The sequence below is a fragment of the Rhinoraja longicauda genome, chromosome 15, assembly GCF_053455715.1.
Source record: "Rhinoraja longicauda isolate Sanriku21f chromosome 15, sRhiLon1.1, whole genome shotgun sequence".
NCBI classification, from domain to species: domain Eukaryota; kingdom Metazoa; phylum Chordata; class Chondrichthyes; order Rajiformes; family Arhynchobatidae; genus Rhinoraja; species Rhinoraja longicauda.
The window spans coordinates 6,253,529-6,394,603 of NC_135967.1; the positions used below are offsets into that span (position 1 = coordinate 6,253,529).

A 141,075-nucleotide genomic window follows, 5' to 3' on the forward strand; every position below is an offset into this window, starting at 1 on the left:
CCTCTCAACATTTCCTATCCATGCACCTGTCCAAATTTTTTTTATTTTATTAACGTTGCAATAGCACCTGCCGCAAATACCTTTTCTGGCATAAGAAAATAACTGCAGATGCTGGTACAAATTGATTTATTCACAAAATGCTGGAGTAACTCAGCAGATCAGGCAGCATCTCTCCCGAGATGCTTCCTGACCTGCTGAGTTACTCCAGCATTTTGTGAATATACCTTTTCTGGCAGTTGGTTCCATATTCCTAACACCTTTTCTGTAAAAAAAAAATTGTCCCTCAGGTTCCTATTAAATATCCCCCCCTTCCCGCTGAAACTTATGTCCTCTGGTTCTTGATTCCTCTACTCTGGGTAAAAGACTGTGTGCATTTACCATGTCTATTCCTCCCATGATCCCATACACCTATATAAGATCAGCTCTCAGCCTCCTGCGCTCCAAGGTATAAAGTCCTAGCCTGCTCAACCTCTCCCTGCAGCTCAGGCCCTCGAGTCCAAGTGGCATCTTCCTAAATCTTCTCTGCGCCCTTTCCAGCTTAACATTTTTTTCTATAACAGGGTGACGAAAACTGAACGCAACACGTATAGTGGCTTCACCAATGTCATAATGTTATAAGGTCATAAGTGATAGGAGTAGAATTAGACCATTCGGCCCATCAAGTCTACTCTACCATTCAATCATGGCTGGTCTATCCCTCCCTCCTCACCCCATTTCTCCTGGCTTCTCCCCAAAACCACTGACACCTGTACTAATCTATCTATCTCTGCCTTAAAAATATTCACTGACTTGGCCTCTACAGCCTTCTGTGGCAAAGAATTCCACAGATTCACCACTGACTGACTAAAGAAATTTCTCCTCGTTTCCTTCGTAAAAGAACGTCCTTTAACTCTGAGGTTGTACAATGTCTTGTGCAACTTTAAAACAACCTCCCAACTTCTGTACTCAATACTCTGACTGATGAAGGCCTATATGTCAAAAGCATTTTTGACGAACCCTTCTACCTGCAATGTCACTATTAACAAATGATGTACCAGCACTCCGAGATCACTCTGCTCTACGACATTCCCCAGGTCCTGCCATTCACTGTGTATGTCTTGCTCTGGTTAGACCTCTCAAAATGTAACACCTCAAATGTCTGTGCATTAAACTCCATCAAGCATCCCTCAGCTGATCTGCCCAACTGATCAAGATCCTGCTGCAATTTTTGACAACCATCTTCACTATCTACAATATGACCACTTTAGTGTCATCTGCAAACTTGCAAATCATGCCTCGTACCTTCTCATCCAAATCATTGAGATAGATGACAAACAGCAATGGGCCCAGTACCGAACCCTGAGGCACACGACTGGTCACAGGCTTCCAGTCCAAAAAACAACCTTCTACCATCACCCTCTGCTTCCTTCCATGGTCAATTTTCCATCCATTCAGCTATCTCTCCTTGAATCCCATGCGATCTAACCTTCCAGAACAGCCTACCATGCGGAACCTTATCAAATTCCTTGCTGAAATCCATATATACAACGTCGGCAGATCTGCCTTCATCAATCTTTTTGGTCACGTCATCAAAAAACTCAGATTAATGAGACACGATCTCCCATGTACAAAACCATACTGACTATCCCTAATCAGTCATTGTCCATCTAAATGCATGTACAGTATATCCTAACCCTCGGAATACTCTTGAGTAGCCACCATTCCTTCTCTCCTGTCCCGCTGAGTTACTATAGTATTTTGTGTCAACCTACAATATTCCAGGGGTTTACTTGATATCATTATTTTGTGCTCAAAGTCTCTGGCGATAAAGGCACGGTGGCGCAGCGTTAGAGTTGCTGCCTTACAGCGAATGCAGCGCCGGAGACTCAGGTTCGATCCTGACTACGGGTGCTGCCTGTACGGAGTTTGTACGTTCTCCGCGTGACCTGACCGTGGGTTTTCTCCGAGATCTTCGGTTTCCTCCCACACTCCAAAGATGTACAGGTATGTAGGTTAATTGGCTGGGCAAATGTAAAAATTGTCCCTAATGGGTGTAGGATAGTGTTAATGTGCGGGGATCGCTGGGCAGAGCGGACCCGGTGGGCCGAAGGGCCTGTTTCTGCGCTGTATCTCTAAATCTAAAAATCTAACACTGTTTGCTATTCTAATTGCTGAAGAAGGGTCTCGAACCGAAACGTCACTCATTCCTTTTCTCCAGAGATGCTGCCTGACCTGCTAAATTACTCCAGCTTTTTGTGTCTACACATGTGCAAGGTGTTGCTGTTCAGAGCGACCGGAATATCCCCGTTCATGAAGACAGACACAAAATGCTCAGCGGGACAGGCGAGACAGTGATGTAGAGGGATATAGAACAAATGAATGAAAGTTATGCAAAAAAGTAACGATGATAAAGGAAACAGGCCATTGTTAGCTGTTTGCTAAGTGAGAACATTCATGACTCCGTCAAAGTTAAAGTTGATGTTGTCTGACCTGCTGAAGTATTCCAGCGCTTTGTGTTCTTTTGTCCCTTAAAATTAACTTCGGTGCTTTGAGCAATTAGAATAGTAAACAGTATTGGCCTATTGCCAGAGGCTTTGAGCACAAAAGACTGAAATTAAGTGGAGCTTTGGAACATTGTGAGGAGGTCTAATATCCCCATGGATTGAAGGATATGGTTGTTTCTCGATTGACGACTGGGATGGTGTTTGGGCAGTGAATGTGCTTTTTGTTGCCTGGGAGAAGAAACATAGAAACATAGAAAATAGATGCAGGAGGAGGCCATTCGGCCCTTTGAGCCAGCACCGCCATTCATTGTGATCATGGCTGAGCTTCCACAATCAACCACAGCTGGAGTATTGTGTACAGTTCTGGTCACCACATTATAGAAAGGATTTGATAGCTTTGGAGAGGGTGCAGAGGAGATTCACCAGGATGCTGCCAGGGATGAAGGGCCTCGGCTATGAGGAGAGACTGAGCAGACTGGGGTTGTTTTCCCTGGAGCAGAGAAGGCTGAGAGGGGACATGATCGAGGTGTACAAGATCATGAGGGGCATAGATAAGGTAGATGGCGGGGAACTTCTTCCACTGGTGGAAGGTTCAACAACGAGGGGACATAGATACAGGGTAAGGGGAGGGAGGTTTCGGGGGGATGTGAGAAAGAACTTTTTCACCCAGAGGGTGGTTGGAGTCTGGAACTCACTGCCTGGGGTGGTGGTGGAGGCGGGAACACTCACAACGTTTAAGAGGCATTTGGATGGGCACTTGAAATGCTACAACATTCAGGGCTACGGTCCAAATGCGGGAAAATGGGATTGAAATTAGACTGTGTTTGGTAACGGGCGGCGCGGACACGATGGGCCGAAGGGCCTCTTTCTGTGCTGTAGGACTCTATGACTCTAATAACCCGTGCCTGCCTTCTCCCCATATACCTTGATTCCACTAGCCCCTAGAGCTCCATCTAACTCTCTCTTAAATCCATCCAGTGATTTGGCCTCCACTGCCCTCTCTGGCAGAGAATTCCACAAATTAACAACTCTCTGGGTGAAAAAGTTCCTTCTCACCTCAGTTTTAAAGAGATTAAAGAGATTGGGTCAATAGTTTAGTTTAGAGATACATGTGGAAACAGGCCCTTTGGCCCACCGAGTCCACCCTGACCCTGCACTCTAATGCTATCCTACACACTAGGGCCAATTTTCAATTATACCAAGCCAATAAACCTACAAACCGGTAGGTCTTTGGGGAAAGACTGGGACGAACTTACTTACTTCTCTACTTACTGGGACATAGACCACAGATCAATATAGCACAGGAACAGACTTTTCAACACATTCAACCCCATTTGCCTGCACATCTCTGGGCTCCTAACAAATTCTGTCCCATTTAAGCCCCTTGCACTTGGTAGGTCCCAGTCAGTAGAGTGATAGAGTCATACAGCATGGAAACAGACCCATCAGCCCAGCTTACCCATGCCGACCAAGGCCATCAACACTCGTCCCACCTGCCTGTGTTTTGTCCATATACCTCTAAATCTTTCCAATCCACGTATCGGCCCGAATGTCTTTCAAATGTTGTTATAGTTTCTGCCTCATCTACCTCCTCCAGAAGCTCATCCCACGTACCCAGCGCCCCAACAACGTTGGGGAAATTAACGCCACTTTGGCACATTGCTACCTTTACAAATGTCTATCATCTACCTGCATTATGTGTCGCGGTGGATCTTTGGGACACCTGTAGGGTAACTCCATCATCATTGTGGCATCTTTCTCATTTCCGAGTTCTACCCATGCTGCCTCGCTGGATGAGACTTCCAGTATCTCTCTCTGAGTGCAGCTGCGACATTCGCCCTGATCAGTAATGCACCTCCCCACCCGGGTTCCATCCTGACTACGAGTGTTTGTCTGTACGGAGTTTGTACGTTCGCCCCGTGACCTGCGTGGGTTTTCTCCGGGTTCTCCGGTTTCCTCTCACATTCCAATGACGTATAGGTTTGTAGGTTAATTGCCTTGGTATAATCGTAAATTGTTCCCCGTGTTTGTAGGATAGTGTTAGTGTATGGGTGATCGCTGTTCGGTGTGGATGCAGTGGGCCAAAGGGTCGATTTCCGCGCTATATCTCTAAGCTCTAAACTTTTTTTAAAATCTGTGTCAAAGATATGTCAGGTAGCATGGTTTCATGACTATGATGATAAAGCAACGACTAAAGACCCTGTCCCAGTTAGGCATTTTTTAAGGCGACTGCCGGCGACTGTCATAGTCGTAGCAGGTCACCAAAAAAACGGTGACTGGACCCCACCCTACGACAATGTCTACAACAAGCTACAACAACCTACCACCTAGTCGACATCAAGCTACGGCAAGCTACCGACAACTGGCGACCCACTCATCGCAAGTAGAACGTCCACCTACGACTGCACCTACGACTGCACCTACCACCATAGAGGCGACAACCTACGACAATCGAAGTCAACCTACGTCCTCCCGCGACAAGCTACGACAAGCTAGGACCCTGAAGACTGAAGACAACTGAAGACAATTCATGTTGCACCCACTTTTCCAAAAAAGGGGGTGTATGGTAGGGTTTCCAATCATTCTGCATCATGACTATTTGACAGTGATGCCATGAGAAACTACTCTGAAATACAATAACTTCATACATCAATTTTCCATCAAAATGTCAAGAATTCCCTTTATTGATATTCAAACACATTTTTTTTTAAAGGTTGATAACATACAAAAATATTGTAATAAACTTCAATAAATTTCAATAAACTTCAAACTTCAAACTTTAAAATTCAAACTTTAAACAGAATATTAGTGCAAAAGCATACAAAACCTAACATCATTTATGGATACATTACACTGATGGAATGAAGTTCTGAAGAACTTCTTCAGTCTGAAGAAGGGTCTCGACCCGAAACTTCACCCATTCCATCTCTCCTGAGATGCTGCCTGACCTGCTGAGTTACTCCAGCATTTTGTGAAATAAATACCTTCGATTTGTACCAGCATCTGCAGTTATTTTCTTACATTACACTGATGGGTGATCAGATCAAGTCCACACTTGGAATTCGCCGAAGTCAGCACCAGCGACAACCTACGTCACCTGGCGACAACCTACGTCACCTGGCGACAACCTACGTCACCTGGCGACAACCTACGTCACCTGGCGACAACCTACGTCACCTGGCGACAACCTACGTCACCTGGCGACAACCTACGTCACCTGGCGACAACCTACGTCACCTGGCGACAACCTACGTCACCTGGCGACAACCTACGTCACCTGGCGACAACCTACGTCACCTGGCGACAACCTACGTCACCTGGCGACAACCTACGTCACCTGGCGACAACCTACGTCACCTGGCGACAACCTACGTCACCTGGCGATAACCTACGACAGCGCCCACGTCAGGAGACGTCAAGCTACGCTCATTGGCGTCAAACCAACAGTCGCCGAAAATTTGCAAAATCCAGTGGCGACCAGAAAAACGCTACGACTCTTTGGAGACTACTCACGACCATGCCCGCGACACCCTGGCAACCGAGTGGCGACAGCCTAGTCGCCTGTAGTTGCCTAAACAATCGCCGAACTGGGACAGGGGCTTAAGTTTTCATTTTCATTCATTCATAGTCCAGTGGCTCTGACAGAAGTCCTTTGAGAGACAGGTGATGGCACACATCAACTCTAGCCTTCCAGCCAGCCTTGATGCTTACCATCGTAACAAGTCCACAGCAGACGCCACCTCCCTGCCCCTAAACTCATCGACGGAACACCTAGACAACAAGAACTCTGATGTTCCACTATTTAGCAGCTACAGCTCTGCCTTCAACATCATAATCCCATCCAAACTCATCTTCATTCTTTGGGACTTAGGAATCAGCTCCCCTCTCAGTCTTTAGATCCTTGACTTTCTGAACCACAGACCTCATTCAGTGAAGGTAGGTGATAAAATCTCCTCTGCAATAATTCCCAACCCTGGTGCCCACAAGAATGTTTTCTTAGTCCCCTCATATACTCCCTTTACAATCGCAACTGTACGGCCAAATTCAGCTCTAATCCCATCTACAAGTTAGTCCACGACACCGCTGTGGTGCGCCGAATCACCAACAGTGACGAGATGGAGTACAGGAAGGAGTTAGAGAACTTAGTGATAGGACAATAACCTCTCCCTCAGCAAGATGAAGGAGCGTGATGTTGGCTTCAGGAAGCATGGTGGAGCACATGCCCCAATCAGCATCAATGGTGCAGATGTGGAAATGGATGAGATTTTCAAGTTCCTTGGCATTAATATTACCAACGTTCTGTTGTGGACCAACCACGTTGATGTGACTGCCAAGAAGGCACACCAACACCTCTCCTTCAGGAGGAGACTGATGAAATTCAGCATGTCTCTGGTGACTCTCACAATCTTCTGCAGATGACCAGAGAAAGCATAGTGTTGGGTTGCACCACAGCTTCATTTGGGAACCGCTCTGCCCAAGGCAGCAAGAAATTGCAGAGAGTTGTAGATGTAGCCCAGTCCACCACACAGATCAGACTTCCCACCATTGTCTCCATCGACACTTCATGCTGCCTCGGAAAAACAGCGAACATAATCAAAGACTTGTCCCACCCCAGTCATTCCTTGCTTCTCCTGCTCCTATCTGGCAAAAGGTACAGAAGGTTGAAAGCACGCATCGTCAGGCACAGGAACAGCTCCTTCCCCTCTGATATCAGGCTTATGGAGGGTCCTTCCGTAAGCTGGGTTACTGTTTGATTCACCTTTCCCCATTGAGGACTTTGGATACTGTGTAAGGAACCGATGTGCCACAATGCCAAGAACTATATTCTGCACGTGTACAAAGAAATTGCCCCTCATGACCCTTTTAAATCTGTCCTCTGTCACCTTAAATCTTTGCTCTGTTGCTTTTGAATCCACTTCTTTGGGAAAAAAGACTGTGTGCATTCACCTTGTCAATGTCCCTCATGAGCTTATACATCTCGTTCAAGTCAAGTCTCCTATGCTTCAATAAATACAGTGGACAACCTTCCCTATTGTTCAGGTCCTTGAATACTGGCAGTATTTTCATAAATCTTCATTTACTCGATTAATATTGTTAATTAATAATAAACATGTTTCAAGTCATTCCTGAAGCCAACATGGGTGGTCCATCTACATGACATTGCAATCTGCTATCTGAGCCCCAGTGTCTGCCTGTGTTTGCCAACCGTACCAGTGCCTAGTACTAGAATTCACCCGCTAGGCTGCAGAAGTCAAGTGAGGCAATAGGTTTAGCACGGGGACCAAGCATTGGCCTGAGACAGATCCGGTCACTGAAAAAAGCCAAAAGCATTAGGGCGGCACGGTGGGGCAGTGGTAGAGTTGCTGCCTTACAGCGCTTGCAGCGCCAGAGACCCTGGTTCGATCCCGACCATGGGTGCTGTTCCTACGGACATTCTCCCCGTGACCACAAGGGTTTTCTCCAAGATAGACAATAGACAATAGGTGCAGGAGTAGGCTATTCGGCCCTTCGTGCCAGCACCGCCATTCAATGTGATCATGGCTGATCATTCTCAATCAGTACCCCGTTCCTGCCTTCTCCCCATACCCCCTGACTCCACTATCATTAAGAGCTCTATCTAGCTCTCTCTTGAAAGCATCCAGAGAATTAGCCTCCACTGCCTTCTGAGGCAGAGAATTCCACAGATTTACAACTCTCTGAGTGAATTTGTTTTTCCTCATCTCTGTTCTAAATGGCCTACCCCTTATTCTTAAACTGTGGCCCCTAGTTCTGGACTCCCCCAACATTGGGAATATGTTTCCTGCCTCTAACGTGTCCAAACCCTTAATAATCTTATATGTTTCAATAAGATCCCCTCTCATCATTCTAAAATCCCGTGTATACAAGCCTAGTCGCTCCAGTTTTTCAACATACGACAGTCCCGCCATTCCGGGAATTAACCTAATGAACCTACGCTGCATTCCCTCAATAGTAAGAATGCCCTTCCTCAAATTTGGAGACCAAAACTGTACACTGTACTCCAGGTGCGGTCTCACTAGGGCCCTGTACCACTGCAGAAAGATCTTCGGTTTCCGCCTACACTCCAAAGACGTACAGATTTGTAGGTTAATTGGCTCGGTATAAATGTAAAATTGTCCCTCATGTGTGGGATAGTGTTAACGTGTGGGGATCGCTGGACGGTGAGGACTCGGTGGACCAAAGGGCCTGTTTCCACGCTGTATCTCTAAACTAAACTAAACTAAACATGCAGTATTTCTGCTATCTCTTTAGCCTTTTTTGAAGTTATATATTCAGCCATTTCGGATCCAAGTTATTTTTTTGCCAAATAACATTGCTGTGAAAATGCTTTGATATATTTTATGATGATAAAAAGCCAATTTATTATTATTAGAGATATTGTCGGAAAGCGTACGGGTCGTGAGAAATATTTCAATGGATCTTGGGATCCTCTGGAATTACTGAGCATGTGTGAGGAAACATCTTTGTAAAAAAGTCTTGCTCCGAGTTAGGGCTGGATTCAAATGATAATAGAATTGTAATCAATGTCAAAACACAACAAGAGATAGGGATCACAGCTGTGCTGGAAGAACGAGGTCTAGAACAGTTGCAGGAACATGAAAATTAAAGAGAATTCTGGAAATATCCTGCAAGCCATCTGTTCAAAGAGAAAAACTGAACTGATGTTACATATTGATGGCAGACACAAAAAAACTGGAGTAACTCAACAGGTCAGACAGCGTCTCTGGAGAAAAGGAATATGTGTCGTTTTGGGTCGAGACCCTTCTCAGCCTGAGAGTCAGGGGAAAGGGAAATGAGGGAAATAGATGTCGATGTCGAGCAGGGCTTCCCAACCTTTTTCGTCCCGTTTACCACTTTGCAACTTTTAGAAAGTAAATTTACCTCCACCCTGTTTTGTTCAGTAATTTGAGTTTACACTTCTACCATAATAAAGCAACCGACAAAGGGGAAATTTTAAAATACTGTTTTTAACATTATTATTTTAAGTACAAATAGCAATAATGATAGCACATAACAATGTTATTTCACTTATTTATGAACATGTAGCGACCATAGGGATTGGTCCCGAGAGTCGAACCCTCGGATTGGCCAGCGGGGTCACGTGGTTGTTTTGGCGCCCAAAACCGTTCAGTTGGGAGAGGACTTCGGTGTGCATAGTTTAATTTTAATGGTTGTCTGCGATCTTGATTTTATCTTCGAAGCAGAATATTGCCATCGCAATAAACTTCTTTGACAAAGCTACCCTTCTTCAGACTCGCCATAAACAACTAATGATGAACAGTTCAACAGTTCAACAGAGCTTTATTTGTCATTCGGTACCAAGGTACCGAACGAAACTACATAGCAGTCACACAAAAAAAAAGAACACAAGACACATGACCCCAACACCAACGTCCATCACAGTGAGGGGGCGTTTGGAGTCACTGTGATGGAGGCAAAAAAACTTCCACTCTCTTCCCCACGCCCACGGACAGACAGCTCGTCCCCGACCGACCCGCACAGTCCCCGCAAGGGGATGGAAGTCCCCGCGGTCGAGTCGCACCGGGCGCTGAAATGTCTCGCGGCCGAGCCGGGCGTTTGAAGGCCCCGCGGCCGAGCCGTGCGCAGCTAAGTCCCGTGGCCGAGCCGCGCCTCGGGATGTTAGGCCCCGCGGCCGAGCCGCACCGGGCGATGTTAGGCCCCGCGGCCAAGCCGCACCGGGCGATGTTAAGTCCAGCGGCCGAGCCGCACCGGGCGATGTTAGGCCCCGCGGCCGAGCCGCACCGGGCGATGTTAAGTCCAGCGGCCGAGCCGCACCGGGCGGTGTTAAGTCCAGCGGCCGAGCCGCACCAGCGATGAAAAGTCCTGCGGCCGAGCCGCGCCGGGCGATGTTAGGTCCCGCGGCCGAGCCGCACCGGGCACTGTTAAGTCCAGCGGCCGAGCCGCACCGGGCGATGTTAGGTCCAGCGGCCGAGCCGCACCGGGCGATGGAAGGCCCCGCGGCCAAGCCGCACCGGACACTGTTAAGTCCAGCGGCCGGGCCGCACCGGGCGATGTTAGGTCCCGCGGCCGAGCCGCACCAGCGATGGAAGGCCCCGCGGCCAAGCCGCACCCCACGCCATGAGGAAGAGACCTAAAAGAGAAAGGTTTCCCCCACCCCCCACACACCCCCCACACCACCCCCACACATACACAACCAAAACAAACAAAAAACAAAAAAAACCATCCCAACACCGACACACAACAAAAAAAAGGAAAAAAGACGAACAGACTGCTAGCGAGCCGCAGCCGTTAGGCGCCGCCACTTACCCCAGGTTGGGAACCCTTGATGTAGAGAGATATGGAACAAATGAATGAAAGAAATGCAAAAAAGTACCAATGATAAAGGAAACAGGCCATTGTTAGGTGTGGGCTAGGTGAAAACAAGGTACAGACAATGAAGCTCAACAAGCCGCCTCAAGCAAATACAACGGCTTGGGTGGGGGAGGGATGGAGAGAGAAGGTATGCAAAGGTTTATGTGAAGTTAGAGAAATATTAATGAACCTACAGTAGAACTGGCCACAAAGTGGAAAAAGTAGTGATCAGAAATTGTCGAATTAAAAGTTACATTTGGATGGCTGGTGTGAATCTAGAGAAAAGATGTGATGCTGTTCATTGAGCCTACAATGGGCTTCATTTGACAGAATAAGAAACCACAGATAGAAAGGGCAGAGCGGAGTGGAGATAATTGGAAGCACAGAGCCATCTTCACAGACTGAACACAAGCTTTCTGCAAAGTGGCCATCCAATGTGTGTTTGGTTTCTCCAGTCCAAACAACAGCGTTTCCAATAGCTGTGGCCTTCAAAGATAACAATACTCGCTGCTAAAAAAAGTTACACCAGCAGGGACGCACGGTGGCACAGTGGTAGAGTTATTAAACAGTAACAAACTTAACTAGAAAATATATGAGGTCCATTGCCCTAGTTGTGCTGATGTCCTGCGTATTTAATAGCGTGTGCATGTACATCGTGCAAACTTCATCTGCAAGGTCATGGTAACTTCCCCTTTTACAAAAGCAGCAGTAAATTTTGAAAAAGTGGCCTCTGGGTTAAAGAGTGCAATGAAGCACTTCAATAGTAGGCAGCCATTTAATCAAATTGTAGTGTGATGGGTGGAATATGCTTCCTGCAATCAATCATGCTTACGACTCTGTGACTCTTATGCTTGTTGTATTAAATTACCGCTTTCAAACGATTTGGGCCAGGAAATTCAATAACACCTTTGTGAGTTTCTGTCTTGGTGTATGGCAGGCCACAACCATTTTAGTTTTTTATTTTAGTTTTAGTTTTGGAGATACAGCGCGGAAACAGGCCCTTCGGCCCACCGAGTCTGCACCAATGAACCTACAAAACTGTACGTCTTTGGAGTGTGGGAGGAAACCAAAGATCTTGGAGATAACCCACGCGGTCACGGGGAGAACGTACAAACTCCAGCACCCACAGTCAAGGTCGAGCCCACGTCTCTGGCGCTGAAAGCGCTGTAAGGCAGCAACTCTACTGGTGCGCCACCATGCTTGTGGGCTTGCTGCTAAAAAAAAATTGTAACCCTAAGACATACAGTATTACCAAATTGACCTTGCCTTCATCAATTTTGTAAAAACATAAGAAAAAGATCAATTGGCCCCTTGAACCTGCACTGCTACATAATCACGTATCATCATCATCATCATCATATATATACAGCCGGAAACAGGCCTTTTCGGCCCACCAAGTCCGCGCCGCCCAGCGATCCCCGTACATTAACACTATCCTACACCCACTAGGGACAATTTTTACATTTACCCAGCCAATTAACCTACATACCTGTACGTCTTTGGAGTGTGGGAGGAAACCGAAGATCTCGGAGAAAACCCACGCAGGTCACGGGGAGAACGTACAAACTCCTTACAGTGCAGCACCCGTAGTCAGGATCGAACCTATGTCCATGGTATCTGGCAGGAACCATCATCTATCTTTGAACGTGGATGTAGATCATAAGCAAAGATACTAGAGAAGCAAGATAGACCATTCGACCCTAAAAACCGTAGTATGTCATGGCGCCATTTTATTAGGCAGAAACTTGCAGAAACATTTTAAAAGAAAAATAACAAAAATCTGTGAATTGATAGATGAGATATATTCTGGATTTTAATGGTATCATCACACATACTGTTCCCCCAAAACACTGAATGCACTGTGAAAGGCATAAAGAACGGTGGGTTTTGCCTACTAAAATGGTGGACGTTATGCTCCTTTGCGTACTACACTTCAGTATAGGCGATTTCAATGGAGTGGTCCATCTTGTTCCTTGAGTATCTTTGATCATAAGCAAATACAGCACCAGGAATTGATCAATTTTGCTTGGGCAATGTCTGTTTATTGGGCACTTTTATAAGGTCCTCCCCCTTTACTTTCCTCACCCTCTGTTACTCCTGTCCCAATGCGAATTCCACACTGATCATGTGGTTCACTCCGATGTTTGTGTTCAGCAGAACAGAGTGCCTACTCACCTTCTCCAGCACAATCCTATTGTCTGAACATTGAAGAGACTACTTGCAAAGTATTGAGATGTCGAAGACGGACCGGTTTGCAGGCTAATTGGCCTAAATGTGCAGGGAGTGGATGCAAAGGTGGGATTACATGGAAGTAGCATGAACAGGTAATGTGAATAGTTGGCGTGAACTCTCTGGGCCGAAGGGCCATTTCATACTATATTGCAAACCTTAATGAAAAACCGCACAATGAGGAAAGTATTATTGGGACCTTCTGCATGCAGTGAGGTCATTATTATTCAGTATGAAAAACAAGAGTTCTGTTCCCATTTATCCATCTCCCTCGGGAGTTGAACTCACTGACACCATCAGATCAAGTTAAGTGTATGAATAATGTACTTGCCAAGTAGAAATAATCTTGTTTATTTATGTAAAATAGGCATCTTAAAATCTGTTTCCAAGAAGTTCTGAGCCAAGGACAAATCTTTTCAGATCTGAGAACAAATCTGGATTTTACTGATGCCAAAACAGATTCACCAGTGGGGCATTTTATCTGCTTGCTTTAAAGTACTTTTACATGTTGGCATGTTCTCCAACACCAGTCTGCTCCCTGGCACGGTCTCAACCCTGGGCAAATCAAAGAAGCAAGGACTACAACTGCTGAAAGATGCAAACCCAGGGGACCTAATGATTCAGTGGTGACGTATATTCCTCTTGACCTTCTTGGCAAAAACAAGGTTGTAAAGCTGAGGTTGTACAAGGCTCTGGTCAAGCCACATTTGGAGTATTGTGAGCCATTTTGGACACCATATTTGTGCTGGCTCTGGAGAGGGTCCAGAGGAGGTTTACAAGAATGATCCCAGGAATGAGTGGGTTAACCCATGATGAGCGTTTAACGGCACTGGGCTTGTACACGCTGGAGTTTAGAAGTTTAGAGAGTTTAGAAGGATGAGGGGGGAACCTCATTAAAACATACAGAATAGTGAAAGGCTTGGATAGAGTGTAAGAAGGAACTGCAGATGCTGGTTTAAACCGAAGATAGACACAAAAAAGTGGAGTAACTCAGCGGGACTGCCAGCATCTCTGGAGTGAATGAATGGGTGACGTATCGGGTCTGAAGAAGGGTCTCAACTTGAAACATCATCCATTCCTTCTCTCCAGAGATGATGTCTGTCCCGCTGAGTTACTCCAGCTTTTTGTGTCTATCTTTGGATAGAGTGGATGTGCACAGGATGTTTCCATTAGTAGGAGAGTCTAGGACTAGAAGTCATAGCCTCAGAATTAAAGGATGTTCCTTTAGGAAGGAGATGAGGAGGAATTTCTTTAATCAGAGGGTGGTGACTCTGTGGAATTCTTTGCCACAGAAGGATGTGGAGGTTAATTCAATGGATATTTTTAAGGCAGAGATAGATAGATTCTTGATTAATACGGTGTCGGGGGTTATGGGGAGAAGGCAGGAGAATAAGGTTGGGAGGGAGATATAGATCAACCATGATTGAATGGCGTAGACGATGGGCCGAATGGCCTAATTCCGCTCCTATCACTTATGACCTTCTGGATGCAAGATCCAGAGTGATATTCCTCCCATTGGCACCATCACTCCATTCACACCTTTTGCGTTGTTTACGCTTCACTCCTGTGCAACGTTTCCTGAAGGCTGAATCAAAGATTGTTGTAGAAAATAAACACTTTGGGTGATTGATGGGCGGCGTGGACCTTATGGGCAAAGGGTCTGTTTCAATAGACAATAGACAATAGAAAATAGGTGCAGGAGTAGGCCATTCAGCCCTTCGAGCCAGCACCGCCATTCAATGCGATCATGGCTGATCACTCTCAATCAGTACCCCGTTCCTGCCTTCTCCCCATACCCCCTCACTCCGCTATCCTTAAGAGCTCTATCCAGCTCTCTCTTGAAAGCATCCAACGAACTGGCCTCCACTGCCTTCTGAGGCAGAGAATTCCACACCTTCACCACCCTCTGACTGAAAAAGTTCTTCCTCATCTCCGTTCTAAATGGCCTACCCCTTATTCGTAAACTGTGGCCCCTTGTTCTGGACTCCCCCAACATTGGGAACATGTTATCTGCCTCTAATGTGTCCAATCCCCTAATTATCTTATATGTTTCAATAATAAGATCCCCCCTCATCCTTCTAAATTCCAGTGTATACAAGCCCAATCGCTCCAGCCTTTCAACATACGACAGTCCCGCCATTCCGGGAATTAACCTAGTGAACCTACGCTGCATGCCCTCCATAGCAAGAATATCCTTCCTCAAATTTGGAGACCAAAACTGCACACAGTACTCCAGGTGCGGTCTCACCAGGGCCCGGTACAACTGTAGAAGGACCTCTTTGCTCTAAACTGAGCTAAACTCGACTAAAATAAAAGTTCATCGTGCAATCGTACTAAGTGTTGGGCAAGAAGGATCGGCACGGCCTCAAACGTTTGCAATCATTTTTAATAACTTTGATGAAGGTGCCAGAGGTATGGTTTTTAAGTTTGCTGAAGATAAGTAGGAACATAGGCTGTAAAGAGGATACAAAGGGGCTACAGAGTGTCATGTGAGTAGGAAAAAATCTGGAAAATGGAGTACAATGTTCACTAAGGCAGGAATTTAAAAGAAAAAGACACATATTATCTGAGTAATGAGTGATAGCAGAGCCCAAAGATTCAGAGGAATCTTGGTGCTCTAATTCAGGTCCAGCAAGTAAGCCAGGAAAGCTAATAGAATGTAGATCGACACAAAAAGCTGGAGTAGCTCGGCGGGTCAGACAGCATCTCTGGAGATATATCTCTAGTCTCCCTTTCTCCTGACTCTCAGTCTAAAGAAGTGTCTCGACCTAAAAACGTCACCTATCCCTTTTTTGTGTGTTTGAACAATTTATGACCCGGAGTGGACTTGTTCGGGAAGATTTGAGAGGCTGTTTCTCTTTGCGGGAGAATCTTGAACCAAGGGCAACCGATTAAAAATAAGGGGAGGCCCATTTAAGGCAGAAATGAGGCAAATATGTTTCTTTCAGGGAGTCGTGAGTGTTTGGAACTTCTTTCCTCAAAGCTGATGCTAGCAAACAGGTATGCTGGGTTGAAGTTACCACCAGTTCTTATTAAATGGTTGATCAGGGTTGTGGTGGTCATGGTAGCTACAAAGCCAGTTGACTGGCATTGAGTAAGGAGCATGGATAAGGATGGCAAGGCAGCACAAGTAGATAAGGTGGTTAAGAAGGTGTATGGCATGCTTGCTTACGTTCCGAGAGGCATTGAGTCAGGAAGTCATGGTCCAGCTCTATAGGACTTTGGTTAGGCCGCATTTGGACAAATCTGTGCAGTTCTGGTCGCCCCACTACAAGAAAGATGTGGAGGCTCTGGAGGGGTGCAGAGAAGGTTTCCCAGAATGCTGCCTGGATTAGAGGATTTCAGCTAGAGGGAGAGGTTGGACAGACTCGGATTATTTTCTCTGGGACATCGGAGGTTGAAGGGAGACTTGATAGTGTTTAAAATTATGAGAGGCATAGGTAGGGTAGACAGTCAGAACCTTTTTCTTGGAGTGGAACTGTCCAACTCTAGGGGACATAGGTATAAAGTGAGAGGGGGAAATTTTAATGGAGACTAGACCAAGTGGACCCGTTGGGCCCAAACCTCTCCTGCATTGGTACAGCACCCTCCCCTCTCCCCCCCCCCCCCACCCCCCTCTCCTCCCTCCTCCCCCCTCCTCCCTCCCCCTCTTTCATGTCTGTAGTGTTCTGTGTAAGGGAACCTTAGATGATCAATGAGGTTGCAAATTTAATCAAAAAGTAAAAGGAAGTTTGTGTAAGATTTGGAAAGATGAAATCAGATGGTGAATATAAAGCAAGCAAGATAGAACTCAAGTGGGCAATTAGAAAGGCCAAAATGTAATTGTTGAGTCAGATTAATGAAAATTCCAAGTCTTTTTACATGTACAATAAAAACAAGCAGGGAACCAAGGAGAAGGTAGGATCTCCTCAAAGATAAGGGAGGGGATGTATACTTAGAGTCAGAGCATGTAGGCAGGGTATTAAATGCATACTTTGTATCTATATTCACCATTGAGAAGGGCATGGAGACAGTGAGATCAGTGCAGAGTGTAGTAACGTGCTCGGGCAGTTTGAGATCAAGGAGGTGGTGTTGAGACTCTTGAAGAGCATTAAGGTGGATAAATTCCCAGAGTCTGATGTGACCTATCCCAGGTTAATGAAATATGCAAGGGAGGAGATTGCAGGAAATGTTCCTGAGGAGTGGAGAGTAGCCAACTCTTTCTGAAGGGGTAATGAAGGTGATTGATTCTGTCAATGTGCCTGTTTAAATGTCTTTTAAATGATCAGCCATGATCACATTGAATGGCGGTACTGCCTCGAAGGGCCGAATGGCCTCCTCCTGCATCTATTGTCTATTGTTATAGTACTGGCCTCTACTGCCTTCCTGCAAGCCTGTCCATCCCCTTAAGAATTTTATATGTTTCTATAAGATCTCCTCTCATCCTTCTAAATTCCAATGAATATAAATCCAGTCTATCCATTCTTTCATGATATGTCAGTCCTGCCATCCCAGGAATTAAACTGGTGAACCTACACTGGCCCCCCTCAATAGCAATAATGTCCTTCCTCAAATTAGGAGACCAAAACTGCACACAATACTCCAGGTGCGGTCTCACCAGGGCCCTGTACAACTGCAGTAGGACCTCCTTGCTCCAAAACTCCAATCCTCTCGCATTGAAGGCCAACATGCCATTAGCTTTCTTCACTGTCTGCTCTACTACCTACATGCTTACTTTCAGTGACTGATGTACAAGGGCACCCTAGTCTTATTGCACCTCCCCTTTTCCTAATCTGACAACATTCAGATAATAATCTGCTTTCTTGTTCTTGCCACCAAAGTGGATAACCTCACATTTATCCACATTATACTGCATCTGCCGTGCATCTGCCCACTCACCCAACCTACCCAAGTCACCCTGCAACCTCATAGCATCCTCCTCGCAGCTCACACTGCCACCCAGCTTTGTGTCATCCGCAAACTTGGAGATATCACATTTAATTCCTTTGTCTAAATCGTTAATATATATTGTAACTAACAGGGACCCCAGCACTGAGTCTTGCGGCACCCCACTAGTCACTGCCTGCCATTCTGAAAAGGACCCGTTAATTCTTACTCTTTGCTTCCTGTCTGCCAACCAGTTCCCTATCCATGTCAATACCCTACCCCCAATACCATGTGCTCTAATTTTAAATTCATTGTGTGGGACCTTGTCAAAGGCTGTTTGAAAGTCCAGATACATCACATCCACTGGCTCTCCCTTATCCATTCTACTTGTTACATCCTCAAAAAATTCCAGAATATTAGTCAAGCATGATTTCCCCTTCATAAATCCATACCGACTTTGACCAATCCTGTCACTGCTTTCCAAATGCGCTGCTGTGACATCTTTAATAATCGACTCAAGCATCTTCTCCACTATCGATGTCAGGCTAACTGGTCTATAATTCCCTGTTTTCTCTCTCCCTCCTTTCCTAAAAAGTGGGGTTACATTGGCTACCCTCCAGTTCACAGGAGTCTATAGCGGAGTCTCTGTAAAGCGTCTTTGAGTATATGAAAAGCGTTATATAAATAAAATACATTATTATTATTATTATTATAATTTCTAGGGCCACCTCCTTGAGTACTTTGGGTGGGTACTCACCATCTTGAGCACTCTTTCGGGTCGAGACCCTTCTTCAGACTGAGAGTCAGGGGAGAGGGAACCCAGAGATATGGAAAAGGTACATAGAACAAATTCATGAAAGATACGCAAAAAGACAGATCAAAGTCAGCAACAATGATCAAAGAACTCGTTATCACCTTTCTCACAGCCAGCAATGAACTATTTCCTTGATCAACATTGATGGCTTTGATCTGTCTTTTTATATATCTTTCATTAATTTCATTAAGATATGTACCTTTTCAGAACTCTCAGTTCTCTCTCCCCTGACTCACAGTCTGAAGAAGGGTCCCGACCCGAAACATCACCTATTCCTTTTCTACAGAGATGCTGCTTGACCCGCTGAGGTACTCCAGCTTTATGTGTCTATCTTCAGTTTAAACCAGCATCTGCAATTCCTTCCTACGCAATCAAATGAGGATGTTTTGGACTTCCTGTGAAACTGGCAGTCTGATAAATTGTAAAAGCACACACATGCACTCTGATAATCTGGAATGGCATCAGCTAGAATTTGTACTTGTACAGATAAGAACTAGATTTATACTGGTGCAGGAAGGAACTGCAGATGCTGGTTTAAACTGAAAATAGACACAAAAAGCTGGAGTCAAGGGCCTGTCCTACTTTAGGTGATTTTAAGGCGACTGTTGGTGACTAGGCTGTCGCCGACAGTTCGCCGGGTGTCGCGGGCATGATCGTGAGGAGTCTTCCAAGAATCGTAGTGGATCTCAGCGCGTCGCTGAGAAATCAACCGGAGTGAAGTTTCTCGGCGACAGCTGGTTTGTCGCCAGGTATCGTTGCTTATTGCGGGCGTTGTCTGTCGCATGCTGTCCCCAGGTTTGCTAGTTTCTCTTAGATGCATTTAGAAGCACATAATACTAAAATAAGTAAAGTCATTTCAAAATACCATAAAATGCTTGTGTTTAACCAATTTATTTACCGTCAGGACATTTGACAGGTAGATTGGAGGCGGTCAGGAAATCGTGACAATTTTCGCGATGGTTATGACCATCAGCCGTTACATGTAAAGTGGGCTCCAAACCCAGATAAGCAACCCAGAAACCAGATATGCATCTCCCGTACATTTTCAAAGAATGCCCACACACATTTCACAAAAATCCACTTAACCACTTTTTAAATCATTTTTTTAAATACAGCTATTAGTAAACTGGAAGTAAATCCAGTTTATGCCTTGTGACAGTGAAGCTTGGTTTTTAAGTAACCCATAGAAGGTGTTATAGTTCAAAACTCTCAGGTACTTACCGACTTGTCAGTGATTTCAGCGAAAATTAGGACGCCGGAGAAGCATTGACAGCGTGGGAATTTTCGCGATGTTTCCGAAGACGCTCTAATCTCGACCTGACTCGGCATTGTCGTGGTCATTGTCATCAGGTAAAAGAAAACGTTGGCGATCTGCTACGACTTTGACAGTCACCGGCAGTCGCTTAAAAAATCGCCTAAGTGGGACAAGCCCTTCACTCAATGGATCAGATAGCATCTCTGGAGAAAAGGAATGGGTGCTATTTCGGGTTGAGACCCTTCATCAGACTGCGTCAGGGGAAAGGGAAATGAGAGATATAGATGGTGATTTAGAGAGATATATAGAACAAATGAATAAAAGATATGCAAAAAATGTAACGATGATAAAAGAAACAGTCCATTGTTAGCTGTTGGCTCGGTGAGAACGTGTTACAGACAATGAGACGACTTTGAAGTTAGTACAACTTGGGTGGGGGAGAGGAAATGCAGGGTTTACTTGAAGTTAGAGAAATCAATAGTCATACCACTGGGTTGTAAGTTGGCCAAGCGAAATATGAGATTTTTTTCAATCTCTTAGCTCGACGTAGATGTGTATCTCCGTTCCCATTGCGGCCTGACATCGAGGAGTTGCCGGCCTTTCCTGGAGACCGGCCCGGCGCTTCATGCCGCGGGCACGGCGTGGACTTTAACATCGCGGAGCTGCGATCCTTTGCTGAGGATCGTCTGTGAAGAGCTCCAACCGCGGGGCCTGTGGACCTTAACACCGTGAAGCCCGCAGCCTCTGGTAAGATGAGGCCGACTCGGGAGCTCCAATGCCGCGGAGTGTGTTTCAATCCGTCTTGGCGCATGAGTTTCAATCATCCCGACACGGACCGTCTGCAGCGGCGACTGCGGACGGTTCAACAGCCCCGACCGTGGGTGAACAAAGAGGAAGTTGATTGAACTTTATTACCTTCCATCACAGTGAGGAATGTGGAATTCGCTGTGGTGGATGTTTATGTTAAATTTTACTTTATGTGGCTGTGTGTCTTGTTGCTTTTTACTTAGTATGGCTGTATGGTAACTCAAATTTCACTGTACCTTAATGGGTACAATAGACAATAGACAATAGGTGCAGGAGTAGGCCATTCAGCCCTTCGAGCCAGCACCGCCATTCAATGCGATCATGGCTGATCACTCTCAATCAGTACCCCGTTCCTGCCTTCTCCCCATACCCCCTCACTCCGCTATCCTTAAGAGCTCTATCCAGCTCTCTCTTGAAAGCATCCAATGAACTGGCCTCCACTGACTTCTGAGGCAGAGAATTCCACACCTTCACCACTCTCTGATTGAAAAAATTCTTCCTCATCTCCGTTCTAAATGGCCTACCCCTTATTCTTAAACTGTGGCCCCTTGTTCTGGACTCCCCCAACATTGGGAACATGTTTTCAGCCTCTAATGTGTCCAATCCCCTAATTATCTTATATGTTTCAATAAGATCCCCCCTCATCCTTCTAAATTCCAGTGTATACAAGCCTAATTGCTCCAGCCTTTCAACATACGACAGTCCCGCCATTCCGGGAATTAACCTAGTGAACCTACGCTGCACGCCCTCAATAGCAAGAATATCCTTCCTCAAATTTGGAGACCAAAACTGCACACAGTACTCCAGGTGCGGTCTCACCAGGGCCCGGTACAACTGTAGAAGGACCTCTTTGCTCCTATACTCAACTCCTCTTGTTATGAAGGCCAACATTCCATTGGCTTTCTTCACTGCCTGCTGTACCTGCATGCTTCCTTTCAGTGACTGATGCACTAGGACACCCAGATCTCGTTGAACATCCCCTCTTCCTAACTTGACACCATTCAGATAATAATCTGCCTTTCTATTCTTACTTCCAAAGTGAATAACCTCACACTTATCTACATTAAACTGCATCTGCCATGTATCCGCCCACTCACACAACCTGTCCAAGTCACCCTGCAGCCTTATTGCATCTTCCTCACAATTCACACTACCCCCCAGCTTAGTATCATCTGCAAATTTGCTAATGGTACTTTTAATCCCTTCATCTAAGTCATTAATGTATATCGTAAATAGCTGGGGTCCCAGCACCAAACCTTGCGGTACCCCACTGGTCACTGCCTGCCATTCCGAAAGGGACCCATTTATCCCCACTCTTTGCTTTCTGTCTGTCAACCAATTTTCTATCCATGTCAGTACCCTACCCCCAATACCATGTGCTCTAATTTTGCCCACTAATCTCCTATGTGGGACCTTGTCGAAGGCTTTCTGAAAGTCGAGGTACACCACATCCACTGACTCTCCCCTGTCAATTTTCCTAGTTACATCCTCAAAAAATTCCAGTAGATTTGTCAAGCATGATTTCCCCTTCGTAAATCCATGCTGACTCGGAATGATCCTGTTACTGCTATCCAAATGCTCAGCAATTTCGTCTTTTATAATTGACTCCAGCATCTTCCCCACCACTGATGTCAGACTAACTGGTCTATAATTACCCGTTTTCTCTCTCCCTCCTTTCTTAAAAAGTGGGATAACATTTGCTATCCTCCAATCCACAGGAACTGATCCTGAATCCATAGAACATTGAAAAATGATCTCCAATGCTTCCGCTATTTCTAGAGCCACCTCCTTAAGTACCCTGGGATGCAGACCATCAGGCCCTGGGGATTTATCAGCCTTCAGTCCCATCAGTCTACCCAAAACCATTTCCTGCCTAATGTGGATTTCCTTCAGTTCTTCCATCACCCTAGGTTCTCCGGCCCCTAGAACATGTGACAATAAATTGAATCTTGAATCTTGAATCTTGAGAAGTTGGAACATTACTGTACAATTGTACAAGACGTTGGTGAGGCCACACTTGGAGCACTGTGTTCAGTTTTGGTCACCCTGCTACAGGAAGAATGTCATTAAGCTGGAAAGAGTGTAGAGAAGATTTACGAGGATGTTGCCAGGAGTTGAGGGTCTCAGTTACAGGGAAAGGTTTGGCAAGCTAGCGTTTTATTGCTTTGAGTGCCAGAGACTGATGCGTGATCTTACAGAGGTGAATAAAATCATGAGCAGAATCGACAGGGGAAATGCAGAGTCTGTCACCCAGGATAGGGAATTAAAAACACGAGGACAAATGTTTAAGGTGAGAGGAGAAAGATTGAATATGAACATGAGGGGGCAGCCTTTTCACTCAGAGGGGTGTGGTTCGGTGGATTTCAGCGTGCTTATATGCAAGAATCTTCTGAACACGGTAATGCATGAGGTTAGAGTGATTTTTGTTAGGGGATGGAGTTTACGAAAATGAAAGTTTCCCTCTCGACCTGTAGACTAATGGCATGGCAACAAGTAGCTTCTAGGAGATTGGGTAGCAAAGTTGATTGGAAAGATGTTGGGATACAACCGAAGATAGACATGAAAAGCTGGAGTAACTCAACGGGTCAGACAGCATCTCCGGAGAGAAGGAACAGGTGACGTTTTGGGTCGAGACCCTTCTTCCAACAACAGCTTGCATATTATTGCGGTGTAAACCGAGACTCAGCATGAAATTTTGAGACAGATTTGGAAGGAAATTTCATAATCCCTTTTGGAAGGGATGCAGATCAATATTACCAATATGGATTGATAGTAGTGGGATTTATTTGGATCAGTTTATATACAAGGCTTTCTTTAGGCTGTTGGCATTGGCACTCTGGTGTCAGGACAATAGCCTCCTCTTGAATGTCACTAAAACAAAGGAGCTGATTGTGGACTTCAGAAGGGCTAAACATCCAAGGACGTACACGCCACTGGAGATAAATGGGTCTATTGTGGATAGGGTGAGCAGTTTCAAATACTTGGGAGTCCGCATCGCAGAGGATCTGACGTGGGCAACGCACATTGCCGCACTGGTGGGTAAGGCTAAGCAGCGCCTTTACCACCTTAGACAACTGAGGAAATTCAGAGTGTCGCTGAGGATCCTTCATTGCTTCTACTCTGGGGCTGTAGAGAGCATCCTGTCCGGCAACATTACAGTCTGGTTTGGGAACAGCTCTGCCCAGGACAGGATAGCCCTGCAGAGAGTAGTGCGTTCGGCAGAACGCACCATGGGAACTACACTCGTCCCCCTGCAGGACCTATACATCAGGAGGTGCAGATCCAGAGCAAGCAAGATCATGAGGGACCCCTGCCACCCCAGTAACGGACTGTTCCAGATGCTACGGTCAGGCAAACGCCTCCGCTGTCACGCTGTGAAAACGGAGAGGATGAGACGGAGCTTCTTCCCACAGGCCATCAGGACTGTCAACTTTGATAACCCCAGAGACTAAATTTTTGTCGACACTTTTTGTGCTATGTTTAGTAACTTATTAACTTTATTTATATGCTGTAACTGTAATTATTTTTGTGCACAACCCGCAGGCATTGCCACTTTCATTTCACTGCACATCGAGTATGTGTATGTGACAAATAAATTTGACTTGACTTGACTTGACTTGAGATATTGTAGGCTAAAGGGCCTGTTCTTATGCTGTACGCTGTTCTATATTCCAAATACTGCAGATGGTGGAAGTCTAAACCAAAGTTGGAAAAGGGAATCCTCATCAGGTCAGGGAGCCTCTGTGGAGCAAGAACTATCACTGGTTATAGTTTTCTCCAATTTGGGCACAAGGAACTGCAGATGTTGATACTGATTAACACACAAAAAAGAAAAAAAGTGGTGGAGTAACTCAGTGGGTCAGTCAGCACCTCCGGAGAAAAAGGATAGGTGACATTTCAGACTGAAAAAGGGTCCTGACCCGAAAAGTCACCTATCCATGTCCTTCAGAGATTCTGCCTGACCTGCTGAGTTACTCCAGCAATTTGTGTATTTCCTGTGCAATTTTGCCCTGTAATTTCAACAATAGACCATCAGGTGGCAGAAGAGATTTTTTATAGAGTCAAAGAGTCACAAAGACATGGAAACATGTCAGTGTGGAAACGGGCCCTTTGGCTCAACTTGCCCGCACTGACCAACATGCCCCATCTGCATTAGTTCCACCTGCCTTTCCTCTAAATCCATGCTGTCCATCAACCTGCCCAAATGTTTCTTAAACTTGTAATAGTGCCTGCCTCAGATACTGCCTCCGACAGCTTGATCCATATGCCCACCACACTTTGTGGAAAAAAAAGTTGCCCTTCAAGTTCCTATTAAATCTTTCCCCCCTCACCTTTACCCCATGTCCTCTAGTTCTAAATTCCCATACTTTGGGTAAACATTCTGTACAATTACCCTATCTATTTAGACAATAGACAATAGGTGCAGGAGTAGGCCATTCGGCCCTTCGAGCCAGCACCACCATTCACCGTGATCATGGCTGACCATCCACAATCAGTACCCTGTTCCTGTCTTCTCCCCATATCCATTGACTCCGCTATCATTAAGAGCTCTATCTAGCTCTCTCTTGAAAGCATCTGGGGAATTGGCCTCCACTGCCTGAGGCAGAGTTCCACAGCTTCACAACTCTCTGAGTGAAAAAGTTTTTCCTCACCTCCATTCTAAATGGCCTACCCCTTATTCTTAAACTGTGGCCCCTGGTTCGGGACTCCCCCAACATCGGGAAGATGTTTCCTGCCTGTTGCGTGTCCAATCCCTTAATAATTTTATATGTTTCAATAAGATCCCCTCTCATCCTAAATTCCAGAGTATACAAGCCCAGTCGCTCCAGTCTTTCAACATACGACAGTCCCACCATTCCGGGAATTAACCTAGTGAACCTACACTGCATTCCCTCAATAGTAAGAATGTACTTCCTCAAATTTGGAGACCAAAACTGCACACAGTACTCCAGGTGTGGTCTCACTTGGGCCCTGTACAACTGCAGAAGGACCTCTTTGCTCCTATACTCAACTCCTCTTGTTATGAAGGCCAACATTCCATTAGCTTTCTACACTGCCTGCAGTACCTGCATGCTTACTTTCTCACATGATTTTATACACCTCTCTAAGATCCTCCTGCGCTCTAATGGATATAGTCCTCGTCTTCTCAACTCTCACTATGTAGCTCAGCCTCTCGAGTCCTTGCTGCATGCTGCAATTTTGGACAACCATTCTCGGTATCTACCGTACCACCCACTTTAGTGCCATCTAGTGACAGATAGTTGCGAATCATGCCTTGTACGTTCTCATCCAAATCATCGCTATAGATGTCAAACAGCAATGGACCAGCACCTTACCGTGAAGCACACCACAAGTCACAGGCCTCCAGTCCGAAAAGCAACCTTCTACCATCACCCTCTGCTTCCTTTGATGAGACCACTTTTCTATCCAGTTTTCTTCCTGTCCAAGTTCCTAACCTCCTTGGTCAGCCACAGTTCTCTCCCTTGCTGCCATTATCCCTCCTCCTTGCTGACACATGCTGATCCTGTACATTGATCAGCTGGCCTTTAAACAACTCATATCACCTGTGGACTGACCCAACTGCTCCCAAGTTACAACGTCCCTGGTCACCCATAGTTCCCTTACCTTGCAATCCTTATCCCTATTCCTTACCGGAACATGTTGATCCTGCACTTTGTCCAGCTGGACTTTAAACGACTCACATATTTCATCGTAGGAAAACAAAACCTGCAGATGCTGGTTTAAAGCGAAGGTAGACACAAAATACTGGAGTAACTCAGCGGGTCAGGCAGCATCTCTGGAGAGAAGGAATGGGTGATGTTTCGGGTCGAGTCTGAAGAAGGGTCTCGACCCGAAACGTCACCCGTTGAGATGCTGCCTGGCCCGCTGAGTTACTCCAGCATTTTGTGTCTACCTTCACATATTTCATCTGTGGACTTACTGTTCCCAACCTACCCTACTAGGCTCCTGTCTCATGATATTGCAATCTACCTTCCCCCAACATCCAGACCAGTCCCTAGCAAAACAATCATAAAATATGTGGAGTTGCGATCACTATCTGGCCTGGCTCATTTCCCAATACAAGATCCTGTATGGTCCCTCCTCGAGTCATAAATTCCTAAGTCGTTCGAGCAGAATTAAGCCATTTGGCCCATCAAATCTACTCCACAATTCCATCATGGCTGACCTATTGTTATGCTCTGGGGCACACAGGAACTGGACTCAAACGCACGACTCACACACAAGAGTCAATTTGGAGAAAATAAAGGCGTTCTTTAATTTTCACATTAAAGAACACTGCGATTCGAACCAAAAAACTCTAAACTTACTCAGCTACAAAAAACATTAGTTACAAAAATTACTTACTAGCTATACTACGACCAAGAGCACATGAATCAGAGCACATGGATCACAATACGAACTGGCACAGGACAAAGGGAGGCGTGGACCATATATACATGAGGTAAGGGCACACAGGTGGAAACAATCAAGGCGGGGCTGACAATTACAATGGCAGGAAGTCAAGGGACCTGAAATGAGAATCTAAACACAGAACATGACACAAGACTAACAGATATGACGGGACATTACAGTACCCCCCTCTTTAGGACCGACTCCTGACAGTCCAGGCTGGTCAGGATGAGTCTTGTCAAAGTCCTTGATCAAAGTTTTGTCCAAAATGAAGCTGGCAGGAATCCAGCACCTCTCCTCAGGACCGTAGCCTTCCCAGTCGACCAGAAACTGGCGACCGCGACCTCTCTTGCGGACTGCAAGAAGTGCCTTAACTGTGTAGACTGGACCACTGTCGACGAGCCGGGGGGGTGGAGGGGGCTTGGAGGTGGGCACGAGTGCACTTTCCTTGACCGGTTTTATTTTGCTGACGTGGAATGTAGGGTGAACCCTTAATGACCTGGGGAGTTGTAGACGGACCGAAACAGGGTTAATGACTTTCGAAATGGGAAATGGACCCACGAACCTTGGAGCCAGCTTTCTGGCGTGGACGTGAAGTGGCAAGTCCTTTGTAGACAGCCATACCTTCTCGCCTGGGCGATAATGCGGAGCGGATCTGCGGTGGCGGTCGGCTGCCGCTTTCATCCGGGACTGACCCCGGAGTAGAACCCTCCGAGCACCGTCCCAGATTCGGCGACAGCGTCGGATCATGGCGTGGGCAGAAGGCACATTCACCTCACCCTCATAAGCCGAGAACAAGGGGGGCTGGTAGCCGTAGGCACACTGGAAGGGTGTTAGTCCCGTGGCAGCCGTAGGAAGCGTGTTGCGTGCGTACTCGACCCAGATGAGATGGTCGCTCCAGGTGGTCTGGTTCTGGAAGTCAAGGGACCTGAAATGAGAATCTAAACACAGAACATGACACAAGACTAACAGATATGACGGGACATTACACCTATCTTTCCCTCTAAACCCCATTCTCCTGCCTTCTCCCCATAACCCTTGACACCCTTACTAATTAAGAATCTGTCAATTTCTGCCGTATAAATATCCAACGACTTGGCCTCCACAGCCATCTGCGGCAATGAATTCCACAGATTCACCACCTTCTGACTAAAGAAATTCCTCCTCGTCTCCTTTAAAAGTACTTCCTTTTATTCTGAGGCTGTGCCCTCTGGTCCTCGATGCTCCCACAAGTGGAACCATTATCTCCACATCCATTCTGTACAGTCCTTTCACTATTTTGGTAAGCTTCAGTGAGGTCCCTCCTCAATCTTCTAAACTCCAGCGAGGACAGGCCCAGTGCCATCAAATGCTCATCATGTTATAACCTAATGATCCACAGGAGAACTCTTGTAAACCTCCTCTGGACTCTTTCCAATGCCAGTACATCCTTCCTCAGATATGAGGCCCAAAGCTGCTCACAATACTCCAAATGTGGGCTGACCAGTGCCTTATAAAGCCTCAGCATTACATCCCTGTTTTTATGTGCTAGTCTTCTTGAAATAAATGCTAATATTGCCTTTGCGTCCCTCCTGATTCCACTTGCAAATTAATATTTTTTGTGAACCCTTCACCAGCCCTCTCAAGTCCCTTTGCACCTCCGATTTTTGAATCCTTTGCCCATTTGGAAAATAATTGATTTATTTATTCCTACGACCAAAATGCACACTTTGCTTTGTTGCATTCCATCTGCCACTTCGTTTGCCCACTCTCCCAGCCCATCCAAGTCCTTCTGCCGAGTCCCTGATTTCTCCACACTACCTGCCCCTCCATCTTGGAAACTTGGCCACAAAGCCTTTAATTCCCTCATCCAAATTATTAATATTCAACGTGAAGTGTAGTGGCTGCAGCACCGACCCCTGCGGAATACCACCAGTCACTGGCAGTCAACCAGAAGAAGAGCCCTTTATTCCCATTCTTTGCCCTCTGCCATCCAGCCAACCTTCTATCCATCCTAGTATCTTCCCTCTAATACAATGGACATTCATCTTCTTTAGCAGCCTCATGTGTGCCACCTTATCAAAGGCATTATGAAAATAATGGCATTATGAAAATAATCCATCCTGCGATTTCTGAATTATTCCCAGAAATTCCTGCCATTGCTGTTCTGCCATTATTCCTACTAGGATCCTTTCTCCAATCAACTTTCGCTAGCATCTCCCTCGTGCCTCTGTAGTTACATTTACTCAACAGTAACACCGACACATCAGATTTCATCTTCTCCCTCTCAAACTGCAGGTTGAATTTAGCCCATTATGATCATTAACTCCTAGGGTTCCTTTACCTTAACCTCTCTAACCAAATCCAGTTCAGTACAGAATACCAAATCCAGAATTACCTTTTTCCTAGGAGGTTCGGCTACAAGGTGCTTTAAGAAACCTTGGGGGGGCGTGGCTGTGTTCTGCAGCTGTGGCTCACCGGCAGGCAGTCTCTCTGTCTTTTTTTTTGTTTTTGTCTTTGTTATCGCTTAAATGTTTCTTTTGATTTATTTTTAACTCTGTATATGTGGGGGGGTGGTGGGGGGGTGGGGGAAACCTTTTTTTCCAATCTCCTCCTCAACGGAGATGCAACCTTTACCGTGTCGTATCTCCGTTCACGCTATGGCCTAACACTGTGGAGTTGGCGGCCTCCAGCTGGGATCGACCTTGAAGACTCCGGTCGCAGGGCCTGGACTTACCATCTCGGAGGCTTCGGCCGTGGGCTCTGCAGACCGCAACATCTGGAGTTCGCAGGTCCCTGGCTGGCGACCGGCTTTCGGGAGCTCCAGCCGTAGCAGCTTCGACCGCCCCGAAGCGTGAGGTTTGATCGACCCGCTCGCAGGCCCTTCATCGCCCTGTGTGGCCTGGCCGCAGCACTTTCCATCACCCGGTGGGGGCTTAGGACCTTCATCGGCCTGCTCGGCTCGGCCCTGGGACTTTCCATCGCCCGGTGGGGGCTTCAAAAGTCGGGAGCCTCGATCGCCTCGTGGCACCACGGGAGAAGAATGAGGAGGAGATAAGACTTTTCTTTGCCTTCCATCACAGTGAGGGTGTGCCTAGAGCAATCACTGTGATGGCTGTTTGTGTTAAAAATTGTAATTGTGTGTCTTGTGTTCTTTATTGTTTACTGCCGGACCCTGACGTGAGAGGACGCTGGCGCTATTTGTTCGCCGCTTCTCCGTCAGGACAGTTCGTCTGTTTGTTTTTATGTCTTGACTGTTTTTGTAAAGCGTCTTTGAACATCTGGAAAAGCGCTATAAAAAATAAATGTTTATTACTATTATTATTATCATCCCATAAACTCCCTACAAATTCCCTCTCTTGGGATTCAGTACCAACCTGATTTTCCCAGTCTATCGGCATATTGAAATCCTCCATGACCACTGTAACATTGGTTTTCTAACATGCCGTTTAAATTGTCTGATGTAATTTGTCAGACAAATCCTGGGTAAAACTTGGAGGCCAGTATATAAGTCCCATCAAGGTCTTTCTACGCTTGCAGTTTCTTAAGTCTACCCACAAGGATCCTATATCTTCTTATCCTGTGTCACCCCTTGCTAAGGTTGAAAGTCCTCAACCTCATGCCTTCCGATTTCCATCTGCACTATAAGCTCGCCCACTTTGTTCCGTATACTGCATGCATTCCAATATCAACACATTTAGTTCAGTATTCACCACCCCGCCTCTCTCATTGCACCCCCTTTGTCTGACCTTAGACTCCCATCCCTTCTTAAACTTTCTGTCCTATTACTTCTGGAGACATCAGTAACCTCTCCTGCACACTCCTTCCATCGAACTTCAGCCATACATTCCCCATTCCTCTCACTATTTCGTTTAAAGCCCTATCCACTAACTTAGCTTGACTAACCTTCTGGGATTTTTTGAGGATGTAACAAGTAGAATGGATAAGGGAGAGCCAGTGGTTATGCAGTGTGCCAGGACCCTGGTCCCAGCTGGGTCCAAGTGGAGTCCGACCCGTCAGAACAGCTCCCTCCTTCCCCAATACTGGTGCCAATGTCCCACAAGTTCAAACCCATTTGCTCGGAGAGCAATCCAGAGATTAATACCTTTCTCGTTCTGGTTTTCAATTTTGTCCCTTGGAAGTACATCTTTCCTGTTTCTACATATGCCATTGGGTATCCACACGGACCACGGCGACTGGACCTTTCCACAACCACTCCACATTCTTCTGCAGTTCAGACGTGATGTCCCGGATCCAGGCACCAGGCAGGCAACACAACCTTTTGGGACTCTCAATCCTCGTAACAGGGAATCGTGTCTATCCCCCTGCTTTATGCTATCCCCAATGACAACGATGTGAGTCTTCTCTCTCTCTATCCTTGAATGGCTCTATGGTCCACAGTGCCCTGGTTAGGCTGCTCATCCTTCCTACAGCCCCCATATTCGCCTGCACAGGGAACAAGAATCTCAGACCTGCTTGACAAGCTCAAGGGCTGATGCTCCTCTAACCTCTATCCCCCTGCCTCCTCCTGACCATGGATCACGTGTTGGGAGCAGCTACACTAACAGGTGTGACTGCCTCCAGAAACACAGCGTCCAGGTAATTCTCCCCGTCGCTGATGCACCACAGCGTTTGAAGCTCAGGTTCCAGGTCGTCAACTTTGAGCCCGAGTTCCTCCATGCGTGTTGACCTAGGCCAGAGGCTTTCCTTCCCAGTTGAAATCGCAGCTACCAACCTGTGACCAGACCTGGTCCTCTGGTCCAACTCCTGTCGGCGTGTTTTCATCGTTGAGCTGACGGTGCCCTGGGAGGAGGCTGTGGACGAGGCATATGAAAGGAAAAGGCTGAGATATTCCAACCTTCCAGTAGAGGCAGAGGAGCGAGGTTGGAGTGTAAGGGTGTGTCCAGTGGAGGTGGGGTGCAGGGGCTTTGTAGCCAGTTCTACTGCAAGGCTCCTGAGGGAAGTAGGAGTCAGAGGGCAGGCCCAAAGGAGGGCAATCAAAGAACTTGCCAATGCCGCCGAACGGAGCAGTCACTGGCTGTGGGTGAAAAGAAGAGATACTGTCTGGGCTGCCACGTGACCATCTAGAGGCTAACCATAAGACACACACCCAGGTCTGATCACCCTGCGGTGGGCCTGCCTCGACTGAGGGTGTCTTGTGATAAAAGGCCGAAACACCCAGTGACGTTGAGGTGCACAACTGAAGATGTGTCTGAATGGTAGCAACATCACCTAGTGGTCACCCCCAAGAACAACACCAGTCAATTGTAGTGCAAACCTTAGGGATTGTAACATCTAGTCCTGCTAATCAATCATCAGCCAGCGCTTGCTGCAGATGTGGTCACCAGGAACCACCAGGGGGTCCACCAGCTCCCACATCATGCAGCTGCAGCACATCACACGGTCCTGCAGGCCTTCTTTATGTGTTTCCAACAACTCCTACTTACAGGTAGACACAAAATGCTGGAGTAACTCAGCGGGTCAGGCAGCATCTCTGGAGAGAAGGAATGGGTGACGTTTCGGGTCGAGACCCTTCTTCAGAATGATGTCAGGGGAGGGGGCGGGACAAAGATAGGATGTAGTCAGAGACCGGAAGACTGGTGGGAGAACTGGGAAGGGGAGGGAATAGAGAGGGAAAGCAGGGACTATCTGAAGCTAGAGAAGTCAATGTTGACACCACTGGGGTGTAAACCTTCGCTTGGGTAGTTTCCACCCTAGCAGTATCAACATTGATTTCTCTAACTCCCGCCCTGCTTTCCCTCTCTATCCCCTCCCCCATAGACAGTTCAGATCAGCAACACACCCCTCTTGTATAGGTCATCTCTGCCCCAGAAGGGATCCCAATGGTCCAAAAATCGAAATCCCTGTCCCCTGAACCAACTGAGCAGCCGCACATTCACTTGTGTTATCCTCCCATTGCTAGCCTCACTTGGCACATGGCAGCACTGGCAGTCCAGACATGACCAGCCTCGACATCCTGCATTTTAATCTTTTACCTAACTCTCTATACTCACTGCGCATAACCTCATCATTCCTCCTACGGATGTCAGTTGTGCCGACATGCACACCAACTTCTGGCTGCTCCTCCTCCCCCTTGAAAACATATCCTGCAGATGCTATGACACGTCCCGCCCGGACTCTGGCACCAGGGAGGTTAACAGAACATCCTGGAGTCCCGTTTGCTGCCGCGGAATCTTCTCCCTGTCCCTCTATCTATCAAGTCTCCTCCCACCATCTCTCTGCCTGACTTCACCGGACCCACTGTGTCTCAGAGCCAGGCCCAGTGCCACAGACCCTGCTGTTGCCCCTCTCCTCTGCACAGCCATCCATTGACAGTATCCCAAAGGGTACAATAGACAATAGGCAATAGACAATAGGTGCAGGAGGAGGCCATTCGGCCCTTTGAGCCAGCACCACCATTCAATGTGATCATGGCTGATCATTCTCAATCAGTACCCCGTTCCTGCCTTCTCCCCATACCCCCTGACTCCGCTATCATTAAGAGCTCCATCTAACTCTCTCTTGAAAGCATCCAGAGAATTGGCCTCCACTGCCTTCTGAGGCAGAGAATTCCACAGATTTACAACTCTCTGAGTGAAAAAGGTTTTTCCTCATCTCCGTTCTAAATGGCCTACCCCTTATTCTTCAACTGCGGCCCCAGGTTCTGGACTCCCCCAACACTGGGGAATGGCCACAGGGGATTCCTGAACTCAATGCCTACTCCCTTTCCTGGTGCTCACCCATCCATTCTCTGTCTGCACCTTAGGTGTGACCACCTCTCGATGGCTGCCGTCCATGACTTCCTCACTCTCCCAGGTCATCCAGCTTGAGGTCATCCAGCTACAGCTCCAGTTCCCTAACGCAGCCACTGTGGAGCGGCACTTGGAGGCCCCTCCTGCAGATGCAGTCCTCTGGGACACTGGACATCTCCCTATGTTCCCGCTTCCCACAGGCCGAGCATCCCACTGCATGAGCTTCCATCCCACCTACACCAGGACCAAATTGCCCTCGAATCAACCTATAAGTGAGCGACCAAACCTTATCCGACAACCACTCTTGCCGAAGCCACTTGAGCCTAAGCCTCATTGCCCCACTTTTGCTCTGGCCGCTTCCACTATGGCTGCTTCACCTAGGTTTGCCTTCCTTTCACTGGCAGCTGTTAATTAGCCAAGACTTGGTGAGACTGGTCTTTTGTATTTGTTCCTGCTCGCGCTGCTAAATCCCAACAGCTGATTCTTAATGTCTTGTACCTTTTTTCTGCCCGGAGAAAGGCATCTCATATTGGAACTCCATCAAACACAATGTTGTTACAATCTTGGAAAAACTGCTACTTATTGTGACGGTTTTCATAAAGTTTATTACAATGTGGGTTCCTCTGGTAAAAATTGAGATTTATTGTTCATCCCCTAAATGACATAATGTGCATCAGATCACATAATTACATAAGATCAATGGCAATAATGGCGGCACGGTAGCGCAGCGGTAGAGTTGCTGCTTTACAGCGAATGCAGCGCCGGAGACAGGTTCGATCCTGACTACAGGTGCTGCACTGTAAGGAGTTTGTACGTTCTCCCCGTGACCTGCGTGGGTTTTCTCCGAGATCTTCGGTTTCCTCCCACACTCCAAAGACGTACAGGTATGTAGGTTAATTGGCTGGGTAAATGTAAAAAATTGTCCCTAGTGGGTGTAGGATAGTGTTAATGTACGGGGATCACTGGGCGGCACGGACTTGGAGGGCCGAAAAGGCCTGTTTCCGGCTGTATATATATGATATGATGATATGAATGCAGGATGTGGATATGGAGATGAAAACTTACTAAAAAATGACATGCAATGCTGGAGTAACTCAGTGGGCCAGGCAGCATCTCTGGAGAACATGGAGCGGTGATGTTTAGGTGATGTCCCTTGATTTGTTCTGATGACATTTTTCAAAACATTGCTGGAAACAAACACAACTGTATCTTCGAAAATAAATTTGGAGATATGCAGGACTTTGGAAAAGTAATGGGAATAGGATGAGTTTATAGTTCCTACTGAAAGAGGCTCAGACACATGGGCTTAATTGGGTAAGAGTCTATGCCTACAGATTTTATACTATTGTTGCTCCTGTTCTTTGTTTGTGCATTGATCCATCATATTTTCAAGGCAAACAAGAGGATTCAAGTCAGATTCCAGTGCAAAACACAGCTTTGTTCATGTTCTCACATACACATATAATCATACAATTTTAAATTCAGCAGCATAATCTAGGACGAGTCGCACCCCGGCCACTCCCTTTTCTCCCCTCTCCTATCAGGGAAAAGGTATAGAAGTGTGAAAACGCACACCTCCAAATTCAGGGACAGTTTCCTCCCAGCTGCTATCAGGCCACTGAACCATCCTACCACAACCAGAGAACAGTGCTGAACTACTATCTACCTCATTGGAGACTCTCGGACTACCCTCGATTGTACTTTGCTGGTTTTACCTTGCACTAAACATTATTCCTTGACCATGTATCTGAACACTGTAAATAGATAGATTGTAATCATGTATTGTCTTTCTGATGACTGGATAGCACGCAACAAAAGCTTTTCACTGTACCTCGGTACACGTGACAATAAACTAAACTGTTGTTGTTGTTCGTCCTTCGGGTTCGAAGATGACCACGACTTCACTTTCAGTTAGAGGGTTGGTGACTGTGTGTCCGGAAGTGACTGGTGAGGCCAATCCGGGCCCGGAAGGCACGCCCACACGTAGGACACAAGTGGATGGGTGCTGCAGTGGAAGTGGAGGTAGCCCGGGCCTTGCGTTTCCTCTGGGCCTCTGCAGTGCATCTGTTCTCTGCTGCACGGGCTCCTGTGGTGAGCTTGCTACGCCAGGTTGGACGGTCCAGAGCAAGAGACTCCCAAGTGCTGAGGTTGATGTCCAAGGCTTTGAGGGACATTTTGAGGCAGTCCTTAAACCGTTTCTTCTGTCCTCCTACTGAGCACTTGCCCTGACACAGTTCTCCATACAGAAGCTGTTTTGGCAGTCGACTCTCGGGCACTAAACTAAACTAGACTAAACTAACCTATTTGTCCGTGTCACAATCGCTATCCACTGTGGTTAGGGCTGGTCACAAGTGTCTTTCAGAGCTGGGAGAGCCCAGGGTTCTCTGTTTGTTCGGCTGCCTCGGGTGATGCTGGTGCCCTCTACAATCCCTTGGCTGAAGCTCTCTTTGGACTGTCATCCTGACTGGCTATCAGGAGGAGATACTGCTGCCTTGGCTTGCTAATGGGGGCCTAGTTACTTCCTTGCTGTGGTCTTCCAGAAACTTCTCTCGGCTTGTCCTGATTCTCAATCTAAAGAAGGGTCCCAACCCAAAATGTCACCCATTCCTTTTCTCCAGAGATGCTGTCTGACACGCTGAGTTACTCCAGCTTTTTGTGACTATCTTCGGCAAGGCAGGAGGGCCATTGCTCATTATTTCAAAGGATAATGAATTTGGGCAAGGCTTTGAAAGAAATCCTCCAAATAAGGTCAAAGGTATTGAAACCGAGGCGCCATTCAGTCTTTGTCACTCTTTTTATGGACCAACACTTATGGACTGACCACTGGTCAATGGACCTGCGTGAGCTCATTAAAACCTATTCTTCTATAGTCTCGCAACTCAATGAACTTGTAGTGGTGGGGCTACTGCCTTCACAGTGCTAAACACCCGGGTACAATCTTGTCCTCTGGTGCTGTCTGTGTGAAATCCAGATGTACTCCCTGTGACTGCATGGATCTTCTCCAGGTGCTCCAGTTGCCTCCTGCATTCAGAGGTTAATTGGCTTCTGTAACTTGTCCCAAGTGTGCAGGCTGCAAAAGTGGGATAACATAGAACAAGCGTTCCCAACCTGGGGTAGATTTATCCCCAGGGGGTAAATTTCACCAACCCAGGGGGTAAATTTATTGATTCTGGATTTGTACATTTTTTTTCCAATTATAATTCAAACAAAAAAAGTATTTAGTTTAGAGGTAGAAATGATGTTCGATGTGTTCTCATTCACTGACTGTGTTTGGTTCTGGTATACCAGTATCTGTTCATCATTAGTTGTTCGTTAATAAGTGAAATAGCATTGTTATGTGCTACTATTATTGTTATTTGAACTTCAAATAATAATGTTAAAAACAGTATTTTAAAATTTCCCCTTTGTCGGTTGCTTTATTATGGTAGAAGTGTAAACTCAAATTACTGAACAAAACAAAGGTGGGGGTAAATTTACTTTCGAAATGCTGCCAGGGGTAAACGGGACGAAAAAGGTTGGGAACCATTGACAGAACTAGTGTGTGGGTGATCAATGTTTGGCGTGGACTCGGTGGGCCAAAGAGCCTGTTTCCATGTTGTATCCCTAAACTGAACTAAACGCAGTTTGTTCTGAAGTGTATTGGACCTTTGCACCTGTCCAATATCAGTTTGGCCAACATCTCACAAGTCCCAGCTACCTTGTTCTGAGATCTGTATGGCCATAATATTGTACATGTTTTTTTAGATTTCTAGATGTAGAGATACAGCGCAGAAACAGGCCCTTCGGCCCACAGGGTCTGTGCCGCCCAGCGATCCCCGCACATTAACACTATCCTATACCCACTACGCACAATTTTTACATTTACCAAAGCCAATTAACCTACGTACCTGTACGTCTTTGGAGTGTGGGAGGAAACCGAAGATCTCGGAGAAAACCCACGCAGGTCACGGGGAGAACGTACAAACTCCTTGCAGACGGCGCCCGTAGTCAGGATCGAACCTGAGTCTCCGGCGCTGCATTCGCTGTAAGGCAGCAACTCTAACGCTGCGCCACCGTGCCGCCACATGTTACTGTGGAGAACTGCACCACAGCCATTTTATTTACGTCAGGGAATCAAAGCAGAACCTTACCAAGTGCAAATGGTACAGTTTTGCCTCGAGAAAAAAAATGGACAAGGAAACTTTGGGTTTTTTTCAACTCAATTGCAAGTTTACCGTCAGAGAAACATTTTGAGCAATTGTGTAAAATCATAAAAGACAAAAAGCTAAAACATTATTTTGTAAGAAATGTTGGCACCTTTGCATCAAATAACCTCCCTTCTCGATTATTATGAAAATATTTAAGAAAGTTAACTCCCTGTTAAAATTAGATGGAGGGGGAATTTGTCATTGTATTATGTTTTTAGATAATAACACGAGTCATTTGATTTGATGTTTCAGCAACTGAACATGGATAAAATAATGAACCAAGCATTTTACTGCATGTCAGGTAGAATCAACATTTATTAAATCAGACAACTTTCATGCTACAGACTGATCTATTCAACAAATTCCAGTCAATGTTTTTTCGTTAATCTGTCCAATAAACATGCAAAATATGTACAGGGAATAACAACTATAGTTATTATTCACAAATTGTTGAATAACTAAATTCAAGCACAAATTCTAGGCTGAAACTGGTATAGGTGAAGTTGAAATGTGTTGTCAGCAGTATCATCCTATAGATAAAATGTTATAGAAACATGGAAAATAGGTGCAGGAGGAGGCCATTTGGCCCTGCGACCCAGCAACACCATTCATTGTGATCATGGCTGATCATCCACAATCAGTACCCGTGCCTGCCTTCTCCCCATATCCCTTGATTCCGCTAGCCCCTAGACTCTACTTCATTAGTCCTTAAATAAAATAAGATGTTTAATTCCGACAATCACAGAGCTTTATTGAGCCTTATATCAGTGGGTGGCACCCTAATCATGCAGCTGAATAATTTCCTTGGTCCCCATGTTCCTTTTGTTTGTGTGGCCATGTGGTTACTTAGCGTGAGACGTACCATACATATAATTTTACAAATCAAATGATGGAAATAGGATTTTTGACTTTTTATTATGTGGCAGTGTTCTTGAAATTCAAGCTCAGCTGGAATCTCTTTTGCATCAAGTTGCATCAAGTTTCATTAATCTGATGCACAGTCCTTCAATTGCTGGGTAGCAAAATCGCAGCAGGAAATTACCAGACCGTTGGCAAGAAATGTGCAGCTATCAAGTTATCAACAACGTTAATCCTGCATGCACAGCGTGAAGCAAAAAGTAGTTCACATTGAATAAGGTCATAAGTGATAGAGTCACAGTCATAGAGTGTTACAGTGTGCAAATAGGCCCTTCGGCCCAACTTGCCCACACCGACCAACAACGTCCCAGCTACACTAGTCCCACTTGCCTGTACTTGGTCCATAACCCTCCAAAGCTGTCCTATCCATGTACATGTCTCATTGTTTCTTTAATGATGGGACAGTCCCAGCCTCAACTACCTCCTCTGGCAGCTTGTTCCATACACCCTCCACCCTGTGTGAGAAAAAGTTACTCCTCGGATTCCTATTAAATCTTTTCCCCTTCACCTTGAACCTATGTCCTCTGGTCCTCGATTCCCCTACTCTGGGCAAAATACTCTGTGCATCTGCCCGATCTATTCCTCTCATGATTTTGTATACCCCTACAAGATCTCCCCTCATCCTCCTGCGCTCCATGGAATAGAGACCCAGCCTACTCAACCTCTCCCTATAGCTCACACCCTCTAGTCCTGGCAACATCCTCGTAAATCTTTTCTGAACCCTTTCAAGCTTGACAATATGTTTCCTATAACATAGGAGCAGAATTAGGCCATTTAGCCCATCAAGTCTACTCTGCCATTCAATCGTGGCTGATCGATTTCTCCCTCCCAACCCCATTCTCCTGCCATCTCCCCATAACCCCGGACATAATTGCGAATATCTCAAAACGACCTCCTGTGAATGTCACCAGCAATAGATGACCCTATGAACAGCAGCAGAAAACCTGCGGTTGCAAATACTTAGAAACAACCCACCAGTACAATTGTTAGAAATGATTAGTACTGCTTATTATGTCAATACATTTCCTTTCAGAATGAGTGGCTTCTTCGTCATGTGTGAGTTGTGTGCTGTTTGAGAACTGCATCTGGGGTTGTATTGCAGATGCTGGAAGTTTCATTCAAAGTCCACATCTTTGAATGAAACTTGCAAATACATTTTGACCTTACAGTAAATGACGCAGAAAAATCATACTGAATCTTTGCTTCGCAGTGAGACACTACAAAAATAAAGTGTTTATGGACAATGAGAAGTCTTTTTCTACCTAGCTATTAAAGCACTACAAGCAGCTTAAACTGATTGCTGCAATCTATTTTCACAAAGGGTGGAAATTGCAACGCGTTCTTTGTTCGATCCAGTAGGCGGGCTACTACATTGGTTTTTGCCTCAATAACATGTGGAAACCCCGCTGGTTCTGTAATGAGACGTGGCAGGGGACAGGGATAAGCCCTGATCTTTTAGCTGGCGTGGGTGAGCGCGCCAGAGATTAGCGACTGGTCGTGCTTTCCCTGCTCAAGTGGCGACTCCGCACGAGGAAGCTGCCAGTCCGTGAGAGCTGCTCTCTGAACTCGCTGGTGACAAAGTAATAGATGATTGGGTCCAAGCAGGCATTCATACTTGCCACACACAGTGACAGAGAATGCAGAATACCGATGTTCTTCCTCACGGAGCAATCCGTGATGTAGTTTAACTGTCTCAGCTGGTTGAGCAGGAAGAGTATATGATAGGGAACAAAGCAAATCAGGAACACTGCCGCGCACATCAGGAGCAAGTTCAGAGCCTTCTTTCCACCTCGGTCACTGGGCAACGCTGACGCCACTCTCAAGGACACTGCGGTTTTCCAGGTGCAGACAATGATGATGATTATTGGCCCCAGGAAGCCCAGGAGCTCAGCCGTTGTAAGCATAAGTACAGACGATGCCAGCTTGACTTGCTTCATGGGGAGATCGGCGAAGCAGAGCGAGCTGTTGAACGTGCCCGTGTTGCGCATGACGGGGAACGGCAGGCACATCAGAGTGACAAGCACCCATCCTGCAGCACTGAACGCCACGTCGTACCTGCGTCTCCAGGTGCTGTACTTGAATGGACTGATCAAAAATACGCAGCGTTGGATGCTGATGCAAACTAAAAATAAGATGCTAGCGTACATGTTCACAAACTTCAGGTAGAAACAGAACAAGCACATGAATTTTCCAAAAGGCCAGGTGTGAGTTACGTAGTAAAAGATCCTCAAGGGCAAAGTCAGCATGTGAGCCAGATCAGCAAAGGCGAGGTTGATCATGAATATCACTGCCTTCTTCTCCTTCTTGATGTTCCCAATTAAAACCCATAAAGCCACGCTATTGCCAAAGATCCCAGGAATGACGATTATTCCGTACACGATGGCATAAAGGGACATCTCACTGCTCCAATGCTCTTCTGGGCAGGAGGATGCATTGAATGCCATCGTCATCCTCCGTCAGCTCTTCTGTCTTCGACAAGAATATCTTAGCAACTGCTGGAAAAAAAGGCGAATATACAATCAGTTTTGTTCATTTATAAACACCACATGAACAATGTTTAATATAAGACGATAACTGCAGATGATGGTACAAATCGAAGGTATTTATTCACAAAATGCTGGAGTAACTCAGCAGGTCAGGCAGCATCTCAGGAGAGAAGGAATGGGCGACGTTTCGGTTCGAGATCCTTCTTCAGACTGATGTCAGGGGGGCGGGACAAAGGAAGGATATAGGTGGAGACAGGAAGATAGAGGGAGATCTGGGAAGGGGATGGGAAGAGAGGGACAGAGGAACTATCTAAAGTTGGAGAAGTCAATGTTCATACCACTGGGCTGCAAACTGCCCAGGCGAAATATGAGGTGCTGTTCCTCCAATTTCTGGTGGGCCTCACTGTGGCACTGGAGGAGGCCCATGACAGAAAGGTCAGACTGGGAGTGGGAGGGGGAGTTGAAGTGCTCGGCCACCGGGAGATCAGATTGGTTAACGCGGACCGAGCGCAGGTGTTGAGCGAAGCGATCGCCGAGCCTGCGCTTGGTTTCGCCGATGTAAATGAGTGAACAATGTTGTTACTCGTGAATCTCCCCTTGTCCTCTATGACAAGCTCCCTCGGATGTTTTATATCTGATCTTCCTTGGGCTTTCATAATTTCCTCTTCAAGGCATTTCCATCCTTTGAATGTGTTCCCAAGCCTTTTCTGGAACCAAACAAAATGCCCAATGACTCACAAGGAAGCCCTGTTGTGAAGGGAACAATGAATGTTTACTGGATAGCACACAACTACTGGAAAGCTACTCACCATGGCACATGTAACAATAAACTAAACTCAAAAAAACTAAAGGAGGAGAGCAGCAGAGTAGAAAGCTCAAAGATGAAATAGGGCTGGAAAATGTTTTTGAAATTGTGAGGATTGAGAGGATGGGGGGTGGGGGGGGGAGGGAGGGAGGAGAGGGAGAGGGAGAAAGGGAGAAATAGAGAGAGAGAAAGAAAGAAGAAAAGAGAAGGCGAAAGAAAAACAACAGACAGGAGGACATGAACCTCTGTTTAACCAGACAGTTAAAAAAAGCCAAGCCAGGGTGGGGATAACACTAAGCACAGAACATGGAGTGAATCAACAATATTGCCACTGTGCACCAGGAATACCAGACTGGTATATTAGGGCTGGCGAAACAGCTTTTGGTAACAGAGATAGATTTAGAAGAGGAAATACTGGGGAGATTTAAGGAATTAAGGTTTAATGAGAAGTAGCTGAGGTCTCATCCCTCTGCCTATACTATCTATGCCTCTCATCATTTTATATGCTCTCCATCAGGGCTCCCCTCAGCCTCCGACGTCCCAGAAATAAAAGTCCAAGTCAGTCTAACTCTCCTCGTAGCCAGTACCCTCCAAATTCAGGCAGCATTCTGGTAAACCTCCACTGCACCCTCTTCACAGCCTCCACACCCTTCCTCTAATGAAGTGATCAGAACTTCAAAGACGTACAGGTATGTAGGTTAATTGGCTGGGTAAATGTAAAAATTGTCCCTAGTGGGTGTAGGATAGTGTTAATGTACGGGGATCACTGGGCGGCACGGACTTGGAGGGCCGAAAAGGCCTGTTTCCGGCTGTATATATATATGATATGATATGATATGATAACTGGAACAGGAACCACAGCACAGAAGTGGGCCACAGTTTTTGGTCTAGGTTAGAATCAAAGTGAGGTTGAAATTAGACCTTTGAAACGTTAGTGGAAGGGGTGACGAGATATTGTAGCATAGACATTGTAGGGCAGAGGCATGTTCCAGACATGAATATGAAGGTACCAATTGGGGGTTTAAAAGTATACATGGGCTTGGTGGATGCGGCCCGAGGGAACCTCCAGTGACACGAGTCTTGGCATTCCCAGGCTGAGATGTAAGAATCTGTTTCGTGTACAGGTCCTCTCCAGTTTATGAACACCAGGCTTCTGTGCAGTCAGCCCATCCATCTGAGTGAACATCTGAGAGACTGATGGTATGGATTAGCCAGCTGCTGCAGCATTCCGGGCATGTTCCTCTTCTCCAGAGATGCTGCCTGACCGGCTGAGTGACTCCAGCTTTTTGTGTCTATCTTCTGCCACATGGGTGTGCAGTTCTTGGCCACACTTCCAGCTTGGGAACAGCAACCTGTGAAGGACCCGTTCACGGTGAAATTAATCCCTAAACCATTGATACGTAGCTGATACCACTAGTGTGGGACTAGTCAGGAGTATGGACTATTGGGAGTCTATTCCAATTAATATTCCAACACAATTTAAATTAATTTTTTCCCCATGTTGCACAGCAGGACAGTACATTTTTTCATTGAATTCAGTAAGTATAATGGGAACGTGGAAATGGGATCCCAGTGAGTTTGAAGAGAATTCAAGAACTTTGGCTTAAAGGGAGGTCAGGATCGGGTCCTTGGTGCTTTCAAAGGGATGATGGGAATCAACACACAGTGAGACAGATGCTAAACCACCAGGACTTCTGAAGAATTGAACTGTGACTATTGGAGTTTATACAACCATAGATTTGTGCAGCACTGAAATAGGCCTTTCACCCACTGCATCCATGACGATCATCATGCCTATCTATACTAACTACACTATATACTTGACATTGCAATCTGCTATCTGAGCCCCAGTGTCCGCCTGTGTTTGCCAGCAGCAGCAGCAGTGCCTAGTACTTGAATTCACCCGCTAGGCTGCAGAGGTCAATAGGTTTAGCACAGGGACCAAGCATTGGGCTGACACAGATCCGGCCACTGAAAAAAGGCAAGAGCATTAGGGTGGCACGGTGGGGCAGCGGTAGAGTTGCTGCCTTACAGCGCTTGCAGCACCAGAGACCCGGATTCGATCCCAATTATGGGCGTCTGTACGGAGTTTGTACGTTCTCCCCGTGACCGCGTGGGTTTTCTCCGAGATCTTCGGTTTCCTCCCTGACTCCCATTTAGAACTGAGATGAGGAAAAACTTTTTCAGTCAGAGAGTTGTGAATCTGTGGAATTCTCTGCCTCAGAGGGCAGTGGAGGCCAATTCTCTGAATGCATTCAAGAGAGAGCTGGATAGAGCTCTTAAGGATAGCGGAGTCAGGGGGTATGGGGAGAAGGCAGGAACGGGGTACTGATTGAGAATGATCAGCCATGATCACATTGAATGGCGGTGCTGGCTCGAAGGGCCGAATGGCCTCCTCCTGCACCTATTGTCTATTGTCTATTGTCTATAAAGACGTACAGGTTTGTAAGTAAATTGGCTTGGTAAATGTTTTAAAAAATTGTCCTGAGTGGGTGTAGGGTTGTGTTAATATGCAGGGGATCGCTGGTCGGCGCAGACCCGGTGGGCTGAAGGACCTGTTTCCGCGCTGTATCTCAAAACTAAACTAAAACGAAACTGTTGAGCTTTCCTGAGGTGTCGTGGGCTGAACACAACAAAACACCAGTGAAGGAAGGTGCCCACTTTATAGCCTAATAATAGACTTGCATCTATAGACAATAGGTGCAGGAGTAGGCCATTCAGCCCTTCGAGCCAGCACCGCCATTCAATGCGATCATGGCTGATCACTCTCAATCAATACCCCGTTCCTGCCTTCTCCCCATACCCCCTCACTCCGCTATCCTTAAGAGCTCTATCCAGCTCTCTCTTGAAAGCATCCAACGAACTGGCCTCCACTGCCTTCTGAGGCAGAGAATTCCACACCTTCACCACCCTCTGACTGAAAAAGTTCTTCCTCATCTCCGTTCTAAATGGCCTACCCCTTATTCTTAAACTGTGGCCCCTTGTTCTGGACTCCCCCAACATTGGGAACATGTTATCTGCCTTTAATGTGTCCAATCCCCTAATTATCTTATATGTTTCAATAAGATCCCCCCTCATCCTTCTAAATTCCAGTGTATACAAGCCCAATCGCTCCAGCCTTTCAACATACGACAGTCCCGCCATTCCGGGAATTAACCTAGTGAACCTACGCTGCACGCCCTCCATAGCAAGAATATCCTTCCTCAAATTTGGAGACCAAAACTGCACACAGTACTCCAGGTGCTGTCTCACCAGGGCCCGGTACAACTGTAGAAGGACCTCTTCGCTCCTATACTCAACTCCTCTTGTTACGAAGGCCAACATTCCATTGGCTTTCTTCACTGCCTGCTGTACCTGCATGCTTCCTTTCATTGACTGATGCACTAGGACACCCAGATCTCGTTGAACTCCCCCTCCTCCTAACTTGACACCATTCAGATAATAATCTGCCTTTCTATTCTTACTTCCAAAGTGAATAACCTCACACTTATCTACATTAAACTGCATCTGCCATGTATCCGCCCACTCACACAACCTGTCCAAGTCACCCTGCAGCCTTATTGCATCTTCCTCACAATTCACACTACCCCCCAACTTAGTATCATCTGCAAATTTGCTAATGGTACTTTTAATCCCTTCGTCTAAGTCATTAATGTATATCGTAAATAGCTGGGGTCCCAGCACCGAACCTTGCGGTACCCCACTGGTCACTGCCTGCCATTCCGAAAGGGACCCATTTATCCCCACTCTTTGCTTTCTGTCTGTCAACCAATTTTCTATCCATGTCAGTACCCTACCCCCAATACCATGTGCCCTAATTTTGCCCACTAATCTCCTATGTGGGACCTTGTCGAAGGCTTTCTGAAAGTCGAGGTACACCACATCCACTGACTCTCCCTTGTCAATTTTCCTAGTTACATCCTCAAAAAATTCCAGTAGATTTGTCAAGCATGATTTCCCCTTCGTAAATCCATGCTGACTCGGAATGATCCCGTTACTGCTATTCAAATGCTCAGCAATTTCGTCTTTTATAATTGACTCCAGCATCTTCCCCACCACTGATGTCAGACTAACTGGTCTATAATTACCCGTTTTCTCTCTCCCTCCTTTCTTAAAAAGTGGGATAACATTTGCTATCCTCCAATCCACAGGAACTGATCCTGAATCTATAGAACATTGAAAAATGATCTCCAATGCTTCCACTATTTCTAGAGCCACCTCCTTAAGTACTCTGGGATGCAGACCATCAGGCCCTGGGGATTTATCAGCCTTCAGTCCCATCAGTCTACCCAAAACCATTTCCTGCCTAATGTGGATTTCCTTCAGTTCCTCCATCACCCTAGGTTTTCCGGCCCCTAGAACATTTGGGAGATTGTGTGTATCTTCCTCAGTGAAGACAGATCCAAAGTAACGGTTTAACTCGTCTGCCATTTCTTTGTTCCCCATAATAAATTCCCCTGCTTCTGTCTTCAAGGGACCCACATTTGCCTTGACTATTTTTTTCCTCTTCACGTACCTAAAAAAACTTTTGCTATCCTCCTTTATATTATTGGCTAGTTCACCCTCGTACCTCATCTTTTCTCCCCGTATTGCCTTTTTAGTTAACTTTTGTTGCTCTTTAAAAGAGTCCCAATCGTCTGTCTTCCCACTCTTCTTTGCTATGTTATACTTCCTCTCCTTAATTTTTATGCTGTCCCTGACTTCCCTTGTCAGCCACAGGTGTCTCTTACTCCCCTTAGAGTCTTTCCACCTCTTTGGAATAAATTGATCCTGCAACCTCTGCATTATTCCCAGGAATACCTGCCATTGCTGTTCTACCGTCTTCCCTGCTAGGGCCTCCTTCCAGTCAATTTTGGCCAGCTCCTGCCTCATGCCTCTGTAATCCCCTTTGCTATACTGTAATACCGACACTTCCGATTTTCCCTTCTGCCTTTCCATTTGCAGAGTAAAACTTATCATGTTGTGATCACTGCCTCCTAATGGCTCTTTTACCTCTAGTCCCCTTATCAGATCAGGATCATTACACAACACTAAATCCAGAATTGCCTTCTCCCTGGTAGGCTCCAGTACAAGCTGTTCTAAGAATCCATCTCGAAGGCACTCTACAAACTCTCTTTCCTGGGGTCCATTTCCAACCTGATTTTCCCAGTCTACCTGCATGTTGAAATCTCCCATAACCACCGTAGCATTACATTTTTGACACGCCAATTTTATCTCCTTATTCAACTTGCACCCTATGTCGAGGCTACTGTTTGGGGGCCTATAGATAACTCCCATTAGGGTCTTTTTACCCTTACAATTTCTCATTTCTATCCATACTGATTCAACATCTCCTGATTCTATGTCACCCCTTGCAAGGGAATGAATATCATTCCTTACCATCAGAGCAACCCCACCCCCTCTGCCCACCTGTCTGTCTTTTCTATACGTTGTGTACCCCTGAATATTCAGTTCCCAGCCCTGGTCCTCTTGTAGCCATGTCTCAGTGATCCCTACAACATCATACTTGCCCATGACTAACTGAGCCTCAAGCTCGTCCACTTTATTTTTTATACTACGCGCATTTAAGTACAACACTTTAACTTCTGTATTTACCTCCCCTCTCACATCGTTCACAATTGGCCCTGCCCTTAATTTCTTTTCCCCTCTAGAACTTCTGTTCCCATTCTTCCGAGAGTCTTTTGCAATATCTCCTGTATTCCCTTTTACCTCATCTTCATATTCACAATTTGTTAATCACAATCTACACGATTAGTTCTTTTGTATGTGCTTTTAAACACATACCTGGTAGCTGGTTATTGCATATGGAGTTAGTTATAGCATGGTATAAGTTGGTATAATAGGTTTAGATAATACTTTGACTTTGGTTTCCTTGGTTGAACGTTCATCCTGGTGTACTTTGTGTTTTAATAGGAATTTACTCGTTCAACTTGCCTGCATTAATTATCTTGCCACGCCTTGCTCATTCACACAGGGGTGATGGAGGCAGGAACAAAAGAGCAGACGTGACCTGTACAAGAGGGACGGGGTGCACCTGAATTGGAGCAGGGCACTATCTTGGGAGGGAAATTTGCTGGCACTGTTCTGGGGGGTTTGAACCAGATTGGCAGATGGGAGGGTCTCAGAGCAGAAAGGAGGCAGAAGAGAGGTAGGCTCCAACTACAGTGGTCAAGGAGAGAAAGACTACCAGGCAGGATAGGCAGTTGCATGATAAAAATATATGATAGACCAGCGGTTTGAACTGTATTTATTTCAATGCAAGAAGCTTAACAGGTAAGATGGATGAACTCGAGATGGTGATTGACTCGGGGCACTGGGATATTATAGCCATAACAAAAACCTGACTAAAAGAGCAGGGCTGGCAGCTCAGTGTTTCAGGGTATAGATGTGACCGGCATGACGGAGGTGTAGGTAAGACAGGAGGGGAGGGTGAATATAATTCTGTTAGTTTTAATAAAGTAGTAATTGAAAAGGATAGGACTGACCCACAAGTTAAGGTCCTAAATTGAGGCAAGGCTGATTTTGGTGGGATAAGCAGAAACTTGCAGAGATGGATTGGGATAGTTTGTTTGTAGGTCAGGGAACAGCTGGCAGGTGGGAGCCTTTCAAAAGTGAGATAGCAAGAGTCCAGGGACCATATAATCCTGTTAGGGTGAGGAGCAAGACTGGCAAGTTTGTAGAACCTTGGTTGACTAGAGATGATGAGGTTCCAGTCAGGGAAAAGAGGGCAGCATGTGTCAGTCTGCAGAAGGGTCTCGACCCGAAATGTCACCTATTCCTTTTCTCCAGAGATGCTGTCTGACCCACTGAGTTACTCCAGCGTGTTGTGTCTATCTTTAGTTTAAACCAGCATCTGCAGTTCCTTCCTACACATGTGTCAGATTTAGGCAGACAGGATATTGCAAATCTCTCCCCGAGTGTAGAAAGTGTTGGAGTCCACTTAAGAAAGCAATCAGAAGAGTAAAAAAGAGGTAAAAAAGGATCTGGCAGACAAGGTAAAGGAAAACCCAAGATATTCTCAAGGTATATTAAATGTGTAACACCTGTCCCTATACCTCCTCCCTCACCTCCATCTAGGGACCGGGCAGTCCCTGCAGGTGAGACAGAGGTTCATGTCCTCCTGCTCTAACCTCATCTAATGCATCCGATGTTCCTGATGTGGCCACCTGTACATCGTCGAGACCAACCTTGGACTCGACGATAATTTCGCTGAACACTTGCGCTCGGTCCGCCAAGGCCTACTGGCTCACCCGGGTGCTAACCATTTTAACTCCCCTTCCAATTCCCATACTGTCCTTTTTGACCTGGGCCTCCTCCATTGCCAGAGAGAGGCCACACGCAAACTGAAGGAACAGCACCTCATATTCCGTTTGGGTAGATGGTACGAACATTGAATTCTCCAATTTCAGGTAACCTCTAACAACCTTCCACTCCCCCTCTCCTTTCTTCCCACATTCCCCTTTTTCCCCCACACTCACCACCCCCCCCTTTCTCCCCACCCCTCCCCTTTGCCTTCACTGGACTCACACCTATTTCTTATGCCCTCCTCCCCACACCTTCCAAAAATACCTTACTCTGGCTTCACAACTTGCAACTCTTTAAACTGTCTGTCTCACACCTCTTGTTTTTATCACTGAACTTTGATCCAACCATCTGCCTATCAACCCCCCCCCCACCCCCCGTTGTCTGTGTTTACCTGTTACCTGTCAGACTTCGTCCTGCCTCTCCTCTCGTTCAGCCTTCTTCCCCATACCATCTCCCCCAGAATCAGCCTGAAGAAGGGTCCCGACCTGAAACTTCGTCTATCCATGTTTTCCCGGTGAGCTACTCCAGCATGAAGAAGGGTCTCGACTCGAAACGTCACCCATTTCTTCTCTCCTGAGATGCTGCCTGACCTGCTGAGTTACTCCAGCATTTTGTGAATAAATACCTTCGATTTGTACCAGCATCTGCAGTTATTTTCTTATACTCCAGCATCCTTTTATGCCTTCCAGTATTTGGCATTTTCAGTCTGGGGAAAATAGTTGTGACAGTCTATGCCTCATCATTTTACATACTTCTTCCTCAGCCTCGGGCACTCCAGAGAAAATGATTTAAGTTTGTCCGATCTTATAGTTGATGCCACTAATCCAGGCAGCATTCTGTAAACCTCTTCTGCACTCTCTCCAAAACCTTCACATTCTTCAACAAGGAGAACAGAACTGTACACAATATTCCAAATGCAGTCGAACCAAAGCTTTATGGAGCTGCAACATAACTTCCTGGCTCTTGTATTCAATGCCCTGACCAATGATGGCAAACATACCATACTCCTTCTCTGCCACACTATATACTTGCATTGCCATTCTCAGAAAGCTTTGGACGTGGACTCCAAGAAACCTTGTTGTTGTGTTTAGACTATGCAGAGCAGAGAGAATGCATATTGTCAAAACACACCAATTTAATCTGGATGCATCTTGCTCCTGACACTGTACCTCAAATGTGTTTATTTCCAGTTTAGTTTAGCGATACAGCGTGGAAGCAGCCCCTTCGGCCCACTGAGTCCACACCGATCAGCGATCCCCGCACACTAACACTATCCTACACACACTAGGGACAATTTACAATTTCACCAAGCCAATTAACCTGCAGACCTGTACGTTTTTGGAGTGTGGGAGGAAACTGAAGATCTCGGAGAAAACCCACGCAGGTCACGGGGAGAACGTACAAACTCCGTACAGACGGCGCCCGTAGTCAGGATCGAACCCGGGTCTCTGGCGCTGTAAGGCAGCAACTCTATCACTGCGCCACCGTGCCGCCCTCTGAACCCAGAGACCCTGCTGAAATGTCCAAGTCCTTAAAACTTAACAATTGCTAAACTTCAATAGCCTGTTAGCAAAAGGCAGGTTAAATGTAATTTATCTAATCTACTCTCAATCATGTGTACAGATATAGATGGTGTCATTGACACCTACTGACCTTCTGCTCGTTACTGCTCAAGTTGTGTTTCACCAAGACCACTCTACTTCAAACCTCATCATATCCTTATGGAGCAAAGCGGTTGTAATCTTGAGCCACTCTGACCAAATCATGGATGGTAGTTTTGGTTTTTTACCTTTTCCTTTTTGGCAAATTAAAACTTGCGCGATTCCCAATCTGAAACATTAACGCTCTTTCCAGTCGGATGCAACACAGCCTTTTGAGTATTTCTAGCATTCTCTGCTTTTATTTTGCAGATCCAGCATCTACAGTTTTTTTATTTGCATTTCTAATCAACAGGAAGGTATGTTTTTTGACGTCATTGCAAAACTATGGCCATAGTGGTTCAATTAAGCAGAAATGCCCCAGCCACAAACTGAAACAACACGATATAACTTAAAGTTGAGAAGTGGAACCGCTACAAAATGTGCACAAGCAGTTTCACATTATAAATAGTGTTGGTCGCTGTGGATAAATTGGGCTGAAGGGCTTGTTTCCACGCTGTATGACTATTACTCTGTGACTTTATAAATACATTATAATACTGTTCTTCATCCTGACTACGGGTGCTGTCTGTACAGAGTTTGTACGTTCTCCCTGTGACCTGCTTGGGGTTTCTCCGGGATTCCTGGTTTCCTCCAACACTCCAAAGTGTTTGTAGGTTAATTGGCTTGGTCAAATCGTAAATTGTCCTTAGTGTGTGTGGATGGAATAGTGTTGGTGTGTACAGTTTTCCTGCGTACTTAATTCCACTCAGACTGGAAGGTCTTTATTCATGCGTTTTTTGTCGGGACTGGGGAACATCATGTAAATTAGATCTGAAGAAGGGCGTCGACTCGAAACGTCACCCATTCCTTCTCTCCAGAGATGCTGCCTGACCCGCTGAGTTACTCCAGCTTTTTGTGCCTATCTTCATCTTAAATTAAACAACAAATTCATCACATGCGTATGTCTGAATAGAAACAAGCTGTTTGCGATGACCTTGACTGCAGATCATTTCATTTGACGATTCTGCCACACTAACAAAAGGCAGGGTGAGAGGGGCAACGTTTAACAGAGTTGTGCAGGGCAAGCTTGTTTTAATGTATGGAGTATGGAGGGTACCTGGAACTGACTACAGGTGATGATAGTCGTGATGGAGGCAGTTACGATTGTGGCAGTTAACAGGCATTCAGAAAGGCAGAAAGATATGCAGAGAATAGATTGTGTTCAGATATATGACATTAGTTTCACTTGGCATCATGTCATTGTGGGCTGAAGGGCCTAACCCTGTGTCTGTCTGTCTGTCTGTCTGTCTGTCTGTCTGTCTGTCTGTCTGTCTGTCTGTCTGTCTGTCTGTCTGTCTGTCTGTCTGTCTGTCTGTCTGTCTGTCTGTCTGTCTGTCTGTCTGTCTGTCTGTCTGTCTGTCTGTCTGTCTGTCTGTCAAAACTCGGATCTTGTATATATATCCGTATGTAATTCAAAATATCCATAGCGCCACAATTTTTGCGTCACCTTAATCACCACTCTCACAGCAACTCATTATAACAACTTTCATTTAAATTGGTCTTACATTTTTTAAGTTAGAGACATTTTAAAGTTCAAAAATCTCCTTTGTAAACACATTTCTCCAAGGGCTGCTGTGTGTATGACGTCATCATAGGGCACGCAGGGACTCTCTTTTCACTCGCACAAACAAGATGGACGCCGTTAGCGGAGCCGCCTGCCCACAATCAGGGGCTCCCCTCTCCTCTCTCCCCTCGCTTCTCTCCTCTCTCCCCTCGCTTCTCTCTCCCCTCTCCTCCACATCCACCGCGAGTAATCCCAGCTCGGCTAGGCCACAGCCGCCGCCGTGCTGCCCGTCTCCAGTAGTCTGCCGCTCGGGGAGAGTTAGAGTGGGGGGGGGGGGGGGACGGGGAGGGTGGGAGGAGGAGAGAGTGGGGGTGGGAGGGAGAGTGGGAATGGGGAGGGGGACAGAGGAGGTGGGGGGGAAGGGGGTTGGTGGTGGGGGGAAGAGAAAGTGGGGGAAAGGGGGGTGCTGGGGAAAGGGCGGCATGGGGGAGAGTAAGAGTGGGGAGAAGGAGAGGGAGAGTGGGGGTGGGGGGAGGGGAAGAGTGGGGGGATGGGGTCGGGGAGTGTGGGGTGGGGGGAGGGGGAGGAGGGGATGGGGAGGAGGGGGTTGGGGCAGGGGGGAGGAGGGGTGGGGGCAGGGGGGAAGAGTGGGTGGGGGGGTCAGGAGAGGGGGAGGGGGGAAATAGGGCTCACTCAGTGACAACACCCTCACCCCTTCCCTGTCCCCCCTCTACGAGGAATGGGCCCAACGGGTCCACTTGGTCTAGTACGTTTTACGTTCCATGCAAATGAGCACATTTCAAGATGCTCGTATGTCTATTGACATCTAATCAAGGCATCGCATCGCAGAGGTGAGAATCTTGCTCACGTTTACATCTGCTGGTGTCTAAGTCGGTATACTGTACTGTGTGTGGTTTTCCGCCCTGCCTTCTGCGTCAACAACGCCCAATGTGCAGCTATCTCACCGAGCAACTGATTTTTGCTATTTGTGCAGCATTAACTATTTAATGAGCATTTGTAGTAGCATCTCTGAAAATGTAAAACGACTGGCAGAAACTTGAAGTTAGATTTTGTTGTTAACGTTTCCATGCCAGTTGTGGTTGTGCATCCAAATTAATCTCCCTTTTGAACAAAATAAACAATTCTGCTCTGTTCAGTTATTTAAATTTACTTTAGTCGATTTCCACAGTTCTCCATCGAAAACTGGGGAAGTTCAACTATGAGTGCAGATCCGTAATAAATAACAGATATGGTTCAGGCCACCCAGATTAAAATGAACCTTTTCCCTGCCCTCGCCTCGCCCCGCCCATTCACGGAATTGCAGGTGCTTATTTAATTGTGGCTGTTGTTATTATTACTAAACGGAATTGCACAGGAGTTGAACATTCATTACAAAATGCTGGGAAGATAATTAGTAGGAAAAATAGTGAGTGGCACAGCTGGTAGAGCTGCTTCCTCACAGCAGTAGAGACTCGAGCTTGATCCTGACCTCGGGTGCAGTCTGTGTGAAGTTCGCACATTCTCCCTGTGACCATGTGGGACTCCTCCAGGTGCTCTGGTTTCCTCACACATCTCAAAGATGTGCAGTTTGTGGTTTAATTGGCCTAATTGTAACATTGGCCTGAGTGTGTAGGGAATGGATGCAAAAGTGGGATAACATAAAAATAGTGTGAATGGGTGACCAAAGGATGGTGTGGACTCAGTAGGCCGAATGGTCTGTTTAAACAATCAAAAAAAGCTATACGAGGTTTTGACTAAGTTAAAAAGCCCACATTTCCAAAAGCCATTCAAACAAAATTCAGCATTAATTAGTCTAGGGTTTGCAAGGTCCACATTGTAAAACTAATCCACATCTCATCTTAACTCCTGTTAGTACATATTTTAAGCCAAACCCAGTAAACACTCATCCTGATAATAATTTTGTATCTCATTGACTTTAAGATTTTAAAGGGTATTTGAGGCAATGACATTATTTAGGAGTTATTTGGATCTTGGGATGTAAAGAAAGAAAGACCTGCATTTATTTAGCAGCTCATGACCTTGGGTCATTCTGGAGTACTTTAACAGCCAAAGTGCTGGAGTAACTCAGCAGGCCAGGCAGCTTCTCTGGAGAACATGGATAGGTGACATTTTGTGTCAAGACCCTACTTCATCCATTTACATTTAGTTGTCTTTGCAATTTGGAGAATAGTTAGGTTGCACATAACATGCTGCAGAGCAGTCAAGTGATAATGACTAAACTACTTTTGTGGACGTAGATTTTGCAGGACAATGCGGAGAACTCTCCTTTTATCCAACATGTTTTATATTTCATCGTGAATCATCAGCACAAATTGATGTTACCCTGGATTTCCATGCTTACTCTGGAGCGCAAGTTGACCCCTCAACCCCAATGACTCACAAGTAAGTGTCTACTTCTTTAAGAATGCTTCATGAGGTGCAGTGGTAAAGTTGCTCCCTTACAGCGCTGGAGACCCGGGTTTGATCCTGACTATGGGTGCTGTCTGTATGGAGTTTGTACGTTCTCCTGGTGACTGCCTGGGTTTTTTCCAGGACCTTTGGTTTCCTCCCACACTCCAAAGTCGTACAGCTTCGTAGGTTAATTGGCTTGGTATCAATATAAATTGCCCCTAGTGTGTGTAGGATAGTGTTAATGCGTGGGGTTCACTGGTCGATGTGGACTCGGTGGCTGAAGGACCTGTTTCCACGCAGTATCTCTAAACTAAAACTAAGAGGTCTGTCAGCTAAAACGTCACTGACACAAATGAATGAGGCAATGCCAATATTTGGGAAGTCCCAATCTTTGGGAAGAGTCCCGGGTAGTTTTGAGTATTTGCAGAGAGCAACTGTCAAAGCACTTTGTTTTTAATTCTCTGATAAACATTTAAAAAAATTGTTGCGTGCTGTGGTGGTTAGCTGTGGGGTAAGTGTGCGCAAACAATATTAATCATGCAAAACCGCGTGTGGTATGAAATGCAGCGGCTAGTGGGAAGTTTGTACTAACTACTTCTAAGCTTGAGTTCTTCACAATAACTAACCATTGAAAATTCAAAGCAGGCCACTTTGTCCAAAAGTATAAATGTTTTTATATTTTTATTGTTCTTAATTGATCATAGGCGTCTTAAAAGTCACGGTCATGTTCAAATCAAAACATTTAAATGGAAATTTAATAGCCGTTCAAAATCATGAATATTTCATGCAAAAAGTCAACAGAGTCAACACGATCCACTCCATGGAAGTTTGGTAACCACAGATTTAAGGCAATTGGTTTTAGATAAAAAAGAGGGGAGAATCCACCCTAGAGTGTTTCGATCTGGAAAGCTCTCCCTGAAAGTGGTGCATCAGGGCACAAAATGAACGGTGATTCAACATGACACAAAATGCTGGAGTAACTCAACAGATAAAGCAGCATCTCTGGAGAACACAGAGAGGGAGCAGTGAGAGAGGGTCTCCCAGAACTCCCGTCAGAGAGGCAGAGAACTTCTTCAAAGTAGGTTCACCTTGAGAATTGGAAGTGGAGCAGTCAAAATGAGGACACAAGGAACTGCAGATGCCGATTAATACACAAATGGACATAATGTGCTGGGAGAAATGGATATATATTTAAAAGGTATGTGAATCAAGAACCAGATGACATAGGCTTAAGGTGAGAGGGGAAAGATTTAATAGGACTATGAGGGGCAACTATTTTCACTCAGAGGGTGGTGGATATATCGAATGAGTTGCCAGAGGAGGGAGTTGAGGCAGGTAAATAACAACATTTAAAAGGCATTTGGACAGGTACAGGGATGGGAAAGGTTTAGAGGGATACTAGACCAAGTGGACCCGTTGGGCTCAAACCTCACCTGCATTGGTGCAGAACCCTCTCCTCCGCCCCTCCCCTCCCCTCTCCCCCTCCCCCCTTCCCCTCCCCCCCACTCCATCCCCCTCCCTCCCTCCCCCCCTCCCCAGGAGATAGATTTAAACTTTAAAATGTGAATAACTTAAAAAATATAACACCGATTCCAATTAAACTTCTTCCATTAGCACCAAAGGAACGACGGTGAGTAAGGTGGGCCTAAAATTGTTGTGCTATCGTGTACCGTTTTGGCTGTAGTTCAGGAACAAACAAACAAACAAACGAGAGTTTTACTATATAGATGGACCAAGTGTAGGCAAAAGAGACTAGCTTGGATGGGGCATTTTGGCCGGCATGGATGAGTTGAACTGAAAGCCCCGTTTCCACACCGTATAACTCTGTCTCTCTGGCTCCAACCGTGGTACAAGGTTGTTGGTAGTGAGTTTATTTTTTGAATAGGAAGCTGTTTAAAACGTAACTCATAGCTTGCGTTTCTTTCCCAGAGTTCTCTCCCACACCACAATGAGTCTGAAGCAGGGTCCCAACTCGAAGCGTCACCCATCCTTTTCCTCCAGAGGTGCTGCCTGACCCGCTGAGTTTCTCCGGCATTTTGTGTCTATCTGCTGCCTGACCTGTTGATTTACTCCAGCACATTGTGTTCTACCCTCAGGGTTCCCTGGCCTCCTCCACTTCCAGTGGGAGGCCGTGCACAAACTGGAGCAACATCACCTGAGATTCATCTTGGATGATGCATATGGTCAAATGACAGATCAGAAAGGAATGGGACCAATAAAGAGAAAAGAATGGGAATCTGCATGGATGCTGAGGGCAGTGATAAATTACTAAATGTGTTCTTATCATCTGCTTTCACGTTCTGCATTTGTCTCCACGGGATAATATGGTGCCTCTGCAGCAACAATGAAGGACAAAATAATTAAGACACTAGTTATATTAAAAATTGTTTTAGAGAACTTGGTTGAATTAAAATAGTGAAGTCAGCAGGGGGTGGGAGGGTTTAGTTTTGTTTAGTGAAACAGAGAGGAACCAGAATTCCACTGAGTCCATGCCGACCAGCGATCCCCATAGCCGAGCACTATCCTACACTATCCTACACTATCCTACACTATCCTACACCATCCTACACTATCCTACACTATCCTACACTATCCTACACTATCCTACACTATCCTACACTATCCTACATTATCCTACACCATCCTACACCATCCTACACTATCCTACACTATCCTACACTATCCTACACTATCCTACACCATCCTACACCATCCTACATCATCCTACGCTATCCTACACTATCCTACACACTGGGGGCAATTTACAATCTTTATGGAAGTCAATTAACTGTACGTTTTTGGAATGTGGAGGGGAACCAGAGCACCCAGTGAAAACCCACGTGGTTTTAAGGAGAACTACAGACAGCACCCATAGCTGGATCGAACCTGGGTCTCTGGTGCTGAAAGGTAGCAACTCTACCGCTGCGCCACCGTGCCGCCCCAACCCAGTTATTGAGTAAAATTGGGGAATTCAGTGTTCACACCGTTAAGTTGTAGGCTGCGAGGTGCTGAGGCGCTGTTCCTCCAGTTTGCATGTGGCTCATTTTGAGATTGGAGGCGCCCAGAAGGAAAAGGTATGGGAATGGATAACAAGGGTTAGCAACCAGGAGATCCAGCAGGCCCAGGTGGACTTGGCAAAACGGTTGCATAATCTATGATTGGTCTCACAGATGTAAAGGAGACCTCATCAGGAGCACCAAATTCAGTGGATGAGGTTAGACTTGGAGGAGATGCATGTGAACCTCTGTCTCACCTGGAAAGTTTGCTTAGGTCCTGGGATGGAGGTGTAGGGGCAGGTGTTCATGATTCCGCCATGTAAGAATTTGGTTAGGCCGCATTAAGAATACCACACACCTCTGCTTGCCTCATTACAAGATGGATGAAGTGGCTTTGGAGAGGATGCAGAGGAGGTTCACCAGAATGCTGCCTGGATTAGAAGGTTTCAACTACAAGGAGATTGGATATACTGGATTGTTTTCTCTGGAACAGTTGGACAGCGAGAGGAGACTTGATAGATGTCTACAACATTACGCGAGGTATAGATAGGGTAAACAGTCAGAACCTTTTTCCCCCAGGGTGGAAATATCCAATAGTAGAGGGCATAGTTGTAAGCAGGTTTAATACATCTCTCTGTATTTAATTCCATCAACCATTCCTCAGCACACCGATCATGTTCACACCACCCACATTTGTATCATCTGCAAACTTACTAATCATGCCATTGTACGTTCTCATCTAAATCATTGATGTAGATGACAAACAGCAGTGCACCCAGCACTGAACCTGAAGCACACCACTAGTCACTGGCCTCCAATCCAAAAAACAACCTTCCACCAGCATCCTCTGCTTCCTTCCACGAAGCCAATTTTCTATCCATTCAGCTAGCGCTCCTTGGATCCCACGCGATCTAACGTTCCAGAGCAGCCTACCATGCGTAACCTTGTCAAATGCCTTTACTGAAATCCATATAAACAACATCTACAGCTCTGCCTTCCACAACCTTCAAAAACCTCAGATTTATGAGTCACAACCTCCCATGCACAAAACCAATGCCGACCATCAGCCCTGGTTCATCTTGTGCTTGTATATCTTATCCCTAGCATACTCTCCAGTAACCTTACCACCACAGATGTTAGTCTCATTGGCCTATAGTTCCCAGGATTTTCCCTGCAGCCTTCTTGAGTAGAGGCACAATGTTTGCCACCCTCCAGTCTTCAGGCAGCACACCAATATAATTATGACTCGTAACTCTCAGCGAAGGCTCCTGCAAGTGTCCTCAGATATATCTGATCAGGAGTGTAGGAGGCTGAGGAGTGACCATACACCAATCAGCCAAAACATTATGACCACCTGCCTAATATGCTGTCGGTCTTCCGTGTGCAGCCCCGTACGCAGCAGGGTGCGATGCACTGTGTATTGTGACACATTCCCCCCGTGACCACCATTAAAGTTTTCTGTGACTTGTGCCACAGTAGACCTTCTGTCGGTTCGGACCAGACAGGATAGCCTTCGTTGCCCTCGTTCATCGATGAGCCTTGGGCGCCCAACACCCTGTTGCCGGTTTGTGGTTTGTCCCTCCTCGGACCAATGTCGGTAGGTACTCACCACTGCTGACCGGAAGCACCCCACAAGCCTTGCTGTTTCAGAGATGCTCTGACCCAGTCGTCTGGCCATAACAATTTGGCCCTTGTCAAAGTCGCTCAGGTCTTTACTCCTGCCCATTTCTCCTGCATCCAACACATCAACTTCAAGAACTGACTGTTCACTTGCTGCCTAATATATCCCACCCCTTGACAGGTGCCATTGTAACAAGATAATCAATGTTATTCACTTCACCTGTCAGTGGTCATAATGTTTTTGCTGATCGATGCACTAAATCATATAAAATCATGAAGGGCATAACAAAGGTAAATGGTAAATGAGGAAAAACTTTTTCAGTCAGAGAGTTGTAAATCTGAGGAATTCACTGAGGAATTCACCTCAGAAGGCAGTGGAGGCCAATTCTCTGAATGCATTCAAGAGAGAGCTAGATAGAGCTCTTAAGGATAGCGGAGTCAGGGGGTATGGGGAGAAGGCAAGAACGGGGTACTGATTGAGAATGATCAGCCATGATCACATTGAATGGCGGTGCTGGCTTGAAGGGCCGAATGGTCTACTCCTGCACCTATTGTCTATTACAGCCTATTTTCCAGAGCAGATAAGTCTAAAACTAACGGTCAATTCATTAAGGTGAGAGGGGAAAGATATAAAGGGGAACAAAGAGGGGAAAGATATAAAGGGGAACAGAGGGACAACATTTGTGCGGGGAATGAGCTGGCAGAGTGAGCTGCAGTGGAGGGTACAAGCACAACAACAGTTGGTGTCCAAATTTTCATTCCACAGATGGTGTCCAAGTTGCAGAGTGCTTCTGATATGTTTTGTCTCTAGGATTTTGCCCATGGTGGTCAATTTATAAATCATTCTACAAATGCAGCTTTGTTCAAGACTCTCTTCCATGGTGCAACTTCTTATTTTATTTCTTGCATTATTATATTGCATACGTTTCATTTTAACTATCTTTGGTACACGATTATTTTTGATGTTATCCACTGCATTATTTGTGACTTATCCTTTTTTCAAAAATTTTCAAGCTTTACCCTTCACGGTATGATTCCAATTTTGGAAGCTCGTACTTTAGCTAAATTTAGTTTAGTTTAGCTTAGAGATACAGCACCGAAACAGGCACTTCGGCCCATCGAGACCACACCGACCAGCGATCCCCGCACATTAACACTACCTACACAAGCTAGGGACAATTATTACATTTATACAAGCCAATTAATCTACAAACTTGTATATCTTTGCTGTTGGAGAGGAAACCGAAGATTTCGGAGAAATCCACGCCGGTCAAGGGGAGAGTGTGCAAACTACGTACAGACAGCACCCGTAGTCAGGGCCTCTAGCGCTGTTAGGCAGTAGCTCTACCGCTCAGGCCACCGTGCCGCCCTGAATGAGCAAATTAGCTGCAAACCATAAGAGCCTGAGCAAGGGTTCAAATGTGTGAAACGTAAATTTAAGAGGTGTTAAAGCTCACAACTTGGTATAGAAACAGAAAATTAGGTGTAGGAGTAGGCCATTCGGCCCTTCGAGCCAGCACCGCCATTCAATATGATCATGGCTGATCATCTAAAATCAGTACCCCGTTCCTGCTTTTTCCCCCAATATCCCCTGATTCCGTTAGCCCCAACAGCTAAATCTAACCCTCTCTTGAAAATATCCAGTGAATTGACCTCCACTGCCTTCTGTGGCAGATAATTCCATAGATTCATAACTCTCTGGGTGATAAAGCTTTTCCTCATCTCAGTCCAAAATGGCCTACCCCTTATTCTTAAACTGTGACCCCTGGTTCTGGACTCCCCCAACATCCAGAGGCCCAGGAGCGGTTGGAGGCGGTTGGAGCAGCGTCCGGGCGGTAGGTTTAAAAACCCAGCGCGGGGCTTTGTTCACCCAGAGGCCCAGGAGCGGTTGGAGGCGGTTGGAGCAGCGTCCGGGCGGTAGGTTTAAAAACCCAGCGCGGGGCTTTGTTCACCCAGAGGCCCAGGAGCGGTTGGAGGCGGTTGGAGCAGCGTCCGGGCGGTAGGTTTAAAAACCCAGCGCGGGGCTTTGTTCACCCAGAGGCCCAGGGGCGGTTGGAGGTGGTTGGAGATAAAAACGTTCCCTCACACTTCAAAAGAAGTGTTCTGGAGGAAGCCGCTGATTGGTGGAAGCGGACTAGAGGAAGCAGCTGATTGGGCGTAACCCCGGGGTTGTAATTCTGCTTTTTGTTCGTACTTTTAGTTAAGGGTTCAGTGAGTTCAGGGTTCAGTGAGTTCAGGGTTCAGTGAGTTCAGGGTTCAGTGAGTTAAGGGTTCAGTGATTTAAGGGTTCAGTGAGTTAAGGGTTCAGTGAGTTAAGGGTTCAGTGATTTAAGGGTTCAGTGAGTTAAGGGTTCAGTGAGTTAAGGCTTCAGTGAGTTAAGGGTTCAGTGCTTTTTAGTAAAGGTACAGTTTAAAGGATTAAGAGGGATTTGATTTAATTTGGGGGTAAGACATGTCAGATGAGATCGGCCCCGTGGAGTGCTCATCCTGCAACATGTGGGAGATCAGGGATATTGTCGGTGTCCCTGATGACTACGTGTGCAGGAAGTGTGTCCAGCTGCTGCTCCTGGCAAACCGCATTGAACGGTTGGAGCTGCGGTTGGACTCATTCTGGAGCATCCACGAGGCTGAGAAGGTCGTGGATAGCACGTATAGTGAGTTGGCCACACCACAGGTAAAAGATAAGCGGACAGAAAGGAAACGGGTGGCCACTAACCAGCGTAGCAGTAGGCAGGTAGTGCAGGAGTCCCCTGCGGTCATCTCCCTCCTAAACAGATATGCCATTTTGGATACTGTTGGGAGAGATGGCTCATCAGGGGAAGGCAGCAGCAGCCAAGTTCATGGCACCGTGGGTGGCTCTGCGGCAAAAGAGGGGAGGAAAAAGAGTGGAAGGGCTATAGTGATAGGGAATTCAATTGTAAGGGGAATAGATAGGCGTTTCTGCGGCCGCAAACGAGACTCCAGGATGGTATGTTGCCTCCCTGGTGCAAGGATCAGGGATATCTCTGAGCGGCTGCAGGACATTCTGAAGGGGGAGGGTGAGCAGCCAGTTGTCGTGGTGCACGTTGGCACCAACGATTTAGGTAAAAAACGGGATGAGGTCCTACAAGGTGAATTTAGAGAGCTAGGAGATAAACTAAAAAGTAGGACCTCAAAGGTAATAATCTCTGGATTACTACCAGTGCCACGTGCTAGTCAGAGTAGGAATAGGAGGATATTTCAGATGAATACGTGGCTTGAAAAATGGTGCAAGGGGGAGGGATTCAAATTTTTAGGACATTGGAACCAGTTCTGGGAGAGGTGGGACCAGTACAAACAGGACGGTCTGCACCTGAGCTGGAATGGAACCAATGTCCTAGGGGGAGTGTTTGCTAGTGCTGTCGGGGAGGATTTAAACTAATGTGGCAGGGGGATGGGAGCAGGAGCAGAGAGACAGAGGGGTGTAAAATGAGGGTAGAAGCAACAGGTAGCAAGGTGAAAAGTAAAAGTGGCAGGCAGACAAATCCAGGGCAAAAATCAAAAAGGGCCACTTTTCAACATAATTGTATAAGGGGTAAGAGAGTTGTAAAAACAAGCCTGAAGGCTTTGTGTCTCAATGCAAGGAGTATACGTAATAAGGTGGATGAATTAAATGTGGAGATAGTTATTAATGATTATGGTGTAGTTGGGATTACGGAGACATGGCTCCAGGGTGACCAAGGCTGGGAGCTCAACATCCAGGGATATTCTATATTCAGGCGGGATAGACAGAAAGGAAAAGGAGGTGGGGTAGCGTTACTGGTTAGAGAGGAGATTAAAGCAGTGGAAAGGAAGGACATTAGCTTGGAGGAAGTGGAATCGATATGGGTAGAGCTACGAAACACTAAGGGGCAGAAAACGCTAGTGGGAGTTGTGTACAGGCCACCTAACAGCAGTAGTGAGGTTGGGGATGGCATCAAGCAGGAAATTAGAAATGCATGCACTAAAGGTGCAGCAGTTATAATGGGTGACTTCAATCTACATATAGATTGGGTGAACCAAACTGGCAGGGGTGCTGAGGAAGAGGATTTCTTGGAATGTTTGAGAGATGGTTTTCTAAACCAACATGTCGAGGAACCAACGAGAGAACAGGCCATTCTAGACTGGGTATTGAGTAATGAGGAAGGGTTAGTTAGCAGTCTTGTTGTGCGAGGCCCCTTGGGCAAGAGTGATCATAATATGGTAGAGTTCTTCATTAGGATGGAGAGTGACAAAGTTGATTCAGAAACAAGTGTTCTGAACTTAAAGAAAGGTAACTTTGAGGGTATGAGGCGTGAATTGTCCAAGATAGACTGGCGATTGATGCTGAAAGGGTTGACGGTGGACATGCAATGGAAGGCATTTAAATGTCGCATGGATGAACTACAACAAGTGTTCATCCCAGTTTGGCAAAAGAACAAACCAGGAAAGGTAGTGCATCCGTGGCTAACAAGGGAAATCAAGGATAGTATTAAAACAAAAGATGAAGCATACAGATTAGCCAGAAAAAGTAGCATACCAGAGGACTGGGAGAAATTCAGAGTCCAGCAGAGGAGGACAAAGGGCTTAATTAGGAAAGGGAAAATAGATTATGAGGGAAAACTGGCAAGGAACATAAAAACAGACTGCAAAAGCTTTTATAGATATGTCAAGAGAAAAAGATTAGTTAAGGCAAATGTAGGTCCCTTGCAGTCGGAAACAGGTGAATTGATCATAGGGAACAAGGAGATGGCAGACCAATTGAACAAATACTTTGGTTCTGTCTTCACTAAGGAAGACATAAACCGTCTGCCGGAAATAGCGGGGGACCGGTGGTCTAATGAGATGGAGGAACTGAGGGAAATCCAGGTTAGTCGGGAAGTGGTGTTAGGTAAATTAAATGGATTAACGGCAGATAAATCCCCAGGGCCAGATAGGCTGCATCCCAGAGTGCTTAAGGAAGTAGCCTCAGAAATAGTGGATGCATTAGTGATAATTTTTCAAAACTCTTTAGATTCTGGAGTAGTTCCTGAGGACTGGAGGGTAGCTAATGTAACCCCACTTTTTAAAAAGGGAGGGAGAGAGAAAACGGGGAATTATAGACCAGTTAGCCTAACATCGGTAGTGGGGGAAATGCTAGAGTCAGTTATTAAAGATGTGATATCATCACATTTGGAAAGTGGTGAAATCATCGGACAACGTCAGCATGGATTTACCAAAGGCAAATCATGTCTGACGAATCTTATAGAATTTTTCGAGGATGTTACTAGTAGAGTGGATAAGGGAGAACCAGTCGATGTGTTATATCTGGACTTTCACAAGGCCTTCGACAAGGTCCCACATAGGAGATTGGTGTACAAACTTAAAGCGCACGGTATTGAGGGTTCAGTTTTGAGGTGGATAGAAAATTGGTTGGCGGACAGGAAGCAAAGAGTAGGAATAAATGGGTCCTTTTCGGAATGGCAGGCAGTGACTAGTGGGGTACCGCAAGGCTCAGTGCTGGGACCCCAGTTATTTACAGTGTATATTAATGATTTGGACGAGGGAATTGAATGCAACATCTCTAAGTTTGCGGATGACACGAAGCTGGGTGGCAGTGTTAGCTGCGAGGAGGATGCTAGGAGGCTGCAGAGTGACTTGGATAGATTAGGCGAGTGGGCAAATGCATGGCAGATGCAATATAATGTGGATAAATGTGAGGTTATCCACTTTGGCGGCAAGAACAGGAAAGCAGAGTATTACCTGAATGGTGACCGATTGGGAGAAGGGGAGATGCAACGTGACCTGGGTGTCATGGTGCACCAGTCATTGAAAGCAAGCATGCAGGTGCAGCAGGCAGTGAAGAAAGCGAATGGTATGTTGGCATTCATAGCAAGAGGATTTGAGTTTAGGAGCAGGTAAACTGCTGCAGTTATACAGGGCCTTGGTGAGACCGCACCTGGAGTATTGTGTGCAGTTTTGGTCTCCTAACCTGAGGAAAGACGTTCTTGCCTTAGAGGGAGTACAGAGAAGGTTCACCAGATTAATCCCTGGGATGGCGGGACTTGCATATGAGGAAAGACTTGATAGACTGGGCTTGTACTCGCTGGAATTTAGAAGACTGAGGGGGGATCTTATAGAAACATATAAAATTCTTAAGGGGTTGGAGAGGCTAGATGCGGGAAGATTGTTCCCGATGTTGGGGGAGTCCAGAACCAGGGGTCACAGCTTAAGGATAAGGAGGAAGTCTTTTAGGACCGAGATGAGAAAACATTTCTTCACACAGAGAGTGGTGAGTCTGTGGAATTCTCTGCCACAGAAGATAGTTGAGGCCAGTTCATTGGCTATATTTAAGAGGGAGTTAGATGTGGCCCTTTTTGCTAAAGGGATCAGGGGGTATGGAGAGAAGGCAGGTACCGGCTACTGAGCTGGATGATCAGCCATGATCATATTGAATGGCGGTGCAGGCTCGAAGGGCCGAATGGCCTACTCCTGCACCTATTTTCTATGTTTCTATGTTTCTATCGGGGACATTTTTCCTGCATCTAGCCTGTCCAATCCCTTAAGAATTGTACATGTTTCTATAAGATCCAATCTCATCCTCCTTAATTCCATTGAACTCAAGCCCAGTCGACCCATTCTTTCATCATGTGTATCCTTTTAACCAATCTGAAAGTTTGTAACTGATGGAAGAGCTGATTAGCAAAGTGCAAGTAGGAGGTCAAAAACAACGTGACATCTTTCGCAGAGGGAATCGGGGGTTTCATTAAGAAAAAAATAGAAATTAAAAGGAAACTTGAAAAATGTATTATTTTATAATCTCCAGCAATAAATCCCGAAGGCAGGAACTACAAAACCTTTATTGGTTAATGTTTTGAGCTGGAGAAATGTAACTAAACAGTAATCAAGAGTTGTTGTGCCTATAATCGAGCATTTATGAGACGGACTCTTGTGAATAATTAATAATACTGAGTTGGGCAGTATTATTAATTATTGCCACACGTCGTACATCAGACTCTGAAGCAGACATGCTATTTCCAAATTCCATCTCGGGAATTCCACAATGGACAGAAGAAAAATCCAAGAATGTGTTCAATAGACAATAGACAATAGGTGCAGGAGGAGGCCATTCGGCCCTTCGAGCCAGCACCGCCATTCAATGTGATCATGGCTGATCATTCTCGATCAGTACCCCGTTCCTGCCTTCTCCCCATACCCCCTGACTCTGCTATCCTTAAGAGCTCTATCTAGCTCTCTCTTGAATGCATTCAGAGAATTGGCCTCCACTGCCCTCTGAGGCAGAGAATTCCACAAATTCACAACTCTCTGACTGAAAATGTTTTTCCTCATCACAGTTCTAAATGGCCTACCCCTTATTGTTAAACTGTGGCCCCTTGTTCTGGACTCCCCCTACATTGAGAACATGTTTCCTTCCTCTAATGTGTCCAAACCCTTAATAATCTTATATGTTTCGATAAGATCCCCTCTCATCCTTCTAAATTCCAGTGTATACAAGCTTAGTCGCTCCAGTGTTTCAACATATGACAGTCCCGCCATTCCGGGAATTAACCTAGTAAACCTACGCTGCACGCCCTCAATAGCAAGAATATCCTTCCTCAAATTTGGAGACCAAAACTGCACACAGTACTCCAGGTGCGGTCTCACTAGGGCCCTGTACAACTGCAGAAGGCTCCTTGGTGACTGTCTCTCATGGGTCCCTAGCACATCGAGCTTCCAATGCTTCAGATGTGACCGAGACAGAGGCCGAAGAGGTGAAGCAGTCGGACTGCTGATCAGGGAGACTGTCCCTGTGGCACCCAGAGAGGACAGGCTGGAGGATTCGTCTGCTGAGGCTGTATGGATGGAGCTTAGAAATAAGATCGGTGCAAGCAATCTAATGTGATTGTACTACCCCCCCCCCCCACCCCAAGAGCAAGTGGGAAGGAGGAATAGATATGAAGACAGTTTACCGAAAGATGCCAAAGCAAGAGGTTTGTCTTAGTGGGCGATTTTAACTTTCTCTGGGTTGAAACCAAAGTCTACTGACACTAAGACTAAAGGCAAGTGCGTAGGAAGGAACTGCAGATGCGGGTTTAAACCGAAGATAGGCACATAATGCTGGAATAACTCAGCAGGACAGGCAGCATCTCTGGAGAGAAGGAATGGTGATGTCGAGCCCCTTCTCCAGACTTCACAACCCAAAACGTCACCCATTCTTTCTGTCCGGAGATGCTGCCTGTCCCACTGAGTTACTCCAGCATTTTGTGTCTATCTACAGTCAAGTTTAGCACACAAAAGAGCCATGTTTCCGACATGAAACAACTTTTGATCTTATCTTCCATTTGCCAGTTGCAGTTGCAAAAACATGACCCTATTTTGCATTAAAGTAGATATTCGTTGCACAGGTTTGAATGGTTGTGGGTAGTTGCAATTGAGCAACTTACTCAGAGGAAGTGGTGAAGGTGGTGTCAGTCATGGGCTCATCAATCATGAAAATATTGTTAAAAACCAGTAGTTCTGCACACTGGAGACAGAATGCTGACTTCTCTTAATAGGTCTATTGTGCCTTTGGATACTATTCTGGATCTGATAGGAGAGGAAATGTAATAGCTATGCAGGGCCCTGAATATTTGCTGTTCCATGGTGCAGGGAAAGGTATGGAGTTTAGTTTAGTTTAGAGATACAGTGCGGAAACAGGCCCTTCGGCCCACCGAGTCCGCACCGACCAGCGATCCCCGCTCATCAACACTAACCTTCACACACTAGGGACAATTTAAACGTATACCAAGCCGATTAGCTTACAAACCTGTAAATCTTGGAGTGTAGGAGGAAACCAAAGATCTCGGAGAAAACCCACGCGGTCACGGGGAGAACGTACAGACTTCGTACAGACAGCACCCGCAGTCGGGGTAGAATCCCGGGTCTCTGGCGCTTCAAGCGCAGTAAGGCAGCAACTCTGAATGCATTTAAGAGAGAGCTAGATAGAGCTCTTAAGGATAGCGGAGTCAGGGGGTATGGGGAGAAGGCAGGAACGGGGTACTGATTGAAAATGATCAGCCATGATCACATTGAATGGCGGTGCTGGCTCGAAGGGCCGAATGGCCTCCTCCTGCACCTATTGTCTATTGTCTATTGTCTAACTCTACCGCTGCACCACCGTGCCACACGTATGTAATTGGATTGTGATCAATAGCAATGAGCCAGATATTCCTTTCAGGGCCGTTCATCCAGTGGACTTTAGATTAATAGTCATTGATCACAATGTTTCTTGAAACCACATGAAATCATCCAGGGTGGTGGTGAAGATGTTGTGTCTAGTTCACAGATCTGCTGATGTGGGAATGGGCAGAGGGAAAAAAAAACCGTCACTTCCCTAATATGACAGAGTTCAATTTCATCCTGTAAATTCTTCAAGAGCAGAGTGCTAATTCACTCTGCACTGCTTTGAAATAACGCAGCAACGTAAGAAAAATAAGAGAGCTCCCAAAGAACGGTGGTGAATCTGTGGAATTCTTTGCCACAGAAGGCTGTGGAGGCCAAGTCAATGAATACTTTTCATCAGAGAGAGATACATTCTTGTTTAGTATGGGTGTCAAGGGACTGGGGTCAGGAGGGAGAGATAGATCAGCCATGATTGAATGGCAGAGTAGACTTGATGGACAGAATGGCCTAATTCTGTTCCTGTCACTAATGACCTTCTGTTTTTTTAAATATTTTGTTCCTCCAGATTCATTACAACGATGGAGATCGGAATATGACGAGACTTATCGTAACTCTGTCTGCACCCATATTTGGCTCAGGCATACAATGGTGGAATTTGAATGTTTTCTAGAAGCCCTTCAGAATACCATTATTTTGAAGGGACATAAAAGATGATGAATTAATAATTTTGTGTGTTCACCAGGATCGTACCAGGACTTGGAGAGGCTGGGATGCTTTCCTCCTGAAGCTTAGGAAGCTGAATGATGACCCTATCTAGGGATAAAACTAATGGCATAGATAAGGTGCCATGGTCTATCTTTCCCTCCTAACCCCTTCCTCACCATCTTCAATAATCATCAGTGGCATAGATAAGGTAGATGGTCACAGACTTTTTTCCCCCAGTGTAGAAGAGTCCAACACTTGCTAGATGGACAAGCTAGATGCAGGAGAAATGTTCCCAATGTTGGGGGAGTCCAGAACCAGGGAACACAGTCTGAGAATAAAGGGGAGGCCATTTAAAACTTTTTCACCCAGAGTTATGAATTTGTAGGATTCTCTGACACAGAAGGCAGTGGAAGCCAATTCACTGGATGAATTTAAAAGAGAGTTAGATGGAGCTCTAGGGGCTAGTGGAATCAAGGGATATGGGAAGATGGCAGGCACAGGTTACTGATTGGAGATGATCAGCCATGATCACGATGAATGGCGGTGCTGGCTTGAAGGGCCAAATGGCCTCCTCCTGCACTTATTTTCTATGTTTCTGTTTCTACGTTACTAAGGAGCATAGGTTCAATGGAGACACAAGAAATAGAAGATGCTGTAATCTTGAGCAAAATACAGAGTGCTGAAGGAACTCAGTGGGTCAGGCAGCAACTGTAGAGGGAATGGACCGATGACATTTCGGGTCAGGATCCTTCTTCAGACTTTGTAGGAAAGAACTGCAGATGCTGGTTTAAATCGAAGGTCGGCAAAGTAACTCCAGCACAGGTAACACAGGCAGCATCTCTGGAGAGAAGGGATGGGTGACGTTTTGGGTTGAGACCCTTCTTCAGACAGTCTGAAGAAGGATCTGACCCCAAAGCGTCACCCGTTCTTTCCCTCTGAAAAAGGGTCTCGACCCGAAATGTCACCCATTCCTTCTGTCCAGAGATTCTGATTGCCCCACTGAGTCCTTCTTCAGACTGCTTGGAATAGGAGAGAGAAAGCTGGAAAAGGGAGGTTGGAGTGGGACAAGGCCGGGGAAGTGATAGTGGATACTGTTGTGTTTAGGGAGGGGGAAGTGAGATCGGCAGATGGGTGGATTAAGTGATAAAGGCTAGAGGCAAGGAGGAGATAAAAATTATGTCAGATAAAAGGGTCTCATCAGAGTCTGCTGATCGTGGCATCCTTTACATTGGCAAAACTAAGCGTAGACTCAGCAACCGTTTCACTGAGGACTTGTGATCTTTCCAGCGTGACCTTCTGAAGCACATGGTTTCTACCCATTTTAACTCTCCTTCCTCTTTTCATGCTGACCATCTGACCTCAACCACTTCTGCTGCCGGAGTGAAATCAAACACAGACTGGAGGAACAACACGTCAAATTCCGTTTGGGCAGCTTACAACCCAACGGTACCAACATTGAATTCTACGATTTCAAGTCCTAGCCACCCCACTGCACCTGCCTTTCCCCTGCCCCTACCCTTCCGCCATTTCCCTCACCATTTAGGGTGGTGCCAGGGCTCGAGGGCAAGGTTGGGCAGGCTTGCACTTTATTTCTTGGTGTGCAAGAGCTTGAGGGGTGATCTTATGAGGGGAATAGATGGGAATCAAGAATCAGGGGACGTAAGTTGAAAGGGAGGGGAGAAAGATTTAATATGAATCTGAGGAGCAACAGAGGGTGGTGGATATTTGGGACAATCTGCCAGAGTAGGCCCTTCGGCCCACCGAGTCCACACCGATCAGTGATCCCCGCACACTGACACTATCCGACACACACTAGGGGCAATTTAAACCTATACCAAGCCAGTTAACCTACAAACCTGCACATCGTTGGAGCATGGGAGTAAACCAAGGCGGAAAGAACGTACAAACTCCGCGCGGACAGCGCCCGTAGTCGGGATCTCCGGCGCTGAAAGAGCGGTAAGGCAGCAATTCTACCGCTGCGCCACCATGCTTCCCTTTTGAACAGATACTTGGGTAGGAGAGGTTTAGAGGGATATGGGACAAATGCAGGAAGGTGGGACTAGTGTAGATGGGGCACCATGGTTGCATGGGAGAGTTGAGCTGTTTCTGCTCTGTACTGTGCTGGCTATAGCAGTCGCTCTGCTTGTCTTCCATTCTCTGTAAGCTCATCTCCCACACCCTTGTCCCATATTTCCCTTACATCCCATCTCTCCCTTTCCCACTGTCCTCTTCCACCCATATCTGTCCCTCCAGCTTCACATTTCACTCCTCCTCTCATTCCTTATCCTTTTGTCTCCTTTCCACCTCCAACCTGTCATAATCTTGTATCTTTCTACCAGGTCATTTCTCAGCCCAGACTGCCCAATCGTTCCCCATAACGAATGTCCTTTAACCCAGGCCACATCCTGATAAACACCTTTGCATCATCACTCTCACCTATCTGAATTAAACTCCATCTGCCTTTCCTCAACCCACGCTTACTCAGCTGGTCCCATTGCAATTCTTGATAAGGTCATCAGGTCTCAAGGAATAGGAGCAGAATTAGGCCATTCGGCCCATCAAGTCTGCTCCGCCATTCAATCATGGCTGATCTATCTCTCCCTCCTAACCCCTTCCTCACTGTCTACAATACTGCCTATTTGAGTGTAATTGATTGATTAATCGATGGATTTGCATGGGAACAAGCTCTTGGCCCCACCGTGTCTATGGCTATCATTGATCGCCCGTTCACACTAGTTCTGTTATCTCACTTTGGCGTCCACTCCCTCCACCCTAGGGGCAACCTACAGAGGCCAACTAACCTGCAAAACCACACGATTTGAGATGTGGGAGGAAACCAGAGCACCGGGGAGAAAATCACGTGACCACAGAGAGAATGTGCAAACTTCACATAGACAGCACCCAAAGTCTGAATTGGACCCATGTCTCTGCTGTTGTCATGTGCAAACTTACTAAGTATGCCGTGGTACAAGTAATTAATATAGGTGGCAAATGGCCATTAAAACACGCCATTACTCATGGGGCCCCTAGTCTAAAAAACAAACATCCAACATCATACCCTACTATCAAGACAACTATGTATCCTATCAGTTAGATCTTCCTCAACCGCATGCAATCTAACCATCCAACGTAACCTACCACACAGAATCTTAGCAAAGGTCTTACTGGAGTCTATATCGACTACATCTACCACACAGTCCTCATTGACTTCCTTGGTTACTTGCTGTTCCCATCTGAACATCTGTGGAATTCTCTGCCAATTCAAGAGAGAGCTAGATAGAGCTCTTAAGGATAGCGGAGTCAGGGGGTATGGGGAGAAGGCAGGAACGGGTTACTGATTGAGAATGATCAGCCATGATCACATTGAATGGCAGTGCTGGCTCAAAGGGCCGAATGGCCTCCTCCTGCACCTATTGTCTATTGTCTATTGAACCACCTCAAATTTCGCATGGGCAGCTTACAACCCAGCAGTACGAGTATTGATTTCTCCAACTTCAGGTAACCCTTGCATTCCCTCTCTCTCCATCCCTCCCCCACCCTAGCCGTTGTATGCGTTTCACTGTTGTCCTGTTGAGTTTCAACTTCAATTTCCCACACCCAACAATGGACCATTGTGGGCTCCACCTTTCCTTGATCATCATTGCTTTTTGCATATCTTTCATTCATTTGTTCTATGTGCTTTCTATACCTCTCCTTTCCCTCTCCCCTGACTTGCAGTCTGAAGAAGGGTCTTGACCCAAAACGTCACCTATTCCTTTTCTCCAGAGACGCTGCCTGACCTGCTGGGTTACTCCAGCTTTTTGTGCCTATCTTCGATGTAAACCAGCATCTACTGTTGGTTCCTGCATTGAAAACAAGAGGGTAACTAGGGAGAAGGTGGGACCACTCAAAGATAAAGGAGGGAATTTGTGCTTGGAGACAGAGGATATAAAAGAATATTTGCCTCTGTATTCACTAGGGAGAATGACATGAAAGATAGTGAGATCCTTGTGGAGAACACTGATATACAAAGGCAGTTTGAAATTAAGATGGAGGTGGTGTTGGAGCTCTTGAAGAGCACCAGAGGTTGCGGGGAGACCTGATAAAACTATATAAGATTATTAGGAATAGATGGGATGGTCAGACTCCACACTTTGCTATGCTGTATTCCATCTGCCACTCCTCTTTCAACTCTCCCAACCTGTCCAAGTCCTTCTGCGGAGTCCCTGCTTTCTCTGCACGACCTGCCCCTCCACCTATCTTCGTATCATCCGCAAACTGGGCTACAAAGCACTCAATTCCCCGTCCAAATAATTTATATACAGCATGAGGAGCAGTGACCCCAGCACCGACCCTTGAGGAACTCCGCTAGTCACTGGCAGCCAACCAGAAAAAGCCCCCTTTATTGCCCCTCTTTGCCTTCTGTCGTCCAGCCAACCTGATATCCATGCTAGTATCTGCCCTTTGAAACCGTGGGTTCTCATCTTATTTAGCAGCCTCAATTGTGGCACCTTATCAAAGGCTTTCTGAAAATCTAGGTACACTACATCCACTGACCCTCCTTGGTCTGTCCTGCTCTGTACCTTCCTCAAAGAAATCCAACTGGTTGGTCAAGCAAGATCTCCCCTTCACAAAACCATGCTGACTTCGACCTATTTTAGCATGACCTTCCAAGTGCTCAGGAACCTCATCCTTATAGTCTGCACAAATTCACAAATAGCTTCCTTCCACATTGAAACCTTAATTGTTTTGATTGTCAGTAATTTTTACCCTTAAAAATTATTATGTCAGCTTTATTAGCCAAATACACCATGGTCTATGAAATACTAACTAAATACCAATGGCGGTGGAACAGCAATGGCAGGAATTTCTGGGCATAATCTGAAAGACACAGGATCATTTCATTCCAAAGAGGAAGAAAGATTCTAAGGGGAGTAGGAGGCAACCGTGGCTGACAAGGGAAGTTAGGGATGGAATAAAACTAAAATAAAAGATGTATAGCACAGCAAAGAGTAGCGGGAAGCCAGAGGATTGGGAAACTTTCATAGGACAACAGAAGATAACCAAACGGGCACTTTGTGACTCTGGCGATTTCATAATTTCTTCCCTTCTCCAGAAAAAAATATGCAGAAGAAAATGACATCCTGAAATCCAGATTATAAACAGTAAGTGCTAGTTTAGTTTAGTTTGGAGGTAGAGCACGGAAACAGGCTCTTCGGCGCATCGAGTCCACGCCGACCATCGATCACCCAAATGCTAGCTCTTTGTTATTCCACTTTCACATCCTACAACACTAGGGACAATTTACAGAAACAAATTAACTTATAAAGTTACACGTCATTGTAATGTAGTAGGAAACCGGAGCACCCATAGAAAACCCACCCAGACACAGGGAGAACGTAAAAACCCCACACTGAGAGCACCCATGGTCAGGATCGAACCTGGGTCTCTGGTGCAGAGACAGCAACTCTACCGCTGTGTCACCGTGCCACAAGCTCATAATACATGACAAATTATCTTGCCAGTGACATTAATTTGAGCTCTTAAGTTCCATTGAAAACATCCACACAAACATTTTTTTTCCATACGCCTACAAACAAATTTTAGTTTAGTTTAGTTTGGAGATACAGCGCAGAAACAGGCCCTTTTGGCCCACTGGGTCCGTGCCAACCAGCGATCCCCACACACATTGACACTATCCCCACTAGGGACAATGTTTACATTTACCAAGCCAATTAACGTACAAACCTGTACATCTTTGGAGTGTGGGAGGAAACCGAAGATCTCGGAGGAAACCCATGCAGGTCACGGGGAGAACGTACAAACTCCGTACAGACAGCGCCCGTAGTCAGGATCGAACCCGGGTCTCCGGCGCTGCATTCAATGTAAGGCAGCAACTCTACTGCTGCGCCACCGTGCCGCCCAAATCCGTGATATATTTGCAGACGATGCAGAATTAGTGTACGGACACATCAGGCCAGAGAGGCTCTGATGCGGATAGAGAAGTCTGGATTATTTTGCTGTTTAAAAGTTGGGCAGTTAGTTACCTCTTGGAGTGAGTTCCCTCTGCAAGGATTATATTGTTCACATTCATTGGTGTATGCATCCAATTTATGTGAAATTAATAATGCATTAAACTGTGGAAAGTAAATCCAGCATTGTCAGTGAACATTGAACCATCCTACCACAACCAGTCAGCAGTGCTGAACTACTATCTCCCTCTTTGTTGACCTACGGACTGTCCTTGATCAGACTTTGCTGGCTTTACCATGCACTAAACGCTATTCCCTTATCATGTCTCTGTACACTATAAATGGCTCTATTGCAATCATGTATTGTCTTTCCGCTGACTGGTTACCACGCCACAAAAGCGTTTCACTGTACCTCGGTACACGTGACAATAATCTAAACTAAACCAACAATAAAGACTGGAAAAAGGCATGGAAATATTGATGGTTTCAATGTTATGTCAGCTTTTAAATATATATCTCGGTCCTTTCATTTGTCAAATGTATGTATGTTTTGGGGAGAAGGCAGGAGAATGGGGTTAGGAGGGAAATATAGGTCAGCCGTGATTGAATGGGGGAGTAGACCTGATGGACAGAATGGCCTAATTCTGCTCTTAACTCTAATGAACATGAATTTATGAAGTCGTTTCTCACAACTTTCACCAGAGAAAATTGTGTATTAGACTGTAATTTTGGAAAATATATTCTTTCAATTCTTCGGATTTTTTATTATCGATTAATCAATTGACCTGAGAGAAAAATAAACACGTAATTCCCCGGAGCCATTTCCCATTCATACTCTTGTCACTTTACAAACAGCCCAGCTCACATCACTAAACGTACATTTAATCCCATATCTGAACTTCTCAATTTAGATGGAGTCCATTTTCTGAAAGCATAGCTCGCTTTCTCTTTCAAATCGATATTAACAAATCAACATTAACAAAGGTGCTAACTATTTTAGCAAATCTACTTTAAAACATAATTTCTGCTGTTTTAGATGAACACAGTACTCACAGTTGAAAGTGTTGCATTTCCAAGTTGCACGACTTTGCACTTCCAGAATCCTTCCAAGTGCTTAAGGGAGATAAAAGTATAGGATTTCTAATGAATGCATGAGGCAGATAGGACCGCAGTGATCACAAGAAGTTGTCAGCATCTGCAGTTATTGTACCAGCATCTGCAGTTATTTCCCTACAAGCATTTGCCACTTACCGCAGTACTTTACAAAGGGAAGTCGTCTGGTTTAATCTAAACCTATCAGAGCTAGGTTTGTCAATGTGAGCACATTCAAACCGTGGAGCAAAGTAGGTTTTCTGTTTCACTTGGTGTCTTGTTCTGTGGGCGTTAAAGGGTACAGAGTTCGGCATCAGAAATAACTATACACGTCGACTATCTGGAAATGCAAACGACTTCCTCTTGCATAGGTGCAGGTGCTCCAAACCTCACTTCATTTGAAGAAACAAACTTCTGCTCAATAATGAAGAAGTTGACCCCCGTTTAAGAATAGATTTGTTGGGAAAACACCTCATTTCCTCTACTTGTTTCGTGTATTTAAATGACCAGTAGTTCCGTTTAGTGTAAACCATAAAACAGTTTATATTACAACACTTCCAGATGATGCTGAAATTCACCTGCACCTCCTCCAACCTAACCGGTTGTGTCTTCTCAAAGTCGCCTCCTCTGCATAGTTGAGACCAAGTGTATCCGCATCTCTGTACAGATGTTCTCTGACCCACTGAAACCCCCCCCCCCCAATGTATGTTTTCTGCCCCAGTTTGGGGCATCTACTGTCCCCTGGTGTTTCTCAACTTCAGCCATGCTGGCAATCCAAAATAAGAAAGGCAATCTAGCTTGAAACTTAATTCTATTTTACTATGAATAGATGCTGACTACTGAACATTTCCAACATATTTTATTCTACCAAAGATTCTATTTTAATTTTTTTTAAAGACTGCAACACCGAAAATAATATTTTACCAGTTTGGTTTAGAGATACAGCGCGGAAACAGACTAGCCATCCCCACACATTAACACTACCCCACACACACACACACACACACACACACACACACACACACACACACACACACACACACACACACACACACACACACACACACACTAGGGACACTTTTCTTCACATTTATACCAAGCCAATTAGCCTACAAACCTGTACGCCTTTGGAGTGTGGGAGGAAACCGAAGATCTCGGAGAAAACCCACGTAGAGAACGTACAAACTCTGAAACAGTCAGCATCGGGAGTCAGGATCGAACCTGGGTCCCGGGGACTGTAAGGCAGTGCAGTCGCTCTGCCGCTATGCCACAGAATCGCCCCAAATCAGTAAAGATCCCGAGAGAAAGTCTACAAGGGAAAATAATTAATATATACGGTGTTTCCTAACTTCAGAAATTAATGTTTTGAAATATAGCCACTGTTGGAAAGGAATTAACAGCTCAGATTGCACAAACAGCAATGTGTTCAAAAGTACATCATCAAAAGTTCATCGTTTGGGAGATTAGGTTGTCAAGAACTCACCTGTTCTTTCAAAAATTGTCGAGGGAATCTCTCAGTGTTAGACAATAGACAATAGATAATAGGTGCAGGAGGAGGCCATTCGGCCCTTCGAGCCAGCACCGCCATTCAATGTGATCATGGCTGATCATTCTCAATCAGTACCCCGTTCCTGCCTTTTCCCCATACCCCCTAACTCCGCTATCCTTAAGAGACATATCTAGCTCTCTCTTGAATGCATTCAGAGAATTGGCCTCCACTGCCTTCTGAGGCAGAGAATTCCACAGATTCTCTGACTGAAAAAGTTTTTCCTCATCTCCGTTCTAAATGGCCTACCACTTATTCTTAAACTGTGGCCCCTTGTTCTGGACTCCCCCAACATTGGGAACATATTTCCTGCCTCTAACGTGTCAGTGTTGTCATATCTTTTCTGCCTCGATTAGGTCAATTAGTATTGCCAGTTTAATAATTTTTATTGTTTGATTATATTGGAGGCTGACAACTTCTATATAAATAGACAAAATCATGCTGAGAAAGTAAGTGTGCATTTCACTTCTCATTGCTTCTCTGGCTACAGGTCTCCCACCTGTCGCTGAGTAAGTTGGGAGATAGCTGGGGCTTGGAATAAAATAACATGAGTGGTAACGGTCCCGGTGGAGAGAAATCTAAAATACTCAGGCGTAGAAAAAGGAAACAATGCAGTAAAACATAGAAAACATAGAAAACATAGAAAATAGGTGCAGGAGTAGGCCATTCAGCCCTTCGAGCCTGCACCGCCATTCAATATGATCATGGCTGATCATCCAGCTCAGTAACCTGTACCTGCCTTCTCTCCATACCCCCTGATCCCTTTAGCCACAAGGGCCACATCTAACTCCCTCTTAAATATAGCCAACGAACTGGCCTCAACTACCTTCTGTGGCAGAGAATTCCACAGACTCACCACTCTCTGTGTGAAGAAATGTTTTCTCATCTCGGTCCTAAAAGACTTCCTCCTTATCCTTAAGCTGTGACCCCTAGTTCTGGACTTCCCTAACATCGGGAACAATCTTCCCGCATCTAGCCTCTCCAACCCCTTAAGAATTTTATATGTTTCAATAAGATTTTTATTGGTATGTAGGTTATGGTATGTAGGTTAATTGACTGGGTATATGTAAAAATTGTCCCTAGTGTGTGTAGGATAGTGTTAGTGTGTGGGGATCACTGGGCGGTGCGGACTTGGTGGGCCGAAAAGGCCTGTTTCCGCGCTGTATCTGAAATATGAAATAATAAAATATAAATAAGATCCCCCCTCAGTCTTCTAAATTCCAGTGAGTATAAGCCTAGTCTATCCAGTCTTTCTTCATATGAGGTAAGAATATCTAAATTATCAGGAATAGAATGCAATATAGTCAAGGTTGTGCGCTCAGTCCCCTGCTCTATTCTCTCCACACTATGATACAGCTCCAACACATGGATGATACCACTCTGGTTGGACCAATAATGTTTAATGATAATTCAGAGTGCATGAAGGAGATCAATAACCTGATTGAATGGTGCCCAAACAACAGTCTTGCTCTTGACATTAGCAACACCAAGGAAATGATTGATGACTTCAGGAAGAGAAAGACCAGAATCCATGGATCTGTTTCCATTGGTGGGATGGCTGTCAACTGCCTCAAATTCCTGGGCTCATCGATGCCTCGACTTCTTCAGAAAATTGAGGATCTCCAGCATGTCACAGAATGCTCTATCAAACGTCCATAGCTGTCCAATGGAGAACTTATTGACTGGTTGTATCACAGCCTAGTCCAGTGACTCGAGCACCCGAGAGCCTAGAAGGTTGCAGAAAGTGTTGAACAGAACTTTATTTTCTCATTTATTATATTGTTTACAGTGCACTATGTTCACATATCCTGTTGTGCTGCTGCAAGGAAGAATTTCATTGTTCTATCTAGGACATATGACAATAAGACACTCTTGACCGTCTTGACTTGACGTTGGCCAGTCTATCACAGGTACTGACCTCCCCACCACTGAAGGGATTTACTGGCAGTGCGATCTCAAGAGGCTGCTAATATCGTCAAAGAGCCCAACCATTCAGGCCATGCTCTCAGCTCACTGCTACCATCTGGAAGAAAATGTAGGAGTCTGAGAAATGTTGCCTCCAGCTTCAGGAACCACTTCTTCTCATCAGTCATCAGTCATCAGGCTCTTGCACCAGACTGCACAACCTTAACAACATCCCTACCCCAGCAACAAAGTGCCATGGACTTGGTGTAGGCCGCATTACATACCCCGACCTGCACTATCATGGTCTGGCTATCTAGTACTAACTAATAATTTATTGTATTATTGTTTGTCACCTCTGAAGTGACAAAACAGCTGATCATTCTGGAGCTGACAGTGCCCTGGGAAGAGCGTATGGAAGAAGCAAATGAGAGGAAACGTGTAAAGTACCAGGAGCTGATGGAGATGTGCCGGCTCAGAGGCTGGAGGACACACTATGAACCCATAGAGGTGGGCTGCAGAGGCTTTGCAGGACGCTCACTCTGCAAAGTCCTCAACCAATTGGGCATTACGGGGCTGGCAAAGAAGAGGGCCATTCAATCCGCAAGCGAAGCCGCAGAGAAAGCCACTAGATGGCTTTGGAAGAAGAGGGCTGATCCGTGGGCAGTTGCTGCTGGGATGCAAGTCGGGGCCTGATCAACCCCGGCTGGGTCACCTGGGCGAGGGTGTCTGATGTTGTGAGAACCGAAACACCCGATGACCCCAGGTCACATCACTGAGGATGCGTCCCAGTGCATCCAGAAGATGTATCTTGCACATTGTATATTTATTTATTTATTGTGTTGTTGCATGAATGTGCCCGTAAAGCTGCAGCAAGTAATCATTCCATTGTTCCATTCCTGGTACATATGACAATTAAACACTCTTGAACTCTTTTTGAACTTGAACGTCTTAATCTTGATCATTCACGGTGTACAAAGAAATGGGTAAATATCAGTGATTGTTGACAATCTGAATTGAATTTTCCCTTTTCTCTGGGTTTTCCCCAAGCCCATTGCTAGTGGCAATACAGATAGAAAGAGTGGTAAAGAAGGCACACAGTATACTTGCCTTCATTGGTCAGTGAATTGTGTTTAAGAGTCAGGCAATAATGTTACAGATGTATTAAACTTTGGTTAGGCCACATTTGGAGTATTGTGCGCAACTTCTGATTGTCCCATTACAGGGAGGATGTGGCAGCTTTGGAGAGGTTGCAGAAGAGGATTACCTGAATGCTGCCTGGATTGGAGGTTATTTGCTATAAGGAGAGGTCCGACAGTTGGATTTTTTTTTCCGGGAGCCTCAGGGGTTAAGGGGAGACCTGATAGAAGTTTCAAAAATGATGAGAGTAATGGATAGGGTAAACAGTCAGAACCTTTGTGAGAGTGTGAGTGTATTAAATAGATGGGCAGGGCAATTTTCTTTTCCCACAGAGAGTAGTGGCAAGAACAGAAAGGCAGATTATTATGTGAATGGTGTCAAATTAGGAAAAGGGAGATGCAACGTGACCTGGGTGTGCTTGTACATCAGTCACTGAAAGCAAGCATGCAGGTACAGCTGGTAATGAAGAAAGCTAATGGCATGTTGACCTTCATTGCGAGAGGATTTGAGTTTAGGAGCAAGGAGATCCTACTGCAGTTGTACAGGGCCCTGGTGAGACCACACCTGGAGTATTGTGTGCAATTTTGGTCTCCTAATTTGAGGAAGGACATTATTGCTATTGAGGGAGTGCAGCGTAGGTTTACCAGGTTAATTCCCGGGATGGCGGGACAGACATATGATGAAAAAATGGGTCAACTGGGCTTGCATTCACTGGAATTTAGAAGTATGAGAGGGGATCTTAAAGAAAATTATAAAATTCTTAAAGGGTTGGACAGGCTAGATGCAGGAAAAATGTTCCCAATGTTGGGGGAGTCCAGAACCAGGGGTCGCAGTTTAAGAATAAGGGGTAGGCCATTTAGGACTGAGATGAGGAAAAACTCCTTCACCCAAAGAGTTGTGAATCTGTAGAATTCTCTGCCTCAGAAGGCAGTGGAGGCCAATTCATTGGATATTTTCAGGAGTGAGTTAGATTTAGCTCTTAGGGTTAAAGGAATCAAGGGTTATGGGGAAAAAGCAGGAACGGGGTACTGATTTTGCATGATCAGCCATGATCATATTGAATGGCAGTGCTGGCTCGAAGGGTCGAATTGCCTACTCCTGCACCTATTTTCTATGTTTCTATGCGTCTGTATCCCTTCGGCCCAACTGTGTCCATGTTGACCATCAAGCACACATAGTAATCCGACTTACTAGCCTTTGATCTGTAGTAGACACAAGAAGCTGGAGTAACTCAGCAGGTCAGTCAGCATCCTTGGGGAAAATGAGTAGGCGACGTTTCGGGTCGAGACCCTTCTGAAACGTCACCTATTCCTTTTACAATAGACAATAGACAATAGACAATAGACAATAGGTGCAGGAGTAGGCCATTCAGCCCTTCGAGCCAGCACCGCCATTCAATGCGATCATGGCTGATCACTCTCAATCAGTACCCCATTCCTGCCTTCTCCCCATACCCCCTCACTCCGCTATCCTTAAGAGCTCTATCCAGCTCTCTCTTGAAAGCATCCAACGAACTGGCCTCCACTGCCTTCTGAGGCAGAGAATTCCACACCTTCACCACTCTCTGACTGAAAAAGTTCTTCCTCATCTCCGTTCTAAATGGCCTACCCCTTATTCTTAAACTGTGGCCCCTTGTTCTGGACTCCCCCAACATTGGGAACATGTTTCCTGCCTCTAATGTGTCCAATCCCCTAATTATCTTATATGTTTCAATAAGACCCCCCCTCATCCTTCTAAATCCCAGTGTATACAAGCCCATAGATGCTGTCTGACATGCTGAGTTACTCCAGCTCTTTGTGACTTTTTTTTCAGTTTAAACCAGCTTCTTCCTACACAATTGATCTGTAATGTTCTGTGTGAGGGAAATTCAAAAGCTCATCTAGATACTTCTTGAAACTTGCAAAAGCACCAGTCTTCACCCAACACTCAACACTTGCCTTCCCAACTCCAACCCAGTAATGGTTAAAAAATAAATCTCCTCCTCAGATCATTTCTAAAGCTCTTACCCCTTATTCTACACCAATATCCACTGATATAGGGAAAAGGTTCCTGTCATTAATTTAAATTAGTACCTACCCCAGCAACCCACGTGCCCTGCCCCATATAATCTTGTGCACCTCTATTAGGTCCTGCCTCAGTTTCCTTTGTTCAAGGAAAACAAATCAGTTTTTCAATTCTCTCCTCATAATGGAAACATTCATTTTCAGACAATTTCCTGGAGAATCTCTTTTGCGCCCTCTGCTGTTCAATGACGTCCTTTCTATAATGTGGCAACCAGACTGTATGTAAACAGTACCTCAAATGCAGTGTAACCAATGTTTTCCATAAAGCTCCACCATAACCTCCCTGCTCTTAGATTCCATGCCCTGGCTACAGACAATAGCCAATAGACAATAGGTGCAGGAGGAGGCCATTCGGCCCTTCGAACCAGCACCGCCATTCAATGTGATCATGGCTGATCATTCTCAATCAGTACCCCGTTCCTGCCTTCTCCCCATACCCCCTGACTCCGCTATCCTTAAGAGCTCTATCTAGCTCTCTCTTGAATTCATTCAGAGAATTGGCCTCCACTGCCTTCTGAGGCAGAGAATTCCACAGATTTACAATTCTCTGACTGAAAAAGTTTTTCCTCATCTCAGTTAGTTGCTTCAATTGCATCACCTCCATCTCATCAGAATTAAATTCCATTTGCCATTGCTCTGCCCATTGAATCAATATTATCCTGCAGCATACAACTATCCTCCTCACTATCTACAACAATACCAATTTTCACATCAACTTCAAAACCTGGTGGAACGTTCAGATTGTGTGTCTATCCACAACTGCACACAATGGAGTGGAAACCCTACTGTGCAGACAACACTCCCAGTTGCTCTGGATTGCCATGTATAACGAATGGCAAGCACCACTGGTAGGAAACCCACCTGTGGAAGATCAGTATGGCCTCTCATTCTTACTGGTGTCCTCCAGCAGTTACCTGTCTTAAGGATTTATTCAATTTGTTGGGAGTTCTAGGAAACCTTCGCAGGAAGATCTTGAAAGCATTCAGAAGCAACGAAATCTGAGTACCATTGACTCTCACCACGATGTGTGCCCATCAGACCAGTGGCCATCTTCTGGGAGGCAGCAGATACGTGCCATCATCCAACTTGACTGGTGAGCCTCCTGCAACATTGATGCTCATCTATAACCATGGAAATTGAGCCTCCACCTGCACTCTGTTCTCTGAATAATACTACAGATGGGGTGGATGATCAGAACGATAGGGCGTTGTTGGTGGAAATAGTGGTCACCTGATTTCCAATTTAAACACTGACAACACTCATACTGATGTGATACATCTCCAAAGTGTGGAGCCAACCAAACTTCGGACCAAAAAGCCGGTGTTGAAATATGAATTGACCAGCATCTGGTAACTTACGAACCACCATGTTGCATGGACACACACAGTGTAACTCACGCGCATTGAATGGCCGCATAATTGCGTAGTGGTGGAGTTGCAGCCTTACAGTGCCAGAGACCCTGGTTTGATCCTGACTATGGGTGCTGTCTGTACAGAATTTGTATGTTCTCCCTGTGACCAGCGTGGGTTTTCTCCAGGTGCTCCGGTTTCCTCCCACACTCCAAAGATGTACGGTTTGTAGGTGAATTTGCTTCAGTGAAATTGTAAATTGTCCCTAGTGTGTAGGATAGTGCTAGTGCCCGGAGTGGTGGTAGGTCGGCGTGGACTCGGGGTGGGCAGAAGGGCCTGTATCTGTGCTGTATCTCAAAGGTCTAAAGAATGCACGGCCAGTGGCTTGGAGCTGGATTCACGATGCCTTGTCAATTTTTACCCGTCACCCACCACCATCACCCACCACCATCACCCACCGGCTTCTCCTCCATGTTCAAACTCAGCCAATTGCAGTTGAATTACATTTTGATTTGTTACCTTTTAGTGGAACAGCCGTTTGTTGGTAAACACTTGTCAACAAGCTCAAGAAACATTAAGTTTCCGAGAACTGTGACATCCTATTGATTTCCTCCAGACATTCTCATTCTGCAAATTACAGGTAATTCAGAAAGTTCTTGACATTTAAGTGCTTTGACAAATTCACTGCATGTGTTATGAATAATAATATGTAAACTACGTTTCCATTCTGAAGTGAGTCTCAAGAGAATCAATTGTGTTTGTACCAATTAATATTCTAACTTGCAGTTAATTGCACATACACCAATCGGCCAAAACGTTATGACCTGATGAGCCAAAACATTATGACCACCTGCCTAATCTGCTGTGGTCCTCCGTGTGCAGCCCCATACGCAGCAGGGTGCGATGCACTGTGTATTGTGACACATTCCTCCCGTGATCAAGATTTAAAATTTTCTGTGACTTGTGCCATAGTAGACCTTCTGTCAGTTCGGGCCAGATTGGATAGCCTTCGTTGCCCTCGCGCATCGATGAGCCTTGGGCGCCCAACACCCTGTCGCCGGTTTGTGGTTTGTCCCTCCTCGGACCACTGTCGGTAGATACTCACCACTGCTGACCGGGAGCACCCCACAAACCTTGCCGTTTCACAGATGCTCTGACCCAGTCGTCTGGCCATAACAATTTGGCCCTTGTCAAAGTCGCTCAGGTCTTTACTCCTGCCCATTTCTCCTGCATCCAACACATCAACTTCAAGAACTGACTGTTCACTTGCTGCCTAATATATCCCACCCCTTGACAGGTGCCATTGTAACAAGATAATCGATGTTATTCACTTCGCCTGTCAGTGGTCATAATGTTTCGGCTGATCGGTGTACTTCCCACTTTGATATGCCTTTGCTTCTGATCTCTAGTCTTCTGGACCCCAATGCACTTGGCCCATGGCCAGGACACCATCACCATCTGACCACTGCCTCTGGCTGATTCTGAACCCCTGGCTCTGGCTGCATACTTCCACATGCTTGGGACGGATGCCTGTGTGGGAGCAGTGACGATCCAAGGTTCCCACCAGACTGCCCACAATTGACTCCATCTATACTTCACGCTGCCTGGGAAAACCAGCCAACATATTCGGTGACTGTTTCCACCCTAGTTATTCACTCTTTCCCACACTCCCGTTGGGCAAAAGGTACAGAAGCTTGAAATCAAGCACCACCAGACTCAGCAACAGCTTCTTCCCCTCTGTTGTCAGGCTTCTGATCAGTGCCGTCATAAGGTAGGGTACTGTCCGATTTGCCTTTCTACCCATAGCTGGCATTGGCTTTGTCAATGGAGATGTTTGGCCACAATGCTTTGCTTGACCTATTGAACACTTGAGTATGACTTCATTGTATTTATGTACAGTATGTATTATATTATATTATCTGATTGGATAGCATGCAAAAACAGAGGTTTTCACTGTACCTCAGCACATGTGACAAAAATGAACCTAACCCAAATGGATACAGCTTCTCCTTTGACTCCTTACAATTTCTTCAGTTCAAAGCCTCCTTGGCCTTAAGTGTTTGAGTGTCTTCCGCTCAGACTCACAGTCAGTCGGCAGGTGGATGAGCATCTGCAACTCGACTGACTGCAACTGGCCGTGAGGCCAAGGTCAATGGCAGGAAAGGAGTGGTCATGTTCATTGGGACTGGGCTGACCAATTCTATTTCCCAGCTCCCCATCAGGTTCTGTTTGTGTTGAAAACACGGCTCAGAGGAGCTGGGGCAAACAGTCACCCAGTTGCCCCAAATACCGGCCACTGAATGGTGAACGAGGCCTGATTGACCTGGACGACGACACCTTGGCCTGGCTCGCCTCGACGGAGCTGCAGGTCTAAAAGACATACGACAGAAGAAGAAGAAGGCTCAGAGGAGCTGGGGCATGCACAGTGGCACAGGGGCACAGTGGCACAGTGGCACAGGGGCACAGTTGCACAGTGGCACAGGGGCACAGTGGCACAGTGGCACAGGGGCACAGTGGCACAGTGGCACAGTGGCACTGCCCCGCAGCGCATTCGATCCTGACCGCGGGTGCTATCTGCGTGGAGTTTGTACGTTCTCCCTGTGACCGCATGGGTTCCCTCCCACATCCCAAAGACGTAAAAAATAGATGCAGGAGGAGGCCATTTGGCCCTTCGAGCCAGCACCACCATTCATTGTGATCACGGCTGATCATCCACTATCAGTAACCCGTGCCTGCCTTATCCCCATATCCCATGATTCCGCTAGCCCCTGGAGCTCTATCTAAGACGTGCGGGTTTGTAGGTTAATTGTGTACGGTTAATCGATGGTCAGCACGGACTGTTTCCCATGCTATAAAAAGGCAATACGGGGAGAAAAGATGAGGTACGAGGGTAAACTAGCCAATAATATAAAGGAGGATAGCAAAAGTTTTTTTAGGTACGTGAAGAGGAAAAAAATAGTCAAGGCAAATGTGGGTCCCTTGAAGACAGAAACAGGGGAATTTATTATGGGGAACAAAGAAATGGCAGACGAGTTAAACCGTTACTTTGGATCTGTCTTCACTGAGGAAGATACACACAATCTCCCAAATGTTCTAGGGGCCGGAGAACCTAGGGTGATGGAGGAACTGAAGGAAATCCACATTAGGCAGGAAATGGTTTTGGGTAGACTGATGGGACTGAAGGCTGATAAATCCCGGGCAAAATTAGGGCACATGGTATTGGGGGTAGGGTACTGACATGGATAGAAAATTGGTTGACAGACAGAAAGCAAAGAGTGGGGATAAATGGGGCCCTTTTGGAATGGCAGGCAGTGACCAGTGGGGTACCGCAAGGTTCGGTGCTGGGACCCCAACTATTTACAATATACATTAATGACTTAGACGAAGGGATTAAAAGTACCATTAGCAAATTTGCAGATGATACTAAGCTGGGGGGTAGTGTGAATTGTGAGGAAGATGCAATAAGGCTGCAGGGTGACTTGGACAGGTTGTGTGAGTGGGCGGATACATGGCAGATGCAGTTTAATGTAGATAAGTGTGAGGTTATTCACTTTGGAAGTAAGAATAGAAAGGCAGATTATTATCTGAATGGTGTCAAGTTAGGAGGGGGGGGAGTTCAACGAGATCTGGGTGTCCTAGTGCATCAGTCAATGAAAGGAAGCATGCAGGTACAGCAGGCAGTGAAGAAAGCCAATGGAATGTTGGCCTTCGTAACAAGAGGAGTTGAGTATAGGAGCAAAGAGGTCCTTCTACAGTTGTACCGGGCCCTGGTGAGACCGCACCTGGAGTACTGTGTGCAGTTTTGGTCTCCAAATTTGAGGAAGGATATTCTTGCTATGGAGGGCGTGCAGCGTAGGTTCACTACGTTAATTCCCGGAATGGCGGGACTGTCGTATGTTGAAAGGCTGGAGCGATTGGGCTTGTATACACTGGAATTTAGAAGGATGAGGGGGGATCTTATTGAAACATATAAGATAATTAGGGGATTGGACACATTAGAGGCAGGAAACATGTTCCCAATGTTGGGGGAGTCCAGAACAATTGGCCACAGTTTAAGAATAAGGGGTAGGCCATTTAGAACGGAGATGAGGAAGAACATTTTCAGTCAGAGAGTGGTGAAGCTGTGGAATTCTCTGCCTCAGAAGGCAGTGGAGGCCAGTTCGTTGGATGCTTTCAAGAGAGAGCTGGATAGAGCTCTTAAGGATAGCGGAGTGAGGGGGTATGGGGAGAAGGCAGGAACGGGGTACTGATTGAGAGTGATCAGCCATGATCGCATTGAATGGCGGTGCTGGCTCGAAGGGCTGAATGGCCTACTCCTGCACCTATTGTCTATTGTCTATTGTCTATCTCTAAAAACGAACACTAATGACTGGATAGAGATATAGATTAATTGAAGCGGAAACTGAATTTGGCGATGGTACTGCGTCTTGTGGTGCTGCACGTGGCTTAGACAGAGCCCATGCCCCTCACTAATTTCCACTTTGACTGGAGATTCTTTTAATGGATTGTGTCCACAGAGACAGCTCCAAACATCCTACGTACAGGAGCTAATGGGCGACACAGTAGCACAGCTAGTGGAGCTATTGGCTGCAGTGACCCAGGTTCAAGCTAGTGGTTCATTGAATGTATCGGGAGGGGGGAAGAAAACGGTGAAGGCAGATAGTGGGTGCAGTGCAAAGACAAGGGCAATTGGGTGGGAATCGGAAATCAATGCTGCCTCTGTGGAGTTTGCACATTCTCCTTGCGTGGATTTCACCCATATCAACAAGGACATGTGCATGGATAGATTAATGGACACACTGAATTGCCCCTAGTGTATAGGCGAGGGGTGAATGAGACTGCGTGAAGAATAAAAATGGGATTATTGTGAGATTGGTGTAAGAAAATATAAGAAAATAACTGCAGATGCTGGTACAAATCGAAGGTAATTATTCACAAAATGCTGGAGGAAATGCAGATTTCTTCCACAAAAAAAATAAAAACCTTGGGCAAAGTATACGATGTGTGGAAACATTCTGGTTTCTGTGTTACTAAAAAAAAAATTGTTTCTGGAAGTGTTTGGAGACTCTGAATAAATATATCTATTATACTTTTTTTCGAGTGTGAAATTTGTGAATACACTTCAGTTGCTATGGTAAGCAATGAATCTAAATAATGTTGAAGGTATTTATTCACAAAATGCTGGAGTAACTCAGCAGGTCAGGCAGCATCTCAGGAGAGAAGGAATAGGTGACGTTTCGGGTCGAGACCCTTCTTCAGACTGATGTCAGGGGGGCGGGACAAAGGAAGGATATAGGTGAAGACAGGAAGATAGAGGGAGAACTGGGAAGGAGGAGGGGAAGAGAGGGACAGAGGAACTATCTAAAGTTGTAGAAGTCGATGTTCATATTAGTGTAAGTCGGTGTTTGGTGGTCAGTGGATACTCATTGGGCTAAAGAGCTTGTTTACATGCTGTATCTCCCCATAACTTCCCACACACATGAAAGTGCCGATGTACTGTCGATAGTGTTTAGTTTAGTTTAGAGATACCGTGCGGAAACAGGCAACTTCGGCCCACCGAGTCCGCGCCAACCAGCGATCCCCGCACACTCCACTATCCTACACCCACTAGGGACAATTTACAACCTTACCAGGCCAATTAGCCTACACACCTGTACGTCTTTGGAGTGCGGGAGGAAACCGGAGCACCCGGAGAAAACCCACGCAGGTCACAGTTTAAGAATAAGGGGTAGGCCATTTAGAACTGAGATGAGGAAAAACTTTTTCAGTTAGAGAGTTGTAAATCTGTGGAATTCTCTGCCTCAGAAGGCAGTGGAGGCCAGTTCTCTGAATGCATTCAAGAGAGAGCTAGATAGAGCTTTTAAGGATAGCGGAGTCAGGGGGTATGGGGAGAAGGCAGGAACGAGGTACTGATTGAGAATGATCAGCCATGATCACATTGAATGGCAGTGCTGGCTCGAAGGGCCGAATGGCCTCCTCCTGCACCTATTGTCTATTGTCCGTACATGCAGCACCGGTAGTCAGGATTGAACCCGGGTTTCTGGCGCTTTAAGGCAGCAACTCTACCGCTGCGCCACCGTGCCGCCCCTGAGAAGAATGGGTCGGCCACGTCACTGTGAAATGTTCCTCAGCTGGACGGTGATGCCAATCACTCAGAGAAAGATTTCTGCAAAAGAAGATCTTTGACCTCAAATCAATTTGGCAGTGAACTTCACAGAAAGTCCTTGAACTCCCGTGGGAAAACAAGATGGTAAATGTCACTGCCTGACACATTTCAGGTGCAGGAGTGGCTGGCCAGGGACAATACTGAAGCTCAGTGAAGCCTGAACAAAGAGAAAGGCCACAGTCTAAGGTGTCCCTGCCATACATCTTTAATGTGCAGTTAAACCCAGTTCATGCTTCTGTCCATGTCAATTAACCCTCTCATCCCCAGGTGCAATCCTGCTGCTCCGTTTCTAGCTCTGTGCACTGGGACTCGAACAACAATTAAATGAGACTCGTGATGGGGCATTGAAGGTATCAGGGAGGGGGAGGAATATGGTGAAGGCAGGGGTGGGTGCAGTGCAATGGCAAGAGCATTTGTGTGGCAATCTGAAATCATGTGCGTTTTCCATGAGTGATTGGAGAGGTTCAGCGGGAAAGGTAAGGTCTGTGGGCAGATAGAGATGATCGGTGAGGGGGAGAGGGGTTGGGGGGGATGATCAGAGCTCGACACAGAATGCTGGAGTAACTCAGTGGGTCAGGCAGCATCTCGGGAGAGAAGGAATGGGTGACGTTTCGGGTCTTCTTCAGTCTGAAGAAGGGTCTCGACCCGAAACGTCACCCATTCCTTCTCTCCCGAGATGCTGCCTGACCCGCTGAGTTACTCCAGCATTCTGTGTCTACCTTCGATTTAAACCAGCATCTGCAGGGGTTTTTTTGCTGACCAGAGGGAGAGGCGAGTGGGGGAATAATCAGTGGTTGGGCTCCGTGGGGAATTTATTAGTGGGTGGATATCAGTTGGAGGGTGGGGGGTGATTAATGGGGAGTCGGAGTGGAGATAATCAATGGCAGTTAGTTGGGCATAACCAATTGGACATAATCAATGAGGGCAGTGACTAGTGGGGTACTGCAAGGATCGGTGCTGGGACCACAGCTATTTACAATATACATTAATGACTTGGATGGATTAAAAATACCATTAGCAAATTTGCAGATGATACAAAGCTGGGTGGCAGTGTGAACTGTGATGAAGATGCTATGAGGTTGCAGGGTGACTTGGACAGGTTGTGTGAGTGGGCGGATGCATGGCAGATGCAGTTTAATGTGGATAAGTGTGAGGTTATCCATTTTGGTGGTAGAATAGGAAGGCAGCGTATTATCTGAATGGTGTCAGGTTAGGAAAAGGGGATGTACAATGAGATCTGGGTGTCCTAGTGCATCAGTCACTGAAAGGAAGCATGCAGGTACAGCAGGCAGTGAAGAAAGCCAATGGAATGTTGGCCTTCATAACAAGAGGAGTTGAGTATAGGAGCAAAGAGGTCCTTCTGCAGTTGTACAGGGCCCTAGTGAGACCGCACCTGGAGTACTGTGTGCAGTTTTGGTCTCCAAATTAGAGAAGGATATTCTTGCTATTGAGGGGGTGCAACGTAGGTTTACTAGGTTAATTCCCGGAATGGCGGGACTGTCATATGTTGAAAGACTGGAGCGACTAGGCTTGTATACACTGGAATTTAGAAGGATGAGAGGGGATCTTATCGAAACGTATAAGATTATTAAGGGGTTGGACACGTTAGAGGCAGGAAACATGTTCCCAATGTTGGGGGAGGCCAGAACAAGGGACCACAGTTTAACAATAAGGGGTAGGCCATTTAGAACTGAGATGAGGAAAAAAAAATTCAGTCAGAGAGTTGTGAATCTGCGGAATTCTCTGCCTCAGAACGCAGTGGAGGCCAATTCTCTGAATGCATTCAAGAGAGAGCTAGATAGAGCTCTTAAGGATAGTGGAGTCAGGGGGGTATGGGGAGAAGGCAGGAACGGGGTACTGATTGAGAATGATCAGCCATGCTCACATTGAATGGCGGTGCTGGCTCGAAGGGCCGAATGGCCTCCTCCTGCACCTATTGTCTATTGTCTATTGGGATGATCGGTGGTGGTTCCGTGGGAAGATCAGTGGGGCTGTCCAGTGGAGGTTCAGTGAAGCTGAGCAGTTGGGGGTCAGTGGGGAAAATGACTAGTGGGAGGGTCAGTGGGGGCGATGACTAGGCGGGGGTTAGAGGGGAAGATGACCAGTTGGAGATGACCAATGGGAGGGGATGGTCAGTGGGGGAAATGACCAGTGGAAGTCATGGGGTGATGAGCAGAGGGGGGGGGACAATGGGGCCGAGAATGAGGAGGTGGTCAGTGGGGAGATGACCAGAGAGGGCGGGGGGGGGAAGTGAGGAGATGATCAGAGGGAGGTCAGTAGAGTTCACCCATGGGAGGGCAGGTGAGTGGGGGAGGTGACCAGAGGGGGGGGGAGGGGAGATGAGTGGGGGAGATGACCAGTGGGTGGTCATGGGAGATGTCCAGTGAGGAGGGGGGGAGGGGAGATGAGTGGGGGAGATGACCAGAGAGGGGGGAGGGGAGTTGAGTGGGGGAGATGACCAGAGAGGGGGAGATGACCAGAGGGGGGGGAGGGGAGATGAGTGGAGGAGATGACCAGAGGGGAGGGGGGGGGGGAGTGGGAAGATGCCAATAGACAATAGGTGCAGGAGGAGGCCATTCGGCCCTTCGAGCCAGCACCACCATTCAATGTGATCATGGCGGATCATTCTCAATCAGTACCCCGTTCCTGCCTTCTCCCCATACCCCCTGACTCCGCTATCCTTAAGAGCTCTATCTAACTCTCTCTTGAATGCATTCAGAGAATTGGCCTCCACTGCCTTCTGAGGCAGAGAATTCCACAGATTTACAACTCCCAGAGGGAGGTCAGTGGAGGAGTTGACCAATTGGGGGGGGGGGGGGGAGGTGAGTGGGGTAGGTGACCAGGAGGGGGGGGGGGTCAGTGGGGAGATGACCAGAGCGGCATGAGAGGAGATGTCCATTGAGGGGGGGGGGGGTAGAGCAGTGGGGAAATGACCAGAGGGTGGTGAGAGGAGATGTCCAGTGGGGGTGGGGGGGGGGGGGGGGGGAGGGTTGGGATGTGAGTGGGGGAGATCACCAGGGGGTGTGGGGGGGGAGTCAGAGAGTGGCATTCAATAGGTGGTGCAAGAGGTGATGATTGTCGGGAGGTGGGGGATGATCGCTGGATGGGTCAAAGCGGATGATCATGGGGTCAGTGGGTAGATGATCAGTGGGGTCGGTGGGTGGAATTTGGTGGGGAAGATGCCCTGAGGTGGAGGGGGTGTGGGTCAATATGTGGTGAAGGAGGGGAAGATTGTTGGGGGGGGTAGGAGGATGATCACAGGATGATCAGTGGGGGGAGGAATCCAATGGGGAAGATGACCAGTGGCAGTCTCTCAGGTAATATTAAGGCACTGTTGAATAAGAAGTAGGTAGGCCAAGCCTCCACTGGGCCTGTTCCAGCATGGCTGCAGCACCGTTCTACACCATTCTACACCAATAAAGGCTATTCTTTTGACCATTCTACCTGTGATTGTCCTGCATGCACAGCGACCTCTTACACAGAAACTGCAGCATGCACGGAATGCCTGAATATAACTTATGGGATTGTGCTAACATCCGATTAATTCTATTTGGCATTTATCATTCAAAAGAGTGGCAATTTGTCAAATCATTTCTGGGCACCGGAATCACTTGGAACCAAAGCAGACCAGTTGGCTGTCTCTTTGACATCAATGGCTGTTTTTCTTTTCTCCTGAGAACTGTTCTGAATCTCCCAGGGTTGCACCTAATTCCCTTGTGAAAGACACAATTGAATCTACTGTCACAGTTTCAATCAATTGATCCTAGGCTATGGCAATATCCGTGTATAAAGTGCAAAGTGTTCATCTCCCTCTCAGGTCCTCTGGCTACTAATTCTGCCAGAGGAAACAAATTTTCAATATTAAACCCTATTGAATATTAACTCCATCTTTCAATTATTGACATTTTTATGTTATTAGGGCGGTCACGGTGGTGCAGCAGTAGAGTTGCTGCCTTACAGCGAATGCAGTGCCAGAGACCCGGGTTCGATCCCCACTACGGGTGCTGTCTGTATGGAGTTTGTACGTTCTCCCTGTGACCTGTGTGGGTTTTCTCCGAGATCTTCGGTTTCCTCCCACACTCCAAAGACGGTAGGGGCCCCGGGCAAAGCAGTGTACTGGGGCCCCTACCGTTACTCTCCCCCACCCCCCTTTCCCTACCAACCCCCCCCCCCCTGTCGTGCCGGCGAAAAGCACTTACCGAAAAGCACTTAGCGATGGACTTAGGGTGCTACATTGTTGCAAAAAGCACTTACAGATCGCTGTGAGAAGCACTTAGTGACCGAAAATGTTGCGAAAAAAGCACTTATTGAACCTACATTTTTAAAGTAGTATTTATTTATTGCAAGTCACTTAACATACACAGATCAGCATGGGGCCCCTATGCTCGTGGGCCCCCGGGCAAGTGCCCATCAGGCCCATGCGTTAAGACGGCCCTGCCGAAAGGGCCTGTTTCCGTGATGCATCTCTAAACTAAACTAACAGATGAAAGTACACATAATGAACTGTTTTACAACTCAGATTCAGTGGTTCTGGGGCAGTGACAGTGCAGAGGAAGTCTTTTGATAAAGAATTCTGTAGTGCCGGGTCAATAATTTAATTGCTCGTCAAAGCTGGAATTAGAGCGCACAAGAAACGGGCGATGCTGGAACCTTCAGCGAGAAACAAATTGCTGGAAGCACTCGGCGGGTCAGGCAGCATCTGTGGAGGGAGTGGACAGATGATGTTCAGGCTGGGACCCTTCTTCAGGCTGATGTGGTAGCGGGGAGAAATTGAGAAGAGAGAAGTGGCAGTGGGACAAAGCCTGGCCGATGACAGGTAGGTACAGGTGAGGAGGGCAGTAGGTGGTTATTGGCAGGTGGGTGGAGTAACTGACAAAGGCCGGGGGCAATAAGGAGACAGAAGGGTGTCAGATAAGGAACGAGGAGATGTCAAATTGGAGCACAAATGGAATGCTCTCCTTCTCCATCCCAATCACTCTGAAGTGGCTTATGGCCCGAAACATCACCGATTCATGTTCTCCAGAGATCTCGCCTGACCCACTGAGTTAATCCAGCACTTTGTTTCCTTTTTATGTAAACCAGCATCTGCAGTTCCTTGTTTATCCATGAAATTGGAGCATTCGATCTGCCGACACCGCTGGAATCCTTCCCTGGGGTGTAACAATCAAGCTAACATTTGATGCATTCTTTGTTTTATAATTCTAGTTTATTTTTTTTACACAGCTAACAGCTGCTACATAATATAATTAAAAAGACAACACTATTTTAAGCAAACCAGATAAATATCAGGCAAGCGCACCATTTAATGAAAGGGTCGCCTTTGTGGAGAAAAGCAAAGGAAGACATTGCAAAAAGACAAAACAATTGTTTGCAAATCACTTGACAATTTTCTGCCCTTTCTTTTGAGGCATGTTCCAGCACCCTGTCATTAAATGTTTAATGTGCCTTCTTTAAATAGATTCCTTTGCGTGTTTCAAAATTGCAAATGGAATGAGGTAAATTCAGCCTCATTTGCTTTCAACTTATTTGCAGAAGGGAGGGCTGTGAGTGATGAAATGTGGAACAGAAAGACAAGAGGGTGTAACTCAGCCCTGTCAACAGATAATCTCATCTCATCTCCCTTTAATCCATAGGAAAAAAACCTGCAGATGCTGGTTTAAATCGAAGGTAGACACAAAATGCTGGAGTAACTCAGCGGGTCAGGCAGCATCTCAGGAGAGAAGGAATGGGTGACGTTTCGGGTCGAGACCCTTCTTCAGTAGGGGTAGAGGTGAATTGGACAGTAGCCCAGTGCTTCATCCCTCATTGTGATGGGAAGAAATATTGACCTTGCCAATAACTACCAGATCATGAACGCTGAATTTAGGTTTAGAAATACAGCGCGGAAACTGGCCCTTCGGCCCACCAAGTCCGCGCCGCCCAGCGATCCCCGCACACTAACACTATCCTACACATACTAGGGACAATTTTTACATTTACCCAGTCAATTAACCTACATACCTGTACGTCTTTGGAGTGTGGGAGGAAACCGAAGATCTCGGAGAAAACCCACGCAGGTCACGGGGAGAACGTACAAACTCCGTACAGACGGCGTCCGTAGTCAGGATCGAACCTGAGACTCCAGCGCTGCATTCGCTGTAAGGCAGCAACTCTACCGCTGCGCCACTGGAGAACTTAGCAGAATCAATATATTCCAAATCAACTGCATATTCCCACTACCTTAAAGGATTCTGTGAAGTTTGAGAAGCCAATAGTTCTTGAAATATTTGCAGCTGTAATCTTCCCTCTTAGAGATGTTAAACCAATTGACCTACCATTCCTCAGACGAGTTCTCCCACTCTATTGGACAAAACAACGAATGTGGACACGCAATTCATACATCTAAAAACCTCTTAATTTTGACTTCATGTTTCCATTCTGCAAATAACATTACATTTGAACCAAACTCATTGAACTTTAATCAGTAAATTATTTCACTGAAGTATTTAATTTTTTTTTAAATGCAAGCCGTTTTGCCAAGATCAGACTGTTGCTTAACTTAAAACAATAGGAGAAAGTCAAACTGAAAATGCGTGAAATGGATTAAATATTTTTAGTTTAATGAAAAGAGTCAAATAACACATATTTGAATTAAACCAAGGGTTGCAATCCAACATAAAGGAACAGATGGAACATTTTCATAATTGTTGAGTCTTGTTTGAAATTTGTGGACTTTGACACCGTTGCGAATTAGTCATGTAACATAATCCATCCAAAAACATTAGCATGAAAAAGTGCTGATTATTTTCAACACTTAAGGAAACAGGTTTAAATTTCCGCAGCAACCCCATTTGATTCTTCCCATGCTCTGTCTACATATATCTATGCTGAGATCACATGGAAATAATGGCCTGGATTTTCCACAGGAATTCTGGAATTGTCACTGTTTTCCTGATCAAGTGTCAGGAAGCTCAAAGCTCCTCCAAGCGTGAGCCAAAAAGTTACAGGCGTTTTGCAACTATGCTCCACTGCTAGAATCTTTGTCAAGTTTAGCGGCCGAATGCAAGTTTAAGACCTGGGATATCCGCCCGTTGGACTTGTCCTGGATTGAAATTGGCGCAGGAATAGAAACATGGAAAATAGGTGCAGAAGGGGGCCATTTGGCCCTTCGAGCCAGCGCCGCCCCAATAGAAATTCCATTCATTTAAAAGGAGGGGAACAGCTACGTAGGACCATGGTAAATAATGCTTTTTTTTTAAACTCAGTGCTTTTATTTTTAATTGTTTTCATTTTAAATATATATAAATATAAATATTAAAAATGCATTAAAAAAAAAAAAAAGTTTTTGATAATTTCTCTTACATCCAAAGTCCGCCTCGTTAATCCACCAGCTGAATAATAACAGTGGATTAGTCTCCGGATCTTTTAAGCCATTTTATTTCATTTTAGTCTAGAGAAACAGCATGGAAACAGGCCCTTTGACCCACCGAGTCTGCACCGACCAGCGATCCCCGCGTATGAACACTATGCTACGTCAGGGACAATTTTTACATTTATACCAAGCCAATTAACCTACAAACCTGTGCGTCTTTGGAGTGTGGGAGGAAACTGAAGATCTCGGGGAAAACCCACGAAGGTCACGGGGAGAATGTACAAACTCCGTACAGACAAGCGCCCGTAGCCAGGATCGAACCTGGGTCTCCGGCGCTGTATGGCAGCAACTCTAATGCTGTGCCCCATTGGAAACTTTTGTGCCATAGCCTCTTGAGCAATGGTTTGCCTGGCAGTAAAACCCTAATGGAAGGACTATCATTTTATAATGGCTCTGAATCTCGCTCACAGTGGACAGCTTTATATCCACCTGATGATAAACCTTTCAAATCAGCATTGTTCTGTTAGATATATCTCCACAAGTCATTGAAACATAATCTTACATGGGCTAACTTTAGACAATAGCAATTAGATACCAGACGAGAGACTCACCTACAAATATCGTGGAAGGATAAAACAGAAAAATATTATTGCTTGACACTAATCAAAATCATTACTTCAGTCACTTGCAGAACAGTTCCCATTATGAAGGATGTTGTGTCAGTATCCTTGTGCCACTTCAAAAACGTTTCCAACTTTATCAATCCATTATGGTGCATTGTAATTATCTTGTACTAAGAATAAATTGCTTTATACTCTGTGCTTTTCCTTGAACCTTTTCTGTAACCTAGAGTCCATTAATTTGCAAGTAACTCCATTAACTGCATTCACTATTCATTGCATTTATGTGGGCGCCCTTTGATCTTCACTTTGCAATAACGTAAGATTTACCATTTTCAAACTGATGCCCAGCAGATAAGTGGACTGCATGAATGTTGATGCACCTCTGAGAACCTCACCAGAATCAAAGGGAGAAGTTGAAGATCTGAGTTTCCAATGTGCATGGAATGATAAAATGGCAACAGCTTGGGACTCCATTCAGCGTCGAGCCCATGCTCTCCCCGTGAGCAGTGCAGCTAGGTCTATCCCCATATCCTTGCATTCGCTTTTCCCTTCAATAATTCCATTGTAAAAGCCACGATTGAACCTCCCTCCACAAATCTCACAGGCAATGCATTCCGATGTTAACCTCTTGACAAATTAAAAATGAATGTTTAAGTGGCACAGTGGTGCATCCAATAAGTACAGCTGCCTCACAGCACCGGAGACACGGGTTCAATCCTGACTTCGGGTGCTGACTGCGTGGAGTTTGCACGTTTTCCGGGGTGCTCCGGTTTCCTCCCACACCCAAGTGGACGTCTGATTTTGTAGGTGAATCAGCTCCTGTAAATTGCCCCCAGTGTGCAGGGAGTGGAAGCAAATGTAGGAGAACACAGAACCAGTGTAAACGAGTGATCAATGTTCGGTATGGATTTGGTGGGCTGCAGAAACTGTTTCCATGCTGTATCTCCAAACTAAATTCCCCTCCCACTAATTGATCAGAACCTATTGCCTATACAGAACAACAATACTATGATAGATCCCATCTTTGCCAGATAAAGGATTATCATTTCTGAGGGTATTTATTCACAAAATGCTGGAGTAACTCAGCAGGTCAGGCAGCATCTAGGAGAGAAGGAATGGGTGACATTTCGGGTTGTGAATAAATACCTTCGATTTGTACCAGCATCTGCAGTTATTTTCTTACAACATTTATGAGGGGATTAGACCCAAAGTTAAATTCTGAGGCTCAGTATTTATTTTGGGTGAACTTTTCACAGCCGTGTGCTAACACACGTAGACAGCTATTCTTCACACCTTCAAGCCAGAGATGGCCAAATGAGCTGAAATCAATGTTCCTGATCGCTCTGCCACAAACCTCAAGGGGCTACATAAATTGGCAGGATGTTGCCGAGTTGTTAATACTGCAAACTGACTGGAATAATGAAAATCAAAAGAGCGTGGAATAAATGCAGAGAATGCTGGAAACACTCAGAAGGTCAGGCAGCATCTGCGAAAAGAGAAAAATAAAGAATTTACATTTCAGATCTTTCATCAGCATCCCGACCTCTCTGTACCTCACTCCCATAACGTAGCTCTCCAGTAACTCTCCAGTTCACAGACTTCCAACAAACTAACTAGCAGACCAGGCAGCATCTCTGGAGAACATGGGTTGGTGATTTTTCAGGTCAAGACACTACTTCAGACTGATTGTCATGGGGGGGGGAGGAAAAAGCTAGAAGACTTTCTGCCCCCCCTACAATCAGTCTGCAGAAGGGTCTGGACCTTAAACCACCGACCCTTGTCCTCCAGAGATGCTGCCTGATCTGCTGAGTTACTTTGTGTCCTGTTGTGTATTAACTAGCATCTACAGTTCCTTGTTTCTGCAAGATGGCTTACATCTTCCCTTTGCAAAGCCAGGTGGATGTGAACAATAACTGCTGATCAGGCTAATCAATACAACATCTTGTGTAATGAATAAAAAGGTTTATAAAGTACATCCGTTGGAATAGGATTGTAATGTGGATTTCTAATTGAGGAATAAGCCTCTAATTTTACTGCTCGTACAATGACAATAAAGGCATTCTTATTCTTATTCTTAATTCTATCCGATGAGTCAAGCTTTCATTTAAAATCCTTTGAAAATACTGCATGCAAAATTCCTGGCAAAATGAGTCAGTGTCCTTGCAATTGTGAACAATCAGGACAATTATATCAGATGTAGTTAATTAAATTGCTTGTTTATTGAAGGTAATGATGGTGAGGTAATGCGAAGGTGAAGGTAATGATGTTTTTCTTCTGAAGCAAAACACAAGTGTTGAATTTTCTGAAGTATTTAATCATACCAATTAAACTGGCCATGGTAATTTGTGACTATTTGGTTGATAGTTCTGGCAAATAAATATTTTTAAAAACCGTCCTAAAAAAAAAAATTTTTTAGCGAATTAATTAAAAGTAAATGTGCTGGACTTTCTCAAAAGGTCGAGAACATTTGTGCTAAGCACTTCCTGTCTCCAACATTCACACCATTTTTTTTTGGAATTAGACATAAATAATGATTAAACTTATGATTACAGTAACCTTTAACAGGAAATTTTACCTCTTACCTCAAAGTACTTAATATAACATGTCAAAAAATTATAAAATGTCTCATGGTAATTCAGGCATTAAATCAATATTGCTAGTAAGTCTGAAATTAATACTTATTTTTCATCAGTAATTAATTTTATGCCCAATGTTCATTTAAATGTTTTGCCTGGTTTGATCACTGCACAACATCAATTGACACATTCATCACACTTCTTCCGATTTCCACCTTGGAAGAGATATAATTTTAATGCACTCACCCAAAGTCAGATCAACTCTGCTGTGTAGGAAATAACTGCAGATGCTGGTTTATACTGAAAACAGACACATAATGCTGGAGTAACTCAGCGGGTCAGCAGCATCTCTGGGGAAAAGGAATAGGTGACGCTTCGGGTTGGAACCCTCCTTTAGACTGAAAGATAGAGAAGACCAGAACAAAACAGGGCTAACAACAGATGGCGTCAGGAAGGGTGAAGTCCATAATGGCCCATTGTTGGCTGGGGAAGTTGTGCTAACGACAGGGATAAAAGTATGCAAACAGTGGAACTAGTAGGACAACTAGGGTGGGGAAGGAGGGGTGGAGGTGGGGTGGGGGGGGGGGGGGGGGGGTGGAGGGGTGAACGAATGAATGAATGAATGTTTTTTGGCCAAGTATGTGCATATACAAGGAATGTGTCTTGGTGCTCCGCTCACAAATGACAACACAAACATACAGTTAACAATTAAGAATAAAGCATAAACACATCAAAACAATAAGGATACAACATTACGGTCTAAACATGTGGGTGAAAATAAACCAGAGCAAAAAAGAGACTCCAGACTTTGTTTATTGAGTAGAGCTACTACTCAAAGTAGGAGTTACTTGAAATTAGAGAAATCAACATCCATACTGCTGGATTGTAAGCTGCCCAAGCAAAATATGAGGTGCTGTTACATGCATGTGGCCTCATTCTGACAGTGCAGGAGGTCCAGGACACAAATGTCAGTATGGGAATGGGAAGGGGAATTAAAATGTTTCACTGAAAGAAATTCATCCACTGTATCTGGTGCTCCCAATGTGGGTTCCTATATATCGGCGAGACCAAACGTGGACTTGGCGATCATTTCGCTGAACTCCCAGCTGCCAAACATTCTAATATTCCTTCCCATGGATGAGGAAGTGGAATAACGTAGAATTATTGTCAACGGGTGATCAATTGGCAGCATGGTGGACGAAGGGCATGTTTCTTGCTTTAAGTCTAAACTAAACTAAACTAATCTCACTCCTCATAAACTAAATCCACCTTTCGAAGTTCCCTGACTGCAAGCTGAAGAAAATGTAACAGCAAAAGTAACAGGAAGATATTTTAAATCATAATATGTAGAGCAGGTTTTTAAATACCAAGCAGAACACGGAACCATATGGACAACTGTGTTACTGTAGGAAAACATTTTATTGTGATGTGGCTTCGAATACATTTAAACGTAGCAATACTGTAGTAATCCATCAACTCAATATGTGCAGTGAATTAGTCAGCCTTATTTCTCTTTCATTGTAAGAGGTTGTTTCAAATGTTCTTTGAAAATAAAATTGCTTTCCTTATTTTTTGGAGTTCTGTCCTCTCAGAAACCCAGTTAATGAGGAAAGGTTTGGCACATTGCATTCTTCAGAGGCAAAATCAAAGACTGCAAAGCTCTATTGCACAGCACCCATTCTCTGGTTGTTATGGATACACATCATAGATTCCAAGTATTGTTTTTTTTTTCTAAAGAGGAGTCCATTTAGCCGATCAATCCCTGGGCTCCTCAAGATCAATCTGTCCAGTGTCATTTCCATATTCTTTCTTTGGAACTCTGAGACATTCAAATTATTTTCAAATTATTTATTTTTATTTGCAGAATGTGGAAACCATTGGCAAGTCTGTGCATTGATAATTGCTTCGCACATAGAGGGAGCAGCTAAGTCAAAGGAACATTGGTAGATTTTGAGTCACGTGTGGAAAGGCGAGGTCAAAATAGTGGAATTTCTTCTTTGAAGAATATTAACAAAGCAGATTTTCTCCAATATTTTAGTAATTTATACCAATGCTGATAGATGCTTTCAATTGTACAATAAGTCTTTTGGTTAAATTCACATCTCTACGCCTAAGGTATCACAAAAAAACTGGAGCAACTCAGCGGGACAGGCAGCATCTCAGGAGAGAAGGAATGGGTGACGTTTCGGGTCGAGACCCTTCTTCGGACTCTCTACGCCTATATCGCTGGTAAATGCCAAGTAACTTAACCACTGGTCACATAACCACAAAGCTATGCTGCTGGATATTTGTAGCACGCATTGCATGTGCTGCAGTGTGGAAGGTACTGTGTGGAAGGGGAGGAACTGCAAGAGTACAGAGCAAACAGATTCTACTATGAATCAACAACCCACTGCTGATTTAATGCTAGTGTTCCCAAACTGAATCTCAGTGATGTAGTTGGCACCAACTGTTCAACAGATGGCAAAGACTTTGGAAGAACCACTTTGGCAGTGGTTGTTAAGGTCACATCGGCATTAGTAATCAGAGGGAATGTTACAGCTGCATTCAGAGACGACATCCTGGAAGGTTGTCCACCGAGGCAGTAAAGGCAAAATAGGTAGTATAAGAAAATAACTGCAGATGCTGGTACAAATCGAAGGTATTTATTCACAAAATGCTGGAGTAACTCAGCGGGTCAGGCAGCATCTCGGGAGAGAAGGAATGGGTTGACGTTTCGGGTCGAGTCCCTTCTTCAGACTGATGTCAGGGGGGCGGGACAAAGGAAGGATATGGGTGGAGACAGGAAGATAGAGTGAGATCTGGGAAGGAGGAGGGGAAGAGAGGGACAGAAGAACTATCTAAATTTGGAGAAGTCGATGTTCATACCACTGGGCTGCAAGCTGCCCAAGCGAAAGGCAAAATAGGTGTCATCACTCTGATGGGTTTATGCTATCAGCCTCCCAATAGCCAGTGGGTGATAGTCAAACTGAAATGCTGGCAGAGCATGGAAAGATGTAAAAACAATCGGGTTATCATGGAGGGTGACTTGAACGTCCCTAATATTGACTGGAACCTTAGTGCAAGAAACAGACAGGGCAAAGTTTGTTAGGTGCATCCAAAAGGGTTACTTGGAACAGTGTCTGGTTGTCTGACCAGAGAAGGGACCATACTGGAGCTTATATTGGGAAACAATTGTTTATACTTCTATCAGGTCTCCCCTCCGCCTCCGTTGTTCAAGAAAAAACAATCCAAGTTTGTCCAGCCTCTCCTTATAGTTAATACCCGCTAATCCAAGGTTTCACAAAAAGCTGGAGTAACTCAGCAGGTCAGGCAGCATCTCAGGAGAGAAGGAATGGGTGATGTTTCGAGTCAAGACCCGAAACGTCACCCATTCCTTCTCTCCTGAGAGGCTGCCTGACCCGCTGAGTTACTCCAGCTTTTTGTGATACCTTCGATTTGTACCAGCATCTGCAGTTATTTTCCTGCCCTCTAATCCAAGCAGCATTCTGGTAAACCTGTATCCTCTTCAAAGCCTCCACATCCTCCTGTAATGGGGTGACCACAACACTCTGTAATGCTGCACACAACACTCCAAATGCGGCCTCACCAAAGTTCTATGAAACTGCAACATGACTTCCTCGTTCGTATGTGCAATGCCCTGAACGATGAAGGCAAGCGTTGTCAAACGCCTTCTTTGCCACTCTTTCTGCTTGTGTTGCCTTGGGTCTTGACTTCGCTGCACAACACATTCTCTCCTAGACTGCATTGCCATGTAAAATGCGCTGCTCCAGTAATGATCTGCAGTGCAGACTCTTCCAGGGAAGTCGCGCATTACTCATCTGGGACCGCAGTGACCGTACAACCTTGCCATTATGTCACCGTGCTTTTAGCATCTCCGGAATTGTAGATAGTCGTGGAGCAGGAACATTAAGATGATTAGCGGGCAAGGAAGAGAAACTGCAGACCAAAAATGATCCATTTATTCTGCGTCTCTCCTTTGTGTCGGCTAGCTGACCCTCTCTCTATGCTAATGTGTCATCCCGATGCCATCAGTGGCATCGTCAGTGACTCGCTGTGGAAATCTCACCTGCTCAGTAGGCTCTGAATCACGCAGGTTGCCAGGAACCGAGTGGCAGCTGGCGATGTTAAGTCAAGCAACAGCAGGTAGTCACCACAATATTCTTGCTTTTGCTTCACTGCTGGGATGAGTTACAGTTCTTGACTATTAAAAAGGACGAGGGCGGAAGTTGAGGGTTATGAAGTCGCGCAGCATTAAAACAGAACTTTTGCCCCAACTCGTCCATGCCATCTCTGCTGGTCCCATTTGCCTGCATTTGATCCGCTAAACCTGTCCCAACTGCACCACCTACCTGCACCTTAACCACTTCCTCCGGCAGCTTGTTCCATTAACATACCACCTCTGTGCTACAACATTTCTCCTAAGCTTCCTATTAAATCTGTCCATTTTCCTCGTAAACCTATGTCTGACATCAGTGGTGGGGAAGATGCTGGAGTCAATCATAAAAGACGAAATTGCGGAGCATTTGGATAGTAGTAACAGGATTGTTCCGAGTCAGCATGGATTTATGAAGGGGAAATCATGCTTGACTAATCTTCTGGAATTCTTTCAGGATGTAACCAGGAAAATTGACAGGGGAGAGCCAGTGGATGTGGTGTACCTTGACTTTCAGAAAGCCTTTGACAAGGTTCCACATAGGAGATTAGAGCACATGGTATTGGAGGTAGGGTCCTGACATGGATAGAAAATTGGTTGACAGACAGAAAGCAAAGAGTGGGGATAAATGGGTCTCTTTCAGAATGGCAGGCAGTAACTAGTGAGGTACCGCAAGGCTCGGTGCTGGGACCGCAGCTATTTACAAAATAGACAATAGACAATAGACAATAGGTGCAGGAGTAGGCCATTCGGCCCTTCGAGCCAGCACCGCCATTCAATGTGATCATGGCTGATCATTCTCAATCACTACCCCGTTCCTGCTTTCTCCCCATACCCCCTGACTCCGCTATCCTTAAGAGCTCTATCTAGCTCTCTCTTGAATGTATTCAGAGAATTGGCCTCCACTGCCCTCTGAGGCACAGAATTCCACAGATTCACAACTCTCTGACTAAAAAAGTTTTTCCTCATCTCTGTTCTAAATGGCCTACCCCTTATTCTTAAACTGTGGCCCCTGGTTCTGGACTCCCCCAACATTGGGAACATGTTTCCTGCCTCTAACATGTCCAACCCCTTAATAATCTTATACGTTTCGATAAGATCCCCTCTCATCCTTCTAAATTCCAGTGTATACAAACCTAGTCGCTCCAGTCTTTCAACATATGACAGTCCCGCCATTCCGGGAATTAACCTAGTAAACCTATGCTGCACGCCCTCAATAGCAAGAATATCCTTCCCCAAATTTGGAGACCAAAACTGCACACAGTACTCCAGGTGCGGTCTCACTAGGGCCCTGTACAACTGCAGAAGGACCTCTTTGCTCCTATACTCAACTCCTCTTGTTATGAAGGCCAACATTCCATTGGCTTTCTTCACTGCCTGCTGTACCTGCATGCTTCCTTTCAGTGACAGATGCACTAAGACACCCAGATCACGCTGTACGTCCCCTTTTCCTAACTTGACACCATTCAAATAATAATCTGCCTTCCTATTCTTACCACCAAAGTGGATAACCTCACACTTATCCACATTAAACTGCATCTGCCATGTATCCGCCCACTCACACAACCTGTCCAAGTCACCCTGCAATATACATTAATGACTTGGATGAAGGGATTAAAAGTACCATTAGCAAATTTGCAGATGATACAAAGCTGGGTGGTAGTGTGAACTGTGAGGAAGATGCTATGAGGTTGCAGGGTGACTTGGACAGGTTGTGTGAGTGGGCGGATGCATGGCAGATGCAGTTTAATGTGGACAAGTGTGAGGTTACCACTTTGGTGGTAAGAATAGGAAGGCAGATTATTATCTGAATGGTGTCAAGTTAGTACAACGAGATCTGGGTGTCCTAGTGCATCAGTCACTGAAAGGAAGCATGCAGGTACAGCAGGCAGTGAAGAAAGCCAATGGAATGTTGGCCTTCATAACAAGAGGAGTTGAATATAGGAGCAAAGAGGTCCTTCTGCAGTTGTACAGGGCCCTAGTGAGACCACACCTGGAGTACTGTGTGCAGTTTTGGTCTCCAAATTTGAGGAAGGATATTCTTGCTATTGAGTGCGTGCAGCGTAGGTTTACTAGGTTAATTCCCAGAATGGCGGGGCTATCATATGTTGAAAGACTGGAGCGACTAGGCTTGTATACACTGGAATTTAGAAGGATGAGAGGAGATCTTATCGACACATATAAGATTATTAAGGGGTTGGACACGTTAGAGGCAGGAAACATGTGCCCAATGTTGGAGGAGTCCAGAACAAGGGGCCACAGTTTAAGAATAAGGCGTAGGCCATTTAGAGCTGAGATTTGGAAAAACTTTTTCAGTCAGAGAGTTGTGAATCTGTGGAATTCTCTGCCTCAGAAGGCAGTGGAGGCCAATTCTCTGAATGCATTCAAGAAAGAGCTGGATAGAGCTCTTAAGGATAGCGGAGTCAGGGGGTATGGGGAGAAGGCAGGAACAGGGTACTGATTGAGAATGATCAGCCATGATCACATTGAATGGCGGTGCTGGCTCGAAGGGCCAAATGGCCTCCTCCTGCACCTATTGTCTATTGTCTATCATGATTCCTCAACTCTGGGAAAACCGCTGTGTGGATTCACTCTATTTATGCCCCTCTTAATCTCATGCCCCTCTGCAAGATGACACCTCACCCTCTTGCGCTCCAAGGAATAAAGTCCCAGCCTGCCCAACTACTCTCGATACGTCTCTTAAGTCCTGGCAACACCCTCGTAAATCATTTCAGCACTCTTTCCATCTTAATGGGTCATGGTAGAAGGAGTGGGATGGAAGGGAGTGTTCATACTAATGCCTTTAGTGGTTTGTACAATGAAAGAGGCGGTGAGCTATGAAACGACGGCCTTGCGATAATCTTAAATGGCTCAGCCTCACCACTGGCTGAAGCCTGATTTATTGTGGCCAGCATTATCATCTCCTTGGCAGTGAGGCGAAGTAAGTGAACCTTCTCCTCTCTGGTTTCCTGCCAACTATACTGCAGTACCTTCCTTTGATGACAGATGCAAGGTTATTAGTGAGTGTTACTCAGTGCATTAGGTGATGTGATTATCGTAGTGCCTTGTCATTGTGAGGTTTATGCATAAAACTTATTGCTGTGCTAAATCTTGAAGGCTCTGATGCAGAGTTGAATCTTGATAGGTGGTGGGTGAGTGATGGAGGCATGGGACATTGAGGCATGTATCAGGCTACTCAGGAGGTTGGTGAATTCACACTGCCCATGGCCACTTGAGCGAAGGGTTATGGGGAGAAGGCGAATGGGAATGGGGTGAGGAGGGAGGAGAGAGGGAGATTGTCAGCGGTGAAGACTTATGGGGCCGAATGGCCTAATTCTGCTCCTATCCCTTATGACCTTATAACTGTGAACAAGTTGCCACGTAATATCCAGTTCTCTGCCACTTGGCCCCAGGGTATTAACGTCTTCTACTCTGTTTTCTCATTTGGCTTCACATTGAGTGCACGTGGGAGATGGTCTTTACAAAAGATAATAGAGCAGAGCAAGATCGACCGCTCGACCCTAAAAACCATAGTATGTCACGGCGCCATTTTAGTCGGCAGAAACTTGCAGAAACATTTTAAAAGAAAAATAACAAAAATCTGTGAATTGATAGATGAGATATATTCTGCATTTTTATGGTATCATCACACATACTGTTCCCCCAAAACACTGATTGCACTGCGAGAGGGAGAGCGAACGGCGGGTTTTTACTAACTAAAATGGCGGACGTTACGCTCCTTTGCGTACTACACTTCAGTGTAGGCGACTTCGACGGAGTGGTCCATCTTGCTCCTCTAGTATCTTTGGTCTTTACCCACTGGACAGTTCACACCTCTCTGCCTCTCCACCACGTTCACTACCGGCCCTCCAGGGTGGAAATGCAAAAGTATGATGGAGCAAGCTGCCTCCTATTTGACCAAGCCACGTTCACTGCTAAACTGCCACAAACATCCATCACCAAAATGGATATATTTGAGAAATGCAGGTGGTATTTATTTAGTTAATTCAAGATCGATTTGATGCACCGAGATGTGGAATTCATCCCAGCCCCACCTCCAGCCCCACAGATACACTCAGTTTAGCAGCACAATTAATGGACACCTTACTGGTAATATAAGAAAATAACTGCAGATGCTGGTACAAATCGAAGGTATTTATTCACAAAATGCTGGAGTAACTCAGCAGGACAGGCAGCATCTCAGGAGAGAAGGAATGGGTGACGTTTCGGGTCAAGACCCTTCTTCAGACTGATGTCAGGGGGGGCGGCACAAAGGAAGGATATAGGTGGAGACAGGAAGACAGTGGGAGATCTGGGAAGGGGGAGGGGAAAAGAGGGACAGAGCAACTATCTAAAGTTGGAGAGGTCGATGTTCATACCTCTGGGCTGCAAGCTGCCCAAGCGAAATATGAGGTGCTGTTCCTCCAATTTCCGGTGGGCCTCACTATGGCACTGGAGGAGGCCCATGTCAGAAAGGTCAGACTGGGAATGGGAGGGGGAGTTGAAGTGCTCAGCCACCGGGAGATCAGTTTGGTTAACGCGGACCGAACGCAGGTGTTGAGCGAAGCGATCGCCGAGCCTGCGTTTGGTTTCGCCGATGTAAATAAGTTGACATCTGGAGCAGCGGATGCAATAGATGAGGTTGAAGGAGGTGCAGGTGAACCTCTGTCTCACCTGGAAAGACTGTTTGGGTCCTTGGATGGAGTTGATGGGGGAGGTGAAGGGACAGGAGTTGCATCTCGTGCGGTTGCAGGGGAAAGTGCCCGGGGTTGGGGTGGTTTGGGTAGGAAGGGACGAGTGGACCAGGGAGTTACGGAGGGAACGGTCTCTGCGGAACGCAGAAAGGGGAGGGGATGGGAAGATGTGGCCGGTGATAATAAGTAGACTGCACAATATGTTGATTCTGGCTGTACTTGGTCGAACTGGAGCATAGTTTAACTGTGTGAAGGCATTCTAATTCTCATGTGGCATTGGGATTGTGTTTCTTGGTTAAACATTTAGCTTGCGTATTCGTCAACATGTAGATAGCTTATTACTAAATATGAAGTTAGTTATTGTCCTATAGCATAAGTGCGTGTAGGTCGTTTAGATACTACCCTGGCTTTGGCCTTGGTATTCTTGGTTGAGCGTTAATCCTGGTGTTATAGCACAAATAGTCATTCTAGTCTTGAGGCCTAGAGCTGAATGCTTTGCCGTCATCTCAATGCAACGATATAAAAAGAGTTTTTAACCTGGCACAAGTATAGCACCTTTCGCAACCACAGAGAGTTACAAAGTGCATTACAATGAAGCACCTTCTAACTGTAGTCAGACCTGCAATGTGTGAAAAGCAACGTCCAATTTGTATGCAGTGAACTGCTTCAAGCAAATGAACATTAGAGTCAGTGACGCAGACTGAGGTTTAAACATCGTTCAAGATCGCATCGATAATGCAGTGGTCTACGCAGATCCGATTTGCCTTCATTTGACCCTCTAAACTTTCCCTATCCATGTACCTGCATCCTAACCTTTTTCTTCTGACAGATTGTTGTATTTTCACACCACCCTCCGTGTGAAACCAATTCCACTCTGGTTCCTATTAAATCATTCCCCTCACTCCTTAAACCGATCTTGATTCCCCAAAGAAGGCGGCGTGGTTTCACTTTGGCTATGCCCTTCATGGTCCGACACACCTCCATGAGCTCAGCCCTCATTCTCCAGCGCCCCTCGGGATAAAGTCCCAGCCTGCACGTCCTTACCCTCCATCTCAGACCCTCCAGTCCCAGCTCCATCCTCGTGAATCCTTTCCACGCTGTTTCCATGTTAAAGGGCTGTGGTGGATGGAGCGGGATTGAGAGGAGTGGTGATGCTTATGCCATCAGCAGTTTGTGCTTTAGAAGATGTTGTGAGCTGAGAAAAGAGGGTGTGGCAGTGATCTTAAATGGCTCAGCCTCACCACGGGCTGGGGTCTGACATATTGTGGGCTCCATCATCATCTCCATGACAATTAAGTGAAGCAAGTGCACCTTATGATCCCTGGATTCCTGCCAACTACAGCACACAACCTTTTCTTTCATGACTGATGTAAGGTTATTAGTTAGAGTGTGCAAGGAGATGAACACAGAACATTCTCCGATATCTTTGGTTTCCTTCCACACTCCAAAGACATACAGGTCTGTAGGTTAATTGACTGGGTAAATGTAAAATAAAATTGTCCCTAGATTGTCCCTAGTGTGTAGGGTAGTGTTAGTGTGCGGGGATCGCTGGGCGGCACAGAATCGGTGGGCCGAAGGGCCTGTTTCCGCGCTGTATCTTTAAATCTAAATCTAAATCTAAACATTCTGCAGATCAGTATAGCACAGGAATAGGCCCTTTGGCTCACAAGGACCACGTCAAACATGATGCCAAGACCAAAGGTAGACACAAAATGCTGGAGTAATGGTGACACGGTGGCGCAGCGGTAGAGTTGCTGCCTTACAGTGTTTGTAGCGCCAGAGACCCGGGTTCCATCCCGACTACGGGTGCTGTCTGTAGGGAGATTGTACGTTCGCCTCATGACTGCGTGGGTTTTCTCCGATATCTTTGGTTTCCTTCCACACTCCAAAGACATACAGGTATGTAGGTTAATTGGCTTGGCATAAGTGTAAATTGGCCCTAGTGTGTGTAGGACAGCGTTAATGCGCGGGGATCGCTGGTCGGCGCGGACTCGGATGGGTCGAAGGGCCTGTTTCTGCGCTGTGTCTCCGAACTAAACTAAACTAAACTCAGCGGGTCAGGCAGCATCTCTGGAGAAAAGGAACGGGTGACGTTTCAGTCAAGACCCTTCTTCAGACACGACCCGACTCCAGAGATGCTGCCTGACCTGCTGAATTACTCCAGCGTTTTGTGTAGACCAGCATCCCTAAACATGATGCCAAGACTAACTCTCCTCTGCCCGCACGTGATCCATATCCCTCCATTCCCTCCATATCCATGTGCTGATCCAAAAGCCGCTTAATGCCACTGTCCTATCTGCATCCACCACCACCCCCGGCAGCACCTTTCAAGTATTCACAACCCTCTGTGTAAAAAAACCTGCCCCAAACAGCCACTTTAAACATTGTCCCTCTTACCTTAAACTTATGCCCTCTCTTGTCAGATCATTCCATCCTGAGAAAAAGGTTCTGACTGTCTGCCGTATCTGTGCCTCTCGTATACCAGACGGCAATGAAGCCCTCCTTTACATGTCGTCATTCTTGCAATGTATGAAACACAACGGCAAGTCTGTACTCAGCGATCACCTTCAAGAGAATGAACATTGGTCCCAGTAATGCCAACAAGGAATAACCCCTTGTTCACGACATGATAGATAACGCCCCTGATTCTCATGATGCCTGAGCTTAACCATGAGAAAGAATCTTACAGAGCATAGAACTGCAATGCACAGGACAATAGACAATAGACAATAGGTGCAGGAGGAGGCCATTCGGCCCTTCGAGCCAGCACCGCCATTCAATGTGATCATGGCTGATCATTCTCAATCAGTACCCCGTTCCTGCCTTCTCCCCATACCCCCTGACTCCGCTATCCTTAAGAGCTCTATCTAGCTCTCTCTTGAATGTATTCAGAGAATTGGCCTCCACTGCCCTCTGAGGCAGTGAATTCCACAGATTTACAACTCTCTGACTGAAAAAGTTTTTACTCATCTCCGTTCTAAATGGCCTACCCCTTATTCTTAAACTGTGGCCCCTGGTTCAGGACTCCCTCAACATTGGGAACATGTTTCCTGCCTCTAACGTGTCCAACCCCTTAATAATCTTATATGTTTCGATAAGATCCCCTCTCATTCTTCTAAAAGGGCCATTCGGCCCACGATGTTTATGCTGAACTGATCTCATCTGCCTGCACATGATCCATATCCCTCCATCCCCTGCACTACCATGTGCCTATCGGAAAGCCTCTTAAATGCCACTATCGTTTCCACCACCACCCCCGGCAGTGCTTCCCTGCATCCCACCACCAGCTGTGTAAAGAAAAAGTGGCCCGCACATCTCCGTTAAACTTTCCCCCTCTTACCTTAACTTTTATGCCCTCTAATGTTGCACATTTCCAACCCGGGAAAATGGTTCTGACTGTCGACCCTCTCTGTGCCTGTCACCATTTTATTTACTTCAATCAAGTCTCCCCTCAACCCCTGACATTCCAGGGAAAACAATCCAAGTCTGTCCAGCCTCTCCCTGTTGCTGAAACCCTCGAATCCAGGCAGCAATCTGGTAAACCTCCCCTGCACCCTGTCCAAAGCCTCCACATCTTTCCTGTACTGGGGGGCGACCAGGTGATGCGTGGAATACTCCAAATGTGGCCCAACCAAAGTCCTATAGAGCTGCATCATGACTTCCTGACTCTTACATTCAATGCCCCTAGCAATGAAGGCAAGCGTAACATACGCCAAGTCAAGTCAAGTCAAGTCAAGTCAAGTTTATTTGTCACATGCACCTACACGATGTGCAGTGAAATGAAAGTGGCAATGCCTGCGGATTGTGCACAAAAAAGAATTACAGTTACAGCATATAAATAAAGTGAATACAGTTAATACAGAGAAGACAAAATGTAGTCCCTGAAGTTATAAAAGTTAACAGTCCTGATGGCCTGTGGGAAGAAACTCCGTCCCATCCTCTCCATTTTCACAGTGTGTCAGCGGAGGCGTTTGCCTGACCGTAGCAGCTGGAACAGTCCGTTGCTGGGGTGGCAGGGGTCCCTCATGATCTTGCTTGCTCTCGATCTACACCTCCTGATGTATAGGTCCTGCAGGGGGACGAGTGTAGTTCCCATGGTGCTCGCTTCAACACCCTACCTGCCACCTTCAGTGAGCTATGAACTTAGACTCCATGATCCCTCTGCACATCAATGTTGTTAAGGGTCTTGCCCGTGACTGTATACTGTATACTCTCTCATTACATTCAACCTCCTGAAGTGCAACATTTCACACTTGCCCGGGTTAAACTCCATCTGCCATTTCACTGAACATTCTGCAGCTGATCAATATCCTGCTGTATCTCCTGACAGCATTCATTCAGTTATGGTGTCGTCACAAAACCTACTCACCAACCCATCTGCATTCACATATAAGTCATTTATATATATATATAGATATCACAAACAGCAGAGGGCCCAGCACAGATCCCTGCAGAACTCTCCTGCCAGACTATCTACGTTCCACTACAACCTTCTGTCATCTGTGACTAAGCCAGTTCCGAATCCATACAACCAAGTCATCGTGAATCCCATACACCTTAATTTCTGGATAAACCTATCAAGAGGAATCTTACCAAACGCCTTATTAAAATCCATGTACACAACATCCACCGCCCTAACTTCATCAATCTCCTTTGTCAGCTCCTCAAAAAACTCATTAACCAAGTTAGTGAAACATGACCTGCTGCGTTCAACGTTGTGCTGACTGTCCCTAAGTAGCCTCTAAGGGCGGCACGGTGGCGCAGCGGTAGAGTTGCTGCCTTACAGCGAATGCAGCGCCAGAGACTCAGGTTCGATCCTGACTACAGGCGCCATCTGTACGGAGTTTGTACGTTCTCCCCGTGACCTGCGTGGGTTTTCTCCGAGATCTTCGGTTTCCTCCCACACTCCAAAGACGTACAGGTATGTAGGTTAAGGACTGGGTAAATGTAAAAATTGTCCCTAGTGTGTGTAGGATAGTGTTAATGTGCGGGGATCGCTGGGCGGCGCGGACTCGGTGGGCCGAAGGGCCTGTTTCCGCGCTGTATCTCTAAATCTAAAAATATTTCAAAAATCTAAAAATCTAGCCCATTCCCTTCCAATGGGAGTAAATCCGATCTCAAAGAATTCTCTCCAATAGTTTCCCTACCACTGACGTGAGGCTCACCAGCTTATGTTTATATTTATGTTTAGAGATACAGCATGAAAACAGGCCCTTCGGCCCACTGGGTCCGCAGCGACCAGCGATCACCCGTACACTAGTTCTATCCGACACTCTAGAGACCATTTATAGAAGGCAACAAACCAACAAACCTTCACACCTTTGGAATGTGGGAGGAAACCGGAACGCTCGGAGAAAACCCATGTGGTCACAGGGAGAATGTGGAAACTCCACACAGACAGCACGCAAAGCCCACACGGACAGACAAATTCAGGATTGAACTCGGGTCACTGGCACAGGAAGGCAGCAGCAACTCTACCAATGGGCCACTGTGCCATCCTATGTTCTCTCTACTTCGTTTCTTAATCAATGGACCAATATTGGCCACTCTCCAGTCCTGTGGGACCCCACCTGTGCTGGAGAAGAAACAAAGTTCCCCATCGAGGCCACCGCAATCTCCTCTCTTGCCTCCCTCAATAACCTGGGATAGATCCCATCAGGCCCAGGGGACTTATCCACCTTAATGTCCTTCAAGAGCCTCAGCACCACCTCCTTCTCAATCTGAAGCTGCCCTAGCACATCTGTATTCTCCACACTGATCTCGCTGTCCTCCAATTCCTTCCCCTCAGTGAATACAGATGAATGGTAGTTATTTAGTATCTCAGCCACATCCGTTGACTCCAAGCATAGATTTTCTCCTTTATCTTTTGAGCAGTCGTACCTTCTCGAAAAGATTCAAGATTCAAAATTCAACTTATTGCCACATGTACCAATTAAGGTACAGTGAAATTTGTGGTAACTCAAATTTCACTGTACCTTAATTGGTACATGTGACAATAAATTGAATCTTGAATCTTGAATCTCGAATCTTGAATCTCCCTGGCCACCCTCTTATTTTTAATGTACATATTAACAAAATTGACATTTTCTTTCAGCAGTGTTGCCCTCTCTTAACACTCAGCTTTAGAATGGGCCTAATGAGCTGCCTTTGATGAAGCTGGGATGCCAGATGATAAAGATGGGACATTTAATTAAATCCATGTGCAACTATTCTGCAATCACAGGTGTTCCAATATTGTTCCAAACCATCTTTGTGGTGGAAGTTAGGAATACGAGAACTTATGATGTATTTGTGAAGCCGATTGTAAAAAATCATAAATAATCCTCAGATGTCATTGCAACACTTCTCTCTCCATGCTTTCCCATTTTAAAAAGTATCTGTTAAATAACTACTGTGTATGATTGCACCTAAATTAAAATCACCCGGGGATATTTGACAATAGGAGTGGATTGGAAAGACACTGGTAGTTCATTCATTCCTCAGAACCAATAATATTGCTGGTGTTGTAGAGGTCCTTTTGATTCCCATGTTTGCAGCAACTTGTGCTGAACCATCCTGTCCATAAATATTGATCCAGGTTTAATACGGTCCGCGTTGGCCAAATTGATCTCCCAGTGGCTGAGCACTTCAACTCCCCCTCCCATTCCCAGTCTGACCTTTCTGTCATGGGCCTCCTCCAGTGCCATAGTGAGGCCCACCGGAAATTGGAGGAACAGCACCTCATATTTCGCCTGGGCAGCTTGCAGCCCAGTGGTATGAACATCGACTTCTCCAACTTTAGATAGTTGCTCTGTTCCTCTTTTCCCCTCCCCCTTCCCAGATCTCCCCTCTATCTTCCTGTCTCCACCTATATCCTTCCTTTGTCCCACCCCCCTGACATCAGTCTGAAGAAGGGTCTCGACCCGAAACGTCACCTATTCCTTCTCTCCTGAGATGCTGCCTGACCTGCTGAGTTACTCCAGCATTTTGTGAATAAATACCTTCAACATTATTTAGATTCATTGCTTACCATAGCAACTGAAGTGTATTCACAAATTTCACACTCGAAAAAAAGTATAATAGATATATTTATTCAGAGTCTCCAAACACTTCCAGAAACAATTTTTTTTTTAGTAACACAGAAACCAGAATGTTTCCACACATCGTATACTTTGCCCAAGGTTTTTATTTTTTTTGTGGAAGAAATCTGCATTTCCTTTTATATATTTGTTCTTGTGATATTTATTTCTTTAGGGCGGCACGGTGGCGTAGCGGTAGAGCTGCTGCCTTGCAGCGCCAGAGATCTTGACTACAGGTGCTGTCTGTATGGAGTTTGTACGTTCTCCCCGTGACCGTGTGGATTTTCTCTGGGCATTCTGGTTTCCTCCCACACTCCCAGACATGTATGTTTGTAGGTTAATTGGCTTCTGTTAATTGTCCTTTTTGTGCATAGGATAGAATAGGGGTATGGGGAGAAGGCAGGATCGGTGTACTGATTGTGCATGATCAGCCATGATCACATTGAATGGCGATGCTGGCTCGAAGGGCCAAATGGCCTACTCCTCCACCTATTGTCTATTGTCTATTGTCTATAACTAGAGTACGGGTGATTACTGGTCGATGTGGGTTCGATGGGTCAAAGGGCCTGTTTCCACACTGTATCGCTAAGCTAAGCTAAGCTAAGCTAAGCTAAGCACAGAATGAACCGTATTGAACATCCATCCTGAGCCACTCAGAGGGTTTCACGGTCTCATTGAGTGCACTAGACTGGGAGTGTGCAGAGATGAAGGAGTATTGGCAGCTTTGAGTTATCTCAGGGCTGTCTGCTCTCAGTGTAGGTGGTGCTATTGAGTTTTGGCAAACTACTTTTGCATAATCTTTCACAGGATGGTTTTGTCACTGAAAAGCTTTGTCGGAAGTATTCCAAACAAGACTTGCAGACGATTATTGGAATGGGTTATTGAAAAGAACTCACCCAAGGGCTTGGCAGCCACGGTAGAGCTCGGTGTAGAAACATGAAACTGCAGAGGCAGGTTTACACAAAAGGACACAAAGTGCTGGAGTAGGGCAGTGGATCAGGCAGCATCTCTGGAGAACGTGGGTAGGTGATGTTTCGGGTTGCAGAAGGGTCCAGACCTGAAATGTCACCTATCCATGTTCTCCTGAGATGCTGCCTGACCCACTGACTTCTTCCAGCACTCGGTGTCCTTAAAGGTAGGTGTAGTCAGCAGGGAGGGAGAGACGGTGGGGAATGGCACACAAAAGTCAATAAATAAACTCATTCCTTACCGACCTCAGTGACAGTAGTGGGCAGAAAACTGTGTTTAATTCACCTGTGAGGACAGTGAAGTACAGCTCCTTCTTTGCAATGTGTGGAGTGACTTATAAACTGAACTAAACTTGTAGCACTTCATGCACTTACGAATCATATGTAAGTAGCCTCTTTGGTTATTGTGAATAGGAAAATAACTGCAGATGCTGGTTCAAATTGAAGGTAGGCACAAAATGCTGGAGTAACTCAGCGGGTCAGGCAGCATCTCAGGAGAGATGGAATGGGTGATGTTTCGGGTCTGAAGAAGGGTCTCGACCCGAAACGTCACCCATTCCTTCTCTCCTGAGATGCTGCCTGACCCGCTGAGTTACTCCAGCATTTTGTGTCTACCTTCACCTTGGTACACCAGTCATTGAAAGTAGGCATGCAGGTGCAACAGGCAGTGAAGAAAGCGAATGGTATGTTGGCATTCATAGTGAGGGGATTTGAGTATAGGAGCAGGGAGGTTCTGCTGCAGTTGTACAGGGCATTGGTGAGACCACACCTGGAGTATTGCGTACAGTTTTGGTCTCCTAATCTGAGGAAAGACATTCTTGCCATAGAGGGAGTACAGAGAAGGTTCACCAGATTGATTCCTGGGATGGCAGGACTTTCATATGAAGAAAGACTGGATAGACTCGGTTTGTACTCGCTGGAATTTAGAAGATTGAGGGGGGATCTTATAGAAACTTACAAAATTCTTAAGGGGTTAGACAGGCTAGATGCAGGAAGATTGTTCCCGATGTTGGGGAAGTCCAGAACAAGGGGTCACAGTTTAAGGATAAGGGGGAAGTCTTTTAGGACCGAGATGAGAAAGTTTTTTTTCACACAGAGAGTGGTGAATCTGTGGAATTCTCTGCCACAGAAGGTAGTTGAGGCCAGTTCATTGGCTATATTTAAGAGGGAGTTAGATGTGGCCCTTGTGGCTAAAGGAATCAGGGGGTATGGAGAGAAGGCAGGTACGGGATACTGAGTTGGATGATCAGCCATGATCATATTGAATAGTGGTGCAGGCTCGAAGGGCCGAATGGCCTGCTCCTGCACCTATTTTCTATGTTTCTATGTTTCTATGTTATTATAAATGTGCTCCTATGGAAGTGATTGTCAGACTTTCATTCAAACTATGGCAAGTGTAAAGAACTGAGTTCGCATGCAAGCTCTTTTTTTTGGTTTCATTTCCCCAGACTTGTCGTACAGCCCAGCATTGAGCAGTAACAAGTTTCTCATCATAAAGGTTGCATGAATGGCAGAACATCCCATGGAAGTACTAAGATTTTGACATGGAGGTTTGTTAATTTTAATGGAAAACTTTTTTATTTTTCATGGCAGCAAGGAAAAGGTGCATTATTCTACAAACCTTGTTCTGTTTCTCACAATTCCTCTAGACCAGAAGTCCCCAAATCTTGGGCTTTGTGAAGTCATTCTCAGGTTAGAGCAGAAGACCATATGGCAAAGATTGTCTTTGGGCACTTTAGTTTGCATAACATGTTGACTCAAGGAACATCGTTAGCATGCTTGGTGACATCAGTTGTTCAGATTCCTACTTTGAATTCTGAATATTGCAAATTAACAGATTGAAACACACTGCAGCTTTAGTTAAAGAAGTTGTCAGAGGAGGTGGTGGAAGTAGGAATCACAGCATAGAACATAGAGCAGTGTGGCAGAGTAACAGGCCCTAGGGCCCACGAAGTCTGTGCTGAACATCATGCCAAGTTAAACTCATCTCTTCTGCATTCATGCGATCTATACATCTCCATTCCCTGCGTATCCATATGCCTATCTTAAAGACATACACTTAGGGTGGCACTCAAGGACTTAGGGTGGCACGGTGGCGCAGCGGTAGAGTTGTGCCTGACAGCGCTTACAGCGCCGGAGACCCGAGTTTGATCCAGACTAAGGGATGCTATCTGTACGGAGTTTGTACATTCTTACCGTGACCGCGTGTGTTTTCTCCGAGATCTTCGGTTTCCTCCCACACTCCAAAGACGTACAGGTATGGAGGTTAATTGGCTTGGCGTGTGCGTAAGTTGTCCCAAGTGTGTGTAGGATAGTGTTAAGGTGCGGCGATCAATGGTTGGTGCTGACTCGGTGGGCCGAAGGGCCTGTTTCCGCGCTGTATCTCTAAACTAAACTAAGCTAAACTTTTAATCATAACCACATTCAAAACATCGCTGAAGTCTCACCTGTTCAGTACTGCCTTCAACCACTGAAGGTCACCTCACCTACTGTCTCCTTTCTCTGTTCATTTATTTATTTACTTATTTATCTATTTATTAATTTCCCTATGTTCTCAAAATCTCTGTAAAGCGTCTTTGAGTATATGAAAAGCGCTATATAAATAAAATGTATTATTATTATTATTGTATTATAGTCATAACCATAATTATAATCATGCTTTATTAGCCAAGTGTTTTGCAACAATAGACGAGGAATTTGACAATATTTAAGAAGCACCTGGACAAATATGTGACTGAACAGGGAATTATTGCAGGCAAGTGGGATTAATATTGTTGGTCTGATGGTCGGCATGTATTCAGTGGGCTGAAGGATCTGTTTCTATGATGTAGACCTCTATGGCTTTCAGCTGACCCACTGACCCTGCTACCCGAGGGGATGAAATGTTTATTTTCTTTCACTTAGTTGATAGAAGATGAACATTTCATACTCTCAGATAGCAGGGTACCTCAGCTGAAAGCTGTCGAGGTCTACATCATAGAAACTAGTCCTTTCAGCCCACCAGTTAATGCTTGAGGGAGCTTGCTTTATGGATTTCACTATGATGGCAATCTTGGAGTGGAGACGTTATTTCTTGGGGCTTGGGACTCCCAGGATTGCTGTTTCTGACCAGACAGGAGGCTGCAAAAGCTGTGTCTCTGTGAAGTACAGTAAGGTGTTAGCCGACAGCACAGCAATTTAACCTCTGTGGCTTTCATCCTGGATAGCTATATTCAAAGGGATCATTCACCCTGTACAGGTCAGGCAGCATCTCAGGAGAGAAGGATTGGGTGACGTTTCGGGTCGAGACCGTTCTTCAGTCTGAAGAAGGGTCTCGACCCGAAACGTCACCCATTCCTTCTCTCCTGAGATGCTGCCTGACCTACTGAGTTACTCCAGCATTTTGTGAAGTAAATACCTTCGATTTGAACCAGCATCTGCAGTTATTTTCTTACATTCGCCCTATACAGATCGGGACGCTTGTTTTTCAGCAGTGTATTCTGTATTTTGTTCTGTAAGAGTGCTAGTCCAGTGTCTTTTGTCTCCAATCATGTTCAGTCTTCAGTCCTTTAGTCACAGCTCCATAGTTTCTGTGTTTTGTTAGTTATGATGTCTTCAGTTTTTAGTTAAGGTCTGTCTGCAGATATTTGAATGCTTTGCTCTGATACCATATAAGCTTGAATGAAAAGTGGCTCTGCTTCTGGACTCGGCATATCTTTGAGAATTGCCAACTATATTGATCCCACTTGCCTGCATTAATTCCACATCCCTGTATGCCCTGCTCAGTCAAATACTTATTTAACCTTTCTCCCTCAGAAATGTCTTCTTATGCACTCTCACTCCATGCCAACAATGTCCTCATTGTCATCAGCCAGACAATAGACAATAGGTGCAGGAGTAGGCCATTTGGCCCTTCGAGCCAGCACCGCCACTCAATGTGATCATGGCTGATCATCCACAATCAGTACCCCGTTCCTGCCCTTTCCCCATGCCCCCTGACTCCGCTATCATTAAGAGCTCTACCTCTCCTGCCCCCATAATCTCTGTGAAGTGCTCCAGGTTCCACCCCAACACCCATCTCCAACGCCCTGCACCTCCCGCCCACCGTGAGACCAATCATTTTCCCAACACTGCTCAGGCCTCAATCACCTCTCTGAATTCCTCGATCCACTCCCCAAAGGTTTCAACAAGCATATTAACAGGGTCATCCTCAAACTGCTTGTGCAGGAAGGAACTGCAGATGCTGGTTTAAACCAAAGAAAGCCACAGAAAGCTAGAGTAACTCAACAGGTCAGGAATCATCTCCAGAGAAAAGGAATTGGTGATGCTTCGGGTCGAGACCGTTCTTCAAATTGACATTCTGAAGAAAGGTCTCGACCCGAAATGTCACCCATTCTTTTTCTCCAGAGATGCTGCCTGACCTGTTGAGTTACTCCAGCTTTTTGTGTCTTTCCACAAACTACTTGATGTGATAACAGGTGCCCATAGAAACATAGAAACATAGAAAATAGGTGCAGGAGTAGGCCATTCGGCCCTTCGAGCCTGTACGCACTGCCATTCAATATGATCATGGCTGATCATCCAGCTCAGTAACCTGTACCTGCCTTCTCTCCATACCCCTTGATCCCTTTAGCCACAAGGGCCACATCTAACTCCCTCTTAAATATAGCCAATGAACTGGCCTCAACTACCTTCTGTGGCAGAGAATTCCACAGACTCACCACTCTCTGTGTGAAGAAATGCTTTCTCATCTCGGTCCTAAAAGACTTCCCCCTTATCCTTAAGCTGTGACCCCTGGTTCTGGACTTCCCCAACATGGGGAACAAACTTCCCGAATCTAGCCTCTCCAACCCCTTAAGAATTTTATATGTTTCAAAAAGATCCCCCCTCAGTCTTCTAAATTCCAGCGAGTATAAGCCTAGTCTATCCAGTCTTTCTTCATATGAAAGTCCTGCCATCCCAGGGATCAATCTGGTGAACCTTCTCTGTACTCCCTCTAAGGCTAGAATGTCTTTCCTCAGATTAGGAGACCAAAACTGTACACAATACTCCAGGTGCGGTCTCACCAAGGCCCTGTACAACTGCAGCAGAACCTCCCTGCTCCTATACTCAAACCCAGATGGGGAGGAGTTCCAAAGCCCAATAGTTGTCTTCATGTCAATAAATGCATAAACAATAAAAAGGTCTTATAATGTGGCTATGGATGACAAAATAAGTATTCTTACTTGTGATCTCTATTCTACTTACTCCTTGTATATGGATGCAGATGCATTTATAACATTATTGCAAGATTCAAATGCCACTGAATGACTTATTCATTAGGGAAAATATATCATTATTAATTCTATAATGAGGCAAGGATGCAATGTTGTGATCCATTGTGTGATCTGGGCTGTTACAGCCACAGGCAGGAGAAGTTTTGATTTGTGGGAAAGAACTGCAGATGCTGGTTTAAATCGAAGATAGACACAAAATATTCCAAGGCAATAACATTCCGTTTGCTCTGAGCTCTGCAGAGAAAATATTCAATACCCACCAATGATTAATATCTTCAAAAAAGTTGCAATTTCAGGCGCTGCATCTTCTAATAATTTTTTTCTTTTAGTTTAGTTTAGAGGTACAGCGTGGAAACAGGCCCTTCGGCCCACCGGGTCCTCACCGACCAGCGATCCCCGCACATTAACAGTATCCTACACCCACTAGGGACAATTTTTACATTTACATTTACCCAGCCAATTAACCTACAAACCTGTACATCTTTGGAGTGTGGGAGGAAACCGAAGATCTCGGAGAAAACCCACGCAGGTCACAGGAAGAACGTACAAACTCTGTACAGACAGCACCCGTAATCAGTTTACTTTATTGTCACGTGTACCGAGGTACAGTGAAAAGCTTTTGTTGCGTGCTAAACAGTCAACAGAAAGACATTACATTAAATAGAATATATTATAATGTAATAGAATATAATGTGTAGTGAATGCTGCATCCTGCATTGCCAACACTGGGAGAAGACAAGTGTCCAATGGAATTATTTTTGATATATTCTTTGATTGGATGAGGATAGGATCTTGCTGACAAAGGCAGTATTTACCACCCACACCAACGTTCTCATCTATTGAAGTGTCACTGCCTGCTGAAGCTATTCTTAGTGTCAGAATAGACGTTCAACTCAATGGCAACAAAGGAACACCAATATATTTCCGAGTTGGAGTGGTGTATGACCTGCAATAGTCTTTCTCATTGTCTGTAAATCGTTCTCACCTAGCCCACAGCTAACAGTGGCCTATTTCCTTTATCATTGTTACTTTTTTGCATATCTTTCATTCATTTGTTCTATATCTCTGTCTATATCTCTTACATAGAAACATAGAAACATAGAAAATAGGTGCAGGAGGAGGCCATTTGGCCCCCTCGAGCCAGCACCGCCATTCATTGTGATCATGGCTGATCTACAATCAGTAACCTGTGCCTGCCTTCTCCCATATCCGTTGATTCCACTAGCCCCTAGAGCTCTATCTAACTCTCTTGTTTCCCTTTCCCCTGAATCTCAGTCTGAAGAAGGGTCTTGAGCCGAAACGTCACCTATTCTTTTTCTCCAGAGATGGTGTGTGACCCACTAAGTGACTCCAGCTTTTTGTGGTCTATCTTTGGTTTAAAACAGCACCTTCCTACACATTGAGACAGTGATGTTCCTCAACACCTCCTGCCCTTGTTTACGTGGGTGGTGAGAGACAAGCACTTGGGAGGTGCTCTCAATTAAAATCTTATCAAATTGCTGTGCTCTTCATTTAAATACAATATACTGCAGCCAGTGCATGCTGGAGCTGTAGGGATTACTGGACACTGTTGAAGCAGGATGCTTGGCCTCGAAAGGTGTTCAACATTCAACAGGGGGGGGGACGTGTCCAATGCTTGGCTGAGTAGACATAACTTTTCAGTACTCCCGAAAACAAAGCCCTAAACTGCTCAAAAAAGAAGAACTAAAGGAAATCAAGTACTTTAAATTAAATCAGAAAGTATACAGAAAGTATACAGAACATACGGATGCCTTCCAAGAAAGAAAAAAGAGGAGTACAACGGCCACAGAAGCAAGGAAATCCAACAAAGGAATCAAGAAAAAAAATCGAAGGTAGGCCCACAGCTCTGATGGAGCAGGGGACTGGATTTGGTGACCCCTCGGCAGGCGGTGAGTCTGGGGAGGGCTCCGGTACGAAGCTGGAGTCGGCTACTCCCAGCAAGCGCTCTTTGACTCGGGGCAAAATACGAGGGGGTCACCGTGAGTTACCAAAAAGGCCCACTGTTTGCCGAGAGGCTGCTGAAGTCGAGTCTGGACTTTCGGACACGAGTGATGATGAGGTAACGGGAGACCCCACTAGCAGTGGAAGTGGAAATGAGGAAGAAGAAAATCAAGAAGATACAGAGACTAATATGAAAACGATGTTTCAAGAAATTATTAACAGGCTTAAGAAAATTGAAGGAGATAACAAATTAATGAGGAGAGATAACAAGAAATTGCATAAGACTGAAAAAAATGGAGGAGAATTTTCAAACAGTGACAAATAAAGTGGATAATATACAAATGGAAAATGAAATGTTAAAATCTAGAGTGGAAAAAAATGAAGACAGTATTACTGCTGCAGCAATTGAAAGCAAAAAGACGGCGGAGAAGTTGGATGCCTTGGAAAACTATAGCAGGAGAAATAATGTTAAAATTGTTGGTTTGCCAGAGGGAGTGGAGGGGGAAGACCCAATTAACTTTTTTCAAGATTGGATAGTGACTACTCTGGGAATAGACAAACAAGGTCGGATGGAAATAGAAAGAGCACATAGGGCTCTAAGACCGAAACCCTCGGCTAATCAAAAGTCAAGATCTGTGTTGATTAAATTTTTAAGATACCAAGATCAAGAATTGGTTTTCAAAACAGTCGGGAATAATATAAGATAGGGAAAACCAATAGAACATGAAGGTACTAAAATAATCTTTTACCCAGACATCAGTAATGTCTTGTTGAGCAGATAAAAAGAATTTAATAAGGCAAAAAATATTCTATGGAAGAAAGGCTATAGGTTTATTTTACTGCATCCGGCTACTTTGAAGATTATGATCAACACTGGAGAAAATAAATTTTTTAAAGATTTTGTCAAAGCAGAAGAGTATGCGGAAGAATTGCCATCGAGAAATGCTTAAGAAGACTCGTGAATGAATGATTATTAATAAGATCTGTATACTATAGAGGGGATTAATTGTATTAAGGATTGTTAATTTTTAGAAGTACTTGATACATCGGGGGGGTTGGAGAATGTGGATGCTCCACCATAATCATGGGCACAAGTGTGGTGCGGACCACACCTCGTATAATAGAGGGGGGTAATGTTGCTAATCTATTTATTAGCAACATTACAGGGAGGGTTTATTTCTCTATCTCTCTTTTTCCTTTTCTGTTTTTATACCTGGACTATGGAGGGGAGCACACTGAAATACGGCACAATGTAAATACCGGAAGAGGTATCAAGGTAAGGAAAAAGGAAAAAAAAAAAGGAATGAATGGATAACAAATTAAAATTTTTAAGCTATAATGTGAATGGGTTAAATGGACCGATAAAAAGGAAGAGAATTTTAACACAGATGAAAAAATTGGAAGTAGATATAGCTTTCTTGCAAGAAACACATCTAACGGAAAAAGAACATCAAAAGTTAAAGAGAGATTGGGTAGGAAGTATGGTGGCAATCTTCTTTTAACTCAAAAGCAAGAGGAGTTGCTATCCCATTTAAGAAAACGCTACCAATTAAGATACAAAATATTGTAAGTGACCCAGTAGGTAGATTTGTGATGGTACATTGTCAAATTTTCTCAGTATTGTGGACCTTAATGAATATATATGCACCAAATATAGATGATGAGAAGTTTGTGCAGGGTACCTTTTTAAATCTGGCGGAAGCACATGAAAATATATTGATAGGGGGAGATTTCAATTTTTGTTTAGATCCAGTAATGGATAGATCAACAAGGACAACGACAAGGACAAGAGCAGCGAAGACAACCTTGAATTTAATGGAAAATTTAAATTTAATAGATGTTTGGAGGAAAAGCCATCCCAGGGAAAGAGACTACTCCTTTTATTCCAATTGACATGATACATATTCTAGAATAGATCTATTTTTGATTTCAGCTCAATTAAGGGGTAGAATAATACAAATAGATTACAAGGCTAGATTGCTATCGGATCACTCACCATCACTAATGAAAATTACGATGCCAGATAAAGAACAGTCAGTGTATAGATGGAGACTCAACTCTTTACTATTGAAAAGGCAAGACTTTTGTGATTTTATTCGAGGACAAATTGGATTATTTTTGGAAACAAATTTAAATTCAGTTGATGATAAATTTATTGTATGGGATGCAATGAAGGCTTATTTGAGAGGCCAAATTATAAGCTACTCATCTAAGATAAAGAAAGATTATAGGAAGGAATCTGAAAGATTAGAAAAATAAATCACCGTATTAGAAAAAGACTTACAGAAAGCTTCTTCAGATACGAAAAAAATACAACTTGCAAATAAAAAATTTCAATACAATACTTTACATACTTACAGAACAGAAAAACTAATATTATGAACTAACCAAAGATATTATGAATTAGGAGAAAGAGCGCACAAGGTATTGGCATGGCAACTGAAAGAAGAACAAATATTAAGAACAATAAATTCAATTAGAACAGATCAAAACATTATTACTTATAAACCTAGAGAAATCAATGAGGTATTTAAGCAATTCTACACTAATCTGTACCATTCTGAATCTGAAAAGGATGAAATTAAGATAAATAATTTTTTATCCAAGATACAATTACCAACAATCTCTAATGAGGAGCAGATGGGACTAAATGCCTCCTTTACTTTGAGAGAAGTGGAGGAAGTATTATATTCTTTACCAAGTAATAAATCTCCAGGGGAAGATGGTTTCCCGCCTGAGTTCTATAAAAAATTTAAAGATTTGTTGTTACCAGTATTTATGGAAGTGATACATCAAGCGGAAAAAACTTCTACATTACCAGAATCCTTCTCAATGGCAATTATAACCGTAATTCAAAAAAAAGGGAAAGGCCCTTTAAATGCATCTTCTTATAGACCAATATCATTGTTGAATGCAGATTATAAAATAGTTGCTAAGCTTTTGGCAAGGAGATTGGCAGAATATTTACCGAAGCTGGTTAAAGAGGACCAAACTGGATTTGTCAAAAAAAGGAAAATATCTGATAATGTAGCAAGATTTATAAGTATTTTACATTTAGCACAGAAAAGAAAGGAATTGAGCGTAGCAGTTGCTTTAGATGCTGAAAAGGCGTTTGACAGGTTAGAATGGGATTTTTTATTTAAAGTATTAGAGAAGTACGGATTGGGAAATGGTTTCATTAACTGGGTAAAAGCTCTTTATAAACAACCTAAAGCCAAAGTGGTGACAAATGGCCAATCTTCTCAATTATTTAATTTGGAAAGATCTAGTAGACAGGGATGTCCCTTGTCACCGGCTTTATTTGTATTGGCCATTGAACCTCTGGCAGAACTAATAAGATCAGATTTAGACATTGAAGGATTTAAAGTTAATCAGGAAAATCACAAAATTACTTTATTTGCAGATGATGTTTTAATTTGTCTTACTAGACCATTGGAATCCTTAAGAAAATTATATTTCAGACTGGAAGAATATGGGAAAGTATCAGGATACAAAATTAATAAAGATAAAACTGAAATAATGCCTCTTTTTGAAGGTAATTATGATCAATGTAAAAGAGAAAGTCAGTTTAAATGGCAAAAAGAAGGCATGAAGTACCTAGGGGTTAAAGTAGATAATAAGTTAAATAATCTGTATAAACTAAATTATAAACCACTAATTAAAAAAATAGATGAGGACTTGAAGAAATGGATGAATCTTCCAATTACATTGCTAGGGAGAGTGCATAAGATGAATATTTTTCCGAGGATACAGTATTTATTCCAAACACTGCCTATACCTTTACCAAATAATTTTTTTCAAGAATTGAATAAAATTGTGAGAAATTTTCTTTGGAAAGGTAAAATGCCAAGAGTGTCTATGGAAAAATTAACATGGAAATTTGAATTAGGTGGACTGCAATTACCAAATTTTAAAAATTACTATCTGGCAGCACAAATGAGTTTTATTTCATCCTTTTATCAAGAGGGTGGAAAAACAGCATGGGTTAAAATTGAAATGGATAAAATAAAAGAACTATGCCCAGAAGAATTTATCTATAAATGGGAAGCGAAGCTATTAGTTAAGGATCAAGAGTCACCTTTGCTAAAACATTTAATTAATATATTGTTGAAAACAGTTAAAGCTAATGATAAAAGATTCTTTCTAACAGCTAAAACTCCATTAGTAAAAAAAAATAGGTTACTGCCGTTTGTTTGGAATAATCAAATATTACAAGTCTGGGAACAGAAGGGTATTAAACATATAGGAGATTGCTATGAAGGAAATAATTTTTTGACATTTTCTCAATTGAGAAACAAATATCAAATTCCAGGGAACAGTATTTTTTTCTATTATCAACTACAATCTTTTTTAAGGGAAAAGTTAGGTAATTCAATGTTTTTATTTCAAATTAGAGGAATTGAACCCCTGATTCAGAGCAAGGGAACTAAAAAAATTATATCTTCAATGTATAAATTATTACAAAAATCTAGTCCAAAGACAGGAATTCAAAAATCAAGACAAAGATGGGAAACAGATCTGAATATTAGCATTGATGAACCAAGTTGGGAAAGATTGTGTTTAGAAAGTATGAAAAATACTATTAATGTGAGATATAGTTTAGTACAATATAATTTTTTACATCAATTATATTTAACTCCGAAAAAATTAAACAATTTAAATCCATATTTACTTGACATTTGTTTTAGATGCAACCAGGATGTGGGTACTTTTTTACACTCCACATGGGTATGTCCGAAGGTAATTCCTTTTTGGAAAGACCTAAAAAACTTTTTGGAACAATTGATGAATAAGACCATACCATTGGATTCAAGGTTGTTTTTATTGGGAGATACTAAAGGAATATTACCAAGATTCATTTTAGATAAATATCAGGAAAGATTTCTCAAAATAGCAATAGCAATAGCAAAAAAATGTGTGGCGGTCACTTGGAAAGATTATAAGGAAATAAGAATTGAAAGATGGTATGCAGAAATGCATAGTTGTATCCCATTAAAAAAAGCTACTTGTAATCTGAGAAATAGATATGATTTCTTTTTGAAACTTTGGAACCCATTCACTTTAAAACTAGGATTAAGAATTGGAAATATTTAATTTCAGGTTTGTTTTGATACCCTTAAAAAGAATTTAATAAGAAATTAGCCGGAAGTGTTTCCTTCTTGTCTCCAGGTTCCCTTCTTTCTTTCTTTCTTTCTTTCTCTCTTTCTTTTTTTTTTCTTTCTTTTTTCTCCTTTTTCCTCTTTTTTCTAACTGGGGGGTGGGGGGAGGGGGGTTGTGGGTGGGGAGATAATACAGAACAATACATGTATAATCGAATTTACAATGTATAATCGAATTTATAATGTAGGTATCATTGGGTACGATGAGCTGTAACATGTATGTGTTTTGTTAAAATTTAAATAAAATAAGTTAAAATTTTTTTTTTAAAAATTCAACAGTTCTGTTGGAGTTGCAGTTATCTCTGGTCAAGTGAGTTATCCAATGGTGACTTGAACCTTGTATGTGCTGGAATATCCTCAAGGAAGGAGGGGCACGGTGGCGCAGCGGTAGAGTTGCTGCTTTACAGCACCAGAGACCCGGGTTCGATCCTGACTACAGGTGCTGTCTGTACGGAGTTTGTACGTTCTCCTCGTGGCCCTGTGGCTTTTCTCCCGATGCTCCAGTTTCCTCCCACGCTCCAAAAGGCTCGTAGGTTAATTGGCATTGGTAAAATTATAAGTTGTCCCTTGTGTGCAGGGCAGTGTTAGTGTACGGGGGGATCGCCGGTCGGCATGGACTTGGTGGGCCGAAGGGCCTGTTTCTGCGCTGAATCTCTAAAAAAAAGAAATATGAAAGTAAGGTCCCTGCATTATATAACTGCTGATCTGATCCCATGGCCAACATGTTTGAGAGGTTGCCGTGACAGCATCCCCCTTCCTCTGATCCCTACCACTGGCTGACTGGCCAGGAGAGGCCTATGCCCGGCATCATTGATAAAGCTGGGTCCAATTATCTAATATTGGTTTGGCCACCTGAACTTTGTCAGCAAAACCCAGGCATTCACTGCCAAACCCAGCGTCAAATTAAATTTCCGGTCGTTTAGATGTTGATGTGGAGAACCTTCCTGGTGGAGATGACCATTGACTAGGTTGTGTGATGTGAATAATATCATCACTTTAACAAAGCCTGGACATGTTTTTTCTACTCAAATTACTTTTGGCCAGCAAGCAATAATTTTGCACAATCTTTCTTCAGAAGATGTACACTCCAAAGACGTACAGGTTTGTAGGTTAATTGGCTGGGCAGATGTAATATTATCCCTAGTAGGATCGTGTTCATGTGCGGGGATCGCTGGGCGGCGCGGACCCAGTGGGGCGAAGGACCTGTTTCTGCGCTGTATCTCTAAATCTAAATCTAAAAAAAAAAAATTTAGATCCATGAATGACGGTTCAGATAATTTTGTCCAATTTGTTCGCGAGCAAACAGTATTGTGGAAAATATGCATGTGGTCCAGCACAAATCACACCATGAGAAATGTATCGCCTGAATCTATCCCAACTCAGAATGAATGCCACTCAGCATTAACATTACTCAGCATAAAACAGACTGTTGGAGGAACTCAATGGGCCAGGTAGCATCAACACAGCGAAATCCACATAATGTCAATGTCCTATGTCCTCTTCCGTCCATGGATGCTGCCTAACCTGCTGCGTTCCTCGAGCAAATTGTTCTTTGCTTAACATTCCAGCATTCGTCGTCTCCTGTGCTTTGATTGTCCACCATATCTGTTTTTTTGTTATGTCTGAATCAACTGCTCCATCAGAAACTGCCTGGATCCAAGTCAATTTGCCGATGGCCACAACAGATCAGCAGCAGATGCTCTCCACTCTGCTCTAAACCATCTGGATGACAGGAACACATAACACATCGCCTACAGTTTGGCATTCAACACTATCATCCTCTCCAAACTGATTCCTAAACTCCAAGACTCGAACTTCTGTACCTCCCTTTGGAACAGGATCTTTGACTCCCTTGTCGTTAGACCTCTACTAGTTCAGATCCGTAACAAAATCTCCTCCTCAGAGACTGATTCAGGGGTGGTAATGCCAGCAAACAGGAGAGAAATAGAACCAGCTGGCTGAGTGGTGTCATGCAACCTCTTGCTTAATGACCACAAGACCAAGGATCTAATTGGTGACTTCAGAAAGGGGAAGGGGAAGCTCTTGTACTAGTTTTCATTGGTAGGGGGGGCAGTGGACAGAGTTGGGCAGCTTCAAGTTCATGGGTGTTAATCTCTTGGATGACCAGTCCTGGGCTCAGTACGTAGATATAATCATGAAGAAGGCTCACCAGTGCCTCCACTTTGTCAGAAGTTTAAAGAGATTCTGGGTCATTGAAATTTTTTTACAATTTTCCACTGATGTACTGTAGAAAGAATCCTGTCTGGTTGCATCACGATCTAGTATGGCAATGCTAGCACACAGGAATGCAAGAGGATGCAGTGAGTGCTGGACTCACGCCGGTCCATCAGGGGCCAAGTCATCACCATCAAAACCACCTACAAGAAACACTGCCTCAAGAAGGTACCGTGTATTATAAAGGATCCCAAAATCCAGGCCATGCCCTCTATTCTCTGCTAGAATCAGGCAGGAGGTGCCAAACACTGAGGTCCCATGCCACCAAGTTTATAAGTGATAGGAGCAGAATTAGGCCATTTGGCCCATCAAGCCTACCCTGCTGTTCAATCATGGCTGATCTATCTCTCGTACTTAAGCCCATGCTCCTGCCTTCTCCCCATAACCCCTGACACCCGTAATAAGGTCATAAGTGATAGGAGCCGAATGTTTAGGAATACCTAATCAAAAATTACAGTGGGCTCTTTATCATGACATACAGGCCAGGAGCGGCCAAATCCCAGCCTCATTGGTAACAGCTGGGTCCAACTAGCTGATATTGGATAGGCCTTCCTGGAGCTCATCAACCTACTCCTTATAAAACCCAGAAATGGAGCCAGAGGGAAGAAGGGAGAGGGTAAGAGAAAGAGAAAGAGAAAGAGAAAGAGAAAGAGAAAGAGAAAGAGAAAGAGAAAGAGGAAGAGAAAAACGGGAAGGGGAAGGGGAAGGGGAAGGGGGAGAAAGAGAAAGAAAGTAGGACACCTCCCTGTTTGCTGTGTCCCCTGTCACAGATTTGAGGAAGACTGAGTCACTGGGACAAACCCGAGACCACTACTGCCACCGTGTGGTCAAGTCTGACATACCGGGAAGAAGCCCTGGACAGCCAGCGTCTCCACTGAGGCAAAGACTGAGTGGCCGCGGCAAGCTTGAAACTGTCAGTGCTTCTTGCTGCCCACAGGCAATGAGGAAATCCGCCCACACACAGAGGCACAGGTGGAGCAGCGAGAGTAAGCCAGGGACCACCAGTATCACCTCTTCAATCCCAAAGCTGAGCCGCCATGATAAGTCTGAGACCGCCAGCACCTCCTCTCAAGGCAAGGATGAGCTGCCGGGAGGAGCCTGACATCGCCACTCCTCCTCCTTCAAGATCAGGACCGATCAGCTGCTGAGGCAACCCTGGGATTGCCAGCCGCACCTTGCATGTGCCCTGACGTTGAGGGACAGCCTGTCCTGTCCTGGACGGTCCTGGACTGCCTTGTAACTGGAGATAAAACATATCATGCGAGTTCATCCTAATGCGAGTGTCGGCGTGATCACTGGTGAACCAGGCGTCATCCCTGATACCACAGACTCCATTACTCTGGAACGGCCACTATCCTGTAGCCTGCAGGTTCCTGAACTAACCCGCTGTACCCCAATCCTCCCCCGACATTGGAACACTGCACACCACCTGTTGCACGAGCATGGATTTGTTCACGTTATTATGTCTTGCACTGAGGACTTGTTTTTTTGCAGTCTTTTAGTTTTTTTTACCATTTTCCATGATTTTATGTGCAACTTATGTATAATTTATGTTTGTGTGTGTTTGTTTGTTTGAGTCTGTGCCAGTGATGCTGCCACGAGCACGATTTTGCATTGTACCTGTATCTCACCACACTTGTACAAATCAGATTTGGAATCAATTCTTTTGTAATCTTAAGTGTAAGAAAATAACTGCAGATGCTGGTACAAATCGAAGGTATTTATTTCACAAAATGCTGGAGTAACTCAGCAGGTCAGGCAGCATCTCAGGAGAGAAGGAATGGGTGACGTTTCGGGTCGAGACCCTTCTTCAGACTGGTCACCCATTCCTTCTCTCCTGAGATGCTGCCTGACTTGCTGAGTTACTCCAGCATTTTGCGGAATAAATATAGCTCTTTTGTAATCTTACAATTAACAACGTGGTTGATTAGTCTTTAACAAGTATGTGCTGCCCGAAAAGCCTATTGCTATTCCAATTATTGTTCTTTTCATCATTTTATTCCAAATATCTTGAGAATTGAAAAACATCATGTTCCAACAAAGGTCAATCTCCCAGAGACACAGGAGACTGCAAGCGCTGGAAACTCGAGCAAAACAAAAATTTGGACAAACTCAACAGAGCTAGGAAAAATACAGATTACAGGTTTGGGACAGGCTAGATGTTCTTCTTCAGTCCCGATCCAAAATGTTGTCGGTCCATTTCCTTCCCCCGATGCTGCCTGCCCTCCAGCAGTTTGTTTTTTTGCTCTAGATTCCAGCATTCGCAATCTCCTGTGTATGAGTCTGAAGAGACCACATTTGGAGTATTGTGCACAGTTTTGGTCACCATGTTATAGGAAAGATGTTGTCAAGCTGGAAAGGGTTGCAGAGATTTACAAAGGACTAGACCAAGTGGACCCGTTGGGCCCAAACCTCTCCTGCATTAGTGCAGCACTGTATCCTCCCCTCCTCCCCTCTCTCCTCAACCCCCCCTTCCCTCTCCCTTCTCCCCCACTCCCCCCTTCCACCCTCCCTCCCTCCTCCCCCCCCTCCCCTCCTTTTAAACTTTAAAATGTGAATAACTTAAAAATTATAATACCAATTTCAATAAAACCAATTTCAATAAAACTACTGGCATTATCACTAAAGTGACAATGGTGAGTAAGGTAGGCCTAAAAGTGTTGCGCTATCGTGTACCATTTTGGCTGAAGTTCAGTCACAAACAAGGTAACAAACGAGAGTTTTAGCATATAGATGTTGCCTGAGATATAGGCAGACGTTGAGCAGGCTAGGACTTTATTCCTTGGAGTGCAGGAGGATGAGGAGTGATCTTGAGAAATCGTGGACGCATTGGTGATCATTTTCCAATGTTCTATAGATTCAGGATCAATTCCTGTGGATTGGAGGGTAGCTAATGTTATCCCACTTTTTAAGAAAGGCGGGAGAGAGATAATGGGAAATTATAGACCAGTTAGTCTGACATCAGTGGTGGGGAAGATGCTGGAGTCAATTATAAAAGACGAAATTGCAGAGCATTTGGATAGCAGTAACAGGATCGTTCCAAGTCAGTATGGATTTACGAAGGGGAAATCATGCTTGACTAATCTTCTGGAATTTTTTGAGGATGAAACTAGGAAAATGGACAAGGGAGAGCTAGTGGATGTGGTGTACCTCGACTTTCAGAAAGCCTTTGATAAGGTCCCACATAGGAGATTAGTGGGCAAAATTAGAGCACATGGTATTGGGGGTGGGGTACTGACATGGATAGAAGATTGGTTGGCAGACAGGAAACAAAGAGTGGGGATTAATGGGTCCCTTTCAGAATGGCAGGCAGTGACTAGTGGGGTACTGCAAGGCTCGGTGCTGGGACCGCAGCTATTTACAATATACATTAATGACTTAGATGAAAGGATTAAAAGTAACATTAGCAAATTTGCAGATGACACAAAGCTGGGTGGCAGTGTGAATTGAGAGGAGGATGCTATGAGGATGCAGGATGATTTGGACAGGTTGTGTGAGTGGGCGGATGCATGGCAGATGCAGTTAATGTGGATAGGTGTGAGGTTATCCACTTTGGTGGTAAGAATAGGAAGGCAGATTATTATTTGAATGGTGTCAAGTTAGGAAAAGGGGACGTACAACGTGATCTGGGTGTCTTAGTGCATCAGTCACTGAAAGGAAGCATGCAGGTACAGCAGGCAGTGAAGAAAGCCAATGGAATGTTGGCCTTCATAACAAGAGGAGTTGAGTATAGGAGCAAAGAGGTCCTTCTGCAGTTGTACAGGGCCCTAGTGAGACTGCACCTGGAGTACTGTGTGCAGTTTTGGTCTCCAAATTTGAGGAAGGATATTCTTGTTATTGAGGGCGTGCAGCGTAGGTTTACTAGGTTAATTCCCGGAATGGCGGGACTGTCATATGTTGAAAGACTGGAGCGACTAGGCTTGTATACACTGGAATTTAGAAGGATGAGAGGGGATCTTATCGAAACATATAAGATTATTAAGGGGTTGGACACGTTAGAGGCAGGAAACATGTTCCCAATGTTGGGGGAGTCCAGAACCAGGGGCCACAGTTTAACAATAAGGGGTAGGCCATTTAGAACAGAGATGAGGAAAAACTTTTTTAGTCAGAGAGTTGTGAATCTGTGGAATTCTCTGCCTCAGAGGGCAGTGGAGGCTAATTCTCTGAATACATTCAAGAGAGAGCTAGATAGAGCTCTTAAGGATAGCGGAGTCAGGGGGTATGAGGAGAAGGCAGGAACGGGGTACTGATTGAGAATGATCAGCCATGATCGCATTGAATGGCGGTGCTGGCTCAAAGGGTTGAATGGCCTACTCCTGCACCTATTGTCTATTGTCTATTGTCTATTGTATACACTGGAATTTAGAAGGATGAGAGGGGATCTTATTGAAACATATAAGATTATTAAGGGATTGGACACGTTAGAGGCAGGAAACATGTTCCCAATGTTGGGAGAGTCCAGAGCCAGGGTCCACAGTTTAAGAATAAGGGGTAGGCCATTTAGAACGGAGATTAGGAAAAACATTTTCACTCAGAGAGTTGTAAATCTGTGGAATTCTCTGCCGCAGAAGGCAGTGGAGGCCAATTCTCTGGATGCTTTCAAGAGAGAGTTAGATAGAGCTCTTAATGATAGCGGAGTCAGGGTATGGGCAGGAACGGGGTACTGATTGTGAATGATCAGCCATAATCACATTGAATGGCGGTGCTGGCTCGCAAGGCCAATTGGCTTACTCCTGCACCTATTGTCTATTGGCTGTTGTCTATCTTATAGAGGTGTACAAGATCATGAGAGGAATAGATTGGGTAAATGCACAGTCTTTTACCTCGAGTGAGGGGGGAAAGATTTAATAGGAACCTTTGAGATATCTTTTTTTTGACACAAAGGGTGGTGGGTATGTGAAAGGAGCTGCCGGAACAGAGTGTTGAGACAGGTACTATTGCAACATTGAAGAAACATTTGGACAAGTACAAGGATGGGACAGGTTTAGAGGCATATGGCCAAGCGTGGGCAGGTGGGACTACGGGTGGGACTAGGAGAATGGGGTTATGAAAGAGAAATAGATCAGCCATGATTGAATGGCAGGGTAAACCTGATGGGCCAAATGGTCTAACTCTGTTCCTATTACATACAACCTTATGACCTTCTGACTAGTGTAGATGAGGCACATTGGTCGGCATGGGCAAATTGGGTCAAAGGGCCCGTTTCCATGCTGTAATACTCTGACACTAAGGGGACCCGACCCAAAACACTGTCTGTCCAAGATCAATCTCCCATTGCTTTCTGAACATGTCAAACACAAAGGTAGCCATGTTTCCCTCATGGTCATTTTCCGTATTTAAGCCTCGTGCACATTGGAAAACTCTGCAAAAGTTGAGGATTGGCAGGAAGAATTGTGCGTCAGTCCAATGTGACTTTATCTGAAATCCCCACAGAGTCATTTTCTTGCAGGAGTCATTAAATGTCAGTGAATATAAGAACCTTGACTGATTTTGCTCCTTAGAAATAGGATTAGATCATTTTGACCCACAGACCTGTTCCGACACTTAATATTTGTACACCAATACCATTCACATATCTCTCTTTACATGAAAATAAAAAGAACTCCAGATGCTGGAAGTCTGAAATGAAAATAGAAAATCCTGGAAAAGATCAATTGGTGAGACAATCTCTGTGAAATGAGGAACAGAGTCTTTGTGGTCAAAGACAAAGGGTTTAGATTCTGGTGTGGATCTTCAGCCTGAGGAAAAAAAAAGTTTATCTTTCAACAGATGCTGCCTGACCTACTGACACTATCCATAATTTTCTACTTTTGTATCTTTATCTACCCCTTCTTTAATATACACACGCACACATACAGGGCAAATAGATCCACAGAGGACGCCATCTCTCTGGCTCTTCACACTGTCCTGACTCATCTTGAGAGACAGGGCACGTACGTGAGGATGCTATTCATTGACTACAGCTCTGCCTTCAACACGGTCATCCCCACCAAGCTCATCACCAAACTCCACCAGCTAGGCCTCAGCTCGTCATTATACGACTGGATCCTGGACTTCCTGCTGGAGCGACCGCAGGCAGTGAGAATGGGCCCGCACCTGTCCTCCACTATCACCCTGAGTACCGGCACACCACAGGGCTGTGTTCTGAGCCCCATGCTCTACTCCCTCTTCACACACGACTGTGTTCCTGCATTCGACACCAACACCATTGTCAAGTTTGCAGACGACACAACGGTGATCGGGCTGATCACCAACGGTGATGAAACAAAATACAGAGCGGAGGTGCAGAACCTGGCGGACTGGTGCTCAGATAACAACCTGTCCCTAAATACCACCGAGACCAAGGAGCTGATCATCAACTTCCGTAGGTCACACAACGGGGAATACGCCCCGATCTTTATCAACGGGGACATTGTGGAGAGTGTGTCCAGCTTCAAGTTTCTGGGCACTCACATTTCGGAGGACCTAACATGGTCCAATAACACTGCTGCGCTGGTCAAGAAGGCACAGCAACAACTGTTCTACCTAAGAACACTGAAGAAGTCTGGTCTACCTCAACAGCTGCTGACGACCTTCTACCGCTGCACATTAGAGAGCATCCTAATGCATAGCATCCCTGTGTGGTACCTCAGCTGCACGGAGGCAGAGAGGAAAGCTCTTCAGCGGGTAGTCCATAGAGCTCAGAGGATCATCGGAACACAGCTACCAGCCTTGGAGGGCATCTACAACACACGATGCCTCAGAAAAGCCACCAGCATCCACAAAGACTCTTCACACCCCTGCAACAGTCTGTTCGAACTTCTACCATCGGGCAGACGATACAAGGCCTTCTATGCCCGCACCTCCAGACTCAGGAACAGCTTCATCCCCAGGGCCATAGCTGCTATGAACCGGTCCTGCTGAGCCGGATGGTCACATCGCACAGTGATCCGGCACAGACCTACTTGCACTTTATTCTGTTTTAAAACTATTACAATTTGTTTCATTGGATTGTTTAAATTAATACTGACTAGCTAATTAAATTATTGCATCGTATGGGAGGCGCATTCCCAATCTCGTTGTACCCCTGTACAATGACAATAAAGATATATTGTATTGTATTGTATTGTATTGTATTGTATTGTATTGTATTGTATTGTATTGTATTGTATTGTATTGTATTGTATGCACAGTTGAAAGCTCTAATTAAATCCGTAACTTTATGGATCACACAATGTGAAATGACATTAATTGTCTATTGTCTATTAATGTTATTCTGATTATCTTTCTTCATACCAGTGCTGAATCTGCTTCCCACATCTTTAAGATCAACTGGCGCGTCAAGATTTGAGTTCAACATTTTTCCAGTGTCAGTGGCTTGTTAGCACTGCAATTTTCCGATGAGTCATGAAGGATTTGTTTTATACTGCTGTTTGTTTTGGACTGTCACAACACCACCACCACATCTTTCCTGCAGTCCCTGAAAGTTTTGCTTCTATTATTTATGTTCTTCCTGCCTTCTGTACAAGGAGCGTTTCTGCACTCGATGCCCCACCTCAGAGTGTAGCGACCAGCTTCTGTGGGCAACAGTGGTGCACATTGAATCCGGCACCTACCCCACTAGCCACTACCCGCTCTCTTAACAAAAGAACACCAGGAATTGTACTTATCCTGAAATGGAAATAAAAGCCCTGTAGATGCTGGAGATATTAAAATAAAAGAAGAAAGTGCTCACACTACTCAGCAGGTCAGGCAGCATCTGTGGGGAGAGAAGGAGCCAATGTTTCAGGTCAAAGATGCTTTGTTAGAACTGAGGTGAGAAAATAAACTATGTTGGGGCAAGGAAATGCCTCCAATGAGTTAACACTGGGGTGACAATGGGGATAAACTGTAAACTTGGTTATCTGATTTTGGTTTAAATTTAGGTATTTATTCACAAAATGATGGAGTAACTCAGCAGGTCAGGCAGCATCTCAGGAGAGAAGGAATGGGTGAGGTTTCGGGTCGAGATCCTTCTTTCATCTCAGGAGAGAAGGAAGAAGGGTCTGAAGAAGGGTCTCGACCCGAAACCTTACCCATTCCTTCTCTCCTGAGATGCTGCCTGACCTGCTGAGTTACTCCAGCATTTCGTGAATAAATACCTTCGA

The 141,075-nt window shown here is 45.3% G+C and overlaps 1 protein-coding gene across 2 annotated transcripts; it reads right to left on the reverse strand.

Moving 5' to 3' along the window:
- Nucleotides 1-39,909: 39,909 nt before the first annotated feature.
- LOC144600327 (putative P2Y purinoceptor 10) lies at nt 39,910-76,818 on the reverse strand. Of its 2 annotated transcripts, none has more exons than XM_078411897.1 (2): nt 76,708-76,818; nt 39,910-41,545 (listed from the first exon to the last, which is right to left on the reverse strand). In XM_078411897.1, the coding sequence occupies exon 2, from the start codon at nt 41,501-41,503 to the stop codon at nt 40,538-40,540; it is 966 nt and encodes a 321-aa protein (XP_078268023.1). In that variant the 5' UTR covers nt 41,504-41,545; nt 76,708-76,818; the 3' UTR covers nt 39,910-40,537. The 2 variants fall into 2 exon arrangements, 1 of the variants encoding a protein (XP_078268023.1); XR_013548118.1 differs by having other exon boundaries at nt 41,496-41,548; nt 76,708-76,803.
- Nucleotides 76,819-141,075: the final 64,257 nt, after the last annotated feature.

Coding starts and splice junctions, on each gene's coding strand:
- LOC144600327 (XM_078411897.1), bottom strand. CDS start 41,503: ATGACGATGGCATTCAATGCATCCTCCTGCCCAGAAGAGCATTGGAGC.